This window comes from Cydia pomonella, chromosome 10 (genome assembly GCF_033807575.1).
Source record: "Cydia pomonella isolate Wapato2018A chromosome 10, ilCydPomo1, whole genome shotgun sequence".
NCBI classification, from domain to species: Eukaryota; Metazoa; Arthropoda; class Insecta; order Lepidoptera; family Tortricidae; genus Cydia; species Cydia pomonella.
The window spans coordinates 876,034-997,929 of NC_084712.1; the positions used below are offsets into that span (position 1 = coordinate 876,034).

The window sequence follows — 121,896 nt, forward strand, 5'->3', positions numbered from 1 at the left end:
GTAACTAATAATAGGTACGTGAATTTTGTATCAAGCAGAACAAGCTGTGCTGCCTGCTGCGTGCTGTGTGCTGTGTGATGTGGTGCGTGTGTATGTGTGTGTTTGTTTGTGTGTGTGTGTGTGTGTGTGTGTGTGTGTGTGTGTGTGTGTGTGTGTGTGTGTGTGTGTGTGTGTGTGTGCGTGCGTGCGTTTGTGCGGGCGTGTGTGTGTGTGTGTGTGTGTGTGCATGTGCGTGCGTGAGTGCGTCTGTGCGTGCGTGCGTGCGTGCGTGCGTGCGTGTGTATGTGTATATGGCTGAGCACTGTACTAGTGATCCAGTGGTCGTGGATTCAAGTCCATCCCAAGACAGTGTTTTTTTTTACTTTTAATTAAAAAATACGTGAGGTAAACTAAAATTATTAATTTGACAATGTTTGCCTTAACGAACATAACTTTTGACTCGAGTCGACTAGAGCGTCTTTTTGTATTTTTTCCTGACCAGAATCATTAGAACTATTGAGGGTCCCAAGAGGCTTGAACTCATTACCTTGACTTTTTTTGTGCCAAATTAAGGGTTAAACTCATATCGTTAAAATCACATTAAAAACTGAATAGATGGAATGCTAACCCCGGGAAAATAAATATGAAAATAAGAGTAACGAAACTTGACAGTCCGCTATACTATCCTTATTGGATCCAGGCGTCTGGCAGCTGTTTACCGGTGGAGGACAGATAATACAGGCCAGTAAATACGCCCAATTCTTAGAAGATTCCAATATCTATGTACCTAAATATGAGTAAACGAGTAAATCTAGTGATATGTATACAGTAAATATACTTTTTAACAATTAATTCTACTTACACATTTCTATCGGGCTTCGAAACAACACACATGATGATAACTAACACACTACAAATACTAACAATGATGCAAGGGAAATATTAAAGTGTTATTATAAGATGAGATCAAATTAATATCCAAATTTTGTTCGAATGTGCCTCCAAGTATGATTTAAGGAAGGATTGACGTGGCACGCTTATTGGAGCTATCACGGATGTCTTTTGGACTTAGTTTGACGACGCCATACTTTGTCCGGTTATGACGATTGTCATAACTGTTGCAGGATATGGTTTGGCGAGATATGTCCGTTTAAGACGAATTATGTCATAGTGTATCTATATTGTTTGCTGAATCACTTTACGTAGATCTAGCGTTTAACTTAGGGGGATAACATTATTTAAGTATATAATGCATATTTCATATAATTAACATACGATACACCGTTTATTTAATTTAAAATACAATTGAATCATGCTAATACATAAAATAACGGACTGATATTTATAACTACTTTGACAAACTGCTCCCAGAATCTCCCTACATAAAACGAACCCCCACCCGAAAGTAGCTTAAGTTGGGTTAGAACTGCGAACCCTACACCAAACGAATTGCTACCAGAAAAATAGGTTGGGCTAGGTTAGAACTGTGATCCCTAGATCCCTACACAGACGAACTGCTACCAGGAATATATGTTAGGTTAGAAATGCGACTCCAACACAAAAGTACCGGTACATTAAAAGTACACACAAAACGAAACGCTACCCGAAAAGAAAGTTAGGTTAGAACTTCGACCCTACACAAAACAAACGCTACCAGAAATATAGGTTAGGTTAGAACTGCGCCTCCTACACAAAACAAACTGCAATAAGAAAAATAGGTTAGGTTAGGTCACAATTTCAAATATTGGTTCATAAAAAATATCGGCAATATACAGATTGATACTTTTTTTTCGCCAGATGGCGCTCGCCATAGCAACATCAGGAAAATGTCGTGTCATTATTATAATTAATTTAAAATGTGTTTGTGCTTCCCGGACTAGTGTCAATAGTGTTATGTGACTAGGAATACAACAAATCACGTACACAAACGTTATCTCCGTGTTTTATACAGTGATTAATCTAAATACATTGAAAGTGAGAAAGTGACTTTAGAGTGAATTTACCCCGGACCAAGAACCTAGACTCAATATTTATCACCAAAAACCTTTTGTACTGTGTTAGTGCCGCATTTACTAGCTTCTAGCTATAACAGTGTGTAGACATCACAAATTATAATTTAAATGCAATCGAAGTTAACCTACAATAAATCTACGACGATCATTGACGCTTGGTAATATCGCCCTAGGTAATCCAAAGAGGGCGCTATCAGTGACTTTTTAGTGGCTTTTATATACTCGACTCAAACAGTGCCTGTCAAAAGTCACAGTGACAGGTGTCAACAAAATTTTATTCAATCAATTGATACATTGTTCATAACAATACAGAATGCCGTGCTTTGCATGCGACCTTCCACTGGGGCGAAAGGGGGACGGCGAAACTATCTCCTGTTCAAAGTGCCCCAAAAAGTATCACTCGACCTGCCTGAAACTGACCCGCGAGGAAGCAAAAGCCATACGTGGGAGTGCATCCAAATATGTTTGTCCGAGTTGCAAAATGACGAGTAAACAAGTTCGCAACGACGATACCCCCATCCGTAACACATCACAAAGTTATCCCGAGCAGGAGCAGCCTGATGACCAGCATACAGATGCCGAAGCAGACTTCTTAAACACAGCGCGTGGGCTAGCGGAGATGGCTATTCCAAGTGAAATCTCATCCACACTCACACTCACTTTGCTACAACTACAGCAAGTTTTCAGCTCGATGAAAAAAGAAATGACAGAGTTTACAGCATCGCTAAACAATACTACGGCAGACATAACCGAGTTTCGCAAAGAAATATCAGACATGAAATCTAAACTGAAGCAACTCGACTCCTACAAGACAGAAGTACAAGACCTGCGGGCAGAGGTGTCCTACCTGCGGAAAGAGCTTGCGACCATGGAGCAGCGGAAGTATCTCAAGGATGTTGAGATAACTGGACTCACCGAGACCCGCGGTGAAAACCTACAGCAGGTTGTTAACATTGTAAGCACAAAGTTGGGTGTTCAGTTGGACTCGCGCGACGTCGACGATGTGAGGCGTGTGGGCAAGAAGGCTGAGGGCGCCGCCAGTGTCCTGGAGCGGCCCAGACCTGTAGTGCTGACATTCTCTCGCCGGGCTCCACGGGACCAATTACTTCGCGCCGCGAGGGTACGCCGCGTGCTTAACACAACAGATTTGGGCATTCAAGGTAACAACCGTCCAGTCTACATCAATGAACATTTAACTAAAGAAAATAGAGTTCTCTTCAGCAAAACCCGCTCAGTAAAAAAACAACTTAACTATAAATATGCTTGGACATCTAATGGATCTATATTCCTGCGCCGATCCGAAACTAGCTCAGTTATCCATATTACCAGTGACTCAATGTTAGATAAGTTGTTAAAGAATGTGCAAACCAGTGAGGGGCCCCCTGCAACAGGTGAGAGCAGGGATACAGCAGGTTTACCTCCCACTGACCCGACTGTGAACGCCTCGTCTTTTTAGAGGAGCCTTATTTACTAGCGAGTTGCACTGTCCCTGATCTCACTTGTTGTAGTAGCCTGATACTCATTATATCATATGTGTTAAATCTTGTTATGTCTCATTACGGTTATATTTATAAGGATTATACTTGTTGTTTTGTCTTCATAAGTTTAAAAAGTATTACTATTTTTAAGGATAACCTGCCGTTGTCTCAGTCTCAGATATATATGTGTATGCTAACTTTGATGACTTCTGTTACATGCAATAGTGCAATTAAACTAAAACTAAATCTCATATTAATCCAGAAGCAGTGCTACTCTTATAATGTTACTCTTTCTGCCACTATTTACGGTCATATATTCTATACTTTCTATACTCGAAGCCACTATACTCAGTTCTCACCGATACCAAACCAAAGTAATAAATTGGAACCTCAAGTGCCTAGTTTTGAATCTGGATACCTAAACAAATTGTGTTATAATTCTCACCTCTGCAAATCCTTATGCATATTAATACTATACACTTTTACATAATGTCAGTACTTGATGTAGCCGACGATCTTGATTCGGTTTTAAATATTACTTGTCATGACCTGGACTGCCCCGAGGCCTGCACGGGTATACTTAAGCCCGCGAACTTTAAAATAATAACTTTTAACATTCGCAGCATAAATAAGAACCTAGATCCATTTCTAATATCCTTACACAGATTTCAGGCAACTTTTGACGTTATAATTTTGACTGAGTGTAGGTTACAACCGCTAACATTAATAGAACCTATTCCGGGCTATACCTCTTACTGTTCTAAGCGCAATATTAACCAAAATGGCGGGGTTGTAGCATATATAAAGAGCTCTTGGAACGCTTCCGTATGCGAACCTCCCTTCAATGAGGCTTGCTGCCTGCAAATTGATATACCCAATTATTTAACTGTTTTGGGCTTATACAGGTCACCTTCCTTTAAGAATACCGCTAACTTCTTGGTCGCTCTGGATGACTTAATAAGCGATTCTAATAGTACAAAGCAATTTATTATTGCTGGCGATATTAATATCGATATACTTTCAGATGATGTGCATAGTGCAAATATTTCAGAATATTTATGTCTCATGAATGAACACGGTTTAGCGTCAGCCATAACTAAACCCACCAGAGAACGCGCTTGCTTAGACCATATCTTTGTCAGATCCAAATTTAAAGTAGTGGGCATGGTGTGCGACACAGACATTACAGATCACAAGATGGTCGCTGTTGGAATCACCTCAACGAAATCCCGGCCGGCAGTCCTAAATAGGCGCCGATCACTTACCGACTTTAATGGTGTTGCGGCTGAACTATCTGTAGTCAATTGGGCTCCGGTTTTAGAAGCTGACGATACGAATCTGGCCCTTGAATTATTTATGACAACCTTCAAATCTGTAGTTGAAAATAACACGCGGGAAGTTATTCTTAGTAGAAAAAAAGTTTACGTTAAAACCATGGATGACGCCAGGGCTGCTTCGATGTGCTCGGCATCGAGACAGATTACACCTAAAGGCCAGGCAAAATCCAAATGACGAATTTTCAAAAGTAACTTACAACCGGTACAAAAATTACTTTAACAACCTTCTAAGAAAGCTAAAACACGAATATGAACAAAGCCTTCTCTTGATCCACAACAAGGACCCCAAGAGGTTATGGAGTACGATAAGAAATATATGCAACATTCCAAAGAAACCGACTCAACACCCGGACCTAGTTGACCCTAGTGACCCCAAGCAGTCTTTGGATAAGTGCAACAACGTCTTCTCGTCGGCAGGAAAAAAGCTTGCAGATAAAATCTTTGCTCAAACTGGGGAATCTGAGGGGACTTTAGCTGCCAAAGTCAACATAGGAGAAAGTCCTTCCGAATCCTTCTTCATGCATCCGACAAATGCCAGCGAAATCAAGAATATCATTTCGCAGCTCAAAACAAATAGTGCACCGGGCCTAGATGGTATGGGCAGCGACCTGATAAAGTCTGTTGGTCACTTAATATTGCAACCATTAACGCATATCTATAACCTAAGTTTAGGTTCAGGTCAATTCCCAGAGCAGTGGAAGATAGCATCTATCACCCCTGTATATAAGGATGGAGCTAAGAACGAACCTAGCAACTATAGACCTATATCCCTACTTAGTGTCCTTTCGAAGATGCTGGAGAAACTAGTCAATATCAGACTCGTAAAATTCCTTGAAAGGAGTGCTTTCGGAGAGACAATTTGGCTTTAGGGCACACAGGTCCACTGAAGATGCAATCTCACTCTTGGTCAATGTAATATCTTCAAACCTGGATAATAACATAAATTGTATCGGCGTTTTCTTGGACCTGGCCAAGGCTTTTGACACTGTGTCTAGACCAATACTTCTTAAAAAGCTTGAGAAAATGGGGATTCGGGGCGTGTCCCTGGCCTGGTTCGATAGTTATCTATCAGAAAGAAGTCAACTGGTTAAAGTGGATTGCCACAGCAGCGGTCTGGATAAAGTCGATTTCGGGGTCCCGCAGGGGAGCGTGCTTGGGCCTACACTATTCTTAATCTACATTAACGATATTCATAAAATTTCCCTCCCCCAAGCTGAAATAATCTGCTATGCCGATGACACAGTGATTCTTTTTAAAGGCGATACTTGGGAGAGTGCTTTTGCTGCAGCAGAAAAGGGTATGAGTAGCGCCGCTTGTTGGTTTCGAGATAACCTACTGACCTTAAATAGTAAAAAGACTAAATTCTTGTGTTTTCATAAATCTGCCGCTTCCAGTCCCACTAATTCTACAAATCTAATCAAAATTCATAATTGCAACAATGTCAGTAACTTAGCATGTTCTTGTGAAGTCATATGTCGTTCCAACTCTATCAAATATCTTGGCTTAGTTATAGACGAAAACTTAAATTTCAAATCCCATATCAACTGTCTCTCCAATAGGATTAGGAAAACGATGTATATATTTAAGAAACTTCGACATTCCGCGAACATGAGCCTTTTAAAAATTACATACATCTCTCTATGTCAGTCTCTAATTACATACGCCATTGGAGTATGGGGCAGTGCTGCAAAGACGTCAATCTTAATGGCTGAAAGAGCCCAACGTTCGGTCTTAAAGGTAATGCTCAAAAAGCCCTTCAGATATCCCACAAACAGCCTCTACCAGGAAGCTAAAGTACTGACAGTCCGCCAGCTTTACATACATAAAGTCTGTCTCTCGATTCATAAACGCGCTGCTAAATCCGAATATTACTCGAAATTACTATCTAAACGCGTATTCAAGTTGCCTGTTCCGAGGGTTAACACTGCTTTTGGGAGACGTTTTGGCGACTTCCTCTGCTCTTCGATTTACAACATGGCCGTAAAGTTTCAGAGCGAATTAATTAATTGCACTGTGCATGTAGCCAAAAGGTTACTCTTCAACTGGTTGTTGTCACTTGATTATAGTGAAACTGAGACATTACTCCTAAGAATTGTTTAACATTAACTTTATTAATTATATAAAATGAACTTGACTACAAGATTAGTATAGAACCGAAGCTATAAAGAATGAAGCATTAGATAAATAGTTAAAAACTGAAAACTGCATGTATCAACTTAGGTATAAACCTGAATGTCATATTTATTATATAAAAATAAATTTTCGTTTTTCGTTGACTTGCATGACATTTATATGTACTTCTGGTCTCCCGCGATACAGGCCTAGCCTAGTGCGGGGACTCCTGGAAACTCTGTTGTCAATCTAGTTATGCACCAATTCTTAAAAACAACCGCTGTATACTTTTTCTGTGTCCTTTCTTGTGCAATAAACATATTTTTTATCTTATCTTATCTTATCTTATACTAGGGTATTTAACTATATTAAAAATAAATTATTTCACACAATACATAAAATAAAGCACTACAATATTAATAGAGAAACGTAGGCAGCAGTTATTTTTAGATACTATTTCTATTTTATATTTCGTATAGAACTATTAAAAGTAGGTAACTTGACCGTGACGTCCATTGTATTTTTTTTAAGGATTTTTTAGTTTGATTCGGTTCGTCATGTGATCCAATTCGCCGCAGTCTACCCTACAAGTCTACTTTACTACAACTCTCTAACATCGTTTTTTAACAGAATTTAATTTCGCCCATTGACATATATCTAAGGACGGGCCTTACGGGCACTAAGAATGGTGCTAGTTCAGTGGTGTTACTCTCGAATTCGAGCCAATCGTGCAGAACTTATGCGAACTTATCAACCAATCGCGTTGTGGCGTTAGACTGCACGATTGGCTCGAATTCGTGTGCGTGACACCGCTGTACTGGCCCCGTTATTATTGCCCGTAAAACACATACATATATCTAAATATATGTCAATGATCCCTTTGTCGAGAAATTGCTGATAATGAAAACAAAACATCAAATTCCCAACATCTGAGCACCAATTAATTGTCTCCTGCCAACTTGAGCATTATATTTATTCACCAGTCCAAGTGTCAAGTAAACTGAGACCCATTTGTGTCAAACAATACGCCAACGCCATTTCACTCGTTTGAGCCCAATATTGTGAAAGTTTGTAATGGCATCTACCGTACTTACGCCTTTTGCAAAATCTGTGCTTAATTTTAAAGCTCGTTTATCTTTACAGTAATTACATATACTAATCTATGATTGGATTTGCTCTCTTATATTTACTTATCTACCTACCTGCCTACCTGCCTACCTGCCTGCCTGCCTACCTACCTACCTACCTACCTCAAATAAAGCTACACCGGCTCAAACCCCACACCTCAGAGTTATGACTAATGATAATCTGACTACCATTACATTATGACTTTCAATAATTATGTCAAACAAATGGATTCTATTTTAATTCTTGAATTTTCCGCTATATTTTAAAGTAGATAACTGAACATGCATCCCCTCGTGGTACACAAAAATGAAGCGTGCAAGACCCCTTGGATCTCCCAAATGTAAAATTAAGCCTGTATCCCTAGGATCCCAGCGCAGCGCATTGGCTGTCATAATGACGCGTGAGAATCTGATCTCTATGAGCTGCGTCTATCCATATACTTAAGGGACTTACACTTGACCGTGCCGCCAAGACTTCGTGGTGCGGCATTTGCTAAAGGTACGATATACTATACGCTTCTTCAAACATAAACGTCACTTTTGACACTGATATATGTCGTATTTTTAGGAAATTTTTGACGTTACTTCAAGTTCGAATGGGGCCGTTAGACTGTTTTTTCTTGAGTGTCAAGTACTGAAAAAAATGTATCCCACTTGTAAAACTGTTGAAGAACAAGGCAGTATCTAATACCGCGTATTTTTAACGCCTCCGAACAAGATTTCTGAAAAAAACTTGTGCGCGCTGGGACCCCATGCCATGGACAATTACCTACCGCAGTATTGCTGGTGTAGTCTGAACTGAACTCTGAATCCTGATCGATGTCTTGATTCGTAGCACAACTCGGCAACGAAGTGATAATAAGATCAAACGAATATCAATTGGCAAGTTCGGAGCGGCAAAACATTTCGCAACATGTAACCCTTTCATTAGATAAAGTCACAACTTTACCGTGTATCAGTGAAATTGTGACTTTATCTCAGTTCACTCTTCGATTTTACGGTGTATTTAGTTCATAACACTCCCTAACGAAATGGCGAGACGTGTCACACGGCTGACCGAATTTGGTACGTCTCTCTAACTAGGATATGATTCCCTGGTATTTGAGTTCGTATTGTTGGCTATTCTTGATTAACACGTTCGTGTCATCCACGATGACGCGCAGATTTAACAAATCTAACCTTTAATAACATGACAATTCAAGTAAAAGCACGCGTATTCGTGAATGACACGATCTATAAAATCCCTAATACTTAATATCTTTAAATGCGAAAGTAACTCTGTCTGTAACCTCTTCGTGCTAAAACCGCTGAACTAATTTAGATGAATTGTTATTGAGATATGTAGTTTGAAGCCCGGGGTAACACATAGGACAGTTTTTATTATCAACATCATTCCATGCAGGTGAAATTACGATCAGAAGCTAGTATGTAATAAGGAATACACTTAACAACTTCGAGTGAGACCACTGACCAAGTGTACAGCGCCATCTCGTTTACCTGTCAAATTCGAAGCACGAAATTGTTTTCGATTTTATGCATCTTATTCAATCAATGTGTCTTTGATGATAACCACATACCTATGGAAGGTAGAGGAAGGAACAGAAACTCCTTAGGCAGAATTGTTGCAAAAGTGTCCAGCTGTCAGCTATAAATAATAGTTCCAAATCTCTCCAGAGTAGCGCTAGAGTAGCTAAGAACCTAGGCGTTATTGACGGAGTGAAGGGCGCTGCCTATGATTACATTTTTTCTCAAGTATTCTAGGAATTGTAGCGCCACCTATTTATAGTTTTTTGTCGGACACTTTTTGGTATATGAAGATTTTGTTCCTTGCTCTAACTTCCATACACATACCTATAATCAACTGTCAAGCGTGATGTAACGTAGAATTTAATTATTAGGTATAAAGAGATGCAACCCACATTCATATTTAGGTATCTAAGCAGAAAAACCGTGTGGGATCAGAACGCAATCGCGTGAAGTGCGAGCAAGCGGGGGGTTCACAAAGCAAAGGCGCTAACAAAGTTGCTCATTACCTAAAAGCCTGCTGCGGCTGCTTTGTTCTGGATTAATCATGCGTTTGTCTGATTGAGGCTTTGTTAGAACCATACTACTACTGTTTACTATACACTATGCAGCATTAATTTATGTCTACTACTGTTTACTATACACTATGCAGCATTAATTTATGTCTACTACTGTTTACTATACACTATGCAGCATTAATTTATGTCTACTACTGTTTACTATACACTATGCAGCATTAATTTATGTCTAGCTAGTTAGCAAAAAGTTTTTTATTTATTTTGACGACCGGTTTGGCCTAGTGGGTAGTGACCCTGCCTACGAAGCTGATGGTCCCGGGTTCAAATCCTGGTAAGGGCATTTATTCGTGTGATGAGCATGGATATTTGTTCCGGAGTCATGGGTGTTTTCTATGTATTTAAGTATTTATATATTATATATATCGTTGTCTTAGTACCCTCAACACAAGCCTTATTGAGCTTACTGTGGGACTTAGTCAATTTGTGTAATAATGTCCTATAATATTTATTTAATATATATTTTATTTATGATATAGGCAACCGAACAGTGTACAGCTCCATAAATTCTGCGGTAACTCTGTCAAAAGTTGACGTTTGACAATTCAGTGACCGTAAAATTTATGGTGTAGTACAGCTCCATCTGTTTTGGATGTCAAACTAAGGGGCACGATTTTTTCTTAGACTTTACCTCTCTATTAGAATCGATTCTCTTTGTTATCATAATTGCGAGTATAGTATGATATGATAATCATACTGATGGGTTGGAGATAATACTAGGGGGAACTTCTTCTTTATTCAACCAAAATACACTGCACAAACTTACACACAAAAAGATTTAGAATAATATTAGATCCATGTTTAAAGAGTAAATTACGAGTGATAGTGTTTTTACTATTATTCGAATTTCTATACAGTAATATTGCTGTCAATGGTTCACAGCAATATTACTAAGTAAACAAAATAATTATGAGTGTATATAACAAAACTAAGCGCCTGATGGTAAGCGATCACCGCCACCCATGGACACCCGGGTTGTAAGTGCGTTGCCGACCTTTACGATGGGAGTGCGCTATTTTATTGAAAGCTTTGAAGGTCGTATCGGTCCGGAAATACCGGAGGCGACAGTTCATTTCACAATTTAGCTGTGCCAGGCAGAAAGTTTCTGGAAAAATGCACAGTTGTGGACTGCCAGCTTCGAGCAACACCGGCTTCCGACGTCCAGCCATCCAAGTGGTAAAGATTGAAATGTTGCGAAGGGGGATGGCGGAACGAAGCGACCAGGGATTAATCCTAGCGCTGTATATTGTAGATTTATCTGTAAGTAATCTAGTAATCTATGGACGATGTTGTGGGCTCTCACTTTATTATTCTTTGCATTCTATTTTTGTGTCTAAACCTGTGTGTTACTGTTTTTTGTCCCAAATAAAAAGAAAAAAAAACCGAACAATTCTTCGGAGCATTCCTCGTTACACCTAGGGTTGCCAATGTTGCCATAATTATTTGTAACTTGCAAATATGATAAGATAATTTATTCTTTAAATTCTCATGGTAATTGATTTTTTATAATGGTAATTATAGAATTGAACAATTAACCATTTTATTTACGAGGCAGAGGCAGGCCAAAAACGAGATGGCAAGACGACCTGGTCTCGTTTTGTGGCGACTGGCGGGAGCAGGCACAAAGCCGTGGCGAGTGGCGGAAGACAGGGGAGGCCTTTCCCAACAGTGGGACACAATGTAGGCTATTAAAAAATATATAGAATTTATACTTAAACACTGTACATTAATGAGTACATTAATAACAATCAGCTCCTGCCTGCGATGTGCTTACTAGCAGATGGGTGAATGTGCGTCGTGAATGTTTAAAATACTGTGAAATGACGGATGAATGATAATGTATTTCTCATTGTTTACCGTATCGATTGACAAAAAATTGTATACAATTTAAATCACTAGACATTTTTATTTTATTGTTTATTGTATAATTTGGAAGACTATGACTTTTGTAATTACTGTACAATTTTTCATTATTAAATTTGCCAGAGCTTTGGTACTAACTGTCATGCTATGTGAATTTTATATAGTAATAATAAATAATAATACCTAAGTAAATATTTACTTTTCTCTTAGGTTTGCACATATCATAATAAGCTTTGTTGTTATGTCCCTTTCTTTAGTTACATAACTAAATAAAAAGCGGCCAAGTGCGAGTCAGACTCGCGCATGAAGGGTTCCGTACCATTTATGACGTATTAAAAAAAAAACTACTTACTAGATCTTGTTCAACATTTTACCACTTTGGAAGTGTCTCTCGCGCAAACTATTCAGTTTAGAATAAAATGATATTAGAAACCTCAATATCATTTTTGAAGACCTATCCGTAGAATATTTGATGTTTTTTTTTTTTTTAATTTTATGACGTATTAAAAAACTACTTACTAGATCTCGTTCAAACCAATTTTCGGTGGAAGTTTGCATGGTAATGTATATCATATATTTTTTTTAGATTTTTCATTCTGTTATTTTAGAAGTTACAGGGGGGGGGACACATTTTTTCACTTTGGAAGTGTCTCTCGCGCAAACTATTCAGTTTAGAAAAAAATTATATTAGAAACCTAAATATCATTTTTGAAGACCTATCCCTAGATACCCCACACGTATGGGTTTAATGAAAAAAGATTTTTTGAGTTTCAGTTCTAAGTATAAATTTTGGGGGTTCTCCCCCCAAAATTTATTGTTTTTTTTCTATTTTTGTGTGAACATCTTAATGCGGTTCATAGAATACATCCACTTACTAAGTTCGAACAGTATAGCTCTTATAGTTTCGGAAAAAAGTGGCTGTGACATAATCGGACAGACAGACGAACATGACGAATCTATAAGGGTTCCGTTTTTTGCCATTTGCCTACGGAACCCTAAAAACTGGTTACACAGAGATGGTAGTGACCATTTCTCTAAGTATTCTACAGCGGTATCGATTAACGGGACAAAAACGGGATACAAATACGGGACGCGATCCTTCAATACGGTGACAGCCCCCGGCACGTTTGGCAACTCTAGTTATAATCCAGACCAACTTTTACAGACGGTAAAAATAAACATATTACTCCACTATTATCGTACTATAAAAACCGTTGGAACCATTACGGGAGCAATGGAGAAAACTTCGTATAAATGGCCCCAAGTCGCCCAAAATCGGACGCTTATAAAACAAGCCCCAGCGCGTAAAAAGGGCACTAATATGTTTTATCTCCCATTTTCGTAATGTAGCCTATAAAATATCATGTCGGTGTGGACTACCTCTCATAGATAGCGCATTATGTAGCAATGAAGATTCTCTCACATGTTAGACGCTTTATGATATGAATTAAGCCCCATTTAGGCGGTTTAGGAACTATGACTTCAGTCGATTGACCAAATACCGCAACGTAATGAGGCTTAGGCTGATATTCTTTACGTCCCACATCATTTTGAACTACAGCAACCTGCAGTTATCCATATTATATTATACTTATAGTATAAGTTTGAGAATTGTAATCGACATAATAATCCATAATTATTCGATCGGATACTCACGTATTGGGTTTCGTACGATATGATCGCTCTAATATGAAACCCTCTGGTGTTGCGATGGTAACGGTCAGCAACGCTTACCATCAGCCGATTCGTCTCCTCATTTGCCTCCTATATCATAAAAAAAAGATACCAAATTCTACTTCATATTTTTCATGTTCACTCTTACGTTTACGAACTTCAATATGTCTGATTGACGTGTTAATATTTTACCAATACGAGAATTATGAGACCTATGCAAAATGCTTAGTAGGAGAACTAAAATGTATAGCTATATCTAGGTGATACAGCTATAGACCTACATGGTAAAACTAAAAACTTTCGTGAGCTCAAATTGTCATACTGCTTACTTGATTTCTGCCAATGTAAAGCTGTGGTCCTTTATCCTAAAGCTGCCAGGTGTACGTCAAAGTCACGATAGTCAGCTAATACGTGATCTAGTGTCGGTTATCTGTGCCCGGCGGATATGCCCCGTGTCGCGTCGGGTATAATATTGTCGCCGGATGAAACGTTTATAAGTCTGTATGGGGTTACATTTCTTTTGGTTGACAATAAATGTTCCCTGCATTTATCGTCACTAAAAAAGCGGTTGTGGTGGATGGATGTCATTCGATACCTCCCTGGAAGGGAGGTATGAATGGCCGCTTCCGCCTTTCTGCTGTGGTGGCTGTGGCGGGTCGCTCCCCACCGATGTGGGGAGGTCAATTTTCCGTCGTTTGGAGGACGGTGTGTGCTGTTAGTGTAGGCCAGCTCTTCACTACCGATCGTTACCCAACCCCACGACCCCTAGACTAGTGATACCGTTCGAGCGGGGCCAGGGCGGCCTGAGGTTGTAATTTACCCATTCCTACAAGATGGGTCTGATGCAAATTTCCATCCAGAAAGTTAGTTTTTTTTTTCATTTCTCAAGCTCTAAAAGTGGGTTATTGTTGTTCTATGGAGTATGCAGAAAGTGCACTAGAGCATTTTACATTCCAAGAACAGTTTTTTATGATAGAAATTAAAATTGGTTTTAATGGATTTGTTGGACAATTTCCATTCTAATATTTAACTCTTCATTCCATACATAACGATACATTTATCTAAATTGTTGATTTGAAAGTACCTTTAAGAAGTACTACCCTTAGTCATATTTTTTAATACACATTAATTTTACTTTCTAACATCTATCATCCTACCGACTGCGCCATGTAATGTTTAGTGATCAAACATTTGTTATGTTAACACTGAGTTTATTGCATTATTTGAAGAATTTTTTTGCATGTGAGTTCAAACACAAACAAGCTTCAAGTGACTCTCACCTAGCTAACCCTATGGTTACCCAGTTCATTCATATTCAACAGCGTCTGTACTCAACAAACACCGATCGCTGTCACCGTCACTGACACAAGCATGGGTTCATTTAAGACAGTCTGTAGTTACGTTTGGTTACAATTATAAACAAACATCATTACACTTTCCTCTTATTCGAAATTAAAAGTCGTGTTTAACTCGGGCGAAAGGCAGCATTTCAGTCTCGGACTATCGATAGAAATGATTGCCTTTCATCCCTTGGTCCCTTGGTTAACAACCTACTCTTTATTACTTTTGAGTGTGCGGGTACACCAACTCTCAATTTTATTACCAAACTCTGAAAGTTTAGCCGGGTCTAACGAACAGGCTAATTCGAACGTTCACTGACATCAAAATGATATTTGAATCATGTTATTGAGTTAACCTGCGTCTCGTCCGCGCCAATACTTGTGCGGACACTTGCGTAATGATAATGAAATAGCTGAATAACATCAGTTATGGCCCGATTCGAAGAATGAGATACGATAGCGATAAGTTCTTCTCATTTAGATATCGTTTGTATGTCGTATAATTGACAGAAACAGCTCGATTCGGGCAACCAATGTCACTTTGACGTTAGAAATATCGTAGATAGATCTTGCCTGAATCGAGCTGCTTCTGTCAATTATACGACATAAACGATATCTAAATGATAACTTATCTCAACCAGAACTTATCGTTATCGTATCTCATTCTTCGAATCGGGCCCTTAGATGTAATTCTGAAATGGCATGTAAATGCGTATTACTTAAACGCTGCAAAAACTTCATTTTGTATCGTGCCGCTCGTGCCCATCTTAGTGCACTTACAGCTCGATTCAAAGAATGATTAAGACACGTTTAAGAACTTGGAAAGATCTTTAAAAGATCGATAACTAAACGACATGTCAAAATTGATGTTTATTTCGATTCCGCTGTGATCCCAATAAGAACTATCTATGATATTTCTAACGTCAAAGTGACATTGGTTGCCCGAAACGAGCTGCTTCTGTCAATAATACGACATATAAATCAGAACTTATCATTCTCGTATCTCACTTTCAAATCGGGCTGATAGGCCCTAGGAACCATGAGATTTTCTCACCATACTGTGGAAATATTAGATATTACCTATATAGGAATGTACACACATAATCTACAGCATTACGGTGAACGATTGAAAGCTTTCCAAAGACTGTTACAGCTGTTATACTATATGTACATACGTGTACTGTAGGTGGTAGGTACCTAGTTATGTTGTTGTTATGTATTCGTCGCAACGTCAACAGATGTTCCGTAAACTGAATTAATATGTCATGTTACATACATGAGGCTGCTAATGGCCCTCGCCATACATTATAATTTACATTAGCAAAGCTTGTGTATGAAAACATTTGTTTTGGGAAGCATATGAGTTGTTTTAATGTGTGTGGTCTTAGTATTTAAAAGAAGGTAGCTATATATATATATATATATATATATATTTATATTTAATATCTATGTACAAGTCCTTCAAGCTAAGTATTTTAGAATTCCGTACCAAAAAGGTAAAATTGGACCCTAATGTCCGTTCTCAAACCTCCTCCTCCTCTTCGTCCTCAATCCGTCTGTATGTCTGTCACATGACCTCATCATCGCTAAATGTCAATAAAACTACTTAGAGCTTGTGCACAAACCACGCGAGGTTTTTCCGGCTACTTTTTGATCCTCCCTTTTTTCTTGGTGATATTTAGTGAGGTTCTTGGCTACCCTCCCCCAACGTGATGCGTCGTGATTTTACCGTGACCCTCCCCCCTTTTTTTTAGGAGTAATCTTAAATAAGGCTAACCCACACGCATGGGCCTTAATTAATACCTTACCATTTTTACCACATATTAAATTATAAGAAAGCTATGTCGAAACACCTTAATGAATGTAAACTAATTATATTGCTGTTATTCAGCAAATCCCCTTAAACCAACAATATTACCACCGAAATCACACCATAACACCACCGAAGACTTTCCCATAGACATCGTCCCTTCCTTTTCCGCCATTACGCCTACACCATCTTTGCGAAGTCCCTTAACCAGATTAACAAAAGGCAGAGATGACAGTTATTGCTTCCTTTACCCTCCGAGCTATTAGAATTAAGGTTACGTTCCAGTTGCGACTGCAGCAGCGTTGCTGTTGCCGCGTTGTTATCGCGGAAAACGGCCACTGTCTACCTATATCTTCATGATAAATTAAGCTTTTGTAGTTGCCGAATTGCTGCAGCGATTAGAACAATGATATCACCCAATGTAGCATAGAACTGTATAGATTCCGTGCTGATAACTTCGATAAAAAAGTATAACCGAAAGAGAGGGCAAACTAAAGGATTGCATCTCGTTAAGTCTGAGACGAGAGAAATGACGTCATTATAGAAAATAATGCCAACATTACAAGTCAATGAGTTGATTTATGACAATACCGTAACTAGTACAAATGAGACACTTCCCTAATGTTTTATCCTTTATTTCTTTAGACTCCTATAATCAAATATTTTGCTAGGAACCCTATAGTATTATTCAAACAGGAAAACTCTGACAGGTGTGACCTCCATACCATTTGTAACCTAAAAACGCCAAATCTCGCAAAATTGTATTGAGATGACAAGGTAGGTTGTCATGGAAAAAATACCCTAATACTACAGCAACAACGTAATTTTACAAGGACATTGTAAGCCCTACCACCGACCGCCCGACCCGGCCTACCGGCGGCGACCAATCTGGCCTAGTGGGTAGTGACCCTGCCTTTGAAGCCGATGGTTCTGGGTTCAAATCCCGGTAAGGGCATTTATGTGTGATGAGCACGGATATTTATTCCTGAGTCTTGGTATTTCCTACGTATTTAAGTATTTATATATATCGTTGTCTGAGCACGCACAACACAAGCCTTCTTGAGCTTACTGTGGGGCGTACTCGTAGTCAATTTGTGTAATAATGTTCTATAGTATTTATTTTAAGTGACACCCATTTCCCGCAGCTGCAACACTGTGCAACAGTCGCAATCAGAATGACACCTTTACTATCGTAAACGAGTTTCGAGGCAGCCAAGCGCGAGCGTCCGGAGCGGGGAACCAACTCATTTACATTTGCTACCGAATAAATTCGAGATGGAGTTCATCAGACCTGTGTATTGTGTTCAGTCATGTTAAATGTGCTCAATTTTATGACATTACGAGTATTATAGTTCGCGTCATCCACGATGACGCGCAGATTTGTCAAATGTAACCTTTAATAACATAACAAAACGAATTTAGCCACGCGTCTTCGTGAATGACACGATCTATATAAATAATAAAACTTCCTTGAGACTAGCAATGTGCCAAAGAAGCACAAGCTTACTTGCGTGCTTTTAATGAAGCTATTGTCTGATAGAAGCTATTACAGTGTAAAATATTTCCTCTCTGAAGATATACAGCCAGATTTGTAGTAGTTTTAAGATTTTTGCATCCTAGTACAACCTGTTTAGTACAAATAGCAGAATGGGCAACCAATTGTCACTTACCACCTAAGACACTTTTATACCTACTTATTCTTTGCAGATAAATACATACATACATACATACAAAGATAATGTTTCAAAATTGCAAAGTTCCCACGAACTGTTCTCGGTATTGTTTTTTTGCACGTTTTTTGAGCAGTTTTTAAATTATTAAAATAACATAAACACTAAATAAAAATATGATTACCGGTTGTTCGAGCCGATATAGATTGTTTTAGTTTGTTGTTCAAATTACCTCAAAGATGTCGCTGATCCCAACGGAAACTAGATAACGTGTATTTTTTATACAGCCTATATGTATAAGACAATGTCATGTATACTCGACGCGGCCAATGATGATCCCTATGACAGTTCATTTTCGTATGAAGCAACTGTCAATGTCAAAAGTTTTTTTTTTTTTGGTACTTTAACACATTTTTCATTGAGAAATGTAACAATTTAGTAATAGAAATACGGTAAAAACCCATTACTTCAATTATTTCTTAAATTAAGTCTATCCAATAGTGAAATCGAGAGACTGTCATACGGATCATCATTGGCCGCTTCAAATATAACAGAATAAACGATTAGTAACGTATCAACACCGCACCGGTATTAAAACCCATAGTTGGGAGAATCAACTTTTTAGCGTCACTCGTTGCCATGGTTACGATAAGTTGTCCAGGGGACAAAAGTTCATTGAAATACTGATTTTATGGTACTTAAATGTATCAAACTTGCGTTTTTGTGGTCGTTATAACCAATGTCCATAATGGCCCCCCTACTAAGCATGTTAATAGAACGGCATACAACGTCTCTTCAAACAAACTGTGCCACTGTTGTCCCTTGGATAACGGGACAGCATAACAAAACAAAAAAAGTTGATTCACCCAGTTACAATTACTGACGAACTAAATCTAATCGAATATACAAAAGTACCATTTAGAAACTTTTTACTTCCGAAGACTGATTTCATATTTGCCAAAAAGTATTTTAAGTTTAGAATTCTAACTTGCATTACTGTATGTTTATTTCCGCCATTAAAATGAACAAATGCTTCCAACCCATAACCCCGCGAACTTCTAACGTTTTATGCCCGAAGTTGTGAGGAACCCTAAAAATCGTATTTTATGTCGCATAAAAGAAAACACGGCTTCCAGCTTTGTGCCGTAAGGTGCATTGGGGTTATTTCGTGAACAGGCCGAAATAACTAAAAGTTTTGTATACTACGTCGGTGGCAAACAAGCATACGGACTGCCTGATGGTAAGCAGTCGCCGTAGCCTATGTACGCCTGCAACTCCAGAGGAATTACATGCGCGTTGCCGACCCTAACTCTCCGCACACTTGTTGAGCTCCGGCAACCTTACTCAGCGACATGAAGACAACACTATGAGTAGGGAGTTATTTGGCTGCGGTTTTCTATAAGGTAGAGGAACTTCCCCAGTTGGGCTCTGCTCTAGATCTAGAATAACATCCGGTGAGCTGTGCCCTAACACACAAAGCGAGATAACATTCACAATGCCCATAACTCTCTTTTGGACGTAGTTAACACATACCCGGGTCCAAAGTTTCTTAATTTTATTTTTAAAATGGCAACGTTAGTTTAAAGTCCATATTAGTATAGAGAAATAAATAAGTAGGCTTAAATGACTCACCATACATAGATAAAAACACATTGAAAAATTATTTGTAACAAGATTTAAACTGAATAATTATTAACTTTTAACTAGTTTTAAACTATAAACTGACATAGATATCATACACTAAAGAAAAAGTGACCAAGTCCACCGGTGGCCGAGGCGGGAATAATCTAATTTGTTCCCTAGTTGAGTTTTTAAACTTATTAATAGGTACTACTATAAGCCCTCTCCCATCTGAGCATTTTTATTTAACTCATATGTAGTTGTTGCCCATGTAGGTGCTGCTTTGATAGTCCAGCAATTAGATCCATGCATTAATGCAGGTCTCACGACTGTCTTATACATATACCTATTAGTCCTAATAGGCATTTTGGGATCATAAAGGGTGAGTTCTCCATTTGAGCCATGCCATGGTATTTATTGTATGTGGTTGATTTCTTTACGTCTCCATCGATGTTGGCATCTGGTATGATTATAGAACCAAGGTATTTAAAACTGTCTACTTTAGCCTCGTAAGGCCCACCATATTTTTTTACTATTTTTAATTTGAACCTTGTTGTATAGTAAATTGGGAATAATTTCGTTAGTTTGATGAGACAAAAGAAATGTTACTTTATTTGCTTGATGAAAGGTTCTAATTTGATTGAAACGAAGTGTACATTGTAATGCACATTTGATTCGGTAATGGTGCATCATCGAGACATATTCTGCAACCTACATTTTCTATGCCATCGTAGTTGCACCCGTATTAGTTCTGCCAATTCGAAGACCGTGGCTATATTTGTGCCACTGATATAATTATCAGTGGCACAAATATAGCCGTGGTCTTACGGCTTTAGGTGATATATTTGTAATAAGTTAGACCATTAAAACGTGTTTGTTGCTAGGTCTACTTGAATAAAGAAATTTTTGAAACAATCACTTTTGAGTTTATTCAAGAATACTTAAAATGTCCTGTTGAAATAACTCCAATGCACCGTGTTGCGATTTATGTAAAATATTGTAAAGACCCATTAGTTCGCCCCGGCTTCTGTCTACTGAATTGAGTGTTACTATTATTAGAGTTTTTATAGCTTTGAAAATAAATCAACTACCAAATAACTAGTGTATTGTGCTTCAAAACAACAATCCATAAAGGAGATTGCTAAGCTGTGTCATAGGTAAAAAAAGTTAAGTAAAGCCCTTCTTGCCACACACACACACACACACACAGTACACACAGCACAGTTGTGTATTCTCCCAATTCTACCGTGTACAAAAACATATTTCCTAATACTACGCCAGATCAGACGACGCAACGGAGCCACGCTGTTACGCCGTCGTCGCCCAAATGATTGATGATTAGTGTTTAATTTGTGCTTTGTTTTTTATTTGTATTGTTTAAGTAGGTATTTAGTTCCTTTGTATTTTCATTGGTTTTGTAGTTGTGCAGCTATAATAAAATACAATAAAATATGTACTAAACACTGATAATAAAATTAGAAAGCGTCAAAGCGCGAACAGTGTCTCAGCTCGAACAGTAGCCCAGTCGCCCAAATAATTATCGCTCTATGCTGTAGCACCCTCGCGTAATAGAATAACAATTCGTCCATTTGAAATTTTTCGATTACTGAATGCTTCTGCTGTACTAACAGGGAAGCAAATAGCGTCTGTCGTGTTGAAATTAGGATGAGTGAGCCACTGTTCTTCGAGCTGAGCCACTGTTTCCACTTTGACCCTGCTTTAATAACGTGTCTGCAAACCTTAGCTATATGTGATATTATTATTATATGAAACATTTGGAATGTCGCTTTGGTTAAAACGAATCTACGTGTAAAATTATTTTAGAAACCACATCATTGTCAACGGCCACGGAAATCAACGCGTCCGCAGCACTAATCGCATAAATGTGATATTCGGATTCAGACTGCACCAGTATTACTGCTGACGTATTGCAGCGTGACATTACTGCCAACTGCATTGCTACCGCAAATGCCAAAATTCTAGGCAGCAACATCGGTTTTGACATTTGAAATATTGTTGTGCTGCAATACTGTTGCAGTCGTCTGCATTACTGCAGGAAATCTAAAAAAGGTAATATTATTTATTTATTTATTTATTTATTTAATCTTTATTGCACAAAAGAAAACCTTATAGTACAAAAGGCGGACTTAATGCCATATTATCGAGAAATGTATAATGAATTTGACGAATGCTGGAGCAGTCTGAATCCGAACGTCACCTATAGAGTGAGTGCGATTAAATTACTATTACTGTGTTAATGAATAATCACAGCTACGAATTGACGACTGAAATATTCCGGACACTGGCATTGGCAAATGTTAAATACATAAATGAATAGGAGGCCAATTAAAACTTACATTGTGACAACCACATGTCTAAATGATGTCAGTCGCCCGTGCGTCTCGCTCACTCCAATACGTACGAACGAGTGTGAGCGAAAAATATGCGCGACTGACATCATTTATTCGATGTCACAATGATGTTTGAAATGGCCTCCTAGTTGCTGTATACACTTCTATTTTGCAGCCACGGAAATTAGCCACAATCAAAATTGAATAAAATTACACATCGAGCGAGTGCGATCCAATTATTGTTACTGTGTAATGAATAGCAAATTAGTGTGACGTTAATGGGAATCAGTGTCAATACATTGTGTTATTTTTTACTCTTAGTTAAACTTTTTCATTGATTTATTTTGCACATATCTAACAAAACGAAAACGAAATAGTTAAAGGATTTATTATATGCATTTTACAGCAAAAAGCCAATTTCTAATATAACCTGACATTAAATAATCCAGTATATATCGCTTGACCTGTTACGACAAGAACAATCAAGTGAATTGAAACTTTGTTTTATATCGCAGATGATAAATTTAGTTTGATTGTTTCCATTTGCTTAAAGGATCTGTCAGTTTAATTCAGAAGAAAATACTCGTTCGTTGTTAACTTAACGTTGGTAACTTTGTTTCCTCATTTAGTAGTAAAACGAAAACAAAAAAAAAAAACAGGACAAATAAAATACATAACATTTTTACCAAATTACCCTTGAAGTTATCCTATTATGTACAGTTTTTTTTTTATAAATACAGATATCAAAACGGCAGATAAAGAACCATTAATTATTACATATTTAAAGACCTTGTAGTACGTTTATACAACAAATGTCGTAGGCAGGTATACATACATCAAGTGTATAGGCTATTGTGAACGGTTCTATTGAGCGGCCACGGAAATTACTGTGGCCACAGTGCTAATCACATAAATCTCACATCGAATGCGATTCAATTGTGTACGTAATGAAAAGCAAATTGAAACAACGTGTATCCTAACCTAAATCCCCAAATAGTGCGTTTAAAACGAAAAGTACTTTTTTTCAACTCCAAAATATCTTCAACCAGAAACATCACTTTAGATACTAACAGGTCATATCCATAAGAAATTCAGATCAAATTCATAGCCTGTTATTACAATCAGAATATGCCTCCATGCCTTAAACAAACGAACTAAAACTTCTGAAAAAAAAATCTTAAGACAATCAAATCTAAAAGTAAACTGTACTTTGTGTAATGTCCTATAATATTTATTAATTTATTTTTATTTAAACTCCCAACCGCAGTGATACCATTTATTTTATACTGTGTCTTTCTAACACTAATATTCATACAAAAATATGGCTGTAGTGTAATTATCTAAAAGTAACAGGTTTACTTTGTGGAACTAGTATTCTATTTATTTGTAGACCTCATGTATAGACGGTAAAAAGTTTATAAAAATTCAGTTGCCTTCAGTATAATATAATTCCTGCTCCAGCTTCGCACTCAAATGCTTTTATGTGTCGTCTTGTGCCTCTGACTCTTATGACTTTCTGTTTATTTTCTAATTTAGAATTATTAATACCTAAATATTAAATTAATAAATCTATATTACAGGAAAATTTTACACTAATCGATATAGTTCCGCAATAATCTCAATAAGGCTTGTGTTGTCGGTACTAGACGATTTAAATATAAATACTTAAATACATAGAACACACCCATGACTCGGGAACAAATATTCGTGCTCATCACACAAATAAATATATCGTGGTCTTGTGCCCTATTATTTATGTATGACTATAATAGTCATATATAAATACTTATGTACATACATAGAAAACATCCATAATTCAGGAATATTTGTTATAAACACTCGAATAAATTCTCTTACCATGATTTGAACCCGGAACCTCCCTGCCTCGTACGGAGGGCCCCTACCGACTAGACGATGATCATAATGCAGGAACTTAGCAAGCTCTTCACATCTCGCAGAGGAACTTTTTTCCTTTAAAATTCTATTTCATTATCTCAAAATATGTTTTAGGACGTCCGCTAGGTGGCGCGGTTTCACGGAGCGGGTGAGTGGCTTAATAAAAATAGTATGAGCGTTGCTAACTGGCGCGGACGTATGCGACGGATTTTACGATATAATGGCACCCGCGCCAGCTAGCGGGCGCCCTTATCAATAGTTTGTGGCGACCACTGTTATAATGGAAACTGCATAGAAATTACGTAGAACTGCTTCCGTGGGTGCGTATCTAATAGTAATAAATCACATCGAGTGTGCGATTCAATTAATGTTCCCATGTAATTATAGCAAATTGATGCTGCGTTAACCGGGTCGTTTGATCGTACAATTTATTAAATAGAAATTTCGATCGTTAGTTAACAATTTGTGACAATAGCACAAAATTAAATTTGGATATGCATGATCAGGTATTATTTTAGCGAATGCACATTTTCAAGGAGTTCTTTAATTTTTTGGGGCATTCTTTGAGAACATGTCTGCGGTTGCGGCCACGATTCTTTTCATATATTTTGTATGGGTCGCGGCAGTTACAGACATATTTTTGAGAATTATCCTTTAATGGTATATGATAAAAATGCAATCATATTATAATGTGTGGGTGTGTGTGAGTTATCGCCGAATATAATCCATCAATAACTTTAATTATTTGTCCAGCGTTTTCTGATAATCTTCACTCGCTACCTACTATAATGTCACATTCATTTATATTCACAAACTGTTTTACACTCATTACTCTCATGAGAATGTCATCTTACAAAAAAAAACTTAGTATAAGTATTTTTCTACTTGAGGTAGACCGGAAGAGTTTGTACTCCAAGCGCTGAAAGTTGTATATAAATGGGATGCATTTTTCTGTCAAAATCGCCTGCGGTATTTCTGGACCGATACGACCTTCGAACCTTCAAGAACGTTATTTATCTTTAATATATGCCGGCGACGCACTTGCAACCCCTCTAGTATTGCAGGGGTCCATAGGCGACGGTAATCGCTTACCATCAGGCGATTTGTCTGCTTGTTTGCCTCCTATAGCATAAACAACCGGAGAAGTGCGAGTCGGACTCGTCCACCGAGGGTTCCGTACTTTAGCAATTTTTTTTTATTTTTTATAAATTTATAGTTTTTATATTTTTTTCCTGTAGTTGTAGTGAAAGACGATTATTACTTTCCAAATTTCATAGTTCTAGGTCAATGGAAAGTAACCTATAAATTTTGTAACCTATAAATTTTGGTTTCCTTGAGAGTTTCGAAAACGGCTGTATCTTTTTTTTACGTTAACTTAGAAGTTTGATTTTTTTTGCAGCTTCAAGAGACTAAAGACTTGAGCATATGGTTTTAATTTCAACTTGATGACTCCACGCGGTCCCGGTTCCGGTCGCGGTCTTGACAGAAAGACAGACGGACGGTCGGACAGCAAAGTGATACTATAAGGGTACCATTTTTTCCTTTTGAGGTACGAAACCCTAATTGTTGCAGCTAAACGTGAACGTGCTCTTAGTTAGGTAAAATGTGATCTGCCTAATCCCACTCAAATCTTGTTCGAAAGTTTCAAATGCTAATTTTAGCGGTTTTCGTTCATTATCTGCCTACAATATTGAACGTAATGTTTATTTTAAACCGATTAGCGCGAGCGACCCATTATGGAGCCATTAGCGACTGCGGTGTGAATTTTCCAAGGGAAGATTATATAAATTGCTAACCTAGAGGTTGATTTTACTTATAATTTTAAAATATCGTATCATTTTGACACTTGGAGAGACTATACACCTCCAAATCTTATTAGTATTAGTACTCTGACATTGGGGACCTTTTACATCTCCAGATTTAATGTATTTTTAACCATAGAGACTATACATCTCTATTGTATCGTATTAATTATTTATTTTAAGATTATTATAATGTAATACCTGGGTTATTGGCTGTTGTATTTATAAATGTTGTTATGTATTTTTCATGTCACTATATGATGTTACTATAAATGTTGTATTGACTTGTAAAAGAGTCCTTGAGGTCTACTTGCAGAATACATTTTTGAAAGTTATTTTGCCTGTATGTTCGTTTAATCCTGTCATTATTTTCGCTACAGAGATGGAAATACAGTACCTACAACACTATAACTTTCGGCCCGATTCGAACTTTAAGAATCAAGAATATTAGGTCTAGATACGATATGGATCGGATACGTCAGTTATTTCTTCAAACAAAAACGTCAGTTTTGACACTGACATATCCGATCCATATATCCTATCTAGACCTAATATTTAACGTAAGTATCTTAAAATTCGAATCGGGTTGTACAATCTTTTTTATACTACGTCGGTAGCAAACAAACATACGGCCCGCCTGATGGTAAACAGTTTCCGTTTGTGCGCCTGCAACTCCAGAGGAGTTACATACGCGTTGACCCTAACACTTCGCACCCTCGTTGAGCTCTGGCAACCTTACCAGCCCAGCAGCAAGCTTTTCCAGCTCGTACTTGTCACAAGGTGACTTGTTCAAGAAATTATCCTGATATTAAATATTATAAATTTTATAATTAAAGTTTATTAATGTATATTTGCACATCACCTCTTTAGGTAATAAGCTTTAATAATAATTAATAAACATCTTTAATATTCGTGCCCCGAGTTGGCACTGATTATGAATTAATAATTAAATCTTAATAATGTACTGATTTTCAACATTCGCTTCTGCTGTTAACTTTACATGATTAACTGTTTTCTGAAACTTTACATTTTCGCTCGATATTACAAAGGCCATAATCATAGCTTTATACATATTTAACTTTACCGAAATTTTCAATTAAACCGAGTTAACTAAAGCGAATCTCGAGAAGTATGGAAACAATCCCCATTACGTGTAAAATTTCTAAATTAAATCCGCAAGAAGTTAGATTGAAATTAACGAAAGAAGTTTGACACGGTGCCTGGGCAAGTATGACGATTACACTCCTTAGATCCCGCATCACTACTTAAACTTATACCTAGCGCTCAAAACACAAATAATAAATAATTATTTGTGTTTTGAGGGATAACACCACCAACCAATTGAAAATACTTAATGCCAACATTAAATAATAAATATTATATGACATTATTAAGTCCCACAGTAAGCTCAATAAGGCTTGTGTTGAGGGTACTTAGACAACGATGTATATAATATATAAATATTTATAAGTACCTTAATACATAGAAAACACCTATCACTCAGGAATATCCATCCTCATCACACGAATAAATGCCCTTACCAGGATTTGAACCCTGGACCATCGGCTTCGTAGGCAGGGTCACTACCCACTAGGCCAAACTGGTCGTCGAAACCAAAGATGCAAATACGGCATGCATCAACCGTAGCGGCCAGAACATCACTCCAAAAAGAACTTATTAATTTTTTTACGCTTTAATACTTTTGCAAACTTCTATTTCTTTATACAAAAAAATCCATCCTTTTCTCTTAAACTGTATTTCCGCTTATATGTTTTACTCGAAAGGATTTTTAACATGGCATTTTAACATGACGCAACTAAATAATTATTAGTACCCAAATAGTTGGTACCTGGTAACCCCTAACCTATAGTTATTGCGCTAACCTGGGCGAGAATACCATGGACTATGGACACATAGCTTTACACACGCAAGACTGCGGTAGTTTCACACAAGTTCGCGCTAGTAAAAAAGATGGACGGTTTTTCAATTACAATTATCCAGTGTTGGCCGAAACGCTAATGCAATTATTACAATGCATTATTGGTCATTAACCATTATACATTGAACCGTAAACTGTAACCGTCTTTTACGGTTTAATTTATAATGGTTAATTGCAATTAACTTTCAGTCAACCCTGCAATTATCACATTGTACAGTCAGCATCAAAAGTAGCGGATCAAATAACGTTTCATAAGTATCTACCATTCTGTAGCAACTTAACAAAAAGTGATCTTTAATATAGAACAACAAAGACTGTAAAATATATACTTTTGAGCGCGAATTTTAAAAATTTATCTATATTTGGAAAAGTTATCCGGAATATCAGATACTTTTGGCGCGTTGTTTCATCCGCTACTTTTGATGCTGACTGTACATGTATATTATTTTATACATACATACATACATATAATCACGCCTATTTCCCGAAGGGGTAGGCAGAGACCACGGATTTCCACTTGCTACGATCCTGACATACCTCTTTCGCTCCCTTCACTTTCATGACATTCCTCATACACGCTCGTCGGTTTAGGGTGCTCTTGACCTGGCCTTTCTTCAGGATTTCCCCGATTTGATCAGAGAAAGTCCGCCGAGGTCTACCCCTTCCAGCTCCCTCCCTCCCTCTACTTCTCCCTTATTTATTTTATAAATATGGGTAATGTTTTTAGAAAGCATAAAACTTATGTTATGTGACGTAAACACTGAACAGTGTAATGTGAAGTTCTTGCCTCGCTTTCTCCTTGATGTGGTAGAAAAAAAAGACACAAAAAAGTAGAACAAAGCTCCTACTTTCTTAATACATACAATGTTTAAGACTAGGTATGTCGAACGGATGGTAGCGCCCGCATTTGTGGAATTTATTTATGTTTTCAGTACTTATTGCGTAGATACCCTGGCACCGTCCCATATTCCAGGCACCAAAGTTGAGGCTGGTGCGGCCGCATCCTCGGCCGAAAGTCTCAAGCGTCGCAAGTATGTCAATCTCTGCAGTAGCTACATATTTGCAGCGTTTGGGGTGGAAACCCTGGGGCCGTGGGGGCCTAGCGCGCACCGCCTCTATAAGAAGCAAAGCGCTTTATAGAGGCTTCGCGTGACCAGAGGGCTGGCCTGTATTTCGCCCAGCGGATAAGCATTGCTGTCCAGAGCGGCAATGCAGCCAGCCTTCTGGGTACCCTACCAAGCGATCTTGACTTGGGACATTTTTTTTATTAATAAGTTTTTAATTTAAGTGTTTAATTGTGTACCTATATTTTTTATTCAAAAAATGTACTCAGCTTTACAGAGAACTAATACACTGTCAAATTTATAATAGACAGTATTTATACAAACTAGGTACATGACACAGTCTAGAAAGGACAAACAGAACAAATGTAAGAAAGAAAGACTAATACAAGACATATTAATATTGTTGTCCTACTTATTCCCCAATTATTGATCTATATGATACAGTTTTATTCTTACTTTTGACTTTATCATCTAACCGGAGAAATATGGGCACCATTTGCTGTCTATTTGATAAAGAATTCTTTATTTATTTTATTAAATAAGCAAAATAATACTATGTGACAAAGACCAAAAGTTGGGAAATCAGTAGGACAACAAGATTAATATACTAATTCATACAGAAAATTATTAGTTTATTAGAAAACACATTTCCCCTGCACCCCTGGACGGTCGACGCAGTCCTAAGAAAGCATACACCCTATTACAAAACAAAACAAAGATTTTACCGTATGACAGAGAAGCGTGAACAGTGCGTAATGTTCGTGCCTCGCTCTCTTCTTCATGCGGTGCAAAAAGTAACAAAAAACAAGGAGCAAACCTCCTAAAGATTAAAAATTTGGAAATGGACGTAATATGCGCTATCTACTCATAAAATGGAAGTAATCTCTTCTCTGCGAGCGCAACCCATTTTCACCGTATGTTCATGTTCTTCAATTATGGAATGTATTTTTGTACAATAAGAATAAGATATTAACTTGAATTACTTTTCTATTGCAAGTATGTTAGATTTTTTTATACTGCGTCGATGGCAAACTCTTCGTAGCCTGTAGACGCCTGCAAGTCCAGAAGTGTAACATGCGCGTTGCCGACCCGTCATAGTGTTTGATTTCTGGTTAATGTTGCTGATATAAAAAGCGCTTTTGGATTTCAAGTTGCCATGCACACTTTGGGGAAATTATTAGTCATGGTCATATTTAATTTCACATATAAATAGTCGATTTTGAGGGAAAACGGTCGACTTGAACTCAAATATGTCTTACAAATTCCTTGTGGCTGTATATAGTTACGTACCTATAGGATATTTAGCCTTCAATACAAAAAGAGAATCTTCCCGGACTGTAATCTGGCCCCAGTATCGGAGCACAAACCAGATTACAGCTCTCGACCGCCAATGATCCAATTTGGACCCTACTAAAGATTTCCGATGCTGTAGGAACATAAATAATGATATTCAGATTTGAACATCTGTTAAAATACCTACTGATTTCAATTTAAACGCAATAGTGGTCATTGCAGCCGATGAAATACGGCGTTTCGTGAACCGAAGATTTCCATTGGCAAGATTGGTCCTGTGGACCCATTGATTTAAGAAGTGGAGCCACCAAGATTAAGAGGGGCCCTCAATTTTATCTGGATATCTGATGATGATGATGTCCTCCCAGACGTATCCGTCGACGGCGACATCCTGACAAATAAAAACGGTCTTAACTATTACGTGCATGGGCGCGGACGTAGCTTGCGAATCCAAATTTTGTTTTGAAAGTCCGGCAACACGAAACACAGTAGAGCTGCCCAGATGCGATGTATGTGTAATGGTAGGAGGGCTTAGGCTGAGTTTTTCGGAACCAGATCCGGGTCCAGATGTCCGAAAAACTCATCTGGATATCTACATCAGTTAAGAGGATACATCACTGGTAATTTTTCCATACAAACGTTCTCGACATTCTCCTCTCTGGATTTTGGACCTAAATGAGCATTTATTTGTATGAGTTCAATATTACCAGTATCTGTGTGTATTTTTTGCTTTTTTGCGTATTGATATCCTTGTTTCTACAAGAACTAGGTTACTTAAAACAGCGCTAAAAACGGCTGAATAAATACGCCGTAAACAGACGCCTAGCATACTAAATCGGCAACAATAAACGCAAAAAATCAAAACGGTCAGACACAGATAATTTCTTTTTCATTCCGTTCCCAAAATTTCATTACGATTGGTTTAGTTTTGGAGGAGAAAAAAGTCGAGAACGAAACCTCGATTTCTGAGAATTTTACGCAGGATTTTTCGCCTGAGCTGCAGTTGTCCTTATCGCACTCATTTTAGAAGCCATCTCCGTCAGCGCGACAGATATATTAACCTAAAATTGTTAAATCTGAGAAGGGGCTCAAAACATATAAAATAAAAGCCATTTTTATGTAAATTTCTCGCTTAAATCGCTGAACTGATTAAGTTGAAATTTGGTATAGAGATAGTTTGATTCCCGGGAAATGACATAGGATAGAAATTTTAATCCCAAAAATCACCCCTTTGAGGTATGAAAAGGGACTCCCCGCGGGGAAGGAATTTATATGGGGAATCAACAACCGCTGAACCAATTTAGCTGAAATTTGGTATGGTCTACATCTCTGATTTAGTTAAAATGATATCAAACGTGACTTAGAACCTAACCTTAAACAGTTATTAATCTCAGACGTCGCCAAAGCTGTATTAGGTTAGACAATAGACATCTCGCTCCCACTGTTTAATGCGTGCAAATTGCACTGCGAGTGATATCTTGTAATACTATTGCGTCATGTTCTTTTATCTGTATGTAAGGACAAAACATAATACACACAATACAAAGTACATTCTTACCTACACTACATCTACATACCAGCCCCACATACCCATATACGCACATTAATAAACTATAGTACAGGCACACACAAATACACATAAAGATGTCAATATAGAGCTGTACCTAAGAAAGGTACATCATGCTAGTAGTGACCGACCCCAATCTCTCCCGGGACCAGTCTGAAAATCAGCGCAGAGCCCTCTGCCACTGCACATGCCGAGATTGGGACCCTTTGCCACATTATAGATTTAAGTTATAATTATTGTGTTAAAATAAGTTAATTAGTTTAAGTTATTTTGTATTTTTTTAGCTATTTTCACATAAATTGTAAATTTTGTTGTGTGGCAATAAAGATTTTTTTATTTATTTATTATTGTGTTGTGGGCGCGGGCGATATCCTCAAAAAATTAATACATGACTACGCATTTTACCAAGATAAACCATGATATTAAAACTCATCACTGTCATTTGGACAGTAAGTATACACAAATGTAAAATAAGACACATACAATATATTTTAATATATATTAATTGAATGTAAGGGGTAGCAATAGGTAACTAGGTACATAATTGAAACCGAAATCACTGAATGGGTCCTACGGAAGACCAGCGCTGGCTTCATAGCTAGCATTATGCTGAGTTGGGTCCATTTCGTGATGCGCACTTAATGCTCTGATCTTCTGTTTTTGTTGCCTGTACATGTTCGTACATGTTTGTGATTGTCACGAATAAATGTTTTTTATCTTATCTCTTATCTTATTTTTATCTTAATTATAAGATTTATGTCCGGAATCTCTTATCTTATTTTTATCTTAATTATAAGATTTACGTCCGGAATGAGAAAGCGACCAATGGTAGGGTGACCATACGTTGCCTTTCAACTGGATTTCAGTATCCGGTCTCCTTTTGGGTGGGAACAACAAAAACTCACATTATCGCCTCAAATCCGCATCGTGACGTAAGAGAAAATATTAATGGTCATTTTTCCATACAAAGGTTTTTGACATCTTCATGTCTGAATTTTGACCCTAGATGAACAATTTTTTAAATAAGTTCAATATTACCAGTAGGTTCCTGTGTCTGTACGGTTTGCTTTTTTATATTGTTGTTTTTATAAGAACTACATAGGTTACTTCAATCCGCGCTAAAAACGGCCCAATAAATGCGCCGTAAACAGACGCCTAGCATACAAAATCAGCAACAGTAAACGCAAAAATCAGAACGGTTGGACACAGATAATTTCTTTCTCATTCCGTTCCCAAGATGTCGTTACAGGCAACTTGTTCGGATTGGTCTTTTTATTTTTTTTATTCTATCTTTCCATTAATTCCATTATTAAGTTAGTAGAACACAAAAGAGTTTTTTGAAAGAGTAAGAGTAATATGCAAAGGTACTTCGGATATCGTTCAATTGATAAAGAAGAAGAAGTCAGGATCTGATGATAGGATAAGTAAATTTAGCTAAAAAAATCTACAAAAAGAAAGTGGTACTTATATCAACTTATATGCTCGATATTTAAACCGGTACATATGGAAAAAACACGAATCCTTTATATTTTAGCCAATTTATATGTCGGGAATCGTGGGCGTACTAGACTTAGACACAGCACATCAGAACCTTCAATAGTGGATGACGAGGGCTTTCAATGACACACGATGTTCAACCCATAGTCTTTAGTGGACAAAACTGATTACAAGTCACATCACACGTTACATATCTTATTGTAAGCAAGCCAGTGGGTTTAACCCAGGAACCGCCAGCGACATCATTTTCTCCCGTTCTCGTCTGGAGATTGATTGACAGCATAACTTTAATTGTTCTTAATTTCAATTGTTTTAACAGCGCACTCTATGACGACTTGGCAGAACTGCGTTGAACGCCACCAGGTGTAACGTAACACCTTATCTATGGAAGGTGGAGGTAAAGAATTAAATTTCCATGTCCCAAAAAGTGTCATCAAAAGACTTAAATAGGTGGCGCTACAATACGTAGAATACTTGACAAAAAAATCAAATCATAGACAGCGCACTCCACTCCGTCAATAACGACTAGGTTCTTAGCTACTCTAGCTACTCTATTTATAGCTGATAGCTGGACACTTTTGCAACAGTTCCATAAGAGATTTCACTCCTTTTAAATCCACACTCCATATAGGGTTATCTTGCTCTATTTGTCAAATATGGTGTAATGAAACGCCTCTTAAAGGCCACAGATGGCACAATTCAGTCGTTCTCCGACTTATATATACATGTCCCCAAGTAAGTTATACCTATTTAAGGAAATGTATATCATTGCTACATCGGGCTGTTTACGCGGCGCGGTAATCTCCAGTGTAATGCGGCGGTAACTAGCCGTGACGACGGAGTCATGTCTAAGAAACGGATGCGGCTTAGGCTAGCAAACTATTATTTGTATGATTTAATATGACATATATATTTTTTGATAAAATTTCTATAAAGAAAAGTAGCAACTGTATGTAATTGCATGATTTCTATAGTAATCTAAATTGTATTTTTTTTCTTAATGCATAAGATGTAATGTTTTGAAAAGATGTGTCCCGCCGAGTTTCTTGCCGGTCCATACTGGGATACCCTCCTCCAATTGAGGGGATTTAAATCGTCACGGGTCGGAGGTGTAGGGTTAGAGCTGGTGTAGCTTTATTTGACGTTCATAAGCGCATTGTAATACGCCTACTTGAATAATAAATTATCTTTATCTAACTTAGGACTAGAACTGGCTCATAAAGCAGGAGAATTCATCGATTTTAGAGATCTCAAAGAGCAGCAAGAGATGTTTTTAGGGTTCCGTACCTCAAACGGGAAAAACGGGCAACTGAAACTTCACTGAATTTTCAGTTGTCGGACGTCAGACCGTCAACATTTTCAGCACCTCCTGAGGATGCCTTGTAGTGGTGGATTGTTAAATTTATTTGCGCTAGAAGGGTGAGAAGTTGAGAACATTAATTGCATGTAAAAATACGCAAGTAAGTATAACGGGTTAGCATTGATTGACAAGCACGTTATCTTTTGTTTTCGCGGATTAGCAAAGTAATATTTTTTGTTTTAATTAGTATGAATTTCCGCAAAGTAATGCCTGTTTCTATTTATTAATATACATAGGAGGAACACGAGCAGACGGGTCCCCTGATGGTAAGCGATTACCGCAGCCCATGGATACCCCCAATGCCAGAAGGGTTGCAAGCGCGTTGCCGGCCTTTAAATGTGAGTACGCTCTTTTCTTGAAAATTTGAAGGTTGAATCGGTCCGGGAATACCACAGGCGATAGTTCATTCCACAGTTTAGCTGTGCGAGGCAAGTTTCTGGAGGGATATACAGTTCAGGTCTGCTATCCATTTAAGTAGTACAGCGGTGGCATCATGGTTCCATTTTTATCACTTGTCACTATGCCTGTCACTTTCGCGCTTACATATTTGTTAGAACGTGACAGACATGGTGACAAATGATAAAGAGCCGACCATCTTAGCCGAGCAGATGAAAATATGTGTGTGTGAGTTGACATGCAAATGTCATATTAACTTTCGTCTGAGCGAGCACAATTTGATTCCTACATCCTTTGTACAAGATGACTCCAGCCACTCGGGCTAAGTGTCCGCGACGCGTTTTGCTTCTTTGTCAAATCTCATTACTCCCCGTAATGTGCGGTGCGCATTAAAAAACTCACATTTTATCCCTACTTTTATTTTCACAATAATGTTTTTATTTCAAATATTTATATAATGGAACATTTTTTACTACGGGCCACCGTTTACGAGTTATTTACGAAAAAGGTATTTTATTTTTCTTTCCACAGGCAACAAATATTCACCGAGTCAATTCTAACAATCCCAAACACAATTAGTTTGCGTTGTTTTATCACATAGCCATCTCCTGTCTCCATCATCAGATCAGCTCCATTTCATCATAATATTCCCTTGTCATCCGATTTACATATGTATGCAAAATTTCAGCTCAATCGGAAATCGACATATGGGTCCAATATTAAGATTTAACCCACGCACTAACTAAGACGCAGGAACTAAGAAGCAGGTTAAATAAAAGCTTGTAAAAACTATAGAAAGGGACCTTTTAACAAAAACAACTTGCATCCCAATGGGATAAAAAATACATATCTTCGTAGCTAAGAATATCTCATTATAATAGACACAAATTACCAAAATATATATTATTACGTTATAAATATAAAAACATTAATTTTAATATCGTTGAGTTTCATTATGTAAAACGGAACTCAATTGCAATAGTTTGACTCTATTTATAGACTTAATAATTAAATCGATTCCGCCCGGGTCAAATCGTTTCAGTCGCGTCCAATTGTTATAGTATGTTTATTTAAAAATATAAAGTATATATTAATATAAATAATAAATAAATATTATAGGACATTATTACACAAATTGACCAAGTTCCACAGTAAGGCTATATAAATATCTATAAATACTTATGTTCACGTACGGTGAACATACGACTACATCAGCAGCAGAGCAAATTGGGACAACAAAACCGCCGACTACCGAAACGCACACTAACATAACTTTAAATGTAGAATCACTCAGCAGAATTTTTATATAAATAGAATAACTATTGTAAATAAAGTCTCTTTTCTCATTTGGACACCGTGTTTGCTTCATGGACCAGGTTACCCTCCATCACTGTGGCTTAAGACACCTTCAGCCTTAATTACTTGCATGAGTCTGTGTAACTAGCAGTGATTATCCAAATACCCATTCACCCAGTTCCTTCCAACCTTCCGCCTGTACCCGTAGGTAGCAAAGGTGCAGGCATACCTATTTATTATATTTATTTATATGTAAACTGAATCTATGGTAGGGCTAGGGAATTAGGGTTGTTTAGCGTTGATTAAGGTAGTAGGAGTTAGGCATATTAGGTTTACAGCTCTCCTATAGATAAAGTTAGTTGAATCCCTTCCGGATTTAACAACTTAAATACATAGAAAACACCCATGACTCAGGAACAAATATCCGTGCTCAACACACATATAAATGCCCTTGCCAGGATTTGAACCCGGGACCACCGGCTTCATAGGCAGGGTCACTACGCGTACCTACTAAGCCAGACAGGTCGTCAAAATACAAATCATCATCAATAGAATCGATTATATGGCCTTTGCAGATGAAGTCGAGAATCATAAAAATCGTTTCTATACTCGTAGCATTGTCACAATTTGGACTTGTCAATCAATCAAATATTTATTGATGAAATATAGGTATTTTACATGTCAACACTTTACAGCTAATGGGATTACACATATTATTATTTTTCTAATTAAACATTACTTATCTATTACTTGTTTGTAAAAACTATAACAGTTCCTCTTCTTTTGCTAATACTTAGTTTTATTTTCCTAGAAATATTTGTATTTCTTTTGAGATAATGGAGATAAGGGTACTTATCTACATTATCTCAAAAGAAAGACAAATATTTTTAGGATTATGTTGGATATTGTTGTGTTATGGATTTTTTGTCCCGAAACTGTTATGGATTTGATTTGTCTGTACCACGACTTTGACACTGACGTATTCGCTAACGTCTGCGTAACTCACTTTATGTACTTCTCGCTCGCACTAATATGCGAGTATGAGCGCGATGCACGCACAGGTTAGCTGATATGTCAGTTGCAAACTTGTGGTAGCCAGGCATAACTTCTCACTTTCGAACAAAACCTGTCAACTATATGAATTACAAGTATCTCATATTGAGTAATTTGATTTTAACGTAGAAATGAGACATATTCTTGAATTAAGCGTAGAACACACAATCAATGCTGCCAGCGTCTTCGGTACTATGCCGCATTTTAGTTTTATTTTAGATTTAATTTAGTCATATTTTAGTTTTAGTTTACATTATTAATTGTAATAATTACTTTTAAAATTCATTTTATATTACTTTTCGCGAAAGATTAAAACTGTAAATAAAGAAGAATAACATCAATAAATCAAAAAAAGATACTTGGATTAAAAAAAAACACCCATGTTTAAAAACTTGTACAATATATTGCAATTTTCATTTTACTGAGAGATGCTTGGGAGAGATGATTCTGAAAATCCATAAAAAAAGAAAAAAATGGAAAACTTGTTTTTTTAGAAGGGCAGCCGAGGTCGCTTAAGTATCGGCGGGCAAACTGTCGGCGGCTTCGGAGCGTCCTTCGGTTTCTTCGTCTTAGGCACGAAGTCCAACTCGCTGTCGTGGTATATCAGTGGGTACTTCCTGGAGCGGCCCCGGGGCCACGGCGTGGTGGTCTCCATCTCCGTCGTCGGCGTCGGAACTTCCGTGGTGGTCTTTATCCTCTCCGGGCACGTTCCGAGCCAGAATACGAACCATAAACGTTTGAAACCCTCTAGCCATTGGCCAGAGTGCCTTATGGTACTCTCCGAGAAGTTTTTGCTTCTGCAGTAGAAGTACTTTAAGATTTGGTTCGTTCTGTTCGCGGGCTTTCTCCAGAATTCATACCAGGGCTGGAGAAAAATAATAATCATTACAAAGTGGTTCTTCAACTATTTTTATCAAACAAATACGTCTACACGCGATACCCCTAAGCCCCCCTAAGGCATGTAAACAATAAGAAAACGGACAAGTGCAAGTCGGACTCGCCCACTGAGACTTCCGTACTTTTTAGTATTTGTTGTTATAGTGGCAACAGAAATACTTCATCTGTGAAAATGTCAACTGTCTATTACGACCGGCTGTCTATTATTATTTTGACGACCGGTTTGGCCTAGTGGGTAGTGACCCTGCCTACGAAGCTGATGGTCCCGGGTTCAAATCCTGGTAAGGGCATGTATTTGTGTGATGAGCATGGATATTTGTTCCTGAGTCATGGGTGTTTTCTTTGTATTTAAGTATTTATAAATATTTATATATTATATATATCGTTGTCTAAGTACCCTCAATACAAGCCTTATTGAGCTTACTGTGGGACTTAGTCAATTTGTGTAATAATGTCCTATAATATTTATTATTATTATTATATCTCCTTGGATTTCACGGGCCTATAAATCCCGGTCTTTTGATAGGCTTGCATGGGGATATAGATCCAACACGTAGAGGCCTCTTGGAGAGCTTTAATGTCATGTAGAACGCCTGCTGGAACCCGTTCACGGGCGCAACAATAGACACCAATGAACCGGTCGCAACAGGCATTGGGACTATTGTAGTAAAGTGAACAGTATAACGGTCTATGGATTGAAGTTTGGGAGGACAATGAGACTGGGTTATTGCAAAGACGTCCGGACACCTGCCATAACAATGTTTTCACTAGTTATCGAGGCAGGCGGTGACTCACCGCCCACTAGATGGGCCCCTGAAAATGCCGTCGTGAAGACGACCAGGAGCAACACCGGTGTGAGCGGCTCAGGGGTGTCGAGAGGTGTACGCCGCTTTCTACCCAGTGGCTGATAACAGCCACTGTGCCAACTCGCGTCTTATGCAAGTTTTCACTTCCACCCCTGGAGTATTTAGCTCTAACGACTCCTCTCTGGACGGCCAATGAAGGCAAGCCAGAACTGAGAGTCCTGCGGGTCCCCTTGGGGTCCACTCCGACCGACGAAGACACGCCGGAGACGGAGACCCTGACCGACTCTCGGGAGTACTCGGGTCCGTGGTTATTATTATTATTATTACGGTTCATGAGATACAGCCTGGTGACATACGGACAGACACAGACACTCTTTTTTTTTTCGGAGCGATTATTTACGAAAATATTAACTTTACCAAAAAATTGTTTTTGAAGACCCTTATTCGTTTTGAAATATCCAGGGCTACCCAACACTAATATTGGGTCAAAGGAAAAAAAAACTTTTTATATGAGGTACCCTAAAAACATATTTTTCTATGGTTTTTATTTTACTGTTCTATCGCAATGCATGATTTATGTATCCATGCTAAATTTCAACTCTTTAGCACCAACGACCACGGAGAATAACCGCGGACAGACAGACGGTCAGACGGACATGGCGAAATTATAAGGGTTCCTAGTTGACGATTGCTAGTGGATGATTTGTTTTTGTTCAACCCTTTAGCGTGGCGTGTCGTTAGATAGGTCTTTCAAAACGAAGGTTTTCGATGACGATTTTTTGATAAACGAAATATTTTAGGAAATATTCGCTCTGAAAGAAAAAAAAATCTTCCCCCCTCTACTTCCCCTAACTTCTGAACCAAGGGTCCAAAGGATATGAAAAAATCGTGAAAGTAAAGAATTTCAAGGAAAACTATAGCGAACCTGATAGATCTAGCAGTTTTTGAGTTTTTGCAAAAAGCCTATTTTGTCGGTGATGAACTACGCTAAGAACATTATACGTAAACCTGCCTAAGAACATAATTCAAATACTTTATTCAAATTAAACTAAAAGCCTAGTCTAAAATAAAGCATAGGTATTAAATTAAAAAATAATAACCCTTTTTGTTGTTGTTGTTCGCCAATAGCCATCTGAGACCTAAAACAAAAATATAAATTAATGCCCACGAAAAAATGGACCCGGGTATGTCCTTAAAGTACGTCTAAAATAGAGGTATTTTATAGGCACTGTGAATGTCATCTCGCTTTGTGTGGTAGGGTACAACACAGCGGATCTCATTCCAGATCTAGAGCAGAGGCCAACTGGGGAAGTACCTCCACCTTACAGAAAACCGCAGCCAAATAACACTAGACCCTACTCATAGCCTGCCCGTGAGTAAGGTTGCCAGAGCTTAACGAGGGTGCGGGGTGTTAAGATCGGCAACGCGCATGCAACTCCTCTGGAGTTGCAAGCATACATAGGCTACGGAGACTGCTTACCATCAGGCGGGCCGTATGTTTGTTTTCCACTGACAGTAAAAAAAGAAGATAAGAGGCGATGCACCATCATGCTGGTACCAGGTCTGGACTTCTGGACGTTGTAAGCTAGAGGCAAATTCATTCGTAAATAGTTGGTCGTAATATTTTTTTTTATTTATTGACGTGACACTCAACTTAAAATTCAGGATTAAGTTTGAGTTTTGACGAAATAATAGTAGTTTATGTGACTTCTACATAATAAAAGGCATTAAAATACACGAGTGGGGGTTTAAGAAACGAACGAAGTGAGTTTCTTAAAAGGGTCAAGTGTTTTAATGCCTAATTATGTACAGTTAACTAACTAAACTAACTATCGTGGCGCAGTGATCCAAAGAGGGTCTTGGCCTCCAAAACGAGAGAATGCCACCTGTCCCGATCCTGTGCCACTTCCTGCCAGTTGTCGGCTTTGAGTTGGCACAGATCCGCCAGTACACTGTCGCTCCAGCGGTATCTGGGCCGACCCACTGGACGGCGACCAGTCGGTTGTCCCAAATAAGCTCTCTTAACACCTCGATCCTCACCCATCCTCAGTAAATGGCCGAACCAGCGAAGTCTGTGGCATTTCGTTTCGCCGATGATATTGGGTTCGGCCACTAACTCCTCGATTTCGGCATTCTTCCGGATCCTCCAGGTGCCGTCATCTCTTTTGATAGGTCCCAGGATCTTTCGTAACACCTTTCTTTCCGCTACCAGGAGCTGACTCTCTTCTTTCAGTGTTAGTGTCCAAGCTTCGCAGCCATACATAAGGATTGGTCTTATTATAGTTTTATATACCCGTAACTTAGTATTTCTGCTGAGAGGCTTGGACGCCAACACCTTATGGAGGGCTGCGCTGCATCGCAGGGCGTTTTGGATGCGTATATTGATCTCCTCCTCTCTGGTGTTTGTGTCGGTAATCGTGCATCCGAGGTACCGAAATTTGTCAACTCCACGATAAACGGTGCCTCCAACATGAAGACTGTCACGCTTGACGCGTGTGTTTTTGTACCGTTTCATGTGGAGGTATTCGGTTTTCGACTGGTTGATCCTGAGACCTATCATAGAAGCCTCTCGTTCCAGGACACTAGCTGCTTCCGCCACTTGTTCACGGCTTTCCCCTAATAAAGCTAGGTCGTCGGCGTACCCTACCACCTTGTGCTTGCCGTTCAACTCAACTCCTATGTCCAATTCTAGTACTTTTCGGACAACATGTTCAAGAGCTAGGTTGAAGAGCACAGGTGATAGAGCATCCCCTTGCTTTAGACCGGTAGTCACCGTGAATTCCTCTGACAACTCGCCGCCAACTTTAACACGCATCCTGCTTTCCCTCGTTGCTGTGGTGATTATGGCTACTAGTTTTTTGGGGATGTTGAAATTTGCAAGAATGGAGTACAAGGTGCCCCTGTCTATACTGTCATAGGCCTTTGTGAAGTCCACAAACAGCGAATGGATGCTTTGTGCGTACTCCCACTTCTTCTGCATGAGCTGTTTGAGCAAGAAAATCTGGTCCATCGTGCTGCGATTTCTCCGGAAGCCACATTGGTAGTCTCCGAGGATTTGTTCAGCATATGGCTCTATCCTCTTTAGCAACACGTTGGACAAGACTTTGTACGCTATTTTATCTACATACATATTACATACACTATTTTATCTACATACATATTATAAACTTTCATTCATCGATATAAACTAACATGCGAAATTTGTCAAAATTGTATGCAATTGACATTTCATTTCGAACAAACAGGCATCTCGACTGATATTGAAATAGAGGTCAAATCTACTTGCTTTTTTTTCAGAGATGTTCCAAATTTGAATAATGAACAAATCAATTTTGATGTAGTTATGAAGCAAGTATAATATTATCACAGATAAGAAATTTGTTGTAACGAAACAGTTTATCGTAATGTAAATTTTGAAGGCATCATAGAGGGTTTATGATATGTGTATAGATAAAGTAATTTATGGTTTTACTGGTTTTTTAACTGTTTACAAGCATTAAAAAAGTTTTATTACCTACTTGTCATGTCTTCGTTTATTATTATCACGAAGCGGAAAGATGTTTATTATTACTGTACAAATAAAAAATAAAACTTACATTGGTTATGCACGCCGCCGTGATTAAGATCAGGAGTAGTTTCATTTTGTCCCAACACTACAAAGACAGTCACTGTACCCTATCTGCAACGATTCAACTGTGACGTTCTAATCTACGAAGAATACTCGCAGTAATCCAACCAATAGTACTCGTAGTTTTTTATTCGTACCAAACTCAACAGGCTAAGTGCAAGATGTACCAAAACATTTTATCAAGGTACTTTAACAGTAAAATAACGTCTACTTTCAAAATCACATTAACTAATTTGGTATTTTACTACCTTTTATCGAATTAGAAAACTCTTTCTGTGAGTTCTGCTGACACTTTTATAATATATTTCTTGTTTTTAGCGCTTATTTCATAATAAATAACTTCTGGTTTCAAACTGTTGATCTCCGGAGCTGACTGGCTTTAACCACGATATTTCACATGAATGAACTCACAATCCTATCCCCCGCTATTTATTTGAAAAATAAACGGAAACAAAAGTTATTGTTACATACAAAGGTTACAGTTTTTCAGCAGAAGAATGCTTTTTGTTTCCTAAAACAAGAAAGAAATCTACGTCGATTGTTGGCCTTGTTGTTTGTAAACAAGTAACGTTCAGTTCTTGGACAGGTTAAGTTAGTTCGATGGGGTGAGGTGAGCTGCTGATGCTGAAATGTCACAGCAATACCTAAAGGTTGTCTGGAAGAGATCGCTTTTTATCGCCTGTTACCTGTGGTTTACCTCTGCTTGTGTTGCTGTTTTATTTTATTAAAATAAATAAATAAAATAAATATTATAGGACATTATTACACAAATAGGAGAAGTAGAAGAGTGAGCTGGAAGGGGTAGACCTCGGCGGACTTTCTCTGATCAAATCGGGGAAATCCTGAAGAAAGGTCAGGTCAAGAGCACCCTAAACCGACGAGCGTGTATGGGGAATGTCATGAAAGTGAAGGAAGCGAAAGAGGTATGTCAGGATCGTAGCAAGTGGAAATCCGTGGTCTCTGCCTACCCCTTCGGGAAATAGGCGTGATGATATGTATGTATGTATGTATTACACAAATTGACTAAGTCCCACAGTAAGCTCAATAAGGCTTGTGTTGAGGGTACGCGTAAAGCGTTTTTCAGATAACTATCTACTTTTGGAAGACGATTTGTCCAAAAGTTTTGAATTACCAAATGATACCAGTATAATTGCTGAGTTAAAAGGAAAAATAGCAAAACTGAAAATTGAGCTAGCGAGTACGGACAACGAATTACAGAACACAATTATCGAAAAAAATGAACTAACGCGCCAGATTACCAAATTAACGTTAGAATTAAACACTTTGAAAAAATTGTGCAATACACCACCCTCGTCAAAGAAAGGAGCCCGTATGATCCGGATATCGAATTTAGCTAGTCCTATAGGAAAGTGTAACCTTGGACAACGTTCAGATTTTTCAATGAAAACTTTAGAGATGGAAAGTACCATATCAAAATTAAAAATTGAGCTTTGTAACTGTAAGGAGGAAATGATTCGTCTCAATCGAGTCATTGCGAACCTGGAACAAGAATTGGCTCCTACAGCGGGATGCAACCCACCCGTTGGGTCCTTAAACGTAAACCAAAATAAGAACAAATGCTCTAAAGGTCCTACTGAGGTCTCGAAATGCAAGAAAATAAAAAATAAATTATGTATTATATCTGGCAGCAAACGGTGGAATATACTACGTAACATGACATCAGTGAATTCTTATGACGATTTTGAGTACTGCCATTATTTAACGCCCAATGTCGGAACAGAAATACTATTAAAAGACATAGATTTGAAACTAGCTAGCTATTCCAAAACAGACTTTTGCATTATCATGATTGGCGAGTCAGATTTTCATACTACCCGAAATTATGATGTGTTGGTTAATGTTATACAAAATAAGTTGAAGAGTATAAGTAATACCAACATAATTATAGTTTTGCCAACTTATATTTGTGGTGCGCCTGTTTATAATTCACGAGTTGAATCATTTAATAATAAACTTGGGCAGGACATGCATAATCATGGTTATGGCTATCTATATGACTCTAATCGAAACCTAACCCTAGATCAGTTTTCACTAGGAACTGGGAAAATTATCAGCTACGGGATTCAAACCATTCTGCGAGGCCTGTCAGAATGGATCTCAAGCTTTCAAAATGTCAATGATTCAGAATTCACTCTGGAAACTTCACCTATCAATAATAGTGTAATAAGTGAGAACTTAGGACAGAAGGATCCCTTGTTTTTTCGATCACATACTTGCAAATAGTGACACTTCTGTACCGGATCTGTATACCTATGCATCTGCACCCATGAATAGTGAGCTAGAAAATGTCAACATAGAAAAGGCTATTGATAGCAAATTATCATTGTCCAATAGTCAGCAATTAGAAACAACGTCTTTAAATGTCTTTCTACAAAACGTATGTGGTATAAAATCGAAGCAAGATTTGGTGGAATTGTACTTAGACAGTTTAGATAAAAAACCGCATTTTGTATGTTTTTGCGAGCACTTTTTAAACAGCAGTGAAGCCAATTGTGTAGTTTTTAATAATTACGAAATAGTTTGTATGTTTTCTAGAACCAAGAAAAAAAGGGGTGGTACTTTGATACTGGCTGAAAAAGGTAGGAAGACGGAACCTTTATTAGAGTGCAAAAAAATGTCTAGAGTGGAGTGTTTTGAAATTTGTGGGGTTCGGGATTTGGACACTAATGTATTTATATGTTGTTGTTACCAAAATGACAAAAAATTTGATATTTTTATGGAGAAGTTAGAACAGCTACTACAGTACTTCATTGACAAAAAATGTATTATCTGCGGAGATTTTAATGTAAATATGTTAAAAGATGATAAGAGGAAAAATATGTTCGTTAAACTTTTGCGATCATATAACTTTAGGCATCTTGTTCAGAACAGAGTGACGTTTAAGCGCAATGAATCTGAATCATGCATAGACAATATCCTGACAAATTTACCTGAGGAGTATGTCTTATGGACTATAGTGGATCATAACGGTCTGTCAGATGGACATGCAGGTATAGAAACTGGCTTTGTAGTCAATAATAATAAGCACGTAAGCAAGAAGGAGAAAGCCATTTTTGTACACCGCAGAGTTTTTAGTAGAAGGAATCATGAATTTTTCAATGATTATATTACTAAAGAAAACTTGGATGTTTTATGCATTAATAGCTTTCTTAAAACATTTAGTACAATATTTGATAAAAGTTTTAAAAAAGTAAAGAAAAAGATCAATTTACAAAAAAGTAACAAAATTATGTGGATAACAAAGGGAATCAAGGTAGCAAGCAAAATGAAACGTGTGTTATTATCAATAGATAATGTTCGCAATGATCAAAGTTTAATTAGCTATCGCAAATCGTATATTAAAATATTCAAAAAGGTTCTCAAGACGGCAAGGATGTTAACGGTACAAAACCAAATTACACAGGCAAAGAACTCTGCTAAAAGCATCTGGGAAGTAGTAAACAAACGTACAAATAAGAATAAAGTTCATAGTAATAACAAACTTTTACTTAAAACAGATCAATTATTAGTAGACAATGGTGAGGAAATAGCCGATATTTTTTCTAATAATTTTGATTCCGCAAATTTTCAAGTAACTGGTGATCCTGCCCTAGCTTTTTCTTTACTAGAATCAAATTCCAAAAGAGTACAAAATCATATGGTAATAAGGCTAACAACTTCATTTGAAATAAAGTCTATTGTCAAAGCCATGAAAAATAAAAAATCTAGTGGATATGACGATATACCCATAACCGTAATCAAAGATAATATTGATCAGCTGGCCCAACCACTTTCATGTTTTTATAATAATTGTATTGACCAGGGTATTTTTCCCGAGCAGCTGAAAATTGCTAAAATTATTCCCTTACATAAGAAAGGTTCGCGAACGGATCCTAAGAATTATAGACCCATTTCTTTATTACCGACTTTGTCCAAAATTTTTGAAAAGATAATAAAAAAAAGACTTACGGCACACCTATTAAATAATAATATTATTAATGTAAGGCAATTTGCCTATCAGAAAGGTATTGGTACTTCTGAGGCTATAGATACTTTAACTAGATTTTGCTTGGTGCGCGGGGCCCGTGGGCCCCGCGGTGTGCATGGTGCTGTAGTTGGTATTGTTGTTTTTGTAGTTGGTGCTGTTGTTAATGTTGTTGTTGATGAGTTGTTGTTGTAGGTGTCGTTGTTTGAGTGAAAAAGTTTGTTTTCCAAAGGGAAGAAGTGGTGCAGTTGTACTTCAGCTGCGCGTGCGAGCATGCACTCGGCCTCGCGTATGTTGTTATTAATGTTGTTGTAGTGTTTGTTGTTGTTGCTGTTGTTTAGGTGTAAAAGTTTGTGTTTTCCAAAGGGAAAAGGTAAAGCAGTTGTACTTTTGCTTGCAAGGAATGGTCCGCGTGCGAGCACGCACTCCCGCAGCTCGGCCTTCGGCCTCGCGTGCTTGGGCGATCCAATGGGACGCTCCGGGCCTTCGGCCCTACGCGGAGCTCGGCCTTCGGCCTTCGCTGGGTTTCGAAGCTCAGCGTCGGGCCTTCGGCCCGCCGCTTCGCTTATTAAGACAGTTAACTTGTAACCGGTTCGCTCTATAAATGCACTTATCCCGTTATTTTTAGTATAAAGAATATTTGTTTTCCAAAGGGGAAAAGTAATGCGGTTGTACGTCCGATTTGGGCCGCACTCTCGCAGCTCGGCCTTCGGCCTCGCGTGCTTGGGCGATCTAATGGGACGCTCCGGGCCTTCGGCCCTACGCGGAGCTCGGCCTTCGGCCTTCGCTGGGTTTCGAAGCTCAGCGTCGGGCCTTCGGCCCGCCGCTTCGCTTATTGAGATACTCGGGGAGGGTTGGTTTCGCTTCGGGAGTAGTGCGGGAAGTTGGAGCTTAAACACGACCCAATAGTAAAAGTGTCTTGACAAGCTCACGTCGGGCCTTCGGCCCGCCGTTTCGCTTGTCTAAGACACTTTTCCTATTGGGTCGCGTTTAAGCTCCAACTTCCCCCTCTCAGGTGACGCTTCGGGCCTTCGGCCCTACGCGGAGCTCGGCCTTCGGCCTTCGCTAGCCTCGACGCGTCGCCGTCGGGCCGTCGGCCCCCCGGCTCCGCTTATCAAGACAGTTGACTTGGTAGAACGCTTGGGAGCACCTTGTGCACGCAGCTCGGCCTTCGGCCTCGCTTTAAATTACTGGGAGTTGCACGCTTGGGGGTCGGGGAGAAGGCTCCGGGCCTTCGGCCCTCCGCCGGGGTCGGCCTTCGGCCTCCCAGCCTGAAGCTCGCCCTTCGGGCTCGCTTAACACAGTTTTTATATAGGATTTCGCTTTGTTCCTCACGCCCGCAGCTCGGCCTTCGGCCTCGCCCAAAATTACTGGGAGTAGGACACGCTTGGCCACTCGGGGTGAAGGTCCGGGCCTGGCGGCCCTCCGCGGGGTCGGCCTTCGGCCTCCCAGCCTGAAGCTCGCCCTTCGGGCTCGCTTAACCTACTTGGAAATTTGACTTTGCCCCTGTCCGCCGCCATTTTGGATTTTTCCAAAAAACTTTTTTTCATATGGTAATCTTGGCCCCCAGACTCAGCCGCATGCAAAATCTCAGCGCGCTCGGACCAACATTAAAAAAAGAAAAAAAAAAAGTCGGCCATTTTGAATTTTTTTTTGATGCAGTTTTATTTGTCTCGGGGCCCTCTATGACATTTGGTCGAGCACCCCCCACCTATCACGCACCGTTTGAGAGTTGCCATACAAAAGTAAACTGGCCATTTTTCCGCCATCTTGGATTTTTTCCAAAATTTTTTTTTTCCGTACGAGTCATTGGGGCTCCGAGATACCGCGACCAAAATTTCAGAGCGCTAGGACCTTTTTAAAGTTTTAGAGAAAAAAAAAGTCGGCCATTTTGAATTTTTTTTTTCTTATTCAGATTCCACTCGGAGCCCTCTATGACATTTGGTCGAGCTCCCCCGACCTATCTCTCACCGTTTAGCATGTGGAGGATTCGAAAAAAAATCCCATACAAAATTTTTTTAGAGCTAAAAAAAAAAAAAAAATTTTTTTCGAATGCGGGGGCCCATATGTACCCACATACCGGTTCTCGGCGCTCTCGGACCGTTTTGAAATTTCGGCGCCATTTTGAGTCGGCCATTTTGAATTTTTTTAAATGCCATTCCATTCGTCTCGGGGCCCTCTATGACATTTGGTCGAGCACCCCCCACCTATCTGTCACCGTTTAAAAGTTGCCATACAAAATAAAAGTGGCCGTGGTGTCCGCCATCTTGGATTTTTTCCAAAATTTTTTTTTCCATACCGATCAAGAGGGCCCCGAGATTCCGTGACCGAAATTTGAGCGCGCCGGGACCGACTTGAAAATCGGCCGCCATTTTGAATCCGCCATTTTGAAAAAAAAATGGCGGCCTCCGAAACTGCCCAGGGTCCTCTGTGACATTTGGTCGAGCACCCCCCCACTATCTCCCACCGTTTAGCCGGGCCGTCAAACATTTTTCTGTCCCGATCCGGTAGACCGAATGTCGGATTTTTCCGGAGGTCACCGGACCGCCCCCTGTACGACCGTACCAAACTCGAATCCCCCCCGCGCCTCCTTCCGGGAGAACAATTCGTGTCGATTAACGTTCGGGCTGCAGCTTTATATAATATAGATTGAGGATATTACTAATGACTTAAATGAAAAGTTAAGGGTGGCTGGTGTGTTTCTTGATTTAAGATCCGCTTTTGACACTATCGACCATAATATCTTATTGTACAAACTAGAATTTTATGGCATCAGGGGAAATGTATTAAATTTATGCATGTCATATTTACGGAACCGAAAACAGTTTGTAGAAGTTAAAGAGGTTCTTGAAAGTTCTATTGAGGTCACAAATAGGTCAAAATGCGTTAACATAACAAGAGGTGTTCCTCAAGGATCTGTATTGGGACCGATGTTTTTTGTTTTATATTTAAACGATTTTATTTCTTATCTTTGTAAAGAAATTCCAGGAATAAAATTGGTAATTTTTGCTGACGACACGAGTGCAGTTTTGTCGAGCCAAACTATTGCTGATCTAAATGATAAGGTAAATTTAGCGCTAAAGGCATGTCAAACATGGCTTCGAGCTAATAGTTTGATCTTAAATAGCTCAAAGACTTGTGCTATGCTATAGTCTGTCAAGCAAAGTCTGTCAGTAGCAATGTAAAGCAAACTGAAGTATGGCAACACTCACAGAGCAGTATTGCGCTAAGAAAAGCAGCAATGTACATCGAACCGAAACATATTTTTTTCCGCTGAGCGCGCTCTTCGTACGTCAACTAAAATTGCCGCTCGCGGTTTATTGAAGCATTTGGAAATTGTTATTATTATGAGAGGGACAATTTAAACTGGAGTAAAAACGATGTCAATCAATATGATAAACGAGATCAAAAAATACCTATTTGCAAACGGACTATACTGGAGAAAATAATGTTTGAATCAAGTCATTGCTTCCGCAGGTAGCTGGATTTTAATATATTATCAGATTTCTCGGTTGGAATTCAATATTAAAGATATATCACGATAAAATGCAATACAAATGCTCCTTTATGCAACCTTCAAAAGCTAATTAGACATATTTAGGTAGGTACAATCGAAAAATATATCAATAGATTGAATTAAAATAAAGGTTTGTATGCTTAGTAAAAGGTGGAGGCAAAAGGCGAGCGCTCGCATTCTTAACCTTTGGTATGCTTAGGAGCAGATCTGCTACATATATATTCAACTTAAACATGAAGATGTCATAGCTAAATAAATGTAAAGGTTAAGGCATTTGCACTTGAGTACTTTTTACCAAACGAGCTGTTAGTAGGTACCTATACTACTGAATTTAACTAGAATAAAACAATCCATTGTTTTATATAGGTAAATATTAAAACCTAGGTAAGTAACCCCTGAGCCATCACTGGCAGCGGTAGCCCTGGTAGGGTATCACTGTAACTATTCTTGTCACAATTGCAGGGCTTATTAAATATCAAATATCTGGACTATTTACATCATTTTGATATGGTTTTATTCTGTTTTAGCAAACTTAGAAGACAAATAGGGAGCAAAGAGAACATGAGCACCATGGTAGAAAGCTGTTTTTAACATCAGTTCAGAAACTGAAGAAGCCCAAAGAAAATAATTATGCCACTTGTTAATTGTAAATTAGTGTATTTCTCTTGAACAATGTCACATTCACATACCAGTGTAATTTTGAAATGGTTTTACAATATATTTATATAAATATACAGATTAAAAATAAATAAAACACAACTGCAGATATTTTGGTGTTCATTTAATTTCAAGGCAATTAAGATACGGGTCACTTTAGCTTTCTTACACTTAATTCAGGCCATTCATTGAAAAAATATCTTTAAGTTACCAATGTTACTGGTCCACTCCAACCAAGCATCAGAATAATTTGTACCTAGTCACTTATTGCATGCTAGCTTAGTAAGGTTTTGCTCACACTACTGTTTTTATACAGGCTAAAAATGTTAGATATTTACATGTATTGGCTAGATCATATTTTATATGTAGATATTTAAAAAAGTCATTTAGATATCAGGAGAATGCTGTTAAGAAATTTTATTAACTTTCACATTAGTCTATTCAAGACTTGTCAGGAACTGACACAATTTCAGGTACTCAAAATATTAATAAAAGATACCTTGACAATGGAAACTTAACAACTTCCACTCATGTGAGTAATATGGAGTTATATTGTTTCTGGATAAAAGAAGGTATGATTTAAATGTTAAAATATTTTTCTAAAATTATGCACACTGAATAAATTATTTTAATTTATTGAACAAACAGGTAAAGCGACTTAAAACTTCTTTTAAATAGGTACATACCGACTTCAGAAAGTATAAACTAGGATTTTCCATAGGTATACATGTGCAATAGCTGAGTGCATGAAACAAATCAGCCTAAATAATATATTTTCGTGATGATTAACAAACGGACAACTTTTACAATAATAATCTAAACTATTGTCCCAATTTTTTTAGTTTTTTTAATTAACAAGTTTATTTTTCGTCTTGTTTGCGTTGTACACGTATGTACGTAAACCGCCGTAGGTAAGTTTTGTATGAAGAGAAACTTTTACGAACGCCTTATATTGGGCGAGTTTTAATCCTGCAACAAACATATGGAAGTATTAGGTTGATGTTGCGAAAGAAAGTAGGTATAATCAAGGTTCTTAAACGTCTTAAGATTGTTTAAAAAAGTTACCTTTGAAAATATTTGAGGACTTCGTCTGTTGATATTGGGAACAATCGAATCAGTTGCGGTTTCGAGGGCACAATTCGTGGTCTTATTGGATATATTTAGGCATACGTTTTATCTTTATTTAAGCCTTTTAACCCTGAAACAGAAAAAACTGCACATTATCTTAAAAATTCTCCGGGATCTTGAAGTAATTATCATAACCTCAAAATTTTCTAATGGTTAAGATCAACGAGCATGATTTTACTTACATTGTAGGCATCTTGACTTTGCTTATGGTCATGCACAATATTATTTAATATATTGATATTTATTTTAATGCTGGGAGCAGAAATTTCTCTTGAATTAGCAGCGATTCGGAATGTAAACAAACAAGATGGACGATCCACATTCTACAGATAAAACACAGATTACACGCGATTTTGGAATTATTCGAACACAGTGTTGCTAGCCCGCGATTTTTAAAATTTGCCGCGTTTTTCTACTGACAAGATTTGCTTGACCAACTATATTTAAAACTACAGCTAGAAATAAGGAGACTCTAAGTGTTCATATAAATGATGACATAATTCAGCCCGTAGATAGCACCAAAATATTGGGTATTCACCTAGATGCACTATTAAACTGGAAAGACGAATTGAACAGTATTGATAACTCAATTAGTTCTGCTTGTTATGCTATTCGCAGCCTTAGGGCCGAATTGACTGTCGAACAACTTAGGATGGTGTACTTTGCTCTTGTAGAATCCAAACTCCGCTACAGTATAAAACTTTGGGGCAACAGCTATAGATACAACATAAATCGCGCTTTCGTGGCCCAAAAAGATGCAATACGTGCTATAGCTAGGCTTCCTCCATGGGAAAGTTGTAAAGAACACTTCAAGAGTCTAAAAATACTTACTGTACCTAGTCTTTACATACTAATTCTCTTAACAGATGTTATCAAGCATCGCAATCGTTATGAAACGGAATCGGAAATGGTGTCGCGGGAAGCATCTAGGACTAAGAACTTGACATCAAAAGTAGCTCCGCGACTGGAGGTTGTAGAACACAGCGCCAGAGTTCAAGCGGTCAGATTGTTTAACAAGATGCCTACAGATTTTAAAGTTTTAAAATGTTCCGCAACATTTAGAGACAAGTTAAAATTATATTTGTTAGAGAAATGACATTAGTGATTTTTAATGAATACATTTTATTGATCGTACTGACATTATAATATTTATTATTTTATTACTATTTTCAATTGATTTATGAATTTGCTTTGGCTGATTGTCGAAATGTTTTAATGTCATAATAGAATTTATTATTTGTGTTATTATTTATGTTTTGCATGCCTATTTGTTTTTTCTTATTGGTATTCTATTGTATAGGTGTACTCACTAGGTTAATATTAATTGTATATATGTATAAGGAATATTCAAACACGATGTAAATTGTTCTTGAATAAATAAACTGAAACTGAAACTGAATACTTAGACAACGATATATATAATATAGAAATATTTATAAATACTTAAATACATAGAAAACACCCATGACTCAGGAACAAATATCCATGCTCATCATACGAATAAATGCCCTTACCAGGATTTGAACCCGGGACCATCGGCTTCGTAGGCAGAGTCGCTACCCACTAGGCCAAACTGGTCGTCATATTGAGGTGTGCAATTATAGTACATTGTGCAACAAGGGGGTAAGCGAAATATTGGGCATAAGGGAATTAAAGACCCGAGTTTGCAATATTATTACCCACGGAGATGCAATGTTTTACATCACATTTGCACATTGTTACCTAGTGTTAAACAACCATTAGTTTAAGTTAGCTTAAGTTACTTATAAGAATTGGCTACTTGACACATGTTGAATATTATATCAAAATTTTGTTAAATGGATAGAAAATGAGTCATCCATTAAAGTATATTGAGATTATAAAATAATACAAGGCTCCGAAATCTCAAAAAAAAAAATCTTTTTTTTTTTAATAGAAAAGAAAATGGTACCATTCGATTCCTTACATTTTATTGAAAAATAAATTGTATGACAACTATACACATAAACGCAATATTTCAGGGTCAAAATGGCAATTTCCTTGAAGGACAGACTTATATGATGTGACGTCACATCACCTTATCATTTTGTTAGAGGCGTTTCAATCGTCGACTGCGGGCGTCAAACTTTAACTCTCATTTCTGATCTTTGTGTTGCTTAAATGCCATGCGTCCCATATAGACATGTGATCCTCAGGAAAATCAAGATCGTTTGACATTATTTACAAAAAACAGTCAAGTAGCCAATTACCATGCCCTTACAGGGCTCATGTTTGAAACTTATATTTCATAAGAACTTATGTACAACATGAAAGCAAATAAACTACTTGAATACTTGTCTAAGTACAGTCAGCGTCAAATACTTTGTAGCAACCAAAGTGGCCAAATAGTTCGGTACACCATATATTTAGTATGGTGTACCGAACTATTTGGCCACTTTGACTGCTACAAAGTATTTGACACTGACTGTACCTACAACACAACACAAGCCTTATTGAGCTTACTGTGGGACTTAGTCAATTTGTGTGATAATGTCCTACAATATTTATTTATTTTATTGATATTTATTTACCTACCTACAGAAGGGTATACATACATCAAGGTATCAGCGCAGATCATTTCAATATTATGATGCATTTAAATTGCAGCGGTGGTATTCATAGAATGTAGTTTAATATTAAAAATTCAACACCAGAGCACAGCTAGTTAGGCTATGGGTTACTGGGTAGGGTGCCCATAGGTTTCACATATTTTTTAAAGATTTTTACCACATTCCTTTGGTATACATTGGTGTTTGGTATGATTTATTTTTTATATCGACGTCATTTGATTTTCACACGTAGCATAACGTATTATCTTATTCGGATTTCATTTATTTATTCAAGATACCTTCTAGTGACCTTCAACAAGAAGAAGGTTTGGTCGAAGGGTGTCAAGTTTCGGCGGTTCCGCGGCCGGCTCGCTGACACTGCGAGGTTGCGTAATGCATCGCAACCATAATTTGTTTTGTAGTTTTTCGTTTCAAAATATATTTTTATAATATATATACCGATATAGGTTTTTGACGACCGGTCTGGCCTCGTGGGTAGTGACCCTGCCTATGAAGCCGATGGTCCCGGGTTCAAATCCTGGTAAGGGCATTTATTCGTGTGATGAGCATGGATATTTGTTCCTGAGTCATGGGTGTTTTCTATGTATTTAAGTATTTATAAATATTTATATATTATATATATCGTTGTCTAAGTACCCTCAACACAAGCCTTATTGAGCTTACTGTGGGACTTAGTCAATTTGTGTAATAATGTCCTATAATATTTATTATTATTATTATTATTATTTGTCTGTCTTACCATATCTCGGGACCATGGGGTCCCGGACCTTTGGGAGGCATACGTGGGGCCGAAGCCAACAGCGCAGAGGCCCTTTAAGACAAATTAATCTACAAGCAAGGGATACACGTCGCGGATACCATCTCCGAGCGCACAATATGATACATCCGGAGATGGTCCCCGCCAGGTGCAAAGACTATTGCAGTGCAGCACTTTTGTGCTGCGATGGGATCTAAGGTCATAAGGCTATTGATTTGAAAGTTGGATGGACTGGATAATAGGCTATGGGAGGAGACTAGCGGACACCTGCCGTGACAATCAGTCTCGGAATTGTGTAAGACAGGCGGTGACTCGCCAACTCATTGAGTGGGCCCCACAACGGCCGCACGCACAGTGCGACAATAGGGCAACACTTTGGAGCGGCTGTGAGGTTGTCGAGAGGTGAGTCTGCGGAAGCCAGATCCCGGTAATCCGTTCAGCAGGCCGCCGGCGTTATGACATTTTACACTTCCAACCTGGAGCATAGGTCCCGCTCTTGCGACTCCACTCTGGCCGGCCGGTGAAGGCAAGCGCAGAGGCGAGGGCCTAATAAAAGGGCCCTCTGGAATAGGGGTCCGCGGTGTCGCCACTCACCGTCAGCTCGCCACAAGCTGCCCCCGCGGGTTTATTATTATTATTATTATATGTTAGTTTTAAGGTATTAGATATAGGTAGGTCCTCGTATCTATGTGCCACTAGTTAGTTGCCTGAAATACGTAGTTTTTCATTTCATTTTATTCTGATTAAAAAACCATCCCTGATCTTTGACAAAATTAAATTGGACTCTTTTTAAGACACTGGCCGATGTAGCTCAAAACCGGGATAAGTGGAAGAAGACACAATATTCCAATAGGCCCAATTCCCCAGCAGTGGAACCCAATAGGCTTGCAATAATTGTTACACAATAATAAATTCTTAATAATATTAGCAATTCAACTAAAACACATGAATTATTCCTTCATTCTTTTTTTTATTTAGCCTGTAAGAGTTTCCCACTGCTGGGCAAAGGCCTCCCCTCTTTCTCGCCTTTTGGTCCTATCCAATGCATACTCGCATCATCCTTTACAAAATGTATCAAGGTCGTCCCGCCATCTCTGTTTTAGTCTTCCACCGCCCCGAGATCCATCCTGAGGGACCCAGTCTGTGGCTAGTTTGGTCCATCGATCGGGTTCCATTCGCACTGAAAAAAATAGATAGCCGAACTGGTTTTGTAACTTTACTAAATAACTAAACTACGGTTATAAGAAAATAAACTTTGCATAAATTTACAAACTTATTTTGTAGTGTATACCCAGTACCTGAACACTGATAGCCAAACACGGTTTTGTAACATATAACACATAGTTCGCAAGTCCCAATTTTTGTGTAAACAGTAACCAAAATTTTGTTACAGTTATGCAAACATTTCTTTCAGTGCGGCAGACGTGCCCTGCCCAGTCCCACTAGCTTGGCGGCCTTCATCCACAAAGCCGGTTATGGAACGCAGTTCGGTGTTTCTAACACGGTTGGCTCTGCGACCACTCAGTATGCTGCGTTCCATTGCTCTTTGGCAAATCTTGAGTCTCAACTTCGGCATCGTAGCTGAGGATAGACAGGATACACATGTCGACGAAGTTTGCGCTTTAAAGAGTGGGAGGTTGCCCTTCATTAGCGTCTTCAAGGACCAGAAGCTCTTCCAGGCGTTTGCGATACGGCGATCGATTTCTTTGAACTGCCTGTTGTCATAGGATATTAACTGGCCCAAGTAGATATACTTGTTGACATACTGCATATCCCGCCCATCTACCGCTACACTACGTTTTGCGCGATTGATCATCAACTGTGTCTTGGTTGACATCATCACAACATTCCTGGTGAGTCCGACTTCAAGGCTTGGCACGGAAAGTTTTTGGAGCATTTGTTAGAGTTGGGATGCGGTGTGGGAGTATAGGACAATGTCGTCGGCAAAGCGCATATTAGTTAACCTTTTGTCGCCGACGTCGATTCCCATTTACCTTGCTCTCGTTAATTCGCATCCATTTTGCGTCGATTATTATTAAAAGGCACCCGATGGATATTCATAAAGCTTGTCAAATGATAGCGGGTACGCTTGACCGCTAAACGCTAAATTATGAAAGCGAAATTTGACCTACTTCTCGATTTCCGATTAAGCTGAAAACTTTGGCCAGATTTTGGCCATAAACCGACCGGATCCGGCCGGTATTAAGTATTTGTGTAATCGTCATATCGTGCCACCCACATGAAAGAAGAAGAAATCCATTTTCACTCGTGTTTTGTTCTGTTCAACTTCATACCTCGCATCCTTCGCCTCTTCATCTAAAACGCACAGCGCGTGCTGTATTTAGGCGTTTTTTTTATTTTACCGGGATCCGGTGATTTTTACCGGAAACGATAGCTCCTGAAAAGTGCCGGATCCGGCCGGATTACCGCCTGGAGCTGATCTGATGATGGAGACAGGAGGTGGCAATCGGAACTCTGTGACAAAACAACGTAAACAATCGTGTTTGGGGTTGTTAGAATTGTATCGATGAATATTAGTTGTCTGTGGAAAGAAAAGTGCAGTCAGCGATAAAATCTTTAACGAAAATATTTTTTTTTTGCCAAAAACGTACATACATTTTCATTGCCGTTTTCTGTAAACAATTACAACTTTGCTAGGCTTGGTATGAGTTTTAAGTCGAGTACAAACTGCTTTACGAATATTAAGTAAAATTAAGTGTCCACACAGGGCCGGATTTAGGGAAGGGCAACCGGGGCTACTGCCCCGGGCCTCCACAAAAGAGGGGCCCCCCACAATAGAGAATTCGGTAAATTTACCATTTTATTTGGAAAAAATTTGGGGCCAGGGGGCCTCCACTCCTTTATTGTCCGAGGCCTCCAGACCTCTAAATACGGCATTGTGTCCACAGATTGATCGAGCTTTTATCGACTAATGGCCCAGTGCGGCGATGATATTGCTTCATTTGTCTCATTTTATTACATATGCATTTATCTTGTCAATGAGAAATGAAATACTTACTCGTCGCAAAATGTTTGCTCTCAATTTTGCTCATGAATGGACAACTGGGCCTAATTTAGAAATCAGTCGGGAAAACTTTGCTACGTCGGTTTACGTATTTTTTTCTAAGACACTCGCCATACAAATTTGAAAAAGTAGGGTTCAACGAGCCTATATAGTAATTAATAGAATCAGGCGTCTCTTGGCGGAAATGTGTTTCATACAATGTTTTGTATGTATGTATACCATACACTTTTTATTTTATAAATCCAAATCTTAATAATAGGTATTATTATCTGTCTCAGACCGTGGAGACCTTTTGCATCTCCAAACTTAATGTATGTTTTTACTGTGGAGTCTCTGTGATATTGCATAGGTAATATACTTATTGCATACATACTAGTTATGTATGCCGTAGCATTAGCTTATAAGCCTGTTAGTTTAATAGTCTTGACCCTGTTTAATTTATATAATTTCATTTTGACGCTTGGAGAGACTTTACACCTGACATTGGGGACCTTTTACATCTCCAAATTTAATGTCATTACATTAATCACCATAGAGACTGTGACATACATAATATTAATTATTAAACAAGTTACTAGTTTTAAATATTTGGGTCACTGGGTCACGGATACCCTAAAAGACGACGTCGACCTAGAAAGGGAACGCAGAGCACTATCGGTCAGGGGTAATATGCTCTCACGCAGGTTTGCACGCTGTACACGCGAAGTTAAGGTAACTTTGTTTAAATCTTACTGTCAGACGCTGTACACGTGTAGCCTATGGAGTGATTACACCAATAGGACGTTTAGTGCTCTGCGGGTCCAATACAACAATGCCTTTCGAGGACTGCTGGGGCTGCCCTGGCGCTGCAGCGCGTCGGGCATGTTCGCCGACAGCGGCACGGACGGCTTCCACGCCGTGCTGCGCAAGCGCGTGGCGTCCCTGTGGGCGCGCGTGCAGGGCAGCCCTAACACTCTATTAAAGGTGGTCGCCGAGAAGATGGACAGTCCTATGATCACCCACTGGATGTCCATGCATGTGAGACCAAATAATAATTTTAATTTCATTTAATTTAATTTAATTTAATTTGATTTGTTTTAATTTAATTTGATTTGATTTGTTTTAATTTGATTTAATTTGATTTGATTTAATTTAATTTAATTTAATTTAAGTTATTTAATTAATTATTTTAATGTAGATTTTATTTATATTAAGTAAATTATTAGACTATAAATTATTCATTATAGTTAAGCAAAACTATGGATAATTATGTCCGAAATAAACGATTTCATTCATTCATTCATTCATTCATTCATTCATTAATACTAGAAATAAGCATTAGCTCGCAGTGTCCTTCACTCGGCTCCATGACATTAAAAAATCATTCGTGGGTGTAAGATTTTATAATAGGTTTCCAAATAACATCACTGAATTGTAAATTTAAATATTATGTAAAACGTAAGCTTATTTTTAACGCCTATTGTAGCACACAAGACTACATGAATGATGAAGCACCGTGGGATTGAGTGTGACTGAAAACAATTAATAATTTATTATTGTGTCAATAATTATGAAATTGATTCAATCATCAATGTAATTAATTTTTTTTTGCATTTACATTTTATTCCAGAAAATTCGACGATCTTATTGTGAAATTCTTATTAGCAAGTTTGACATCTCTACAATATAATAATAATAATACTTGGCTCACGAGATAACCGCCATGTGGGATGTTGATTCGACGATCATTGTCCCGATAGTCGTTTCAGCGAACGGTCTCATAGCGAAGAGTCTCGACCAACACCTTGAGACAACACTCTCGCTAGGTGGTTGGATCAAGGGTCAGATGCAGAAGGCGGTGATCTTGGACACGGCGCGTATAATACAATGGTTCCTCTCTCTCTCTGCGGCCCTGACCACCGGCAGGTTGAGCCCTGCCCCGCTGCTGGTGGCACCCTAGGTTAGGTTTTTTATAATATCTTTATATGTATTTTGTATTATTTTTGTATAAGTTTTTGTATTTTACTTTTACATCAATATTATAAAATCCTAGCCTAATATGAATGAAAAATAAAGAACATAATAATAATAACCCAGCTGAAATCACATACGCCCTTCTCGTAGAAAAAGTGCAAAAAACATTTCTTAGGTTCTTGTATAAGAAGTTGTATACTTACTATCCATTCTTATATCCGACCAAGTACTTGAAAGGATCATTAGGTTTTAATTCTCTTGCAGTCAGACGCAATTACAATCTCCTGGTGACAGCATGTGGGGTTTTACGTGGCGAGACAGACTGTCCTGAACTGGTAGGACGAACTGTTAGACTCGCTATGCCATTTGTGCCCAAAAATCTCCTGCGACCGCGAAGTCACAAGTTTTTGGCCGTCCCAATTACACGCACTGTAGCACATAAAAATTCGCCTGCTGTACGGGCTCTAAGGCTGCTGAACTCCCTTCTGTCATGGGCACCAGATTGTGATATGTTTGCAAGTCGATGGACGGCTGTGTATCAGATGTGTCTGCGGTATTGCGAGGTGATGGACGAAAGTTGATTGTGATCTGTTTTTCCTAGTATGTAATCCTATTATATAATCTGAATTGTACAGTGCTTTGGTCTCGACTGTAATGCTGTATGTCTTTCCCATCACGGAACAATGGTGTTCCGGACCTTTGGAAGGCGTGCGCGGAGCCGAAGCCAACACGTAGAGACCCTTTTGACACTTTAATGAAATGTAAGGGGTACACCTAGCGGATGTTGCCCTTGCCCGCGTCATGGGACGCACGCAGAGGCAGCACCCGCCAGGGTGTAAGGACTATTTGAGAGTTGATGGAATCTAAAATGGACTGAGCTATTGGGTGAAAGCGATGGACTAAATTTTTTTTTTTAATTCCGCTACCTAAAGGTTGTCTGGAAGAGATCGCTTTTTAGCGATAAGACCGCCTGTTGTTTACCTCTTCTTTATGTGTTGTATTATTTGTACTGTTTCTGTATTGAGGTGTGCAATAAAGTATATTTGTATTGTATTGTAAATACTGGGCTATGGGATAAAAAACCGGACGCCTGCCTAATAAAACGGTATTCAATTTTATTTCCGGCTGACGGTGACTCACCCCCACAAGATGGGCCCCCACAAAAAGCGACATCTAGGATGGCTCAAGGGCAACACCGGTGTGAGCGGCTCAGGGGTGTCGAGAGGTGTACGCCGCTTTCTACCCAGCCAACTGTGTGCTGTGCCAACTCGCGTCTTATGCAATTTTTCACTTCCACCCCTGGAGCTTATAGCTCTAACGACTCCACTCTGGGCGGCCGGCTAAGGCAAGCCAGAGGCAGAGAATCCTGTCCCACCCACCCTCCTTGCGGCTAACAGAACTCCCCAGGAGCACTCGGGTACGTGAGGTCGCTACTCCCCAACAGCTCGCCACAGGCTGCCCTGCGTTGACTGATTGCACTGGTAAAATTCAGCCTATATACGTCCCACTGCTGGACACAGGCCTCCTCTCATGCGCGAGAGCCCTCTACAATAATTCAATGTTTTTTAAGAACAATAATAATTGTATCAATAAATTGTTCTGACAAAAACCTCACTTTTGACACTGACATATCCGATCAATATCGTATATAGACCTAATATTAAAGTTCGAATCCGGCCGTAGGTCAAAACAGGACTATCCTGCCCGCGTAGCCAACATGCCAACCATTAACGCTCCGAAGCGTAGCGTAGTCATCTCTCTTTATCACTCTTCCATATTAGTGCGACAGTGACAGTTGCGTTTCGTTCGCTACGGAGCGTTAACCATTGGCATCTTGGCTACGCTGACTGGGGGCCTAGCCAAGATGACAATCGTTGATAGAAAATGCCAATCAAAACTTCATTAATGTGTAATGTATTCAATAATGTATATAAATAGTCACTTGACTTCACCATCTGCCAGCCAGATACATTTTATCTTTTAGTTTGGCATTTGTCGATGCGCAGTTGTCATATTGGCTACCCCTCCTGCACTTCCGTAATATAATTTTATGTTTTGTTCCTGTTTCCCTTAAAATTGTTATTTTTTATGTGTTTCATATGTTAATTTATATGTGTTATATGTATTGGATGAGATTAGCTTATAGTCTGTATCTTTAGGTATTTAAAAAAAGGTAAACAAACAATTTGTACATTTTCGGGTAGTTTTAATATTTATTGGTTAACCAACCAAATACAAAACCGCCTGGATCTGTCACTGAACAACCTGACTTTAAACCTACATTATTTGATCATGTAATGTTTTCATCTACCCTCAACTGCCTTAAGGAGCCATTTGAGGGTAGATTTTGTTTACCTTTTTTTAATACCTAAAGATACAGACTATAGGACCGGGGCAAGTGGCGTACTGGAAGAGAGGCCTATTTATTTATTTATTTAATCTTTATGGCACAATACATGAAGGTACAATAGCGGACTTAATGCCTTAAGGCATTCTCTACCAGTCAACCAATGGGTTAAACCAGAAAGATTTACTTTAAAAGACACTGCACCTACTTAATGTGCAGTGTCTTTTAAAGTAAATGAATTTGTAACCGAGACTATATATGAATATAAACTATATATAGATAAACTTACACATATACTTAATACAAATAAACATACATATATTAATACATACATAATTATACCAAGTGTGAATCATTAAGTTGTTATGCTCAGCTTGGCCTATGCTCAGCAGTGGGCGATAAAGGGCTGATATGATGATGATGATGATATGTATTCCGTAAATGTGTTATATATGATATTTATTTATGTATGTGTATAATTTGCTATTATTATCTCTCAACTTCTATCACTCACTGCATCACCTACTCACATTACTTGTTTTTTTACCTTGTCTCCACTACCCTAAGGTTGTCTGGAAGAGATCGCTCTTTAGCGATAACGTCGCCCGTTGTCTACCATAGTCTAAATTGTGTGTTTAATTACAAATTATGTCATTATGTACTTTTCATATTGGTGAGCAATAAAGAATATTTGTATTGTATTGTATTGTACTGTCCCAGATAGTTCCGCAGCCTGGCCACCCGAATGTAAACACCGTGGCTAAGCGTCGTCGTGTTTTCATATTCATGCCCATTCCCCCTTGTTTTAACCAAAACACGTTTTGCAATTCGTTTGCCGTGAAAAATATGCGCGTCTGTCGTCTCAGGCGTTTTTTCATTTTTAACAGCTTCATACATTGTAATGCTGTTAATTCAGGGGTGTATTTTAAATAACAAGTAGCTTTTAAAATGCATTTCGCTTTTCTGCATTTTAGAATCCTTGAAATTGGAATGCTGGTTGGGTGTATTCTCATTTTTCCCCGCCGGGCACGGGGAATAGATGTATTCATATGAATCATTCCTATTTGTCCTCGCCACGTGTATTTCGGCAGACACGTGGGATCATTTAAATGTCACAATGTAAGTTAGAATTTCCCTCCTAATCAGGACTCTAACCTAACCTATTTTTCAAAACGGTCGGTAGTTAATAAAGGCAAATGTCTCATAAAATATAAATATTGGTAAGTACCTAATAATAGTAGACTGCCTCAAAATGACCCGCGCAGCGGACGGGCTTTACCGGCAAAAAGAATGAGGCCAGTACAGCGATGTCACTCACGAATTCGAGCCAATCGTGCAGTCTAACGCCACAACGCGATTGGTTGATGAGTTCGCTTCACGCGCGCGATTGGTCGCAACTGGTTGCGTTAGACTGCACGATTGGCTCAAATTGGTGAGTGACACCACTGAACTAGCACCATTCTTAGTGCCCGTAAGGCCCTTCCTTAGATATTTATGTCAATGGTATCGATTCAAAAACATCTATTTCACTTTAGACGCGATTGAACAAATATTTTGGAAATTTAAGATGCTAAGCGGTCTTTAAGATCATCAGTTGTCAATTTTGGTCATGACATGACCAATGAATTCATATAAATAAGGAGAAAATCAATGTCCGCAAACCTTGTTCATGATTTGCCCCCGTTTTGAATAAATGTGACATGCGTCTGCCTCGGCAGCCAGCTGGAGTCAACTAAGGTGCGCCCTGCTTGTAGCTCATTCGACACCCTTTCGCAAGGGTGTGAGGGGTCTCGTCCGCATTTCTGCTACGGAGACCCCCATCCTCGTGGGGCGGTTCTTTCTCGTCGTTTTTGGGACGATCGAGCGTCAGGTGCGGACCAGCTTTATCGCAACGCCGTGACCCCTAGCCTGGTGATACCAGGGGGCCTACCGCGAAAACCGAAATTCGCAAATTGCGGGGATCTTTCTCTTTTACTCTTACTAGGACGTAATTAGAGTGACAGAGAAAACTTCGATTGACACGGTTAAAGCCCTGGGCTATAACCGCGAAAATGCGCAGCAGTGAAGGCGATCGGCAGCTTAGGCTGCGTTCACAAGCTCGTTATGGCAAAGAATATGTCTTCTGACGCATAATTTGTCTGGACCCTCTCAAAGTCTTATTCATGATGTTGATAGCAACATTGTAGAGCGCTACCACAGCATAGTAGCCAAATTAATTGGTGGAAAAAGACTTTTCCCTGAAACAATCGTACGCCACACGTTGTAACGCTGCAGCTGCATCATTCAATACAAAAAAAGGGGTGTCGCGGCTATATAAACATATTGTACAAAATAGCCCGAGGGGGAGGTTAAGATTGCTGGAAGAAAGAAGAATAAAGAAAAGGACCTTAAATAAGAAATATCCTAAAAAGAAACCCTGCGCTTCTGTTCACCAAAAAAGACCCAAATTATGGCGATCAGTGTCAAAAACCAGACATGCCAGATGGAATCCTTGACAAAATGAAGGAAGAGTTTATGCGTTCTTTAAAAAAAACTGATAGCGAAAGAGACCAAATTCAAAAGAAAACTATCCTGCAAAGAGATTGCAGTGAGTGGATAGAGCTGCGAAGGTCGTTACTCACTGCGTCGAATTTCGGCCTCGTGATAAAAAGAAAGCAACGCTCAAAATGTGCCAACATGGTCAAGAAGATAATATATGGTACAAATTTGGAACATGTTGCATCTATTAAACATGGACTCATTAATGAACAAAGAGCAAGCAGGCAGCTGGCTCAACAAGAATGTCTAAATATTAAGCCATGTGGTCTATTTATTGACCAAGAGCTGCCGTTTCTAGGAGCCTCGCCCGATGGTGTCTCAGGAGACACCATTGTGGAACTGAAGTGCCCAATAACCGCAAACAGATTAGGGCTCGAAGAAGCTGTAAAGAAAAAAAAAGTAAATTTTTGGACCATTAAAAAGGATGGTTCTTGGGACATCAATAAAAACCACAACTGGTATTTCCAAGTGCAAGGACAGTTGCACGTGACACAAAAAAGTCAATGTTTGTTTGCTGTTTGGTCAAGCGACAACGAGGCCCTAAAAACGGAACGTATAACCAAGGACGATGCATTTTGGGAGAACAAAATGAAGGAAAAATTAGTCAAGTTCTACATGGACTGTATGTTGCCGGAAGTAGTCGACCCCAGGTTAACGCGGAATATACAAATACGGGAACCGTTTATCAAAGAGCCTACTGGTGGGGCTACCAAAGCAAATGACCAGTGAAATAACACTTAACTCGATGCTGATCTAATAGCTACGGCTACTGAAGTCGTAGAGTATGTACACCAGAAGACCGGTTATACGCTGAGGGTGTTCCAGCTTCGATCTCGCCACTACGTGCATTTCAACTCTTTTGTGGTGCGCGTGCCGCGACTGCTACAACACGGGAATATGGAGTGCGCCGACTTCTGACCGAAGGGTGTCGTGTTTCGGAGGTTCCGGGGCAAACTGCCGAATCCGACACAAGATTAGACGATTTAACGGAGCCACGCCGTTTTGTGTTGTGTTGTAAATAGTATCAAATATCAAACATATTCAGCAAATAGGCCAAAAACTAATAAAAGGTTGAATATAGATTTTTTTAATTCATTATATGTCTAATTTCATTGCAGACCGTTCACCAAGACGTTCTACATTACTATATTCCAACCGGTAGGAATTTTGATAAATTTAGAGCATACAGGGCTGCGATACTATACTATAGATTTCAGCTGTATGTTGAAAATAAAATAATTTGCATATAAAAATAAAATAAGTGAATAAGAATTACTTTTTATTTTAATTCATTGTATTCATCAATTTTTAACACATATAACTGCTTACACAATATTTTATTCAATAAATGTTACTCCTTATATTTTATACCCAAAAATCATTAAATCTGTTCAAAAGTTTTAATTACGGGAACCAAATAAAAACTAACTTTCTTTTAACGATGTCCTGACTATTTAATTCTTCGCTCTATGGGAAGCCTACAGTAGTTTAACGCCATCTACCGGAAGGCGTATTGGATGTCTGATCGAGATTGCTAGCCGAATGCAAGTAGTTAAGCTTCTCGCCGCTCACTTATGAATAGCGCTGGGAGCAAGTAGGCGGGGCCAAAATCCCGAATCCTCAAGGGCATTCAGTATTGACATCATCTTAAGGGCATTCGGTTCTTATTAGGAAAAAGGTAAAAGTAGGAGAAAAACTTTTTTGACGCGACTTTGTGTTGTCCAGGTCAACAAATCCTCCATATAAAGGCGAAATATTATTCGGGTCAAATTATTTTTTCTTTTATTTTATCCTAATCAACACGGATCCCCACTATTTTTGTTAGGTACACCTTGTGTGTATATCGGATGTCGATTAATAAAAAGCTATTATAACAATTCTAGACGCGCCACAAATATTCCGGTGTCTGACGATTTATTTTACACAACTTGTGGACGATTTGAATTTACAAATGAATGTCAATTTCATCTCATTTCGACATCATTTCCCAGTGGAACTCAGGATGGCGAAAAAGTAACATAATATGTTAACGAAAATATGTTCTGTGTAGAAAAATGAATAATATCTTCCAAACTAATAAAGATAAAGCGTTTTAAGCTCTCCCTGTAAAGTTGGGTGACGTGTAGATAGTAGATACGCAGTATCTACCAAAGCTACGCGGTTTTGCAATATGGGTGTAGAGTAGATACGCAGTATTTACTAGTGCTAGTTACGCGGTATTGCACTATCCCCGACGATATCAATAACAAATCAAAAATGTAATTTTTAGGGTTCCGTAACTCAAAAGAAAAAAACGGAACCCTGTTAGGATCACTTTGTTGTCCGACCGTCTGTCTGTCTGTCAAGACCCTTTATCGCGGGAACGCGTGGAGGTATCAATTTGAAATTAAAACCATTTACTCAAGTCTACAGTCCCTTCAAGTTGTGCAAAAACTAAACGTCTAAGTTAACTTGAAAAAAAAAAAACGGCCATTTATGCCGCAAAAATTTACATTTTGACACTCAAGGAAATCAATATTCATAGGGTACTTCCCGTTGACCTAAAACTATGAAATTTGGCAAATAATATCTTCTTACACTACAAATACAGGGAAAAATATCAAAACTATATATATAATATAATATATATAATAATTCAGCCTATATACGTCCCACTGCTGGGCACAGGCCTCCTCTCATGCGCGAGAGGGCTCGGGCTATAGTCCCCACGCCTAGCCCAATGCGTATTGGGGACTTCACATTCACCTTTGAATTTCTTCGCAGATGCATGCAGGTTTCCTCACGATGTTTTCCTTCACCGAAAAGCTAGTGGTAAATATCAAATGATATTTCGTACATAAGTTCCGAAAAACTCATTGGTACGAGCCAGGATTTGAACCCGCGACCTCCGGATTGCAAGTCGGACGTCATATCCACTCGGCCACCACCGCTTCAAAACTTCAAAACTATATACAGGGTGATTCAGGAGACGTGAGCAGGATCAAGCTTGAGCATTCAGTAAGTTATAAGCAACTGTTTCGTACCAGTATTTGTGAGATTAAAGTTCTTTTATTTTTTACTGTTCAATAAAAAATGTTTTAATTTATTTACGCCATGTATGGTCACCCTATTTGTATTATCCATAACAAGTGACAAATTGAATGTCTGGTTACTTTTGAAAAATCGTATCTCACTCAAGTGTGACATTTTGTTTTCTTCATAATCAAACTGCTGTCATAACGGTTAAAGAGGTTTTATCTTTCTTAATTAAGTGTTGTAGGGTGTCCATGATTGTAGATTATCAAATTTGTACTTCCCAAAAAGTTAAATAACAGAAATAAAGCGAGATTGTTTTACTTAAATATGATGATGAACGGTTCATTAACATTTACTGATTGTGTAGGCTTAGTCCTGCTCACGTCTCATGAATCATCCTGTATATTAACTATATATTTGTAAAAAAAAGTTAAATTGCATGGAACCCTCGGTGGGTGAGTCTGACTCGCAGTTGTCTGGTTTTTAATTCCGCTTTTACAGGCATACTCGTATTTATTCGGGTAGAAGTTGTTTACAAACATTTATTACGCGTTTTCTCTAACATTCGTCGAATATCATTTTCCTCCTTGTTATCGAAAACAAAAACCATTCTTCTATTAGAAAAACGTTTACATTTCGAAGTTTTGTTACATAATTGTTTTGTTTGAATTTCCAAATAAATAGCAACGGCTTGTGGTTGAATCTCATTCGTGCGAGAGAGCTTGACTAGTTGTCTTGTGTGTATCTAGATTCACATTTATTTGTTTGAAATTGTATACTAAAATTATACAATTATACTTATATTATACGAATATACAGTCGTTTTATAAGTAATGAATATGTGTAGGCCACGTGGAAAACACAAGTGACATTATCGCAATAGACTTGGAGTGAAGGAACCGACTGAATTTGAACATTCAACATACTTAGTTAAAAGTTTGACTAGTCTTATAGTTTACTGTGACAAAATGAAAATGCTTTTGATCGTGTTTATGATTGCGTATTTAGTAAACGTAAGTTTTTTAATTTTATTTTATAATACATAGGTACTACATATATCGTCGTCTACCCACCATACAAAATCGTTCACACGGCGTTTATGCGTGAAAATCGTCTAGCCGCAGTGAACGAATTTGTAAGTTGCGATACAAATTTTGCTGTCCGTACAGTATTCGACAAAATCCCATATACGGTATACGGGAAAAATTTACGACGTGTGATCCTAGCTTAGATTGTCTGGAATAGATCGCTTTTTAGCGATAAGACCGCCTGTTCTATTATCCTTTAAAATTTAGTTGTAGTTTTACATGTATGTAAAATGTATAATTGTTGGTGCAATAAAGAATATTTACTTACTTAGAGCATTTAGACTGGAGACGCCATGTCTGTCATATTCTGTAAAAACAGATGGCCGATTTTTTTTTTGTTTTGCGCGGGGGCACATAACATACAAATAGCCATGTCAGATAAACGTCAGTCCATACAAAAGTATGCACAATTGGGCAAGGTTTTCGGCAGAGAGGTTAGCTCTTAAACTCCTGTCTAAATGCTAAGATCCTAGCTTTACCCAGCGGGGAGTAAAGAAGGCACTTTCCGTGGTATTTATTTTTAGCATTCCCTTTTCCAGGTCTCTAATGGAATATTCCCATGGTGGCTAATGCCGAGGAAAGAAGTATGTATACAAGATTTTAAATGTATTAATATGTAATACCATTAATTATGACGTTTATACTTTAACTAACTTAGTGAGTATAAAGTTTGACTGCTAGCCTAGTCGATAGTTAGCCTGCCTACAAAGTTGGACGTCCTGGGGTCGAATCCCGGTAAGGGCTTTATTTGTGTGTTCATCATAAATGTTCTTCAATTACTCTGAAACTTTATTCTAGGATTATAGTTAACTCGGTCAAAATTATTTTAGTTGCTTTGTTTTTATCCCCTTAAATCGTGACGGTGTGTAGCTTTTTCTATGGATGATTTTTAGTTTTTAATTTTTCTCAAGTAAAATATAATCTACAGTTATAATACATGTAATAGCACTCGACATTTTTTATTTATTTGATAGAATACACCAATACAAGTGTGACAGAGTGATCAGAAACAAGACGAAAAGAATTTTGACCCACCTAATTAATTGGACATTAGACATGTTTTTGTGATTTTTTCTATCGCGCTAACTTTAACCTAGTAAGTTTTGGGTGAAGTCTGCCCCTTTAAATCTTGTTTCTTCATAGATTTTGACCTTAAATAAAATGTAACGATGCAATATAAAAACTACAAGTGTGCATTACAAAAAGTACGCATTGTACAAAGAATTACGTGCATTGACCTGTTCTTATCTCTATCGTCCACACGTAATTATAATGCTGTCCCGCCCCTGATGACTACGGTCAATGACACTGTGAGAGCTGGATAACAATATTATTGTATGCGATGGAGATAGCAACAGGCGAGTCAATGTACGAAATTTCTTGTGATATGCGTCCTTCGCTTTAGATTTGTACCTTCTAAAAGCTTGTTAAGAACAATATTGTAATATTATTTTCTCATATCCAGCCCTGGTACAACTTCTGGCGTCCTCCGGCGACGAGGACCAGCATAATCATGAACAAACTCTACAACAGAGGCAAGGACTTCGTGCTCTACAACAGAGGACACCAGTTCAAGTTCTGGGATGGCATTTTCCGTATGGCCCACATTATGTACCTCGGCATTTGTCCTGAGAAGGTCACAACCACTTCAACCACCACCCCTTATCCCGGATGGAGACCAAGAAAAACAACTGCGAAACCGAAAAATTGATGAAATGTTTAAGTTACCCTTTAGATGCAGAGGCGTATTTAAATATTTGAGGCTCCGGGCCAATTATATTCGCGGCCCGATTAAGTAATGATGCAGCCTGCCGCCCCAGGTCATGGCTCCCGTGGCCTGCCCCTGCTTAGATGATTGACATTTGGCAGTCCTCAACTCTGTCTCCAGAAACTTCCTGCCTCACACAGCTAAACTGTGGAATGAACTGTCGCCTGCGGTATTTTCGGGCCAATACATCCTTCAAGCTTACAAGAAAAGAACGAATGTACTCCCATCTTAAAGGCCGAGTACGCAACACAACCCTCAGGCGATTCATCTGCTTGGTGTGCTACTAAATCATAAAAAGAAGGTTACCTATGGTCATTTTCTCGAAGCCGAACGAGATGAAAGGAATATCGTAAATTCTTATTCACTCATTCACCACTAAAAATACCAAAAAATAAAAATTGGATATTATCAAATGAAATAAAATACAATATTATTCCCATTTAATGTCACTGGATTGTAAATATTAAAACGCTAGTCAAATATCATTATCGTCCTCGCGGTATCCCGGCTTTTTGCCAAAGCTCATTAAAACATGGGGTCTGCTTGGCATGTAATCTTAAGAATTGGAGCTGGCACTAGTTTTTACGAAAGTGACTGCCATCTGAACTTCCAACCCAGAGGGTAACTAGACCTTAAATATTGGGATTAGACCGATTTCCTCGCGATGTTTTCCTTGACCGAAAAGCGGCTGGTAAATATCAAATGATATTTTGTACATAAGTTTCGAAAACTCATTGGTACGAGCCGATGTTTGAACCGCGACCTCCAGATTGAAAATTGCACGCTCTTACCGCTAGGCCACCAACGCTTTCATAAAATGCTAGTCAAATATATTAAATAAAATTTAAAAATAAATCATTTTTTTTATTAATTTATAATATTTTATTTTGACCTTTTTAGATTGATTTTAAATTGAATTTCTATTTTTGATTTACCTAAGGATTTTTTTAGACTGAATAAAGTTAATATGTAACATTATTCAAAATATAAAATAATTTATATTTTGAATAATATAATTACAAATCAACTATACCTACCTATGGGCTTATTTTGACCTGAAATAAATGATTAGATTGATAAGTTAGGTATGTACTTAGGTATTAGTTATTAAGCAATTTAAGTAATATTGTATATTCCTTGATATGACAAAAGCATTTGATCTTGTAGATCAAAACTGCTTAATAAATTACAGTTACGGAATTAGAGGTCAAACAAATGACTGGCTTAGATCTTATTTAACTAACAGACAGCAATGAACTGAAATATCAAAATTTGTTGAGGTTGAAAATAATTTGCATAAATTAGTATACAGATCTCCTTTACGTATATACAGTTGTTTCAGGAGTACCTCAAGGAAGTAACTTAGCGCCACTTTTATTTTTAATCTTTATCAATGATTTTCCTAAAGCCACAAAGCCTAAAACCATACTTTTTGCAGATGATACAACCATCGTAGTCAGGAGTCAAAACCAACTTACATATGAGTCAGATATTAACGAAGCCTTGACAGACATGAATGATTGGATACTTGATAATAATCTTCTAATCAATTATGAGTAGAACGCAATATATGCAATTTCATTCTTCCAGAACAACGCCGCCACAAACTAATATTAATATTGACAACATTCCCTTGCAGAAGAGTAGTATCATAAAAATTTTAGGTTTAAATATTGACTCCTCACTAAACTGGAGAGAACATATTAGTTCAGTGTGTAAAAAACCGGAACGTTTCATTTTCGCCCTAAGAAAACTACGTCAGTCTGTGTGAAGCGGCATCTATTCTTAACTATGGTCTCATCCTATGGGGTACCTCATGTGGAAAGAGCATTTAAATTACAAAAAAATGTTTCAGATTCAGAATTTTGTTAATTTTGTTAAACGGTTTCCAAGATACTATGTTAAACGTTTTGATATATATTGTTCACGTAAACCTAGACATCAGTATAAAAATATTCTAAATCAACCGCGCCGCATGACTGACATTTACAGAAGGAAACCGCTTACAATGCGAGTATTGTAATATACAATAAATTACCAGTACAAATAAAAGTACTCAAGGATAAGGAATTTACTACAAATCTGAGATATTGGCTCACTGATCGCTGTTTTTATACTGTAAATGATTTTATGAACAATACGGAGTGATGTTACAACAATTTCTTAAACTACTTAGTGTCTTCTAATTCTATTCTGATTCTTACTCTCTATATTATTGCCTCTTTTTTAGGGTTCCGTAGCCAAATGGCAAAAAACGGAACCCTTATGGATTCGTCATGTCTGTCTGTCTGCCCGTTTATGTCACAGCCACCTTACAGCGTTAATAACGCCTAGGTTCTTAGCTACTCTAGCGCTACTCTGAAGAGATTTGGAACTATTATTTATAGCAACAGTTCTGCCAATGAAGATTGAATTCCTTACCTCAACCTTCCATACCTGCAATTTTTAGTTTCCAAAAAGTCGTCACAATATGGAATTCTCGAGGGACTTAACCAATGTATAATATACAGATCCATAAAGCAGTATATCTACATAAATTTAGCTACATATCTAAACAGGTCAATATCCCGCGCCGTGTATTGGATATTTAATATATCGCTTAATACAGCCGTGTCAATTTCACGGACGATGGGCAGCAATATCCTTCCTTGCTTGCCGTGGTATGTTGCAGTATTACTATATTCACCATGTGTATGTAATAATGTTGGTGTATAGAGTTTACGCATTCATGTGCATTGATTTAACCCAAAAAGCAGTGTATTCTGATATTCATTACAAATTCATAGTTAATATATTCTTTATTCAAATATCATGTTATAATAACAACAATTTAATGATGCACTTATTATTGCTTTAAAAAAACATTGAATTATTACAGATGTTAAACTTAATAATAATAATAATAATAATTCAGCCTATATACGTCCCACTGCTGGGCACAGGCCTCCTCTCATGTGCGAGAGGGCTCTGGCTATAGCCCCCACGCTAGCCCAATGCGGATTGGGGACTTCACATACACCTTTGAATTTCTTCGCAGATGTATTGCAGGTTTCCTCACGATGTTTTCCTTCACCGAAAAGCTAGTGGTAAATATCAAATGATATTTCGTACATAAGTTCCGAAAAACTCATTGGTACGAGCCAGGATTTGAACCCGCGACCTCCGGATTGAAAGTCGGACGCCATATCCACTCGGCCACCACCGCTTCGTGTTAAACTTAATAATGAGAAATTCACAAAAGCAGTACAACGAAAGCACTTTCTTTTTGATCTCCTCCTTCCTCTTTTCCTTCCTTTTCTGAGCGACGTACGTAGGCATACACACGCATATGACAGTTCTTGCCATATCCGGTCTTTCCTGCAAGAAATTTTCTATAGGCACCGGTCTTTTCCACATTTCCCTTATAACTAGAACTACATACATACATATAATCACGCCTATTTCTCGGAGGGGTAGGCAGAGAATACGGATTTCCACTTGCTACGATCCTAACATACCTCTTACGCTTCCTCCACTTTCATAATACACGCTCGTCGGTTTAGGGGTTTTAATATATCATTTAGTGAATCGATAGAGTTTCCTGTTCTGAGCCCCTAGTGTTTGCGTACGTCACGTCACGTAAGTCTCATTTAGTATAGGATTTAGAAATAGCGCGGCAAGCGGAACGTTTTGGAAACTCAAAATACCATACAAAATGAGATTTAACGCAAACGCGTACGTTACGTTACGCCATCGAATAAATTGACACTAGGGGTACTGTACAAAATAAGGAGACCTCACGTGTTTTCTACAGTGAACGAAACTAAATATAAATTTTCGTTAAACATAAATCTTTCCTTTTCGCACTTCAAAATAGCGAGTCTATTTTACGAAAATATCATCACGTTCATAAGGATAATAGAAAAAATAAACAAGATTTACTATATAATACTATTTATCTTAAAATTAGGTTGAATGAAAAAGTTTCAAAAAATACACGTGAGGTTATGTGGGGAGGGAGGGGTAGCCAAGAACCTCACCAAGTACCTATCACCAAGGGGGTCAAAAAGTAGCCGAAAAAACCTCGCGTGATTTGTGCACAAGCCCAAAGTCTTATCAAAATTTGACGAAAAAGAATAATTGACAACAGACTAAAAATCAGCCGTAAAAGTAATGTCAAAGATATAAACCATACGTAGATGTACAGTTAGCCTCTGCTCTTGTTGAAGAAAAAAAAAAGAGATTTAAATCATTTTGAAATATAACCGAATAAAATCCAAAAAAGTAACAAACATAATTGCTATACTGATATATTGAAGAAAGAATCATCCGTTGTTTTTCAAAAATGGAACATTGCCCGTCGACAGATTGATGGCGCAGCGACGTCAAATAAATCGAACGAATGAACGATGCCATGTAGCAGCCATTACCAGAATGAATGAACGAAACGAATCATTTCATTCGTAATTAATCCGTACGCGTATGTGGGCCGAAGTATTTGGAGCACTGGAGTGGCATTCCGACTTTTAATCAGTTGTTTTTGATATGTTATTACTCGCACTTTATGCAACAATGAATGTACTTAAGTTTAGTTTTCAAGTTAATATATATTTGAAAGTTTGTGTCGTCCTCTGGGCTTTGATTTTACTTCAACCGGTTGATCCGGATAGCGGGAACATATTTATTGATATTACATTGAATTTAACATAGGTATGTTGACCTGGAAGCGCCGTTAGTCGAGCGGTAAGGTTTCTAAACCGAACCCACGAAGGGTACCTATGTATCTTTTAGAACTGAGAAATACTAGTGATAGCTATATCCGATAAAAAACATTTCTTTTTATTTATGTACCATGTCGGCAGCAATCTCAACCTAAGTAGTTACTACTACATAGAAAACACCCATGACTCGGGAACAAATATCCATGCTCATCACACGAATAAATGCCCTTACCAGGATTTGAACCCGGGACCATCAGCTTCGTAGGCAGGGCCACTACCCATCAGGCCAAACCGGTCGTCAAAATCACCCCCCCCCCCCCCCCCCCCGCACTTACAACCCCTCTGGTGTTGCAGGTGTCCATGGGCGGCGGTAATCGCTTACCATCAGGTGATCCGTCTTCTCGTTTGCCTCCTCTACCATAAAAAAAAAAGTATGCATGTATGTATTTATATCCTTTATCTTTATGGCATCTTGTTGTACATTTTGCTGCATATGTCACCCTCTTTGCACTCTCTCCTCTCATCTACTCAAACGATAACTGTAAGAGATCCCTCAAAGGGATAAGTTCGCCTTTGTACTTCTTACTAATTGTATGTTTCTTTTTAGTTTACTACTACTACTAAAATCGGGGAGTTATTCTGAAGTGGGACTTGAAGAGGCAGTACCTATAAACCTATAAGCAGTCATTTACCCTCAAAGATTGAGCCATTATAGGTAACAAATGTGGGGTAAAGCGATCGTTTCTGGGCAATTGCCGCGGGCAGTCGATCGGCTGCCTCAGGCAGTGGGGCATGCGGTCAATGGGGTAAAGTGCGTGTTTTTTATGGAGCATTCGATAGTTAAAAATGTTTATTTGAAATTGATCTCACGTCATTGAAATTACTGCAACATAAATATCAGATCTATAAAATAAAGAATGACAATAAATCTCACGAGGTAACAAGACTGGACCCAAAACAGCAACAAATCTTTATATAAGCAGTATAAGTAGTTGGTAAGAATAACAATTTTAGATTTTAAATCTTTATGGTTTATCTGGCACCTACGAGTAATACAAGAATTTATAACTTTTGCTCATTTGTATGTAAAATAAACTGTGTAAGGGATGTTCTGTTTTTAAATTATCTATTCTCTATGCCAAATGTTTTTCGAATCCACGGTCATTATTTGAATTATCGACGAATTAAAAAAAAAAGTAAAACCAACTTCAAAAAGGATAAAATAATATATCACCCGTTTTATATGCGCTAGCAACTGACACCAAATACACAGTTTCAATAATTTCTTTCTTGTCGAATTACATCGTGTTTTTACATTTCCATACGAGTAGGTATAGGGACCGTGCGCGTTGGAGGGTCTGCCATCTTGTGGCCTGAATCGGAACCATAAACATGCACATGTACACGTCACGTGTTTTCTTGTGCATAGTAGATTTGGCCATCTTGAGGGCTACATCGGAACAAAAAACATCACATTTACGCCTCGCGCCAAAAATCTGACGGCTCCTGTGCTGCCTCCTACAGTTCATGCACTCTCCCTATTAAAAGCAGCAAGAATGCCATCCCAGGGTGCTTAGCCAACGGCAATCGTTAACGCTCCGCAACGAACGAAACGCAACTGTCGCTTTCGCACTAATATAGAGAGATGACTACGCTATGGCATTTGGGGTGACGGCGTGTTATTTTATTTATTTGGTAAGCAAACAGTATATTTTTATATACCTATAACAGAATATTTTTTTGGCAACAATTTCATTTTTGGTATGAGCTTTTATCGAAGACTACTTTTTTCCACAGGCAACTAATACTCATCGAGACAATTCTAAAAACCCCAAACGCAATTAGGTTGCGTTGTTTTATCACAGAGTTCCTATGGCTACCTCCTGTCTCCATCATCAAATCAGCTTGATGGTACCATAATATTGCATTGTCACCCGTTTTACATATGTATGCACATTTTCAGCTTCATCGGAAACCGGGAAGTGGGTAAAATTTAACTTGCAAGATTCGTCCCATACATACTAACAGGGCAAGTTTATATAAAAGCTTGTAAAAGTATCGGATATGACTGAGTTGGCTAGGAAAACCGAGCGCGCACGAATGCGCCCGAAGATTGGACCGTTACTTTTGGGTACAACGCGCGGCGCGGAAGCGCGGCGCGCAGGCAACTAACATTGACAACAAAAACTATTTAAACATATGTGTGTTGCTACAACACCTTTAATATTACCATGTGAATACGCTCTTAGAGAGTCACAAAATTGGGTTGTGTAACAATCCTTTACAGTACATATGGTGCTACTTTATCGCACTAGTGCGAAAATTAGCATATTACGTTACTGAGCCGAACATTTAAAGGGCCATATGTACTGTAAAACATTGTACGATACATGTGCGAATAGGTAATTCGCAACTCGTGTCGATTTAAAACACTCCCTTCGCTCGTGTTTTAATTTATCGCCACTCGGTTCGAATTTCCTATTTTTCGCACTTGTATCGTAATGTACTATTTTAAGTAGGATGTTAGAGTCTGACCACGCTAAGTTTTCATGCCAAGTGCTAGGTACAGTCAGCATCAAAAGTAGCGGATATTATAAAACAACGCACCAAAAGTATCTGATATTCCCGAAAAAAATTCTAAATGTAGATAAATCTCTAAAATGTACGTCCTTAAGTATATATTTTGCAGTCTAAATTGTTCTACATTTAGAACTATCACTTTTTCTTAAGCTGTTACAGAATGATAGATACTTTTGAAGCGTTGTTTGATCCGCTACTTTTGATGCTGACTGTACATCTTGTCCTTGACGTAGAAAGAATGCATACATATCCCATAGCTCATAGGGATATGTATGCATTCTTACTGCCAAGTTTGTGCTAAGTTAGCGTGGTCAGAGTCTATTAAAAACGCGCGAATCTTCGTATCCAGCTGTTCTCCTCTACAGGTCGCATTTCTCAACCGATTCTTATGAAATTTTGTGAGACGTTGGGTAATTAAATGGCCTTTTTGCCATTGTATTTTGGACTTTTTCAAAATGTCGCAGCCATGGATGTTCGCGCGTTCTAAATAGTTTTTGGTGTTCGTCCAACACTGTTTCTTCGCAACATTCACACTTCATTTTTACGCGGATGTGATCGTAAAACTCAACTTTACTGACGTTAAACCGTTTGCAAGTAGTTCTCCATCACTTCGACTATAAAATTTCATTTTAAGCGCGTAAAGTTACAATGCAATGTAACGCTCCGTTACCCCAAATTACTAGTTGTTAACTTATTTAAGTACTTAAGTATTTAAAGTACGAAGTTCGAAGTCTCCTCACTGAAAGACCTCAATGTCCAAGGGCCTAGATCGCGCGGCCGCGGTAGGCCTAAGAAGCCCTAACTGGACGTCGTGACAGCGGATAGGGAAAAGAACAATCACACACGGGTCACACCTGAGGATGCCGAAGACCGGGCAAAGTGGAGAAGATGAAGTAGGATAGCGGACCCTGGCGCTAGGCCAGGGAAACGCTATGTGTCGAGGTTCTCCTAAACAGTGGATGCCCAGAAAACAGCGGTGCTGATAGCCCGGAGGGCGTCTCTCAGGTCAGATTCAGAGCACGCGTGTGGGCACATTTAATATAACAATTACATTGAGAAACTGCACATGGTGCATGGGTTGTTTAATAAAAATCCATGTAACATCATCGACTTCGACATTTGCGACAGCAGTGCAGTCGGCAGTAATGTCGCGCTGCATTACTGCTAGTGCAGTCTAAATCCACACATCACCTTTACCAAACAATGGTATGTGTACCGTGATTTACGTCATTTCGCTTGGAAAGGCCTACTGACGCCCCCGGGGCAAGTTTCGTCGCGAAAACGATTATGGCGGAAGTTTTTATGTTTCCCGGCATATTTTCATATTAGGAGTTTGGTGATAAGCCGGCAATAAAAAGAGATACAATCTGAGACGGCGATAGGTACTTACATTTGTCTTTATTTGGAACTAAAGACCTTTTTTTAGGGTTCCGTACCTCAAAACGCAAAAAACGGAACCCTTATAGGATCACTTTGCTGTCCGTCGGTCCGTCCGTCCGTCCGTCTGTCAAAACCCTTCATCCCGAGAACGCGTGGAGGTATCGTGTTGAAATTAAATCCATACCCAAGTCTACTGTCCCTTGAAGCTGTGGAAAAATATCAGAGCCCCTAGTAAATTTATTCGATAGCGAAACGTGACGTACGCGTTTGCGTTAAGTCTCATTTTGTATGGGATTTAGAAGCAGCGCGCCAAGCGGGACGTTTTGGAAACTCAAAATCCCATACAAAATGACTTAACGATGACGATGACATTTTGACTAAAATACAAATATCTCAGTTCTGCAATGGAATTCCGCTTGGTGCCAATGGAATTAAATGAAGTAGATTTAAATACCTATTTAATAGCCCAACTTTCAGTTTGTTGGCTTTGAGTTCATTTTGACGCATGGTCCTTTTGGGTTATTTGCTGGGGATTAGTCACGCGACTTATATAATATATAACATTATTTTTTTTATTTAAAAATTTAACGACCGGTCTGGCCTAGTGGGTAGTGACCCTGCCTATGAAGCCGATGGTCCCGGGTTTAAATCCTGGTAAGGACATTTATTCGTGTGATGAGCATATGGATATTTGTTCCTGAGTCATGGGTGTTTTCTATGTATTTAAGTATTTATAAATATTTATATATTATATATATCGTTGTCTAAGTACCCTCAACACAAGCCTTATTGAGCTTACTGTGGGACTTGGTCAATTTGTGTAATAATGTCCTATAATATGTCCTATAATATTTATTTATAAATGTATGAATTTTTGAAAGTCACAGGGTTGATAAATAAATAACTATATGACGAGGAACAAAATTAAATATGTGTTCATAACACAAATAAATGCCCTTACCGGGATTCGCACCCCGGCCCATCGGCTTCATAGACAGGACCACTAGGCCACTAATGAAGGTAAAAAAAGGTGAATATTAAATTGATATTACATTTTTATTGAATCTCAATTTCCGAATATTACCCTAGCGCTAATATTTTTGATTTACCGCTACACTATTTTCATGAAAACGTAAAGCGGTCTTTGTAAGCCCGTTGGCTAAACATTTATGATGATACGTAATAAAAAGCGCTGGTGGCCTAGCAGTAAGAGCGTGCGACTTGCAATACGGAGGTCACGGGTTCAAGCCCAATCAGTTTTTCGGGACTTATGTACGAAATATCAGGTAGATAACAAATTATTTACCTTTCGCTTTTCAGTGAAGGAGAACATCGTGAGGAAACCAGATTAATCCCAACAAGGCCTAGTTTACCCTCTGGGTTGGAAGGTCAGATGGCAGTTACTTTAAAAACTAGTGCCTATGCCAAATCTTAGGATTCGTTGTCGAGCGGACCCCAGGCTCCCATGAGCCGTGGCAAAATGCCGGGACAACGCGAGGAACAAAAAGAAGACGTAATAATATATAATAAAAGACATAACTTATTCCACTTAGCTGGGATCTGTTTGGATATAGGACATTTGCAAATCACGAAAGCCTGACTTCATGCTTTAGCTTTGCTTACCGTATACTTATACAATAAAAAAAATAGAAATATATTAATGGGTTGAAAGATTACAGATAAAACAAGTACCAGGCAAGTCATAAAATATATATTTTATTCTTTAACGAGAATATATCAATATCACATCGTTATCTAGGATAACAGTTATTCTTATTCTAATTCCTAAGTAACTAATACATTGGGAATGCCAAAATTAATATTATATTGAAGTCTCAATACATTTTAAAGTAGGTTAAGTATTATAATTCACATAAATTCGATATAAGATTGATATAATACATAATTAAAAACGGGGTCGCTAACATTTTTAAAACTACTTTCACTTGCTTTAAATATCAACAACTCAACTATGTTCTTGTGAATAATAAATATTTCATATGCCACCCGAGTAATTAATGGATAACCTTTTAACCAACGACAAATCTCATTGGCCACACCATCTGTTAAAGATGCTTGTTGCGGCGCTTGTGGGTTTATGGGGCTGGGCATCGCCGTTGGTGGCTATAAAGTCCTATAGCAGCGCGACATGTCTTTCCACATCGATCGCATACAAATCTTGAGTCCGCAGGAGGTGGTGCACGACGAAGACTTTTCTGCTTAAGGTGCTCCAGCCAGTCATCGTCGTGCTTTGATATTCCGACTTTAATGGCGCGACGCCATTCCGGACAAGGCACTTTACATCTAGACAGAAAAGTTCGATTATCTCGAAAACCATGAAAATTTTACTAGTGCATTATCTGGATCAGCCTAAGGTGCCCTGTCGGTGGTTAGAAGATCCATTAATTACTGGGCATCCTGTATATTTATTAGTCGAAATTTATAACATGTATTCGAATAAAAACTTGAGTAACCCATTTTTAATACGTATTACAAATGTTTACGATAATACTTTCAAGAAAAATTATATTCACAAGGGGATATTACGCAAAACTCTGCTTAGGATCGAAAATAGAAGGTTCGTTATCCGCCTCTCTATCACTCTTGGGCGTTCGAGCGATAGAGAGGCAAATAACGATTTCAATTTTCGGGTTTCGCGGTAGGCTTCTGTAAAGAAACCGCCTTGATGCATCAATGTTATAGTGAAAACTTCTCAAAAAACTATATAAAGTACAGTATGTATAAATTACTCTATGGTTTACAATATGTGATAGAGCTGCTCTCTGGCTGCAGAACATTGCAGTAATACTCCCTATTGAAATTTATTTTCTATTTTATTGTATTTCAAATAAAGTTTATAACCACCCTTTCAAAAATAAAAAATTTATAACAAAAAAATGTTAATTATAAGATGTAATGTTTTGAAAAGATGTGTCCCGCCGAGTTTCATGCCGGTCCATATTGGGATACCCTCCTCCAATTGAGGGGGGGTTTAAATCTTCTCGGGTCAGAGGTGTAGGGTTAGAGCCGGTGTAGCTTTATTTGACGTTCATAAGCGCATTGTAATATGCCTACTTGAATAATAAACTATATTTATCTTTAATAATGGACTATGCCTACCTGCCTTTATCTAGATATTTTTATTTTCAGATAAACATACAATATGAACCTCAACATTTATTTGTATACATTTAAATCTAGACATTCCAGAGCTTGCACCATAATATTGGAAAAGTGACTAGCTTATTTTATAATGTGTAATTTAAACTTATTACCTGGGTCAATATTCTTTGCGTTGTCTTGTTTCTGACCAATCTGTCCTTCGAGCAACACCGGCTTCCGACACGTCGGAAGGGAGTAGTCTAAGCGATAACTTACCGAACAAATCATTCTGCCATTTTTTGCGGGGGGAAACGTGCACACAGTCGCACTTCTCACTCACTACATACAAAATCCAATCTGTAATGACGACACAAATACATAAAAAATGACACACGTCAAAGACAAGTCTTGCACACCTCGATCTCTTTTTGTGTACGGACGAATCGCAACATGCACCGCCATAGGTACAGTTGTACCTATGCTTTGGCAGAGGGGAAATAGTATGAAAGCCGTCTCCCTTCCCGGTGTTGCACGAAGAATCTGTCGCGTTTGTATTGGGTTCTATGAAATAAATAAAACAGTCAGTGATATTGCATATCTCTACTGTAGATTATATTGTATTTAAGAAAAATTAAAACCTAAAGATCATCTCATACAAAAAGCTAAACTCCATCACATTTCCCGGGGGCAAATAACAAGACAAAGAAATCTTTCAAGTTTCGCTTAAAATTGAAAATATTCATTTTACCGATCTACTTTTACATAAAGTATGCTGTCAATAGCTGAAGTATTTACAGAATTTATATAATGTATACTCTGGACTGTAGGCTTCTTCTCCTGTACGTGTATCTATTTTCAGTATACTACCGTCGGTCTTCTTTGGATATCTAAAGCTGAAAAAGCAACATATTTTTAATGAACATTATTGTTTTAATATTAGTAGTTTTGACGACCGGTCTGGCCTAGTCGGTAGTGACCCTGCCTATGAAGCCGATGGTCCCGGGTTCAAATCCTGGTAAGGGCATTTACTCGTGTGATGAGCATGGATATTTGTACCTGAGTCATGGGTGTTTTCTATGTATTTAAGTATTTATAAATATTTCTATATTATATATATCGTTGTCTAAGTACCCTCAACACAAGTCTTATTGAGCTTACTGTGGGACTTATTCAATTTGTGTAATAATGTTCTATAATATTTATTTATTTCTTTAGTAGTAGTAGTAAAACTTAATTGCACTAAACAATTACATAACACAAAGAATACAGTAAATGTGTACAAAGGCGAACTAATCCCCTTAAGGGATCTCTTCCAGCTGACCTTTAAGTAAGTGAGAGAGATACATACGAAATGGTAGTCAAACTAAGATAATATGTACATGACGGCAAAACTTTAAAAAATAGCTAACCCTAGAAACATAACTAAATACTATACGATGCATTAGGTGCAAAGGCATTTATACAAAATAACTACATATCCATAAACATATTAATACATATTTATAAATAGATAACGACATATATAAATAAATACATACAAATATATTAAAATATATAACCGCACAATCCTACCTACGTTTCTTCCAATTGACATTAATTTGTAAGCCATAACCTCTCTCTCCCTCTCTTAATATTAGCCCTGCATATAGGCACAAAGTAAATATCGGCGGCGCGCGCCGGAGCAGAGTCCGCTCAGTACAAAGTGCCATTTTCGCCGCACGCACACAGAAGTGACATTTACGCACACAGACGTGACATTTACGCACACAGACGTGACATTTACGCACACAGACGTGACATTTACGCACACAGACGTTACATTTACGCACACAGACGTTACATTTACAGGCGTTCTCGGGCACTCTCGGGCAGAGCTTAGTCGGGCTGTGCGCGCGTTGCTCACTTGACGTCCCCGCCGCTACGTAGGTACCTACTGTCATGTACGTCAAAATGCAGTCTCTAAGGAATGTAAACATGATAAGATGTATGTACAAACGAATCGATGTATGTATGCTGTAAACTTATATTACCTACTCCTTTTTAAAATTCGAAATTAATACAGAAGCAACCCTAGTGAGTCGGGCAAGTTTAGGTTTGTATTTTCAAGAACGGCGGGAACGGACCTTCTGTTTATTTTTTATATTGTGATATAGGTTTCTTTTTTAAACAGAGAATCATTAATTTTTGGGTTAAGAGGCTGTCAACACCTAATGTCCTTGAAATTGATGTTACTTAAACAGTTTTTTAAGAAAGACTATTTGTTTTAGTCAAGTAAGAAAAATATATGTTCATATTAATTATATTTCAAAGACCGTGGTTGTACTCGATACATGATTGAACGAAATCGGCTCGATAGAAAATAATTGCAAAGATTGGTCTTAAAATCACAATTAAACGGTTCTATGTCTTTATTGTTTTGACTTATGGGTCTGCAATTAAAATCACAATTTCAAAACATTTATATCTAAACCGTGGTTGAGTAAAATATTACACTAATAATCCACTTTTTTTTTATTTAAATATTTTTCTTATTATTCCCTTGCCCAGGACCAGTAACATGCGACAGTGCTATCTCATTTACTCCGATACAAATAGACAGTGTGCGCGCTTTAGGTATTGACAGCCTCTTAAGACGATTCTAAGAATCGTTACAAGTTCCTCAAGCCCCGAATAAACTTGTTTCTTATGGAATTTATAGTCACAGTACACAAGAGAGTAAAACCTAATAAATGCAAAAATTAAATACTTATAAATAAATAAACTGAAGTAAATCGTGATAGCTTGGTAGGGTGACCAGAAGGCTGGCCGCATTGACTCTCTGATAACAATGCTGCCCGTGTAGCCAACATGCTAATCGTTTACGCTCCGTAGCGAACGAAACGCAACTGTCACTGTCGCACTAATATAAAAGAGTGATAGAGATATATGACTACACTATGCTACGTAGCGTTAACGATTGGCATGTTGGCTACGCGGGCTGACCCGTGGAGCCTCTATAAAGCGTAATAATAATTTCACCAAATTTTTGTAGTTATTTTTTATTTCTGTTATTACAAAAAATATGGTACTATATCATTGCACTTTCATAGGTAAATGGGTCAAAAACGATATGAATAAATATAAATAAATAAATATTATAGGACATTATTACACAAATTGACTAAGTCCCACAGTAAGCTCAATAAGGCTTGTGTTGAGGGTACTTAGACAACGATATATATAATATATAAATATTTATAAATACTTAAATAGATAGAAAACACTCATGACTCAGGAACAAATATCCATGCTCATCACACAAATACATGCCCTTACCAGGATTTGAACCCGGGACCATCAGCTTCGTAGGCAGGGTCACTACCCACTAGGCCAAACCGGTCGTCAAATCTGAGATAGCGATACAAGTCTTTCCTGTGGACATCTTTATTTCTTATACTTCCATAATACCTAGTATATGCTGGTCTATGCTGGGCCCGGCCACGAATTTAATTTCGAAGTCAGGCTGCAACTCCACCACCAGTCTCTGGTGTCGAGGGGAGAAGTTCCAGAAGAGGAACCGGTGACCTTGCTTTTCCAGGTCCAGGATTGTGGTAGTTAAGCTCTGCAAAATTAAAATTTGTATTTTTACTATTAAGAGACTAGAACCAATTCTCTGTTTTGACATCTGTTAGGATATCAGTTATTCACGAGGACGACCACCGAAATCTGCATCGAAACATCGGACATAAAGGTAATAAAATAAATTCGGGATAGAACCGGTATGAAAATGTTTTAAGATGTGTTCAAAACGTGAATGTTACACATTGGCATTTTTTTTGCCCACGGATCACTCATTATTTTATTCGAAGTTTTAGGTACTTAGCCCACGCTGTTAACTGTCCAACGGTGGACCTTATTACTAAAGCTGGCCATACACACTAGGGTATGACTGCGCAGTTTTGCCTGTACAGTTCAACTGCACAGGCGAAGCTGTATAGGAAACTGCACAGTCGAATGCCACACACGCTCCGTTTTACCTGTGGAGTTGGTAAAACTGCGCAGGCGTACCCTAGTGTGTATGGCCAGCTTAAAAGCATAAGGTCCACTGATAGACAGTTAACTAAGCGTGTTGCTGTTTGTACTAGGTACTTTTTGTAAATGTGTGTAGTTTATCGTATGTATGTATGTATATACTTTATTGAACGTAGAAATAAAAACACGAAAAACACAGATACAGAGTAAATTAAATACAACAAAGGCGAACTTATCCCTGTATTGGATCTCTTCCAGTTAACCTTTGAGGAAATGAGTAGAACAGAAGTAACGATGAATGAATGACAAACACAAACAAAAGTGTACAACCACTGAAATTAATGAAATGCACGTTTTGAATAAGTACACATTGATACAAATCGTCAGTGTTGTTATAATATATCTTCAGACTAACCTCGGCAACCCCAAGATCCACGCTTGACAGCAATCGTCCATCTAGCACGACGACCAGCGGCGTCGCGCGCGCCTCTCTCCGCAGTGCGCCCGCGCAGTGCTCCGCGCTCGCGTAGCCGAGGGAGCCGGCCAGAGTTAGCGAGATGCAGGACTGGTTGCCGACCTGGAACCATTCATTCATCACTGTTCTCGGCGATGCGGATGGCGGCATGGTTCCATTTTTAGGGTTCCGTAGCCAAATGGCAAAAAACGGAACCCTTATAGATTCGTCATGTCCGTCTGTCTGTCCGATTCTGTCACAGCCACTTTTTTCCGAAACTATAAGAGCTGTACTGTTCAAACTTAGTAAGTGGATGTATTCTATGAACCGCATTAAGATTTTTACACAAAAATAGAAAAAAAACAATAAATTTTGGGGGTTCCCCATACTTAGAACTGAAAATCAAAAATCTTTTTTCATCAAACCCATACGTGTGGGGTATCTATGGATAGGTCTTCAAAAATGATATTGAGGTTTCTAATATCATTTTTTTCTAAAATGAATAGTTTGCGCGAGAGACACTTCCAAAGTGGTAAAATGTGTGTCCCCCCCCCCCTCCCCCCCCCGTAACTTCTAAAATAACAAAATGAACAATCTAAAAAATATATATGATATACATTGCCATGTAAACTTCCACCGAAAATTGGATTGAACGAGATCTAGTAAGTAGTTTTTTTTAATACGTCATGAAATTAAAAAAATATTTTTTTTTTCAGCGTACCCATACATGTGGGGTATCTATGGATAGGTCTTCAAAAATGATATTAAGGTTTCTAATATCATTTTTTTCTAAACTGAATAGTTTGCGCGAGAGAACCTCCCAAAGTGAAAAAAAGTGTGTCCCCCCCCTGTAACTTCTAAAATAACAGAATGAAAAATCTAAAAAAAATATATGATATACATTACGATGCAAACTTCTAACGAAAATTGGTTTAAACGAGATCTAGTGAGTAGTTTTTTTTAATACGTCATAAAACTAAAAAACAATTTTTTTTCGTCAAACCCATACGTGTGGGGTATCTATGGATAGGTCTTCAAAAATGATATTTAGGTTCCTAATATAATTTTTTTCTAAAGTGAATAGTTTGCGCGAGAGACACTACCAAAGTGGTAAAATGTGTGTCCAAAGTGGTAAAATGTTGAACGAGATCTAGTAGTTTAAGTAGTTTTTTTTAATACGTCATAAAGGAACCCTTCTTGGGCGAGTCCGACTCGCACTTGGCCGCTTTTTATCACTTGTCACTATGCCCGTGACTTACTTTGTTAACACGCTTTTATTAGGTCGACCTGTATGTAACTATGTAATGGAATCTAAGGTAACTAATTTAACCATCTTCCAAGGATCGTAGCGTCATGAAAATTTGCAGCTGTATGTAGTTCCGATGACAATACAATAATATGGTACTGTCGAACTGATCTGATGATGGAGCCGGAAGATATGAACTGGAACTTCATGATGGAACATCGTATCACAGCTGTGTTTGGATTTGTTGGAAAAGTCTTGTAATGAACTTTGACCACGATTAGGGTTCAAGGTCTGATGATGAAGCCGGAAGATAGGCACTGGCATTCCATGTTGGAATATCGTATCATAGTGTTTGCACTTTTGAGAAAGGTCACGTAATGGACTTTGAACACGATCAGTTTTTTGTTTTTACATGCATTTATAAAAGCGAGTTTTTTTAGTATTTTTAAACTATTAATTTATCAGAAAGTGACAGGCATGGTGACAAATGATAAAGAGCCGACCATCTTAGCCCTACTGGTTGCATTTCTCAACCAAGTCTCGTGAAATTTTGTGAGCAGATTCCATAACTATATCGATTTTAGCTGACAGAACCACTACTTATAGTTATGACATAGCAGTGGTCAGCAAGCTCAGAATTACCTAATGGTACATTATTATGAGCTTATGAGAAAAAGAGAAAAGGCTTGCACTTCATCTGTTTAAACTTAATGATATATAGAAAGATAGATAAAGCATTGATTTGATTGCTGCAAATACACACAATTTAGAAACAGGAGGATACACAATTAACAGAATTAGTCAATTAAAACAAAATACAAAATCTTATAAAACTTAAAGACAACACCAACAGGAATAGTGGAATAACTTGCAGTATGTGCACTGTGTGCATTGCAGCAACAACAAAGGCGAACTGCAGCTGGTATGCAATCCAGTTTTCTCCATTAAAAGCGTCCAACATAGCAAGTAATTGAAGTTATACCATGATGTTTATTTGCTACGATTTTTGCGTTGTCTACTCTCTGTAGACTCTCTCTGTCTCTTTGAATTTTCGGCCGAAACTATTGGTTTTTGAGCTAAATTGTTAGCTATCTCTACTAGTTCTTGTTTATTTTTTTCTTGAATCCAAGATTTCTTTCCAGCTTGAATATTTTTTTCTTAACTGTTGGTGTAACTAATACGACCAGATAATATTCGATGTAAAGCTTTATTTTTACTCGACACGAGCAAAGAGCATATAATCAGTATGTAAATAATGTAAATAACTTGACTGCATGTTGTGCATGACATTCAATATTGTACACCATAAATGTGGTAGACTACGGACAAGGACATATTACCAATAACATCTTTTATATTTTTACCTGTGGTCTGACAATAAATAATTTCTATTTCTATTTCTATTTCAAATCACTACGTTCTATGGACACGAGAACAGAAAAATGACATTGTCAGATACCAAATCCATAATGGCGGAAGGCTGCAGAGGTGCTAGCTTTTATAATTTTATTAATATATAGAGGTGCCGTCTCAGCTATAAGCTTCATTCTTTCGAGCAAAGCATTCATCGGAACCCAGATCACGTGGTGAGTGTGATGTAAGTTTTTTTTTTTTATACTACGTTGGTGGCAAACAAGCATACGGCCCGCCTGATGGTAAGCAGTCACCGTAGCCTATGTACGCCTGCAACTCCAGAGGAGTTACATGCGCACTACCGACCCTAAACCCGCCCCCCCCCCCTAGTTGAGCTCTGGCAACCTAACTCACCGGCAGGAACACAACACTATGAGTAGGGTTTAGTGTTATTTGGCTGCTGTTTTCTGTAAGGTGGAGGTACTTCCCCAGTTGGGCTCTGCTCTAGATCTGGAATGACATCCACTGGCTGTGCCCTACCACACAAAGCGAGATGACATTTATAATGCCCATACCTCTCTTTTGGACGTAGTTTAAGGACGTACCCGGGTCCAATGAGTAGAGAGGACGTACCCGGGTACAAGTGTGGACGAAGTGGTGTGGGAATATAATACTAAATATGATGCAGATTTTAAAAGTGATAATTGCTTATAAATAACGAAGGGCTGGTGGCCTAGCGGTAAGAGCGTGCGACTTGCAATCCGGAGGTCGCGGGTTCAAACCCCGGCTCGTACCAATGAGTTTTTCGGAATTTATGTCCGAAATACCATTCGATATTTACCAGTCGCTTTTCGGTGAAGGAAAACATCGTGAGGAAACCGGACTAATCCCAACAAGACTAATCCCAGCATGGACTTTTTTATTATTGTATTAGTGTAATATCATATAAGTAGGCATATTTTTAATATTCTTGCTTATAAAAAATTGTATTGTTTGTGGACAGCTAAATAAGGAGGACAACAACAATTGTGAACATCTATAACTGTAGCCTTTTCAAGCAAATAAATGATTGATGATTTATTGTATACCTTGAAGACGGCAGGGTGCAGCGTGGGCCGCGCGCCGCCGGCCAGCGCGCGCGCCGCGTCGCCGGCCGCGCCCGCCGCGATGCCGAACTCCAGCCCCAGCGCGCAGCCCACCGCCACCGTGGCCGAGTACACGAGGAGCTCGAGCTCTGAAATTTAAGAGGCTGTCAACACCCAATGTCCTTGAAATTGATGTTACTTAAACAGTTTTTTAAGAAAGACTATTTGTTTTAGTCAAGTAAGAAAAATATATGTTCATATTAATTATATTTCAAAGACCGTGGTTGTACTCGATACATGATTGAACGAAATCGGCTCGATAGAAAATAATTGCAAAGATTGGTCTTAAAATCACAATTAAACGGTTCTATGTCTTTATTGTTTTGACTTATGGGTCTGCAATTAAAATCACAATTTCAAAACATTTATATCTAAACCGCTATTGAGTTAAATATTACACTAATAATCCACTTTTTTTTATTTAAATATTTTTCTTATTATTCCCTTGCCCAGGCCCAGTAACATGCGACAGTGCTATCTCATTTACTCCGATACAAATAGACAATGTGCGCGCTTTAGGTATTGACAGCCTCTTAATATAGTACATTATTGTCGAGGACGGGAAGTAGCTACTTGCAGGCTGAGGATAGAGTCCGTTTAATTGAATCCGAAGCTAGCAAGTAGCCTTCCCTCCGAGTCATATATAGTGCTTTACTCAAAAATGGTGCAAGAAAACAATTAGTAGTCGAATATTAGTTTTATTAAAAATAAACACTTAGAAATTTAATTAAAATTGAAATGTCATGTTGTTAATTCTGGAGGTGTCGAACATTCCATGTCTTTGTCACTCGAACTTGTTTTTCACAAAAAAAGGTAAAAACAATTGAAAAGATTTGCTTTGCCGCCTTTTTATTTTTTTTAATTCAAAAATAGAAGTGTATTTTTCTGGCGAAAATACACCAACCTATTTGAGACACTTAAATAGTCGCGGTACCAACATTATAATAATAAGTATTGATCATCTGTTTGGCTGTTTAATAGACCTATGCCTTCATTTGATATGGCCATTTCAACTTTTAAAAAGTTTAGAACTTGACAAATAATGAAATTTGTATGGAACATTCCAGTTCTGAAATCGAGACTGCAATGTTTTTAATGATAAATGGAGGCAAATAATGCTCGGCCTTGTGTAAAAATTATGTGTTATATTTTGAATTATTAATTTGATTATTTTAATTATTTGGTTATTGTGGAATATTATAATTATTATTGTTGTTATGTATTATCTATTCTAATTTATAATTATTAAGAATTTAATTGTAATTACTTTTTGTATACGAGTAGGTGCTAACATAATTTAAGGAATTGTAACTAACATTTTTCTTTATGGGCCCCAGCCTGAAATAAACGGATATTTAATTTAATTTAACTTTTTAATTTTTGATTGACCATAAACTACGCCCTTCGCGACCTATTTTCTAAACGACAAAGTCGACGTTGCCGTCCATTTTTGAGAAAAATATTTTTTCACGCCACTGTTCGGATATGTGGCAATAGATGGTCTAAATCAAAGCTGGAAAGTAGGCAATAGCTGTAGCACCTGAACCACCACTACTACAATGTTTCATTGTTATCATCATCTGTCATTGGTGATCATTGTTATCATCATCTGTCATTAGTGATGGTAAAATTTTTTTTTTTGGGGCAACTTTTTCCTTCAAAAATAAAATTAATTTATTTATAGGACCAATTACTTAAAAATCCATGCTACCGGTTAACATGAGGAAACAACTCGAAATTTACACTCTAGAGAACTGACTGGGCACGCTGTTTTCAAAGAATAAAGAGAGCTATTCCGATACGGAAATTCCGGGTAATACTTTCTAATTCAGACTAGGTATTCACTATCCAGAGTACCTTTTATAGCAAAGTATTTGTATTTTAAAAAATATTTTGAAAATACCTGTTTTGTATTTAGTACTTTAAATACAAATTCAAAAACTATTTTGTATTTTCCATTTGAAATATTATATCAAGAAAGCATTTGTATTTTGTATTTAAATACTTTTTATAAACTATTTTCACACCTCTGGTTCTTTCCGAGCCTCGACAATAATGTACTCTGGAATGCCGACATCTGTGGCTCTTTCCGAGCCGCGACAATAATGTACTCTTGAATGCCCACATGTCTGGCTCTTTCCGAGCCTCGACAATAATGTACTCTGGAATGCCCACATCTGTGGCTCTTTCCGAGCCGCGACAATAATGTACTCTTGAATGCCCACATGTCTGGCTCTTTCCGAGCCTCGACAATAATGTACTCTGGAATGCCCACATCTGTGGCTCTTTCCGAGCCGCGACAATAATGTACTCTTGAATGCCCACATGTCTGGCTCTTTCCGAGCCTCGACAATAATGTACTCTTGAATGCCCACATGTCTGGCTCTTTCCGAGCCTCGACAATAATGTACTCTTGAATGCCCACATGTCTGGCTCTTTCCGAGCCTCGACAATAATGTACTCTGGAATGCCCACATCTGTGGCTCTTTCCGAGCCGCGACAATAATGTACTCTTGAATGCCCACATGTCTGGCTCTTTCCGAGCCTCGACAATAATGTACTCTGGAATGCCCACATCTGTGGCTCTTTCCGAGCCGCGACAATAATGTACTCTTGAATGCCCACATGTCTGGCTCTTTCCGAGCCTCGACAATAATGTACTCTTGAATGCCCACATCTCTGGCTCTTTCCGAGTCTCGACAATAATGTACTCTTGAATGCCCACATGTCTGGCTCTTTCCGAGCCTCAACAATAATGTACTCTTGAATGCCCACATCTCTGGCTCTTTCCGAGCCTCGACAATAATGTACTCTGGAATGCCCATATCTCTGGCTCTTTCCGAGCATCGACATAATGTACTCTTTAATGCCCCAAACCCAACGTAATTCGCACAATATTACCTTCGGCCCGCCAGTTCGCTTTAAACAACCCACATTGAGTAGTGTCCGATGTCTACCCTCAGCTTTTACCCTCACAGTGAGTCTAAATGAGTAAAGAGCCAACATCTCTTTTTACTACCTAAACTCTAAAAAAAACACTTTTGTAAGTTAATCGTTACTCACTGCTAAATCTACATCGTCCAGGCATACCTCTGTCATAACAGTGAGTTATATGATGGATATCGTAGGATGAAGATCGCTATCACTAGATATGTAAAAACCATAGAAATAGGATGAACAAGAACGACTGACAAACTTCAAAAGTGCGATCAAAAATGCAACTGTGTGCGTAAATTGTCTATGTGAGATCAAAAATAGTGATGTCATGTTACAACATATTCATAATCTATCGGTGTTTGACCGCTTTATCGACTACTTTTTCAAATGTGTTTGTTTTTATTTAAAAAAATGTTACTGGTATGAGTATTATTACTACTATTAGACGCTATTAGCGCGTATAGTACCTTTAATTTTTTTTATTTTTTTCGTGCCTCTTTCTACTGTCAAGTTGGGTTGGGGGTGTATACGCTGTGTACAAGTACAAGCTGTCTTGTGTTTCCTTGTGTTAGCGACAAAGTCGTGGAAAAGTGGGTAAAATGTAAGTACTGTGTTGGAAAGTTAAGTTTAAATTTACCGCTAAACATATGCACCTTCAAAAAAGATAATTTAACCATCGCTATTATTTTAAGTCAGTTATAAAGGTTAATATCTTAATGATGTCTTGTGAACAACATATCTACTAATATACCGACAAGTTATCGATACTGTCATGTCATATGAACATTTTCAAGCCCTAGCGTAAAGTAAGTTTAGGTTTTTACACAAAAGATTCTAAATTGTTGATTACTATGACGAAATATTAGCACACAACTGAAGAAAAACTCATAATGAACTGTATAAGCCGGCTATTTATATTTTTTATGCTGTTAATTTGATAAAATATCGTCACGAAAACTTTGCTCGGAATATCATAATTACCTGTAAAATGAGTAACTGCCTTGGGTTATTTGGCCCTGTGACACTACGATAGTTTTCTTCCTGATTCATTTATATTTTTTTCATTAAAAAATCGGCAAAATGCACATTGGCGACTGCGGCCGACTTCTAACTCAAAAATGGTCATGTTTTCTCATATGTAGTCTGCCTCTTTCGCACTCATGAGATATTCATATACATGATGGCTTCCCTTTTGCACACTTCATCTGCCTTTAAGCGTTTGACAGGTCTGTGGTAAAAAGGCTGAAAAACTTTACTAACAGTATAAATAGTATAACTAAACATTATTTTATAGTACATTACTATAGAGGCCGGGAAACGTAGGGTTGCAGGCCTAGTAGATATAGACCTGATAGAGATACGCGGCCGGCAACCCCGTTTCTCGCCGAGATATGTATGTATAGTGCTTTTCTTAAACATGCATTTAAAACAAAAAATTGTAGTCAATTTGTTTTGTGGCGACCTACTCGGCTCGCCACTCTACCAGCGCTGCCCTGCGCGCGTAAGTCCGCCCGCCTGCGCGTTGCGCCACCGCCGTTGCTTAGCAACGAATATGCACAACATATCACCGTACCAAGCTAACTGAAGCTAGTTGATGGTTGGATACCAAGACCTTGTGTTACAATTTGACGTTAAAAAACAAAAGAAGGTTGCTTTACAGTCCTAGGTGTGTAAGGCAGTATGAAATTCCTTTACATATCATCTTCACTCATGCCACCTGATATGTAGTATTTCCGGACCTAATTTGACGTATGTCATGTCATCATGTCATAGCAAGTTTGAGAAAAGTTACTTACTGCTATTCTCCATAGTGTCGGTATGACAGCGAGTTTATGATGGACATCATAGCGACCATGTGACGGCCGCTAGAACGCCGCGGGAGATGTAGTAGAACGCATCAGTGAGTAGTGTCACTGACAGTAGGACTAGTAGAACTGAACATATTATGATATGTTAATTACTGCTATTCCTCCATAGTGTCGGTATGATAGCGAGTTCTATAACGGACACCATAGCGACCATGATGACACGCGGGGGATGTAGTAGAACGCATCAGTGAGTAGTGTCACTGACAGTAGGACTAGTAGAACTGAACATATTATTATATGTTACTTACTGCTATTCCTCCATAGTGTCGGTATGATAGCGAGTTCTATAATCGACATCATAGCGACCATGATGACAGCCACTAGCGCGGCGCGGGGGATGTAGTAGAACGCATCAGTGAGTAGTGTCACTGACAGTAGGACTAGTAGAACTGAACATATTATTTATACTACGTTTATACTACGTCGGTGGCAAACAAGCATACGGCCTGCCTGATGGTAAGCAGTCTCCGCAGCCTATGTACACCTGCAACTCCAGAGAAGTTACATGCGCGTTGCCGACCCTAACCCCACCCCCCCCTCGTTGATTATATGTTACTTACTGCTATTCCTCCATAGTGTCGGTATAATAGCCAGTTCTATAATCGACATCATAGCGACCATGATGACAGCCGCTAGGACGGCGCGGGGGATGTAATAGAACGCGTCAGTGAGTAGTGTCACTGACAGTAGGACTAGTAGAACTGAACATATTATTATATGTTACTTACTGCTATTCCTCCATAGTGTCGGTATGATAGCGAGATCTATAATGGACATCATAGCGACCATGATGACAGCCGCTAACGCGGCGCGGGGGATGTAGTAGAACGCATCAGTGAGTAGCGTCACTGATAATAGGACTAGTAGAGCTGAAAATAAAAAGGTTCATTAAGTTTTATTAACTGTTTGTGTTTTATGTTTCGTTGTCTATTTTGTTTTTTCGTTATATTTGGATAAAATTTCGCTAGGTTGAATAGCTTTTCATTCTGGACAGAGTAAGAAATTCCAATTTTGGCAAAATATGTTACATCTGTAACTCAGGGGAAGATTTTTTAGGTCATGGACATGTACAGAATAGAGAACTTTTCTATCCACCAAATTTTACCAAAATCTGATGAAACAAAAATAATCGGCCCAAATACCCAATACCAGGATTGCAGAATGCTGAAAGAGGTTATGTTTGGTGTAACCTTTGAACATGGAGCCGGCGGGGGTGAGCACGCCGCTGGCGTGGTTGAGCGCGGTGCGCGTGAAGGAGCCCGTGGCCGGCATGGCCTGGCAGCACGACGACACGACGTTGCAGGCGCCCACGGCTAGCATTTCTTGCGTGCCGTCTACAGGTTTACTGCCCGCTGAAATTAAAATACAGATCTGATTAAATGGTATTTTATACAATCGTGATATAATAGAGAGCTTTTCAGTCGAGTACCGTGTTTTAAGTAAGGTACGAGATTGAAAAGCTTGATTATATCACTATTGTATACAATACTTTTTCTACGAGTCAATAAAAATAATACTTTAAACTAATAAAATCATACAGGTAAACAAGCCAAAAGTATACAGCTATTTAAGATACGCGCCCCGGCCGCCGGGACCCGGCGGGGTTGTCAACGACACCTTCTCGTAACTCATGAGGCCCTGGTACTTGCTCTGCGCTAAATTCAACTGGCCACATTTGGCCACCGTAGCCTATGGAGACTAACAAGCAATGGTAAGCGGTTTTCGTAGTATATGGATGTTGCTGTATTAAGGGTTTCACATGTGCGTTTATGACTTATGATGAAGCAATTGTTTCTACTATACAATAAATAATTAATTTGAGCTATCGTTTTGTTTCGTCCTCTTGACCGCGGCGAGCTGTGATTGGTCAATTTCATTATAGTTGACTAAACCGTTTCGAAATGAATATTATAGTTGAGTTGGGAGCCCATACATGAAAAGTACCCAATTTCAGTTTGGTATACGAAATCTTAATTCAACCATTACAGTCGACGTAGAAAAAAGTAAGTTACTACCTTCATGTAATCTATAAAATAGATTGTAGTTGGTAATTAAACCGTAACTCGACTTAAGCGCGAGCTGTAGCGATTCTCTCTCGTTACGAGGGTCATCACGAACTCCTCCGAGCCGAACACGACGAGCATGTCTTGGGAGCTGTAGGTTAGGTTGTCTATTGTAGAGACCAGGGTACCATAATTCAATGAAAGCTCTAATGCTTTCCAAAAAATTCTGTTGAAACACGAGGGTACTAATCCTCAATTTTTGTTGGTCTACCCTCCTTAACAACAGATTAGGTTAACAACACACCAAAGATGGCTTGTCAAATTGTGCAGGCCAGAGCTAATGGCCTCTTTTTTCGATACCTGTGAGATAAATTCTCAATGGTAAGAATGCTGCAAAATTGGTAAGAATCAAGTTCAATGAACCACAGTAACTCACCGAAAGCCCTAGCTATAGCGATGCTCTCCAAGATGGCGACGAGAGGCATCACGAGCCCCTCCGGGCCGAACACAACCAGCATGTCTCCGAAGCCGAGGGTCTGGTTGCCGACGGTTGTTGAGAATGGGGGTGGGGCGAAGTTTGGTAGCCCGCCTGTTATGGTACCTGTAATAGGAGAGAATCGATGAAACAAAACAAAAATAAAATAACAATCAACTTTTAAAGACGTACACTTTAATTCCATTGAGACAAAACATGACGCAGTTTTTAATTCTAGTGCAACTTCCACAGAATTCATTATCTATTGAAAATGGAAAAAGAAAAAATAGAAAAAAAATAACTGTTGATCAGTATGAAAGGAGGTATGATTTAAAGATGAAAAGTAGTTTAAAGTACAAAAAATATTATTTTTTACATTACATTTCGAAGTATCGAAGAGCCAGAAGCAGAAATAAAAAGAAGTTTAGGATTCGGTTATTACCACCGTGCGGCTTATGTGATCTGATGACACTAAGGCGGTGTTCACATTAGTTACAGATCCGCATGCCCGGTGTGCGAGCGAGACGTCCTATAGTGTGATAGCTGCGTAGATGAGAGAAAGAGGAGTAACGTGTACCGTACCGGTGAGTGCGAAGGGCAGGGCTCCCCGCAGCGCCAGCCAGTAGGCGAGCAGCGCGGCCGCGAACACCACGAGCGCGTTGCGCGCGCGCGCCGCGTGCAGGCAGGCGCGCGCGCAGCGCCGCCGCGCCGGGCTCGACCTCTCGTCTGTTGCAAGCCTTACACGCTGGAAGGCAGTATAAATATAAGTTTTTGGCAAAAATTTCATTTTTGGTACAAGCTTTTATCGCTGTACTTTTCTTTCCACAGGCAACTAATACTCGTCGAGCCAATTCTAAAAACCCCAAACACAATTAGGTTGCGTTGTTTTATCACAGAGTTCCTATGGCTACCTCCTGAGATCAGCTAGATGGCACCATAATATTGCATTGTCACCCGACTTACATATGTATGCAAATTTTCAGCTTCATCGGAATCCGGGAAGTGGATCAAAAACTTGCGAGATTTGATTACAAACAGACAACGGTCAGGTGAAACTAAATAAAAGCTTGTAACATCACTGTTTTTTATTATTTACCTATTTAAACTTTATTGCATTTACAAAAAAGCGGCCAAGTGCGAGTCGGACTCGCCCATGAAGGGTTCCGTACCATTTGTGACGTATTAAAAAAACTATTTACTGGATCTCATTCAAACCAATTTTCGGTGGAAGTTTGCATGGTAATGTAAATCATATATTTTTTTTAGTTTTATCTTTCTCTTATTTTAGAAGTTACAAGGAGGGGGGGGACACATTTTACCACTTTGGAAGTGTCTCTCGCGCAAACTATTTAGTGTAGAAAAATATATATTAGAAATCTCAATATAAATTTTGAAACCTATCCATAGATGTATACGGGTTTGATGAAAAAAAAATTGAGTTTCACTTCTAAATATGGGGAATCTCCAAAATTTATTGTTGTTTTTATTTTTATTTTTGTGTGAAAATCTTAATGCGGTTCACAGAATACATCTACTTACCAAGTTTCAACAGTATAGTTCTTATAGTTTCGGAAAAAAGTGGCTGTGACATACGGATAGACAGACAGACCGACATGACGAATCCATAAGGGTTCCGTTTTTTGCCATTTGGCTACGAAACCCTAAAAAGAGTACAAATGGCGGACCTAACGCCTTGAGGCATTACCTACCAGTCAACCATTGGGCTAAACAGAAACAATTTCACTTCAATTCGATTTATTTCAATTTAAATGAATCACATAAGATATCTAATTCTTAAACATGGTATCGAAACGTTGCTATTTTTTAAATGTCGTGTAAGCAATTTTATTTAGTGAGGAAACCCATCAAATGTTGTACCGAAAGCCACATTATTTCAACTATATTGTAGTTTTAAAAAATGCTTATTTTGAATTTAATATATTGAAATACTTATTAATATTATATTTTGAGAATTGATCGACTGTACCTGCACCTATCATTTTATTAATATACCGCCAAAAATATACAACTGACTATTTATAAATGAATACAAAACAATTCTAACAACATTATCTACAAATATAGTGTATATTCAGTATTCGGCCGAATAGTAGCCGATATTCAGCCGAATACCGAATATCCGGCAAATTGGCCGAATACACCGAATACCGAATCGTTGCTGAATATTTGTGGCATCTCTAATAAAAGGTATTTAAAAACAACACCCACTCACCTTCAAAAGCAACAGTAAAACAATACAGGTGACCCCTAAAACGGTGTCCCACAAATGTGTCGTCTTAATATTCCTGAAGAAATTCACGACGGCCTCCAGAAATGTGCTACCCGAGGACCCTGCAAACACGCAGACTTTCAAATATATGTCAACACACAAAAACAGAGGCTAATGTTACAAGTACCAAAAAATATGTATACACGACTTTATGACTTTGTGACGACCGGTTTGGCCTAGTGGGTCCCTGCCTACGAAGCTGAGGGTCCCGGGTTCAAATCATGGTAAGGGGATTTATTCGTGTGATGAGCATGAATATTTGTTCCTGGGTCATGGGTGTTTTTATGTATTTAAGTATTTATAAATATGTCTATATTATATATATCGTTGTCTAAGTACCATCAACACAAGCCTTATTGAGCTTACTGTGGGACTTAGTCAATTTGTATAATAATGTCCTATAATATTTATTATTTATTTATTGCCCATATATTAAAATAGTGTATACATATTTTTGGCACATTTTTCGTATCGATATTTTCAGACGTGACTGAACTAACTTCAATAAAATAAGACTGACAAGATATAATTTGTCGTATGATGATTCCTATGACAGTTCCTACAAATCTTTTTTGGTTAGGTTTAATTAAAAAAAAAAATAGGAAATATTTTTTTACCATAAAATTATTACCTAAAAGTTACATGCCAAGTAAATTATTATGAATTTTAAGAGAGTAATGGGCATTGTGAATGTCATCTCGCTCTGTGTGGTAGGGCACAGCACAGCGGATGTCATTCCAGATCTAGAGCAGAGCCCAACTGGGGAAGTACCTCCAACTTACAGAAAATCGCAGCCGAATAACACTAGACCCTACTCATAGTGTTGTGTTCCGGTGAGTAAGGTTGCCAGAGCTTAACGAGGGGCGGGAGGGGGTTAGGATCGGCAACGCGCATGTAACTCCTCTGGAATTGCAGGCGTACATAAGCTACGGATACTGCTTACCATTAGGCGGGCCGTATGCTTGTTTGCCACCGACGTAGTATTAAAAAAATGATAAACTTCTAAAAAATACATAAATTTTCGTGACGGCTACTCGATATAAAAATTAACTATCGTATATCATTCGACACGAGAGATATAACAAATTAAAATCATGCGTCATTGTGATTAAATACCAGGTTACAAATACTAAGTACAAATACCTAACAGTGATAACACGATTTTTTTTTACTCTATTTGCAAACGATGCGATGTATGATTATAACACGTATTTGAGAATAGTATGAGGTCCCTTAGGGACCCATAGGGTCCCCAGCAACTTTCAAATTTATTGTCACTGTGACAAGATCCAGTCGCCATCAGATATATCTGAGTGCCCGACGTGCTCAAAAGTATCTGAACACACACTCTAACGCCTTGACAATAGAGGCTTGTTCAGATATTTGTGAGCGCCTAGGCTGCTCCGATATATCTGATGGTGACTGCACGAAATGGTACGGAAGTAATAGTTAGCCTGTACCAGGTACCTGTGAGGCGGAAGAGCGACTTGAGCTGCGCGGCGCCGATCTGCAGCGCGGCCGCAGCGGTAAACCCGCTGATCACCGGCTTCGAAATGAAATCCAACAGGAATCCTGAAAATTACATTTACAGTACATAATAATGCTACTTTCCCGCACGCGTGCAGGAATGAGCACTTTCCGTGCATATGTCAATGAAAATTTCAACGCCTGGATAGTTACACACGGGACGGTTAGATGACCTGCAAGAAGTCCAGACCTGACGCCCATGGACTTTTTTTTATGGGGTCATGTAAAAAATGTTATTTATGAAACTTGCTATGAAACCGTTCAAGAGCTAAGGGTTGCGGTGGAAAATGTTATTAGGGGCATACACCACAACACTTTGCTGAAGGCTACAAGAAATGAATTTCAACGGCGACTAATTTTGTGTAGCCGGAACGAGGGGGCTCATTTCGAACAATTTATCAGTTAATTAATTTAACTGTAACAAATTGATAGTAAAATAAAGTTAATGTTAGATTTAACGATCATTTTTATTTTTAAGACCAAATGTTTGTTAGAGAAATTTTATCCTGAATAATAATACTATCGATTAGTATAATAAAATAGGGAGTGTTTGTTTTTTTTATTTTAGTTCGTTCTAGTCCCGGGCGAGGCAAGCGAGTTTTAGAAAATCTTTGAATGCAGTTTTGTTTCTTTTTAAAAATAAAGGAATGTCTCCTTTAAGTAAAATGAGCCAGCTTAAGGATTTAAGCTAGTTTCCCTCCAGGGCCCGACTTATCTTTCCACACTGTATATAACTCGAACAACAATACAAATGAAATTGCGTTTAATGTTTAAGTAGGCAGTTTTTTCTAAGGTCATATAGGTTTATAAGCAAAATAAAGAAATTATATTTCAATTACTCAATTAAGAAATAATTAGGCTGTGTTATTACAATATAATAACATAGCCTAACAGAAACGAAGCCAAATATGACAAAAACTTCCTTTTTTGGCGATATGTTTGTTAAGAAAAAATCTTATAACGACGTTAGGGCTTATGATTCTCAAATGCTCATGAGTGTCAGTTTTGTCAAATATTTTATAATGTATCAAAGACAGAAGTTCAAATTAAGGTCAGAAACATATTGACTTCCAACAAATAAGCGATAAAATATTTCACACACGTTTAACTGCAACGCCTAGCAGCATACGAACGAAGCCAGATATGTGTACGCCTCGAATTTGGCGACATACCTATTTGCCGAGCAGGGCCGCCAATATGGCCATTTTGACACATAAAATAACACTCACCTAACTGCAATGTCCCTAGCAGCATAAGTACACAGCCAGACAGGAACGAAGCCAGATATGCAAACGCCTCGGCTTTAGCGACATATCTCGCGAACAGGGCCGCCAGAATGGCCTTCGAGCCGACGGTGACGTCCGTACAGCTGCCGAATGTGGCGTACACGATGAACACTCACCTAACTGCAGAGCTCCTAGCAGCATAATAACACAGCCCGACAGGAACGAAGCCAGATATGCAAACGCCTCAGCTCTGGCGACATATTTGGCTAGTAGCGCCGCCAATATGGCCGTCGGGCCGACGGTGACGTCCTTACAGCTGCCAAATATGGCGTACACGAAGCCGGGGAAAATACTGGAGTATAGGCCCACCTGGAATGTGATTTTTTTAATTAATCAGTAGAAAAATCAACAAAGAACTAGTAGCGAATGTAAACATAATATTGGTAGAAAATAAACAAAGAATTTATTTGTCGGAAGTATATTAGAATATAAACTAACATATTTATTTGGACATCTTCTATGCGCACCCCTTAGCTAGGAGACTCCATGCTAAATGCCGTTTAAGCTAAGTTGCACCAAGTTGAACATAACAAAGTATGATAGTGTCATTACAAACGCCCTATTTTCATATAAATTTGTCATCAATGATGACATTCCACAATTTGATAAAGTGTGCAAATATCATGTCCGGTTACTTTGCTTGGGCGAACTCTAAGGTAAGGGTACGGAAGGTGGAGATAAGGAACGACATCTCCATGTACCAAAAAGTGTCATCAAAAAACTTTAAATAGGTGGCGCTACAATAACTAGAGTACTTGAACAAAAAAATCGAATCATAGACAGCGCAATTTACTCCGTCAATAACGCCTAGGTTCTTAGCTACTCTAGCGCTACTCTGGAGAGATTTGGAACTATTATTTATAGCTGACAGCTGGACACTTTTGCAACAGTTCTACCATGAGAGATGCCACTCCTCTTAATTCCACACTCCATAGGTAAGGGTGTCAAAATGTTGACACGTTCTATACGGGATGACAAATCAGTTTACTCGTATTTATGGAGGGTAAAGGTAAGGAGAACAATCTATGTGTATGAAAAGTGTCAAAAAACCTTAAAAGGTGACGCCACAATACAACGCAAACAATTTTTTACTTTGATAAAAAAATTCAAATCACTGAAAGCCCACTTCACTTACGGAAGGTGGAGGAACGAAATCTCCATGTACCAAAAAGTGTCATCAAAAAACTTTATATAGGTGGCGCTACAATACCTAGAGTACTTGAACAAAAAAATCAAATCATAGACAGCGCAATTCACTCCGTCAATAACGCCTAGGTTCTTAGCTACTCTAGCGCTACTCTGGAGAGATTTGGAACTATTATTTATAGCTGACAGCTGGACACTTTTGCAACATTTCTATCATCAGATGCCACTCCTCTTAATTCCACACTCCATAACTTCACTCCGTCAATAACGTCTAAGTTCATGTCATGTCCTTGCTACCCTAGCGCCACCGGAGAGATTTCGAACTAATATGTACAGCTGCCAGATGGACACTTTTGCAACAGCTCTCCCATAACAAATTGTTCTCCTTACCTGTACCCTGAACTTACGCTTATGAGTTGGAATATGATAAAGAGTTCTAATATGAAAATACCTGAGGTGGCAGTCCTGCTATGATGGCATAAGCGATCCCTTGAGGAATGGACGTCAGGCCCACAGTTAAACCTGCAAAATAAGTTTAAGACTGAAAAAACTCGCCAAGGCTCGGGAACAGTTGAAAATATCGGTTTTATTCGTCGTTTTGTAAATTTTTACCAATAGAGACCGTGGGTGTTGGAGGGTCTGCCATCTTGTGGCCTTATACGGAAACATGAACATGTATCATCAGCCATATAACTACATGGCGACGTTATCAATGAATTCATTCATAATTTCTCCATGCAATACCGCAGCTCACTGTTCCTCGCGTTGTCCCGGCATTTTTCCACGGCTCATGGGAGCCTGGGGTCCGCTTGACAACTAACCCTAGAATTGGCGTAGACACTAGTTTTACGAAAGCGACTGCCATCTGACCTTCCAACCCAGAGGGTAAACTAGGCCTTATTGGGATGAGTCAGGTTTCCTCACGATGTTTTCCTTCACTGAAAAGCGACTGGTAAATATTACACTATATTTCGTACATAAGTTCCGTAAAACTCATTGGTACGAGCCGGGGTTTGAACCCACAACCTCCGGATTGAAAGTCACTTGCTCTTACCGCTAGGCCACCAGCGCTTGGAATTGACATATAATACACCTATGACGTATAATTTTAATTTTATGAATAAATTAATATGACGTAACTGGTGACCGAAGAGCTGGCGGCTTCCTCGCACAACGTATCAATATTGCGATACAACGAGGAAATGCCGCCAGCATCCTTGGTACAATGCCTCAAGGGCCTATTTTAGATATAAGCTAGTTATAGTAATCATCTGTATATATCCATTATGTATATTGTTATCTCAATAAATACCTAATATTTAATTAATATGAAATATAATATAATAAACGAAGTTCCATAGCAAAAAGGACGAAGAAACACGAAACACGACCTATTGGTTATTAATTACAGCACAGTCTTCAAATTCCCTGTTTGCCTAGCGTATCAGGTTTGCGCAATATGCGTTTTACATAACATATATGCAATTATTGTATCCTGCGAAGCATCAGCAAACAGTATGAAAGGAACTATCTCCATCCTGATTCTTCCAAGATAATGGACCTTAATGATAGAAGCATACGGTTCTATTTACATGTGATCATACAGAATATTTATGGTGTTTCAAATTATCGAAGATTGAGGTATGTTTGCACAGAAATGGAGGAATAAGTTCAAGTTAGACAACACACATAAATAGTGTTGCATATCGCTCAATGTGAACATATGGGAAAAATATTATATTCATTAAAAAACTTGAAATATATTTCAAGCATCGGAAATATTGACAGAAATAATGTCAATAACATTACATGGATTTTGTCAGAACGAATTGTGAACGTGTCATTACGTTTTTGATACGGAATATCCGGTTACGGTTGTTTTTATAAAAAAATGATAAATTTACAGTCACGTAATCAGAAAATTACCAAAACAAAGGAAGTATTCCTTTCTTAATAAAACGTACAAAATATAGCAAAAGTGAAAATATGACCTTCGACGTGGCACAATATTCAATCGAAATATTTATATGGTATGTGTGGCGACGGCGGCGGCCGAGCCTGCTGGCCGAGCCGCGCGCTCGAACGCAACTCCTTCGCCAGGCCCCCTTTACGCGCGCAATTCGGACACTTAATCGAGTAGCGATCGAGTTAGATTTGTTTCTTTGTTCTTTGAGCGAATTCACAAGGGCCACGCACATTGTGTTACTGTAGTTTGTAATACTTAATCTATTTACTGTATACCTATGTAATTATTTTATTTTGTGTGTCAAATTCCATACTGTCGAATTAGGATATCCTGTAACGATGGTTGTGTGTATGTAATAAATAAATAAATAAAAAATTCATAAAAACGGGAAATAAATTTACGAGTATTTTATCGTTAGTAAAGTGAACAAATGACAACATTTATAATGACAGACAAAAATCATGATTTTGTAGCGATTAGAAGATTCATCTAAAATAACCGTAACCGGTTATTCAATTTTCCAATATTCGGTTATGAAATTTTGTCTAAATAATCAGTTGGAGCCGATTATTTCAGTTGCGATCATTGATTTGCATTCCCTAGTTTAATCGTGACACAATTTTATTGTAAAGTTCAGAGATTACAGGGGCGTATTCTGATTTGACAGATCTCCGACATGCATAAATACCGTATATTGACAGATTTGTCCGCCACAAACATCTACCAAGCAGATGTAAGTACTGCCAGTGGGGTGACACTCGCCCTTTCTGGCGCTCTGGCTTCGAGCAATTATAAGGGTTGGCACAACTTGACGTCCCTTTACGAGCACAACCACAAATAAGATAATTACTTAGTTGAATTTTGACAACCCTAAATCCTAAATAGCCGAAAGGGCTAGTGGTATACATTAGAAAGGGACAACACGATTCGTCCCTGAATCGCTGTTAAACTTCGATTTTGTTCCAAGTGTCATTTCTGTACGGTAGTACTATTATTTATTCTGTGGTGCTGCGTATACTTATCTGGATGGCAGATGCTATGAAATGTCACGTGACTATTTGGCGTTTTCTATCAACGGTTGTCATATTGGCTAGGCTGCCTGATCCAGTGTTTTTGTTGATGTTTTCGATGTTTATTTGATGATAAACTAGTTAGTTAATGAAAAAGTAGTGCCTTGCTTTAATAAGTATGAAAAAAATCATGTTAATAAGATATGATTTAACATTCAGCACATTATAGTAGGAATATACCTACATACAAGAGTTATCTAATACATTTAATTTCTTAACTTCACAAAAACATAAATAATCTCAACAATTAATATTGACTTTAAGATTACTTTAACAAGGGAGAAAATAGTACTAATTAAATATTATGAAAAGCATACTAATTGTACCGGATTATTCAAAGGTATTTGCCTGTAAGATGATCCCAGATAAGACCTGTAATCTGACAGTTTGTTTAGTCGGAATAACAATGGATATGGAATGTGATGATTCCAGCACGAGGACAACACATGTACCTAGGTGCCTACCATCAGCCGTAAAGTGCATAGCGAATCTATCAATGAATTCATTCATAATTTCTCCATGCAATGTCGCAGCTCACTGTACAGGAGGACTATTCGACTCTTGAGTAGTATTGGTGATTTTGACTCAAAAGACACGTTCCGTCTTTTGAGTAAAAATTTGAAGAACTCAACTGGTGCCAATAAAGAGTTTATCTGTCTATCTTGTTTTTATGAGACGGCGCTAAAAATATCCGAATCATTAAAGTCCCGAGTTGAGTCCTTAATTTATTCTTCACAAAATGTCCCGTTTTAATAGATACCTAGTAATTAATTAATAATAAATTTTCTTACACAAATTGACGATAAATATAAAAACCCATGATTCAGGAACAAATATCCCAGCTCATAAAATTTTCTTAAATACTAACCAGCTATGAAGTCGCGGAACATATATTCCAACTTGTAGTTTGGCAGCCATGTTGTGGGACCCGCCGCTAAGACTCCAGGACCTGCTAGGCCTCCAAGCCGCACAAAATGTCCCGTTTTCATGAATATTAACCCGCTTTGAAGTCCCTCAACAAATATTTAAGCTTGTAGTTTAGCAGCCATGTTGTGGGACCCGTCGCCAGGAGACCAACTCGCACAAAATGTCTCGTTTTCATTTTAAACACATGTTTAACTACCAGTCTGGCCTAAATACGATAGATGGAACAATTCAGCTTTCTCCGACATATGTATTATCGTTATCTGAGTACTCACAACACAAGCCTTCTCGAGCTTACTGTGGGGCTTAGACAATTTATGTAAGAATGTCCTAAAAAAAGAATAAAAAACACACTAACCCGCTATGAAATCCCGGAACAAATATTCCAGCTTGTAGTTCGGCAGCCATGTTGTGATGGGGACCCGCCGCCGCCAGGACTCCAACCCGCACAGCTTCGACGCGGCGCGACGGACGCGGCTCGGCTCGGCCGGTGCATGCCCTGCGGATATAAACATTATGGCACCTCTACATGATGGCCCAGCGTAGGCCAGTCCTAGGGACGCATTTATGCGTTAGAGGGAGCAAGTGATATTGCTATCTCATTTCACCGCATAGCTGCGTCCCTTGGACTGGCCTACGCTGGGCCATCGTGTAGAGGAGCCCTTAGGAAAAAGTGACCAAGGCCTCCCAGTGTCCAGAGCTGGAATCGAATCGGCGTCCTCTGTTAAGGGCTTGTGCACAAATCACGCGAGATATGATAAGGGGGAGGGGGGTCACAAATAAAATTACGAGAGATCACGTTGGGGGAGGGGGGTGGTATAAGAAAACCTCACGTGTATTTATTTTTCTATTGTGAACGAAACTAAGGAAAAATATCTACCACACACTTTTTCTCGGTTTTGTTAAGTATAAAATTTGCATTTGGCACTTCAAAATAGCGAGTCTAAACAAGATTTACTCTCTACAATATATTATTTATCTTAAAATTAGGTTGAACGAAAAAATTAATACACGTGAGGTTATGTGGGGGAGGGGGGGTTCGCCAAGAACCTCTCCAAATATCCTCAAGGGGGAGGGGGTGGGGTCAAAAAGTAGCCGAGAAAACCACGCGTGATTTGTGCACAAGCCCTAACACAAATTAAACTCTTCTCTTCCTTGTCGTATCCTCAAGGCTGAGGGACAAGACGAGTGTGGGCACTCTTCACCAGTGCTCTCCAAGCCGCTCTGTCTTGGGCCCAGTGTATGGCAAAGGTAATTTGAAATAGAGGTGTATTGTCAAAGAAAACTCTGTAGCCACGTAAATTTACTGCCATCTTTCGACACATTATTAAAACTTTTAGAACGCCATTTGACTTTGATCCTTGTTCTTTCACTGATGTGTTAAATTTGGTAAATATCAAAAGTGGCGCCATCTTACCGAGCACCAACTAAAGGTTATGGCGCCATCGCTTGATACGATGTCACCTTTGGCCTTTGATTTGATAGATGACGCCACTATATAGGTACCATTTGAGAAGTTCCATCGATTATATATCGATTGGATTGGATTCAGAACAGACGAACAGAGACCAAAAATAAACGAAATGGGGGTTCAATATTATAAAGTTAAAAAAATTGGTCATAAACCGGTTAGCATTTACAGAATTCTAAGACAAAAATAAATTACACTAAAAACAGTCGAATTGAGAACCTGGTTTAGCAGGTAAAAAAGATAGGTCATATGCAGATTCAAGGTTTAATTTATCTTTGTTGCTCTCGAAAGTTAAGAATACTTACGTCCGAGGCTATTTATAAAAAAATTATAAAAACTGATTATTTCTGAAAAAATATTCACGTGGATACAGTTACTACTGGCCTCCACACTAGGCAATGACTGTCCATGGAGGAGACGCCAATATAAGTTAACACTTTCAGACTGAAGAGACAAATTTACTAATAGAGGGGAGACCGAGGTGAGTTAAAACAGGTTGAAACAACGTCAATTTTGAGACATCTATAACTGTTATCGAGCTGGAAAAAACGATGTTTAGCATTGTCCTACCGTCCGCTGGTTCCTCAACGTGCAACCTTGCCTCAAGACGATTATAAATACTGCAATATTGACGTTGTTTCAACTTTGTGGCTACCACCAGTTCGGCAGACATATACTCTATCGAGAATGCAACTTACTTTCTACGCATCTCGCTCGTACTCGCATATAAGTGCGAGCAAGATGTATAGAAAGTAAATGACGTTCTCGATAAATTATATGTCAGTTTTGACAGTCAGTGACTCATGGTACGGGTACTTACCTCAGTTTTGAACTCACCTCGGTTTCCCCTAGTATGAAAAGCGTTCAATAAATTCGAAGGTTTAAAAAAACTAAAATCACAAGCTCTTTAAAACGTAATAATAATTGTGAAATGTACGGTCAACCAATTTGATTCCTAGGCCACTATAGAACCATGTCATAATGACTTCTACGACAGTGCTTATTGAGTGATGCATGTCATGTATAGAGTAGTTAAAGCGACAAGGTTCTATAGTGGCCTAGGATTCAAATTGGTTGACTGTACTGTAAGCCGCTGATCTCACACTGTGGTAAGGAAAGGTATGGTACGAAGGTGGCACAAGAATCACATTCCTTGACCGTAAATAAACATAACCAACCTATGTGTCGTAACTAGAATCAATAGACTTATATGTTATTTACATACACAGTACACATACATATAATCACGCCTATTTCCCGGAGGGATAGGCTGAGACCACGGATTTCCATTCTACGATCCTGACATACCTCTTTTGCTTCCATCAATTTTTTTTAATACTACGTCGGTGGCAAACATGCATACGGTCCGCCTGATGGTAAGCAGTCTCCGTAGCCTATGTACGCCTGCTGTGGTGTAGTATATAATTAGTACGTAAGCATTGCATATATAATCGTGTAACCTGCCTAATTAGATCAGAATAAATCATAATCTTCATCGGAGCTGTTGTTTCATTAACGCCGTCCGTACACTGCAATTTCAGAGGAGTTACATGCGCGTTGCCAACCCTCTGGCAAACCTTACTCACCGGCAGGAACACAATACTATGAGCAGGGTCTATTGTTATTATGGCAGCGCTTTTCTGTAAGGTGGAGTTTCTTTCCCAATTGGACTCTGCGCTAGATCTGGAATGACATCCGCTGTGCTGTGCCCTACCTAGGGTGACCAGATCTGGTTTTACGGGAAAACTGCATTAAAAATACGGGATTCGAGGTTAAAATACGGGACATGCCGTTTTTTATTAAAAATCAACATTTTTTTTTGCAAAAATTTGGCATAATCAATCAACCTATACAAATGCTAATTTTCTAAATAAAAGACTTTAGAAAACAATGTTATTTATTTAAAAACACAACATTTTTTATATTATATGGAATGGAAAATGTGAAATAATAAACTAAATAATCAATAACCGATACAATAATTATTGCTAATTGTTGTGTTGCAAATCGTTTTGGTTTCAGCTGTATATTTTACTGAGGTATTCCAATAAAGAGTATTCTATCTATCAATAAATACGTTAACCTATACAAAACAACCATAAATCAACAATTTGTAATTACATATTTGGATAACAGAATGTGAATTCATCAAATAAATAACATATCCCATTGAAATACCCATAAAACAATATAAATATTAATACACACAAGTGTTCACCGCTGTGTGCGAAAAAATAAATATTGTTCGAATAGGTATTTTTATCAATAAATGCCATTGAATCATAAAATTACGGGACAATGTACTGTCCCGTATTGGTTTCACCAAATTACGGGACAGTGAAAAATTCGTGCCTGAAATACGGGACAACCCGTAAAATACTGGACATCTGGTCACCCTAGCCCTATACCACATAAAGCGAGATGGCATTCACAATGCCCATACCTCTCTTTTGGACGTAGTTCAAGGACGTACCCGGGTCCGTATTCCGGGTTCACTTTCATACCATTCCTCATACACGCTCGCCGATTAGGGTGCTCTTGGCCTGGCCTTTCTTCAGGAAGGAAGGACCAGTACCCCTAGTGTAAATTTTATCGACATCATAACGTGACGAACGCGTTTGCGTTAAGTCTCATTTTGTATAGGATTTTGAGTTTCCAAAACGTCCCGCTTGGCGCGCTCTTTCTAAATCCAATACAAAATGAGACTAAACGCAAACGCGTACGTCACGTTTCGAAATCGAATTTATTTACACTAGGGGTACAGGAGGGCAGGAGGTTTTCCATTTTTTTTTTAAGTTACAGGTATAATGTGTAAAACTTGAAATAACTTATGACTTAGAAATCGAATCGTAAAATAAAAGAGAAACGACCAATAAACATATTCATTGAGTTAAAGAAAAAGTGGCGGTGACATAATCGGACAGACAGACGGACATGACGAATCTATAAGGGTTCCGTTTTTTGCCATTTGGCTACGGAACCCTAAAAACGACGGCACTTTCTTTATGCATCTTCATCAAATTAAGCAATTAATAATGTTTTCAACACACTTGCTCAAAACGACGATTTTATTCCACCGATTTTTGGCTCATAATCCTAGATATTAAACACGCGTGCTTTTTTAGTATATTATAACACTCGTGCTTTTTCATTATAATACCCGACTGAGTTAAGAAGGTAACTGATTGCTAATGATTTGCATGGGAACGGAGCCTTCTTAATTTGGTCGAGTAATAATGTTTTTTTAACCAACTAATAGGTTTCAAATGTCAGTTCAAAGAGGTTTTATCACACCAAACATAATTTATACTCGTAGATTAAATTATCTCGAAAATTACATTAATGAATAAACATAATATTTTATCGATTTGATCTCCATCCGTCGAATAGAAATACGAAAATATTAGCTTTAAAAAAAAAAATTGGCTGTTTGTCGATTTCGTTTGCGTCTTTGCCTTGCGCGTGCATTGGAATCGTGCGTATAAAAAAAAGGAGCCACTCATTTTCCGTATTTGTCATTAAATTGGAATAGTTTTACATGTTTTTAATTTATATATTGACGAAAATGTCATTATCAAGCATTGAAAATGAAGAACACGTAAAATTGACGCTGCCAGTAATACTAATAGAGGCAAGAGCCGAGAACGATAGCCTTTTACCATCAAAATCGGGTGAAAAAGAATTGGCGGCATATGAAACTTTTATTCAATGGAAAATCAGCAAAAACGCCCAGTCTTTCTTGGAAAACGTGTTGGTAGCTTACTTCCATGAACTGGCGAATAAGTGCATACAAGCCCAGCACGCTTTGGTGCAATTATTCGATGTTAAAACTATAAGCCACCATTTTTAAAATTGTACTTTTACTGTTTTGACAAAAAGAAATCAAATTTATAAGTTTTGTTTTTTCCACGCAAGTGTGTTGAAAAACGTCGTATGGAACGAGTGTGCATTGGTCATTGTCATTACCCACATCGGCTTTCTTATTGCGCGCTCGCTTACAGCTCGCGCGCACAATATCGCCTCGTGTGTAATTACCAACTTAGCACACTTGTATCATAATGTACTATTGTATACGACAGTTTTTTCACAATAAGGATAACTTGTTTATTTAAAACTTGATTCATTCAGGCAACAATGCCCATATTACAAATACCTTATAGACTAAGTAAGTAAATATTCTTTATTGCACCAACTATTATACATTATACATATATGTAAAACTACAAATAAATTTTAAAGGAAACAACAGGCGGTCTTATCGCTAAAAAGCGATCTCTTCCAGACAACCACATATACAAATACATACTATGAAAGTGAAACTAAACACCATTTACAACAATTGACCAAAGAATGCATAAACTACAGTATAGGTGTATATGAATTAAATAGGTGAAATTATATCTCACATCTTTTCGTGATATGTTTGGATAAGTTGTTAAAATCTACATACACTAGTTTACAATTTTCAGTACAGGTAGGGTTCTTCAAAAAAAGAGTGTACTGTACGTTTTGCGATACCCTGAGCTTGTGCACAAATCACGCCAGTATCCAAGAACACCATATCACCAAGGGGGGTCAAAAACTAGCCGAAAAAACCTCGCGTGCAAGCCCCCTAGAATAACTGTTTTTTTTTTATACTACGTCGGTGGCAAACAAGCATACGGCCTGCCTGATGGTAAGCAGTCTCTGTAGCCTATGTACACCTGCAACTCCAAGGAGTTACATGCGCGTTGCCGACCCTAACCCCACCCCCCTCGTTGAGCTCTGGCAACCTTACTCACCGGCAGGAACACAACACTATGAGTAGGGTCAAGTGTTATTTGGCTGCGGTTTTCTGTAAGGTGGAGGTACTTCCCCAGTTGGGCTCTGCTCTAGATCTGGAATGACATCTGCTGTGCTGTGCCCTACCACACAAGGCGAGATGACATTCACATTGCCCATACCTCTCTTTTGGACGTAGTTTAAGGACATACCCGGGTCTAATGTTTAGACTTGACTTGACCAAGTGTTTATTTTGACTTAAGTAAGTGTTTATGTTGACTTAAGTGTTTATGTCATCAACCTAAATACAGGTATTTATAAAAAAATGCTTACCATTTCCAATAACCCCGCTCATAATGATCAAATTAAATATCAATTTACAAACACATCACATTCGTATTACCACGGCACAATGTTCACGTTAAGCTACACGTTGAACTGACCAAATGTAGCCTTTATTCCATTCAAATAGGGTTTACGAATGGTTAGTGAAATACGATGGTACGGATCGGCGCGTGCGCCGACATCGGGAGCCGGTCGCGTTGTGAGTTGGCGTTATCTAACACTTGTTTAATATTCTCGATAATTGATGATGATGATGATAAAATTGGAGTGTCTGCACTGATGTGAATGATCATAGTTAAGTACTGCCTACTAATAGTGTGACAATGACTCGAGTCTTGGGAGTGTTCATCTTTTAGGATTTTTTTGACTCTAAAGACATGTATTTTAAACCTCTTACCGCCTGTTATTTATTGTATTGTTTCTATATTGAGGTGTACAATAAAGAGTATTTTTATTGTATTGTAATTAAATTTCCTCGCATTGGAAATGAAAAGAAGGGGTGAAAGGCATCATTTCAGTCTCGGACTATTGACGCTCTCACTGCGTTCGAGCGCCAGACTATCTCGGCAGGAATGAGTGCCTTCTATTTATTAGTGCTCATTTATTTAGTTTATAGTTAATTTTAATATAAAAAAGTTGTACTTAAAATAGATAATTAGGTAAAAATATATGATACTTACATAAAATCCGTTTTCGTATTTCATACTCGTAGTCAGTATTTTTCTCACGTTGGTGTGGTGAAAATTTTTTTGTTTCACTCGGAGGCAGTTTGTTTAACCTCGCAACGCTCAAGGTTCCACTTCTCGAACCACTCGCTACGCTCGTGGTTCAATTTTGGAATCTTTCGCTTGCTCGGGTATCAATATTAGCACAAGCGTTAAACAACAACTTTGGCCCCTAGTAAAACAAATAACTATTGCAATTACCTTTGTTAAGAAGGATACGGTGTCTTCAATAATTAAAGAACATTATTTTGAGATTACTCCAATTTTAACTGCTTTTGTTCATTAAAAATAAATTAACCATAGTAAAACATAAACAACTCTTTTATCACATTGGGCCAGTGGTTCAAGCAATCAATGCGCAGATGAAGTAATTAAGATATCTTAAAAATATAAAACAAGTAGGTATTGTATTGATATAGTTTATCGTTTAATTGAACACGTGGGATGTTATTAAGTTACCAAAGTTATGTAACATTTCAATAACATTTTGAATTCAGTCGTTTATCAACTTGATATTTGCATTTTCCATACAAATTGACAGGTGTTTTACTGATTGTAAGCGCATTTTATGAAAAACATAATTATTTATTGAAATGCATCATGTATTCGCAATTGTGCATGATTCGTAAACGCTCGAGGTAGATTTCTGATAATCGATATTAATATTTTTTCTTCAAATTTATAACAGAAATATCTACCTACTATTGTTGATGCTTGCCGCTTTCAGGCTGAATCGCCTGCAGATCTTTATTCCTTCAGCAGGGCGATATTTCTGAATTCAAATAAACGTTGCCAGTTATCTACCACGAGACTGTGAAGGTTGGAAACCTTCGTACATAATATTTTTGACGACCGGTCTGGCCTAGTGGGTAGTGACCCTGCCTATGAAGCCGATGGTCCCGGGTTCAAATCCTGGTAAGGGCATTTATTCGTGTGATGAGCATGGATATTTTTTCCTGAGTCATGGGTGTTTTCTATGTATTTAAGTATTTATAAATATTTATATATTATATATATCGTTGTCTAAGTACCTCAACACAAGCCTTATTGAGCTGACTTAGTCAATTTGTGTAATAATGTCCTATAATATTTATTTATTTATTTATTATTATTATTTATATGTACATCTTTTTGTAGTTTTAGGCGTCTCATTATTTTGTAAGTAATATCATAAAACAGTTTAAAATGTGAATCTATTGCGATTTCGGCTAAGGAACTTAAGGAACCGCCGTCAATTGTTATACTTTCTTAGGATATTTCGTCATACCAAATACCTAAGGCCATTCGACTGTATCGGTTGTTTTATTATACCTACATGAGTTACAGCTGATAAGCATTTTCATACATTTGATCTTGATCACTAAACTAAGCGCAGTCAAGGTCATAAATCCATAAATATGTAGGTGTAGGTACATATACACATTTCACATTTACACTTACACATTTTCCTATACCTATATTATATTTATACATTTCCTAAACTTATATACACACCTACGTCAATATCGATAAACCGTATCGACTATCGATACTATCGACCTCACCTCCGCCCTAAAGAAAACTGGTCTTGTAGCTAGGCCCGGCGTTCGCGCAGCAGAGGTCATTTGACAGTCATTGCCATGATACGACGCGGAACGCATGTCTCCTTTGCTGCGACCTTATTGTTTTGCTTTTCGCTTCCCGCTTGTTTACGTTACCTATTTCTATCTTCTGAACTGTTCTACTTCTACTTTAAAACTGTGCCTGTGTGTTCTACCCTTCTGTGCCTTCTGTATTGCTTGTGTATGGATTTTCCGTGTACTTTAATGAAGTATACCACTTGAACTGTAAGTCTGCATTATTATTTACGAGATCCCAGTGGATAGTACATAACCCTGACCATACAACCATACTGGTGACCCCAAATATGAGCCAAGATAGGGAATTTAAAGATGCACTCGGTACGAGTGAGGCATCCGGAAATAGTGCGGGGACAGGGTCGACAGAGTTGATAGAATCGACAAACGTTTTTAAGGTTGGAGTGAAAGTGCCACCGTTCTGGGCAGAAGAACCGGAGATATGGTTCGCCCAAGTAGAGGGTCAATTTCAAAATTCTGGTATCACCAGTGACGTCACAAAATTCAATTATGTGATCTCCCACCTCGACAACCAGTATGCTCGCGAGGTGAAGGACCTTATTATCAACCCTCCCGCGTCACAGAGATACGACAAGCTTAAAACCGAGCTGATCAAGAGACTGGGTATTTCCAATGAGAGGAAGACCAAGCAGTTGCTGATGCATGAGGAGCTCGGTGACCGCAAACCGTCGCATTTCTTCCGGCACCTGAAGGACCTGGCAGGACCTGCAGTGCCAGATGATTTTATCAGGTCTATTTGGATGACCCGCCTTCCTCACGGTGTGCAGATGGTGCTCGCGGGCCAGCCATCTTCGGCTTCGCATGAAGACGTCTGCGACCTAGCTGATCGTGTCAACGACTTGGCCAGTTCTTCTCCGAAAGTGGCCGCTGTGGGTAGCGGAGCTGCGAGTTCAGTTCCCAGCGATATTGCCAGAGAAATCGCAGAGCTAAGGAAACAGTTCCAGCAGTTCCAGGCATCCGCATTGGGCAGGAGTAGCAGATCCAGGGCGCGCGCACCTCCAGGCAAGCGTAACGCATCCAGGCAACGATCCCAGTCGAACTATCGCAAATATCCTCTCTGCTGGTACCACGGGAAGTTTGGAGACCAGGCCAGCAAGTGTGTTCGACCATGCGACTTCAAGCCGGCGGAAAACGAAAGGGGCAGTCGATAATGGCGACTGACGATTGCCCATCGACATCTACTGGTCGCCTGTTCGTCACCGACCGCACTTCAAAGACGCAGTTTTTAGTCGATACTGGAAGCGACCTCTGCGTCTATCCACGGTCGGCGTTGTGTGATCGTCGTTCTAGGACTGGGTATAATCTGAGCGCTGCAAATGGTTCTAATATTGCTACCTACGGCTATTTAACTTTAGATTTAGATTTTGGCTTGCGCAGATCTTTTGTATGGCGTTTTGTAGTGGCTGATGTTACCAAGCCAATCATTGGTGTAGATTTTCTTAATCATTATAATCTGCTAGTAGATTGTCCCAATAAGCGCTTGATTGACATGTTAACTTTAATAGCTGCCATCGGCACCACAGCCAATTGTAAAGACGTGTTTTCCGTTAAAGTCGTAACTGGCGAGTCCCGGTATCACAAAATTCTTGACGAATTTCCCGAAATTACTCGACCAGCTGGCAAACAAAACACTAACATACCCCATAACACAGTCCACCATATACGCACCACACCAGGTCCCCCAGTTTCCTTACCACCCCGTCGTTTAGCTCCTGACAAGCTGAAAATCGCCCAGGAAGAGTTCCGGATTATGCTGGCTTGTGGTACAGCCAGGCCGTCGGAGAGCTCTTGGTCGTCACCCCTCCACCTGGCCCCGAAGAAGGGCAACGGATGGCGGCCCTGCGGAGACTATCGCAGCCTAAATGCTCGCACAGTGCCTGACAGGTACCCGATTAAGCACATCCATGATTTTTCGTATGATATAGCTGGTTGTAAAATCTTTAGTACACTAGACTTGGAAAAAGCTTACAATCAGATACCTGTCAGTCCCGACGATATCGCGAAAACCGCCATCACGACCCCCTTCGGGTTATTCGAGTTCCCGTTTATGACGTTTGGTCTACGCAATGCGGGTCAAACGTTTCAACGGTTCGTCGACGAGCTTACCAGGGGCCTCGATTTTGTATACGCTTACCTAGACGACTTCCTAATATATTCTAGGAGCGAGGCAGAGCACGAGGAACATCTGCGCGTAATCTTTGCTAGGCTGAAGCAGTACGGCATGCTGGTAAATACCTCAAAGTGCGTCTTAGGAGCTCAAGAGGTAACATTTCTAGGGTACCTGATTTCAGCCACCGGATGTAAACCCCTCGAGTCGAAGGTTCAGGCAGTCATGGACTTCCCACCACCAACTAACATCAAGCAGCTACGGGCCTTCTTGGGCATGATCAACTTTTATAGGAGGTTTCTTCCTCGAGCAGCCGAGATACAAGCCCCGCTGCACGCACTGCTGACAGGTTCTGTGAAGGGATCGCAAGCAGTCAACCTTACTGGAGATACGTTGAAAGCATTTCAAGCCTGTAAGGAGAGCTTGTCGAATGCAGCGATGCTGGCGCACCCTGATTGCACTGCAAATCTAGCGGTGGTCACGGATGCTTCCGACAAGGCTCTTGGTGCGGTACTACAACAATTTAAAAATGGCGCTTGGGAACCGCTAGCCTTCTTTTCCAGAAAGCTCAGCCCCTCTCAGGCCAAATACTCGCCTTACGACAGAGAGCTATTGGCCATATACGAGGCGGTAAAATATTTCAGGCACATGCTCGAGGCTCGTCACTTCACTGTGTACACTGACCACAAGCCAATCAGTTTCGCCTTCCATGAAAGGAAGAGTAACTGTTCGCCTAGGCAGTATAGACACCTTGACTTCATATCTCAATTCACGACAGACATCCGCCACATAAGTGGCAAAGACAACGTAGTCGCGGATGCGTTGTCGCGAATTGAGGAACTAGAAGCACCTGTAAGCCTCGAGACAATAGCCCAACACCAAGCCTCCGACCCCGAACTTCAACAGCTCCTGAGCAGTGGTTCATCACTGCATCTGCAGAAACTTTATGTTCCTGGAAGCCAATCCCCTTTGTACTGCGACGTCGGTACACTGGCTACCAGGCCTTACGTACCTAAGTTTCTACGGAAGAAAGTCTTTGATAGCCTCCATTCCCTAAGCCATCCTGGTTGTAGCGCTTCGGCGAAGCTAGTTTCCGAGCGTTTTGTCTGGCCAGGTGTTAAAAAAGATTGCAGGGAGTGGGCGCGTTCCTGCTTGCCGTGCCAGCGAGCTAAAGTCACCCGTCATGTGACTTCCTCGCTGGGCACTTTTAACTTACCGCGCGCCCGCTTCAAACAGATCCATATAGACCTGGTCGGGCCTCTCCCGCTTTCCCAGGGCTATCGGTATTGCCTCACAGCAGTAGACCGGTTTACTCGCTGGCCAGAGGCAGTGCCGATAGAAGATATCACGGCAGAAACCGTTGCAAAAGCACTGCTGTCCTCCTGGATTGCTCGGTTCGGCTGTCCTACAAGCATTACAACTGACCGTGGCCGTCAATTTGAATCGGCCCTATTTCAATGCTTAGCTAGGATGGCCGGATTCGAGCATAAAAGGACGACAGCATACCATGCTGCTTGCAACGGTATGGTGGAACGGTTCCACCGTCAGCTGAAAGCGGCTATCGTCTGTCATGCAAATGACAGATGGACTGAGTCGTTGCCGTGGGTCCTGTTGGGAATACGTACATCCTTCAAAGAAGACCTGCAAGGATCTTCGGCTGAACTGGTTTATGGAGAGCCATTGAGACTCCCCGGTGAGTTCTGGGAGCCGAGCGCTGGTACAACTTCGGATATATCCGACTTTTCCGCCAGACTCAAAGGCTACATGGAGAAGCTACGACCTGTTCCTGCTTCACGACATTGTAAGCCCAAGGTATTTGTACACAAGGAACTGGAAACCTGTAGTCATGTCTTCCTTCGCGATGACACTATTAGAGGTTCCCTCACTCCAGCTTACTCCGGCCCACATAAAGTACTCGTCAGAGAAGACAAAATTTTTAAAATTCTTCTCAATAACAAGGAAGTGACAGTGTCCATTGACCGGCTCAAGCCAGCTTTTATGCTTGACAATGTCAAGGACACTACCGCTCCTGTGACAGAAACACCTCAGGTACCT

The 121,896-nt window shown here is 38.7% G+C and overlaps 6 protein-coding genes and 1 long non-coding RNA gene across 8 annotated transcripts; 5 read left to right on the forward strand and 2 right to left on the reverse strand.

The window, feature by feature from the left end:
* Positions 1–2,472: 2,472 nt before the first annotated feature.
* LOC133521728 (uncharacterized) lies at positions 2,473–3,447 on the forward strand. The gene has a single exon (XM_061856794.1). The coding sequence runs from the start codon at positions 2,473–2,475 to the stop codon at positions 3,445–3,447; it is 975 nt and encodes a 324-aa protein (XP_061712778.1).
* A 32,054-nt stretch (positions 3,448–35,501) lies between these two features.
* On the forward strand, positions 35,502–72,187 carry LOC133521799 (uncharacterized). 2 transcript variants are annotated; one of them, XM_061856862.1, is made up of 3 exons: positions 35,502–35,794; positions 70,104–70,148; positions 71,030–72,187. In XM_061856862.1, exons 1-3 carry the CDS (start codon positions 35,744–35,746, stop codon positions 71,273–71,275), a joined length of 342 nt encoding a protein of 113 aa, XP_061712846.1. In that variant the 5' UTR covers positions 35,502–35,743; the 3' UTR covers positions 71,276–72,187. The 2 variants fall into 2 exon arrangements, with proteins under 2 accessions (XP_061712846.1, XP_061712847.1); XM_061856863.1 differs by lacking the exon at positions 35,502–35,794 and adding an exon at positions 68,072–69,489.
* LOC133521797 (uncharacterized) lies at positions 38,019–43,404 on the reverse strand. Its single transcript, XM_061856861.1, has 3 exons — positions 42,935–43,404; positions 40,439–40,477; positions 38,019–38,500 (listed from the first exon to the last, which is right to left on the reverse strand). Exons 1-3 carry the CDS (start codon positions 42,977–42,979, stop codon positions 38,126–38,128), a joined length of 459 nt encoding a protein of 152 aa, XP_061712845.1. The 5' UTR covers positions 42,980–43,404; the 3' UTR covers positions 38,019–38,125.
* Positions 50,099–51,759, forward strand: LOC133521798 (uncharacterized). Its single transcript, XR_009799936.1, has 2 exons — positions 50,099–50,428; positions 50,996–51,759. It is a non-coding gene; the product is annotated as an uncharacterized LOC133521798 (long non-coding RNA).
* LOC133521704 (uncharacterized) lies at positions 53,161–66,728 on the forward strand. Its single transcript, XM_061856770.1, has 3 exons — positions 53,161–53,253; positions 59,362–59,640; positions 65,384–66,728. The coding sequence occupies exons 1-3, from the start codon at positions 53,161–53,163 to the stop codon at positions 66,188–66,190; spliced, it is 1,179 nt and encodes a 392-aa protein (XP_061712754.1). The 3' UTR covers positions 66,191–66,728.
* Positions 72,188–81,692: 9,505 nt separating the features above from the next.
* Positions 81,693–115,609, reverse strand: LOC133521820 (sodium-independent sulfate anion transporter-like). Its single transcript, XM_061856901.1, has 14 exons — positions 115,361–115,609; positions 109,154–109,294; positions 105,287–105,357; positions 103,806–103,998; positions 102,344–102,448; positions 100,820–100,938; positions 99,169–99,331; positions 98,548–98,712; positions 97,299–97,460; positions 96,669–96,809; positions 91,247–91,392; positions 87,521–87,682; positions 86,542–86,695; positions 81,693–83,987 (listed from the first exon to the last, which is right to left on the reverse strand). Exons 1-14 carry the CDS (start codon positions 115,380–115,382, stop codon positions 83,950–83,952), a joined length of 1,782 nt encoding a protein of 593 aa, XP_061712885.1. The 5' UTR covers positions 115,383–115,609; the 3' UTR covers positions 81,693–83,949.
* A 2,394-nt stretch (positions 115,610–118,003) lies between these two features.
* LOC133521729 (uncharacterized) lies at positions 118,004–118,885 on the forward strand. Its single transcript, XM_061856795.1, has one exon. The coding sequence runs from the start codon at positions 118,004–118,006 to the stop codon at positions 118,883–118,885; it is 882 nt and encodes a 293-aa protein (XP_061712779.1).
* The last annotated feature ends 3,011 nt before the right edge of the window (positions 118,886–121,896 follow it).

What these genes read in the sequence shown, in the direction of transcription:
- LOC133521728 (XM_061856794.1), top strand. Translation starts at nt 2,473, where the DNA reads ATGACGAGTAAACAAGTTCGCAACGACGATACCCCCATCCGTAACACA.
- LOC133521799 (XM_061856862.1), top strand. Translation starts at nt 35,744, where the DNA reads ATGGAACATTTTTTACTACGGGCCACCGTTTACGAGTTATTTACGAAA. An exon ending in ACGAGTTATTTACGAAAAAG is followed by an intron (nt 35,795 to 70,103) that starts GTATTTTATTTT and finishes TCCCTTTTCCAG; the next exon opens with GTCTCTAATGGAATATTCCC. An exon ending in GGCTAATGCCGAGGAAAGAA is followed by an intron (nt 70,149 to 71,029) that starts GTATGTATACAA and finishes TCTCATATCCAG; the next exon opens with CCCTGGTACAACTTCTGGCG.
- LOC133521797 (XM_061856861.1), bottom strand. Translation starts at nt 42,979, where the DNA reads ATGAAACTACTCCTGATCTTAATCACGGCGGCGTGCATAACCAAT. An exon ending in CGGCGGCGTGCATAACCAAT is followed by an intron (nt 40,478 to 42,934) that starts GTAAGTTTTATT and finishes TTTTTGTTTTAG; the next exon opens with GTCTCAGATGGCTATTGGCG. An exon ending in GAACAACAACAACAAAAAGG is followed by an intron (nt 38,501 to 40,438) that starts GTTATTATTTTT and finishes ATTTTTCTCCAG; the next exon opens with CCCTGGTATGAATTCTGGAG.
- LOC133521704 (XM_061856770.1), top strand. Translation starts at nt 53,161, where the DNA reads ATGGTGTCGCGGGAAGCATCTAGGACTAAGAACTTGACATCAAAAGTA. An exon ending in ACAGCGCCAGAGTTCAAGCG is followed by an intron (nt 53,254 to 59,361) that starts GTCAGATTGTTT and finishes TCTTACTGTCAG; the next exon opens with ACGCTGTACACGTGTAGCCT. An exon ending in CCCACTGGATGTCCATGCAT is followed by an intron (nt 59,641 to 65,383) that starts GTGAGACCAAAT and finishes TATGGCGATCAG; the next exon opens with TGTCAAAAACCAGACATGCC.
- LOC133521820 (XM_061856901.1), bottom strand. Translation starts at nt 115,382, where the DNA reads ATGAGCGGGGTTATTGGAAATG. An exon ending in CCTGCCCTTCGCACTCACCG is followed by an intron (nt 98,713 to 99,168) that starts GTACGGTACACG and finishes CTCCTATTACAG; the next exon opens with GTACCATAACAGGCGGGCTA. An exon ending in GACACTATGGAGGAATAGCA is followed by an intron (nt 91,393 to 96,668) that starts GTAAGTAACATA and finishes CTTAAATTTCAG; the next exon opens with AGCTCGAGCTCCTCGTGTAC.
- LOC133521729 (XM_061856795.1), top strand. Translation starts at nt 118,004, where the DNA reads ATGAGCCAAGATAGGGAATTTAAAGATGCACTCGGTACGAGTGAGGCA.